Source organism: Musa acuminata, chromosome BXJ3-3 (genome assembly GCF_036884655.1).
Source record: "Musa acuminata AAA Group cultivar baxijiao chromosome BXJ3-3, Cavendish_Baxijiao_AAA, whole genome shotgun sequence".
NCBI classification, from domain to species: domain Eukaryota; kingdom Viridiplantae; phylum Streptophyta; class Magnoliopsida; order Zingiberales; family Musaceae; genus Musa; species Musa acuminata.
This window is the reverse complement of record NC_088351.1, coordinates 36,731,228-36,871,959: the sequence shown is the minus strand read 5'-3', so window position 1 is coordinate 36,871,959 and position 140,732 is coordinate 36,731,228. Positions and strand designations below refer to the sequence as shown.

General features: G+C 37.9%; 12 protein-coding genes, 1 long non-coding RNA gene, 1 other non-coding gene and 1 pseudogene across 28 annotated transcripts; 8 read left to right on the top strand and 7 right to left on the bottom strand.

Moving 5' to 3' along the window:
- Positions 1 to 1,681: 1,681 nt before the first annotated feature.
- Positions 1,682 to 9,173, bottom strand: LOC103978670 (probable LRR receptor-like serine/threonine-protein kinase At1g63430). Its single transcript, XM_009394547.3, has 13 exons — positions 8,864 to 9,173; positions 8,635 to 8,773; positions 8,375 to 8,446; positions 8,151 to 8,294; positions 7,905 to 8,054; positions 6,533 to 6,649; positions 6,391 to 6,455; positions 5,162 to 5,407; positions 4,860 to 5,065; positions 4,650 to 4,782; positions 4,406 to 4,563; positions 2,723 to 2,938; positions 1,682 to 2,123 (listed from the first exon to the last, which is right to left on the bottom strand). The coding sequence occupies exons 1-13, from the start codon at positions 8,955 to 8,957 to the stop codon at positions 1,878 to 1,880; spliced, it is 1,986 nt and encodes a 661-aa protein (XP_009392822.2). The 5' UTR covers positions 8,958 to 9,173; the 3' UTR covers positions 1,682 to 1,877.
- Positions 9,174 to 13,329: 4,156 nt separating this feature from the next.
- Positions 13,330 to 14,506, top strand: LOC135634372 (heavy metal-associated isoprenylated plant protein 31-like). Its single transcript, XM_065144795.1, has 3 exons — positions 13,330 to 13,726; positions 13,791 to 13,869; positions 13,962 to 14,506. Exons 1-3 carry the CDS (start codon positions 13,721 to 13,723, stop codon positions 14,291 to 14,293), a joined length of 417 nt encoding a protein of 138 aa, XP_065000867.1. The 5' UTR covers positions 13,330 to 13,720; the 3' UTR covers positions 14,294 to 14,506.
- A 296-nt stretch (positions 14,507 to 14,802) lies between these two features.
- Positions 14,803 to 20,051, bottom strand: LOC103978673 (phosphomannomutase). Its single transcript, XM_009394549.3, has 11 exons — positions 19,735 to 20,051; positions 19,595 to 19,639; positions 19,453 to 19,519; positions 18,624 to 18,700; positions 17,354 to 17,389; positions 17,227 to 17,282; positions 17,040 to 17,139; positions 16,841 to 16,936; positions 16,673 to 16,762; positions 15,882 to 15,933; positions 14,803 to 15,162 (listed from the first exon to the last, which is right to left on the bottom strand). Exons 1-11 carry the CDS (start codon positions 19,801 to 19,803, stop codon positions 15,107 to 15,109), a joined length of 744 nt encoding a protein of 247 aa, XP_009392824.2. The 5' UTR covers positions 19,804 to 20,051; the 3' UTR covers positions 14,803 to 15,106.
- A 3,324-nt stretch (positions 20,052 to 23,375) lies between these two features.
- Positions 23,376 to 27,758, bottom strand: LOC135632919 (luminal-binding protein 2-like). The gene is made up of 8 exons (XM_065141789.1): positions 27,601 to 27,758; positions 26,078 to 26,345; positions 25,785 to 25,999; positions 25,449 to 25,691; positions 24,662 to 25,141; positions 24,432 to 24,586; positions 24,227 to 24,309; positions 23,376 to 24,142 (listed from the first exon to the last, which is right to left on the bottom strand). Exons 1-8 carry the CDS (start codon positions 27,656 to 27,658, stop codon positions 23,638 to 23,640), a joined length of 2,007 nt encoding a protein of 668 aa, XP_064997861.1. The 5' UTR covers positions 27,659 to 27,758; the 3' UTR covers positions 23,376 to 23,637.
- A 2,170-nt stretch (positions 27,759 to 29,928) lies between these two features.
- On the bottom strand, positions 29,929 to 43,010 carry LOC135632920 (general transcription and DNA repair factor IIH subunit TFB2-like). Of its 4 annotated transcripts, none has more exons than XM_065141790.1 (15): positions 42,753 to 43,009; positions 41,934 to 42,101; positions 41,050 to 41,118; positions 40,087 to 40,180; positions 39,883 to 39,983; positions 39,710 to 39,755; positions 39,570 to 39,629; positions 39,391 to 39,459; positions 36,633 to 36,716; positions 36,445 to 36,528; positions 34,122 to 34,207; positions 30,948 to 31,038; positions 30,727 to 30,807; positions 30,344 to 30,418; positions 29,929 to 30,235 (listed from the first exon to the last, which is right to left on the bottom strand). In XM_065141790.1, exons 1-15 carry the CDS (start codon positions 42,863 to 42,865, stop codon positions 30,101 to 30,103), a joined length of 1,356 nt encoding a protein of 451 aa, XP_064997862.1. In that variant the 5' UTR covers positions 42,866 to 43,009; the 3' UTR covers positions 29,929 to 30,100. The 4 variants fall into 4 exon arrangements, with proteins under 4 accessions (XP_064997862.1, XP_064997863.1, XP_064997865.1 ...); XM_065141791.1 differs by having other exon boundaries at positions 39,710 to 39,763; positions 39,912 to 39,983; XM_065141793.1 differs by lacking the exon at positions 41,934 to 42,101 and having other exon boundaries at positions 42,753 to 43,010.
- Positions 43,011 to 55,226: 12,216 nt separating this feature from the next.
- Positions 55,227 to 65,490, top strand: LOC135632299 (probable prolyl 4-hydroxylase 3). Of its 4 annotated transcripts, XR_010494667.1 has the most exons (9): positions 55,229 to 55,679; positions 55,752 to 55,833; positions 57,980 to 58,077; positions 58,180 to 58,277; positions 62,286 to 62,415; positions 62,538 to 62,725; positions 62,983 to 63,062; positions 64,679 to 64,853; positions 65,196 to 65,490. XR_010494667.1 is itself a non-coding variant. In XM_065140754.1 (8 exons), the coding sequence occupies exons 1-7, from the start codon at positions 55,444 to 55,446 to the stop codon at positions 63,054 to 63,056; spliced, it is 855 nt and encodes a 284-aa protein (XP_064996826.1). In that variant the 5' UTR covers positions 55,227 to 55,443; the 3' UTR covers positions 63,057 to 63,062; positions 64,679 to 65,128. The 4 variants fall into 4 exon arrangements, 3 of the variants coding, with proteins under 3 accessions (XP_064996826.1, XP_064996825.1, XP_064996823.1); XM_065140754.1 differs by lacking the exon at positions 65,196 to 65,490 and having other exon boundaries at positions 55,227 to 55,679; positions 58,031 to 58,077; positions 64,679 to 65,128; XM_065140753.1 differs by lacking the exon at positions 65,196 to 65,490 and having other exon boundaries at positions 55,227 to 55,679; positions 62,983 to 63,057; positions 64,679 to 65,128.
- A 6,114-nt stretch (positions 65,491 to 71,604) lies between these two features.
- Positions 71,605 to 84,545, top strand: LOC103978677 (katanin p80 WD40 repeat-containing subunit B1 homolog KTN80.4). Of its 3 annotated transcripts, XM_018824082.2 has the most exons (19): positions 71,605 to 72,146; positions 72,438 to 72,568; positions 72,664 to 72,781; positions 72,879 to 73,105; positions 73,411 to 73,513; positions 76,365 to 76,435; positions 77,598 to 77,672; positions 77,738 to 77,881; positions 78,002 to 78,170; positions 78,300 to 78,827; positions 79,758 to 79,814; positions 79,894 to 80,012; positions 80,445 to 80,570; positions 82,173 to 82,247; positions 82,319 to 82,431; positions 83,090 to 83,206; positions 83,311 to 83,379; positions 83,645 to 83,727; positions 83,811 to 84,545. In XM_018824082.2, the coding sequence occupies exons 1-18, from the start codon at positions 72,116 to 72,118 to the stop codon at positions 83,706 to 83,708; spliced, it is 2,337 nt and encodes a 778-aa protein (XP_018679627.2). In that variant the 5' UTR covers positions 71,605 to 72,115; the 3' UTR covers positions 83,709 to 83,727; positions 83,811 to 84,545. The 3 variants fall into 3 exon arrangements, with proteins under 3 accessions (XP_018679627.2, XP_065000616.1, XP_009392835.2); XM_065144544.1 differs by having other exon boundaries at positions 83,645 to 84,545; XM_009394560.3 differs by lacking the exon at positions 79,758 to 79,814 and having other exon boundaries at positions 71,606 to 72,146; positions 83,645 to 84,545.
- A 1,633-nt stretch (positions 84,546 to 86,178) lies between these two features.
- LOC135586372 (uncharacterized) lies at positions 86,179 to 90,138 on the top strand. Of its 3 annotated transcripts, none has more exons than XM_065140777.1 (7): positions 86,179 to 86,442; positions 86,653 to 86,809; positions 87,458 to 87,675; positions 87,770 to 87,971; positions 88,087 to 88,172; positions 88,494 to 88,582; positions 89,590 to 90,138. In XM_065140777.1, the coding sequence occupies exons 2-7, from the start codon at positions 86,723 to 86,725 to the stop codon at positions 89,847 to 89,849; spliced, it is 942 nt and encodes a 313-aa protein (XP_064996849.1). In that variant the 5' UTR covers positions 86,179 to 86,442; positions 86,653 to 86,722; the 3' UTR covers positions 89,850 to 90,138. The 3 variants fall into 3 exon arrangements, with proteins under 3 accessions (XP_064996849.1, XP_064996847.1, XP_064996850.1); XM_065140775.1 differs by having other exon boundaries at positions 86,643 to 86,809; XM_065140778.1 differs by having other exon boundaries at positions 86,179 to 86,530; positions 86,643 to 86,809.
- Positions 90,139 to 90,289: 151 nt separating this feature from the next.
- LOC135632312 (pyruvate kinase, cytosolic isozyme-like) lies at positions 90,290 to 94,997 on the bottom strand. The gene is made up of 4 exons (XM_065140774.1): positions 94,842 to 94,997; positions 94,451 to 94,723; positions 91,792 to 92,253; positions 90,290 to 91,386 (listed from the first exon to the last, which is right to left on the bottom strand). Exons 2-4 carry the CDS (start codon positions 94,706 to 94,708, stop codon positions 90,574 to 90,576), a joined length of 1,533 nt encoding a protein of 510 aa, XP_064996846.1. The 5' UTR covers positions 94,709 to 94,723; positions 94,842 to 94,997; the 3' UTR covers positions 90,290 to 90,573.
- Positions 94,998 to 102,883: 7,886 nt separating this feature from the next.
- Positions 102,884 to 122,157, top strand: LOC135580989 (ENHANCER OF AG-4 protein 2-like). 3 transcript variants are annotated; one of them, XM_065143139.1, is made up of 14 exons: positions 102,885 to 103,322; positions 103,805 to 103,881; positions 105,964 to 108,036; positions 108,148 to 108,655; positions 108,827 to 108,935; positions 109,256 to 109,368; positions 109,439 to 109,626; positions 114,478 to 115,066; positions 115,150 to 115,678; positions 115,786 to 115,869; positions 115,960 to 116,059; positions 116,181 to 116,367; positions 118,993 to 119,114; positions 121,512 to 122,157. In XM_065143139.1, exons 1-11 carry the CDS (start codon positions 103,212 to 103,214, stop codon positions 116,028 to 116,030), a joined length of 4,452 nt encoding a protein of 1,483 aa, XP_064999211.1. In that variant the 5' UTR covers positions 102,885 to 103,211; the 3' UTR covers positions 116,031 to 116,059; positions 116,181 to 116,367; positions 118,993 to 119,114; positions 121,512 to 122,157. The 3 variants fall into 3 exon arrangements, with proteins under 3 accessions (XP_064999212.1, XP_064999211.1, XP_064999210.1); XM_065143140.1 differs by lacking the exon at positions 121,512 to 122,157 and having other exon boundaries at positions 102,884 to 103,322; positions 116,243 to 116,367; positions 118,993 to 119,371; XM_065143138.1 differs by lacking the exon at positions 121,512 to 122,157 and having other exon boundaries at positions 118,993 to 119,371.
- An 832-nt stretch (positions 122,158 to 122,989) lies between these two features.
- TRNAV-AAC (transfer RNA valine (anticodon AAC)) lies at positions 122,990 to 123,063 on the top strand. The gene has a single exon. It is a non-coding gene; the product is annotated as a tRNA-Val (tRNA).
- A 618-nt stretch (positions 123,064 to 123,681) lies between these two features.
- LOC103978682 (ubiquinone biosynthesis protein COQ4 homolog, mitochondrial-like) lies at positions 123,682 to 127,487 on the bottom strand. Its single transcript, XM_065142185.1, has 3 exons — positions 127,142 to 127,487; positions 125,115 to 125,315; positions 123,682 to 124,507 (listed from the first exon to the last, which is right to left on the bottom strand). The coding sequence occupies exons 2-3, from the start codon at positions 125,292 to 125,294 to the stop codon at positions 123,995 to 123,997; spliced, it is 693 nt and encodes a 230-aa protein (XP_064998257.1). The 5' UTR covers positions 125,295 to 125,315; positions 127,142 to 127,487; the 3' UTR covers positions 123,682 to 123,994.
- Positions 127,488 to 127,690: 203 nt separating this feature from the next.
- On the top strand, positions 127,691 to 130,184 carry LOC135632999 (uncharacterized). 3 transcript variants are annotated; one of them, XR_010494871.1, is made up of 3 exons: positions 127,705 to 129,436; positions 129,526 to 129,588; positions 129,823 to 130,184. It is a non-coding gene; the product is annotated as an uncharacterized LOC135632999 (long non-coding RNA). The 3 variants fall into 3 exon arrangements; XR_010494870.1 differs by having other exon boundaries at positions 127,708 to 128,038; positions 129,325 to 129,436; positions 129,526 to 130,184; XR_010494869.1 differs by having other exon boundaries at positions 127,691 to 129,436; positions 129,526 to 130,184.
- Positions 130,185 to 132,649: 2,465 nt separating this feature from the next.
- On the top strand, positions 132,650 to 133,763 carry LOC135632572 (early nodulin-like protein 5). Its single transcript, XM_065141181.1, has 2 exons — positions 132,650 to 132,939; positions 133,414 to 133,763. Exons 1-2 carry the CDS (start codon positions 132,759 to 132,761, stop codon positions 133,761 to 133,763), a joined length of 531 nt encoding a protein of 176 aa, XP_064997253.1. The 5' UTR covers positions 132,650 to 132,758.
- A 595-nt stretch (positions 133,764 to 134,358) lies between these two features.
- Positions 134,359 to 140,248, bottom strand: LOC103978683 (eukaryotic initiation factor 4A-III homolog B-like; annotated as a pseudogene).
- Between the last annotated feature and the right edge of the window lie 484 nt (positions 140,249 to 140,732).

Here is a 140,732-nt window from a genome sequence, read left to right as displayed (position 1 = left end):
ATAATATTGGACTTCTCCCGTCCTATTTTATTTTTAAGAGCAAAAGTCATAACCTTCCTTTTTCTTCCCATCATAATCATCTTTTTGGGACATTCATGGAAAAGAAAAAACATGTTAAAATACGTGACTATAAAATTTAATTTGAAATTCTAAAAGCTTAGCCGCAAATTTGACCCTTTGAGATCTATTTGAGAAGATGTAAAATGTTGATGTTTGAAATATATAAAGAAAATAAAGAGAATAACTCTTTTCAAAACAGCATTCTCAAATATTTGTATAATGTATTTTTCTTCCTACGGATAGATGTATCACATTTTTATTTTTGGATTTGTTTGATGCATTGAACACTTTTGTATCCTAAGCATGCTTTGAACTTACGTGGCTATATAAGATGTTTCATATGTTTTTATGTTCTAGATGGATGGATATAAGAAGCTTTGGGTATGGACATATGTTTTAAGATTCATATAATGTTTTAAATGCTTTTGTATCTTAGGTGGATATAATGATGCATGAAAGTATGTCTTGGATCTAGCCAGTGTTTTTGATATCTTTCTATCAGAGTAGAAAATAATACATATGAAAAGAAAGTTCTAGGTTTCGATATTAAACATTTCAAAAAATTTCTTGACGATGCTTTGGGATACATCTAATATTTTGAATGTTTTTATATTTTGAGTGAATGTATTATACTCGAGAATGAATGATTTGGGCTCGAGAGACTCTATCAAACATTTGAATATTTTTTTTAATATTTTGAATATTTTTTCGACAATTGTAATCACGTAAAGAGGACACTTTGCGACCTGAATGCATTTTATACCTTGAACACAAATATCACATGTAATGTATGATACTTTGAGCATATAACATTTTAAATATTTTAAATAAGTTTTTATCCTAGCGGATGGGCATAAGTAACCACATTGGATATTTTAAATATTTTTTTTTATTTTTAACAAATATATCATAAGAAGAACACTTTGGAATGCGACGCTAACAAATCACACATATACTTTATTTACTATTTGAATAAATAACAAACAAAAAAAATATTTAGATTTTTTTACATAAAATGACGTCATAGGATGCATGATTCTTAATACAAGAGAATAATAATTATACATAAAAAAAGATAATTTGGACCTCTATGACAATATCGAATGCTTTGAATATTTTTTAAATTCTGGATAAATATATCATACACAAAAAAATGTTTTGAGATCCGTTTAGCACTATCAAATGCAAAGAGGATGCTCGCTCAAGCTCTTCAAATATGAGAATCTTAGAACAGGTATTCAAAAGGAATTGTAAGACAACAAATCTCATCTATTGGTCACCCTGCTCTGTCATTACTAGCTCAAGTTCTATTGAACAAACGTCTTTAATTCTATCAAATCGAGAAAATAAAAAAATCTTTCAAGTGAGCACAATCTGAAGAAAAGTCAATATCTCTTCGCCTGATTTCAGTCATAATCTTCCAGTCTGATTGCTAATCTTGGAAGGCAGCATAGTTAGATGAATTTTTTAAAACAAAGCCTAAAAATTTCCTCTTCAAACTGAAAGATTTGTCCCAATTCTCCAGAAGAAAGTTAAACAACTCACTGACTGTATCATCATATCACAGAAGGAGAACATTACATCTCAAGTGGAGAAAATAGATGAAAAATGATGCCAAACAATAGTTAACTCACTTTCATATATTTATCATCTCAATGGTTGCCAAACAATGAAGTGTATACAATACAATCTTTCTGTGCCTTGCAGTCACCTCTAGGCACAATTTTACATCCAAGGGGAAAAACAAATGATCAAGTCAAGCTGAAATCAGGTATTTCCTGTGTATGCTATCGATTTACAAGGTGGATGGAGGACACCTATGAAGACAAGGCTAGCTCTGCCCATGCCAAAGGAGATTCCTTCAGAAGGGCAGCTGCTGACAAGTCGATCCCATTCTCCAACACAGCACATATTATTTGCATCGATGGTCTCTTCGTAGGATCAGGTTCGATGCAGAGGCTAATCACACTGCATATAACTCCAAGGTCTTCTGACTTCACATTTTTCAGTTCAGGATCTACTAGTTTTCCTATCTCTTCTGAGTGTTGAAGATACTCTGTGGCCTGCAATATATAGGAAACAATTGTATCAAGTGTATTGGCTATAGATAATGTAGAACAAAGAGCAGATGTTATAGCAAACATCTAATGATATGTATTCCCTTCAACTGAATGCATTTGAATCATCTGCAGTAAATGGCGATGCAATTTATTTAGAGAAAAGGAAGATGCTAGTCTCGGAAGTGCCAGAATTTCTTGTTCGAGGCGCCTCCTGCTTTTGTTTCAGGTATCATTGAATAAGTTCTATGCAAGATAATGAACTATTGGCACATTGGAATTACTATCAACCTAATGAAGCTTCGATGCTAGACAATACATGACGGTTGAAAGGAATGCAACGAGGTTCTGGTTCTCTCAGTTGCTGCGTATGGAAGGAACTGAATGCAGCAATAATTGATCAAGATCCAAGGTTCATCAATAACTTAAGTTGCTAATCTACATTAAAGGGAAAAAGTTATGCTGCAAATGCAGCTTTGCATTGTATGTAGAGCATAAGAGCAATACATGTTAACCAGCCAAATTGGATTTTATGATCTGAATGTAGCTTCAACGATCTAAAAAACTGATGCTCCAGGACTAAAATTACCAAATGTAAGCCTTACCCAATTTACCAAACACCCTCTTTCTTTGCAATATGGAGGCCTTCCACTGATTATTTCCAGTAAAAGTACTCCAAAAGCAAATATGTTTTCTTGTATTATCATGTCTTGTTGCTCTTGAGAATCAATGTATCCAGGAAGCGAGAGCCCATCAGTAATATAACCGTCATTCTTCTTAGACTTTGAGAATATCATTTTCCAGCTCTCAAAATCAACCAACTGCAACAGTAAACTGTAGTTAGGTTTTCTCTTGATTATAATGCTAAAAGAAAAATACAAAATAGAACAGAAGTCAACAGCAGCAGGAAGAACAAGAATTCAGATACTACAAATGTCAGTCATTGACAAAACTATTTGACCAACGCATGGACCAGATAAAAACCTGCTCAGACACAACAAGCAGATAGAAAGTAAATCAGATGGGAAAAGTCAAATGCCAGACTCTAAGTCAAATGTCCTTGTGTAGTTAAGCATATTGGACAATTCTTTATGTAGTATGGAGTTCGTAATGATCTTGGAGATATGGATTAAGTGACCAGCAGGCAGAGTACCAATCACATTTGGTGCAACATTCCAATTTCTTTATTGGATTCTTCATCGTACATTTACAAGAGAATAAACATAGATCTTCACGTATGAAACACTAATATATATACAAGGCACTACTTGTAAGATACTTTGGAGATGTGTCAAATACTTCCTTGAAGATAGATGCTTTTTGGGATACTTAGGGGATTCATGGGCCCTGGAAGAGATTTATGAGTAATGATCTTGTGGCTAACAACAAGATGGACAATGGCTAGATTACGAAATTAAACTAAGAGTATCAATTTTTCCTAAGATTTTACTATCTTTAGTATGTTTTTGAAGTGTTATGTTACTAAAGACAATCTCTTTCAAGATGACTTAGTATGGGATGCTAGTCATAACCATCCAGGCATTTTACATAAACATGGGGTCAGCCAGACAGTGCAACTTAAATCAAAGAAAATTTATTGAAAGATCAACAAATTTTCACTGCTTATACATCCCTCAGAAAAATCTATTTGTAACTACTGATATAAGTCTGCTTCAGCTGACATTAAATTACTAGCCAAGACAAATTTGAGAAAAAAGTATGACTTGTCCAAGTACCTAAAAGCCAAACATCCCAACTATTTAATGTTGCAGTCCAAAGGCTAACGGCAGGTAGATAGTCTACCTCATTGGTTGTACTTCAAGCTTATGTAACCAAGAATTATCCTTTGACTTGAGAGATGATAGCAATGTTCACATCAGTGGAGTGATTACAGAAAAACATGAAAAAATAAAAAAGGACACATTTAAGATCCTGGGTAGATTTATTAAGTTTTATTCTCCCTAAACTTGTAAGCCAGGGGAGGAAAGCAAAGAGAAAATAGACTGGGATCTTGTTCTTAAGAATCTGCTGAAAGCTACAAGTGATAAACTTTATGTGCCTCTAACATGCCTCTAGAACTTTCTTGCAACATATGACTGTAAATAATTGTAAAAAAGCCTTCTATACAATAAAAATATGATGCAAGTAGCTTTTAATCTCTAGAAACTATTAAATTTATGCATTTCTGAAAACAAAAGCATTAGTGAATTATGCAAGCAAATTGCTAATGCAAATTTCTCATATGCAAAAATGTCACAGACTGATAATATCAGAATAAATATTCATACCTTTGGAGAAAAATCTTCAGTAAGGTATACTGCATTTGAACTCAGTTCACAGCACACAAATGGTGGTTGCAATTCCGTGTGCAAGTACCGCAACCCACGAGCAACACCTAGTATTAATTTCATGCGTCTAAGCCAAGATAACTGGGATCCATCACCATCTAAATTTGAAAAGTAAGCCATAAAATATATCAGAAGCTTTCACATTCTGATGCACGTAAGTAGAAATGTCTGTTGTCTGACTTACAATGCAGATGCTCATATAATGTCCCATTAGATGCATAATCAAGCACCAGCATCCTTGAGAAAGTTTCACTTTCTTTGCAATAACCTAGCAATTTTGCTATATTCTCGTGGTTCAACCTAGCCAGATCTGCCACCTGAAAAGCTAAAAGTTTCATTGATGTTCTACTGAAGACTTTCCCGCATATTAAAATAATTTTCACAAACTAATTACTTTATTGTGAAAGGAGAATTCAAGACAGCTTGTCCATTGGTCTTCTAAGATGCAGAGGGAGATGACGGCAACTTCTGTCCCATCCTTCATTGTTCCTTTATAGACTATACTATCCGGAGAAGATCCAATTATATTGCTGAAGTCCTCACAAGCTATTTCAAGTTCTTCTCGGCTAAATCCTGGGACATTTTTCAACAATTCTCCATCTGGTTTGGAACAATTAATAAGATCTGTCAGGTTTGGTGCTGAAAGCTATGCTAGACCGGAAAATACTTTGAATACAAAACAAGGGTAGGGCTAACCTATCAATATTGGGGTCTCATCATTCCAATTCCTAGTTTTCTTCCAGGGGATTCTCACAAATGATTTTAGCTTACAAGACCTAACAGCGGTAGCAATTCCTGTTATAATGCAGACAACCACAATAACTCCTGTAGTGACCTCAAGAATCAGAAGCCATTCTGGCTGTTGTGGACCCTGGTGTTTTTGCCCATCAGTAGATTGTTTATCAGTCTCCTTGGCTAATCCTTGGTATTTGTCTGAGCCACCTACATTATGATAAATAAAACTAGCATTAATCAAGGATGGCATTGAGAGCAACTAATGAGCTTCTAAATGTTAAATAGGTTTTCAAAAAATTGTTCCTAACAATTTTCAAAATGTTACTTCTAGAGCAAGTAGCAGCATTCCAACTATCTTTGCTGCATCCAATAAACTGCAAGGAATAGAAACATATGCAAACAGTAAAGCATGAAAAGCTGATAACTTCAGGTTCCTAATGACATAAATGCATTGCTGTGGATCTTAAATGAGTCTCTATAGGAAGAAATACTTGCATCTTAAATGCAAATCAAATGAGGACCATGGTGATGTTCATGTCATTTAGCTTCACCTTCACCATGACAGAGGAATTTATTAATGTACACAACTAAAGAAGTTCCCCTTAATCTTATGTGATGCCATAAAGATGATAATGTCCAGTCATTTAAGTATTATAAGTAGTCAAATCTGAACCACATATGGTCTCATATACACTATACAGATTGTTAAAAATATTTGACTGACAGTTTCAACATTATTATCCAACCACTAACTAGAATCAGTAAAATCTGGTAATCAGCTGGTCTACATTCAATAACCGTCTGCTGTCTTTTGAAGAGTCAAAGTCACCCAAAAGTACTGCTCAAGATTTGAAATACAGAAAGTGGATGAACATAATTTGGACGTATTTACAACAGTCATCTAAATTTCCTTTAAGAATCCATCAGTGCCAGAGGACACTGATGGACATACAGCTCTAAACATGAAATACGAGAACTGTTTGTATACTTGGTCTAGACATATGTACATGTCAACTGCTACAAGTCTTTCAAGCATATTTTATATATGCAAGATTACTTTGACAACTTAAAGGTTTCCTCAGACTGCCTGTCTGAAATGCAAAAATAAGTTTTAGAAGTTCATTTCTCTTTATTATAATTACTTTTACAAAAATGATTGAGAGAAAAATAGAGAGGGGGAAGTTCATTACATAATTGAGGACTACGCTGCAAAACTGAGTATTTATCCCCAAAACAGTTTCCTTGGAAGCTTGACCTGCAGATAGGATCAAAGAAAACTTACGAAATTTAGTCAACATAAGATGAAAGAAGAATTAAAAGAAATTGGTTTACCTTGGAAGATACTTCAAGCATGATGGTATTTGTCCAACTAAAAAATTGAAGGAAAAATCGCCAATCCTTAGTTTGGTTGATTGGCAAAGTCCAGTCCGTCTCTTGTCAGATGTGTACCTAAATAATATTTAAGTAAATATCAAAACCATCTAAGAGCATCAAATCTATATCAATGTGCCCCTATGCTAATGTGAACACAAATATCCCTACGTCTGCCTATAGGCTTTATTGTATGTGGTCATGAATATGTGCAAATGGACGTCCAAGTGTTTCTAAGATAAGAGTTCCATACTTTGCGTTCTTCTCATACAATGGTGTATGAGAGAAAAAACCTGAAAAGCAACTCTGTGATTAAGAACGGTTATTAAGTGATTGCAGGAGTAGTTGGAGACATTATTTTTATATTTTTACTCAAGGGTCATCATGGTAGTTGTTTGGGAATTTGGGATATCTGCTACGTAGATGTGATTTCAGCGATCATGAACACCTGACTATTTGAGAGATCATGAACATGTGATTTCTCAGCTTTGCTTTCCAAACTTCAACCAGAGTGCAAATTGTGGGAAGATTGCTCCATCCAAGAAATTATACTATTCTGTAAGCATGGAGATATTATACAATGGAGAAATTTTTTATCCAAGTTCTATTTTTGCCATGACCAAGGAAGACCAGTATACCTTTTGTTTCGAAGTTAGAACAAATAAGAGAACCATGGCTAAAAAAATCAGCTCAAATGTGAGTTGACTTGAAAACCTTGACTGACAGGGATTCACATATTGACGGGAATGAATTCTGACATGAAGCATTTTCTTCCAATAATGATGCCATCTTTATCTTATTTGATTTGAATAAGATAAAGATACCACCATTATGGCATACAACAATTTCTTGAAATCGATCTCTAACATTATGACACATTGCTCTGCTTTCATACGTGAAAATAATGATACTAATTACAAACGAACCATCAAGCTCTGGTTGATAAGGCAGGTTTTGTGCTTAACCCAGTTCCTCATGGTACATATTTGTCAGTTAATAAGCTTGTTATTTTAGTGTAATATCAGAAATGAAGAAAAATATTCCAATTACGTTGCATCTTCCAGGACTCCATGGGTTAATACTAATCTTTGTTTACTTTCCAGTTCTGACCGTCCATGATGTGAAAAATAAACTTGGCATTTTTGGTGATCTTGTACTTGTAAACAATCACCTCAAAATAATATAATTTGACATAAAAGGGGAGGAAAAGAAAATTCTTGCATGTTGGGAGATACATGGGGTCGGTGACATGGTTTTATTGCTTACCTAGAACAAAGAAAATTCACCAGTCAAAATATAGCATAGCAGAGGTACATAACAAAACATCACTTACATGCCATGCAAGGTAGCAGAGAAATTTGAATTGGTGGATCCGGGAATTTGTCCCTCGAGTCTATTTCTGTCTAGTCGTAACTCCACAAGATTCTCCAGTTTACCAAGTTCAGGTGGTATATCGCCAGTCAACCCATTGGAATGGAGATATCTAAAAGAAAAATAAAGGGAAAATGTGAAGACAATGTTAGTAAAATAGCCCACCAAATAAAAATATCCACTTGTCTAAAGAGCGACCGCTTCCTACAATTTCATGATGCTGGTCAAGTCTCCAAGTTTAGGAGGCATAGGACCGGTGAGGCGATTCACACTCAAGTCCAACACAGTAAGGTTCTTTAGCATTCCAATTTCCATGGGTATTGTGCCCAAAAGCAAGTTATTATTCAAGTACCTGCACAATGGCAACCACTCTGTAAAGAACGGCACAGAACACTAACAACCAGTACGAGATGCTCCATCAAGAGAACATACAGTTCTTGCAGGCAACCGAGATATCTCAGTTCTGGAGCGAGAAATCCTTTCAGCGACGAGCCCGACAGGTTTCTGCAACAGGAAGATCCACGTATCAAAGAAGATCACACGCCAGATCTCGGAGAACAAAGCAAGATGATCTATTGATCCCACAGAGCAATTAGACAAACACCTAAAGGGCCTAACAGACAAGAAGGATGTGACTAAGATCTAATCGTGACGAGTACAAGCGAGCATCAAATCAATCTGACATTTCTTACAGCGAAACCACACAATCTTGATTCGCGGAGCAGATCACACCAGTCCAGTTGCAAGGGCTGGCGTCAAGGGAATTCCAGTCGGATAAAACCGAGAAAGGGTCTTCAAATGCAGCCCGCTTAAGGGCGACGAGCGCCGAGACTAGGAGGAACCAAGCAAACTCCATCAGCAGACACCCAAAACAACAACTTTAAGGCTACCAACCAGAAGGAGATCAAGAAAAATGCCTACTTTCACGGTGAGGGAAGGGATGAGCAGCTGTGAGCAGTACTCCCCATTCGACAGCAAGAAGAAGCAGCAACTGGAACCCAACTGATCTCTCCATGTCCACCACACACAAGAATCCAGAACTGGGATAGATCTCAATGAAGAGAAGTGCGGGAGGAGGAGGAGGAGAGACTACATGGAAGAGAGAATGATGGAGTGGGTAGAGGTAGGCTATAAAATAGCAGGTGGTGGGAGAAGGGGAGGGAGGGAGAAAGGGGAGAAGAATGCAGAATGTTTCTTGCTGGCTGGCTTTTGGGACATTAAAAGACTGCTATTAAAGAGCGAGGGAAAAGATACAAATGTAGTGCTGCTTCTCTTCATGGATTGTTGGGTTGATATGGTGACATCAACCTCTCACCTATCAATTCATCTTGTTTGTATGCTGGTATCACATATATTTCCCATGCAATCAGATATTATTATTATTATTATTATTATTATTATTATTATTATTATTATTATTATTATTATTATTATATACATATATATATATATATATATATATAATTTTTTTAATGATAAATTATTCGATATATTAAATTAGGATTTAAATTTTTAATTATAATTATTTGTGATCGACTACATGGATCGATTTTTAATAAGTTAAAAGATATCTTTTTTTTGGTTGAAAATCACACATTATTTTTAAGATAATTTTTAAATCATGTTCATGACATTGTTGTTATTGTAGTATTCAAAATATATAAAAAATAATTATTATAAATATTTTTTTACATATTTCAAAAGGTATATAATTTTTCTTAGCAAAGAAAAAAGAATAATTCTTCTCAATAATTTGAAGCTATCAGTGTATTTAAACATAACCACATATGGGATTAAGTTGTCATAGTCTAAGTTCAAAAAAAGAAAATCTTAATCAATACAATTTAGTCAAACAAAATGAGAGCTCCACATGAGAGTGATCCAATATCTTTGAGCATTTATTGATAATACAATCATGTACTTCCAAAGACCATCAATTCATTTGGCAACTTTATCAAATTGGAACAGCTTGTGGGGCCCTAACACCATGTGATATCTTAATCCAACAACAGTGAGGACCAATCAATTATATATATATATATATATATATATATATCAATGTGCTTCAATCAAATATCCAGTCATTTCATTGGTTGACCTTCATTGACATGGTTGATCTTGTCAGTAACACTAGGGATTTGCAGTGGCAGTCTTCAGACCAAGCAACATGTTGGAGTTTCACTGTTGGAATCAAATTGAGAATATTGAAGTGAAAATTAATACTGATGATATGAAAAGATATTATTCTATCTAAAATAGTTGAAGGATATTATGACTTGTTTTATGTTGTCAATCATCCATGTGGTCAAAGAAGAATTTGGCACCAACTTTTTACTTTCCTCTTTGCTTGGATAGAGCATACAATTAAACTCGGGGAAAAAGATATAAGCTGTAGGTTCAGCTTTGCCAGAGAAGGAAGAAGAAAACTTGGCAGTGGCACCACCATGTCAGTTGTCCTTGTTTCATGCAAAGCATCATTTGATGAAATGAATGAAGCTTCTTGTCTACCCTAACCACCAAACTCACCACCACCTAAAGTGACAAAAGAAAAAGGTCAGCAGCCCTTCTTCTCACTAAACTAATCCAAAGAACCCAAGGATATGAATTCTTGTTTTGTGCTCTGTACTAGTAGTGTTAGTGGAGATCCAATCATCATCATATGGAGGGGTCAGGTTTCAGAGAGCTTTAATGGAGAGGTGAGAACATGTGAGGTGAGCAATCCTCACAAGATGGTAGGTCTTTTGACGGCAAGGACATCATCCCTCTCCTGCTCCTCATTAACTTCTGGGGCAACAATGGAGGTGAAGAATCAATGAAACCTCAGTGGAGGACCAAGGGGTCAGTCCTGTCTCTGTTGCATGAGCATTTAGGGATGAAGATTGCATGCCTGTGTGTTAGGTAGACTTGGGAGAGTCATTACATGGACTTGACTGCAGGGTTTTCATTTTATGTTAGGTGTGATGCATATGTAGTACATCTTGTTTGAAACTGTAAATGATCTCTCTCTCTCTCTCTCTCTCTCCCTTTCTGACTTCAAAGCTTCCAAACCATTTTATCTAATCTTGGATGTGGTTGTGTTGGAAGCAAGCAAGACTCTCTCTCTCTCTCTCTCTCTCTCTCTCTCTCTCTCTCTCTCTCTCTTCCATGTCAATGCTTCAAAGCAAAACAAGTGAAAGAAAGGAGTGAGGGGGTGGAAATGAGTTGGAGGGACCAGTTTGAGATGTGTGTAAGTAGACAAACAAGATCCTGGTTTCCAGCTCTTATGATGATGCAAAGCATGCATGTAAAGGTTTGCTCCTCTGCAATCAACACACAGCTCATGCACTGCCCTGATGACAGTCTCGGGCATGCAGGTGATCTCTTTTGGTCTTCCTCATGGTCCCCATAAACCACCACCATCATCATCATTATCATCATCTTCTTCTTCTTCTTCTCATCTCCCCCTTTTCGCTGTACAAAAATGAGAGCAAAGCATTGAACACGGTCTACTTCCCTTCGCGTGTCACCTCAGAGAGCACTGGCAGAAAGGTGGAAGAGGACCCCTCTTTATAGTGTCTTGGGTTGCTGTTTCCTTGCCAAGCCTGCAACCTCCTGCCTACTCCAACTCCAAATTAGGGTTTTGCAGTTCCAACTCCCACTCCAACTGGTGCAGTCAGTCACGTTGCTCCATTAGCCATCTCTTTACTTCCAAGCCAAGGTTCACATTTACATTCTTACTTGCCAACAGACCATCCAATTTTAATTGATAGAGAGAAATTGAGAGAATCATGCTATGATAATTTCTTAACGACTAAGATAACGAAAGATTTCTTCTCGATCGATAATAAAACATTAACTCGAGTTTTGATTGCTTACTTTGATCTAACCTCATTCAGAAACTAAGTCACTTATCAAGTGATGTTTGAAGTGATGATCACTAGACACCCGAAGTTATATTGGGTTATTTCTGACATGAATCCTCCGATGCTCGAACTAGTTTTGAATAATTATAGAGATTGAAAGACAAATTTTTTAAGTTTACAATCGAAAAATGTTACATACCTCAAGAGTTGTTATTTACTTACATGAAATGAATTATCTGTGTATTTCAGAACCTATGATAACATACATAAAAGAGATTGAATTCTTTGAGAGCAGAAGTAAGATTTGATAGGGTAAAGTGATGTTAACAAATCGTTGGATGGAAAAGATATGAAAGGACAAAAACATCGAAGTTGGATAGTAATGAGATGAGAGGTGGTGATGACAGCAAATGGCGCCGTATCGATCGTCTGCTGCCTCGCAAGTCCCAGCGTTTGGTGGTGAAGCTACGAAATGGATAAGACGTGATAGGATCGTTGCGGTGGTGGTTGATCGGAATCCGATGCTTCATGGCGTCTTCTTCCCTTCTTCAATGGGAGTATATATATATATATATATATATATATAGCAATTTCATATGTCCATTTTGTGCTTGAATGCAATTCAAATAACCTAATGGAAGACTCAAGTAATTGGGTTTAGATCAGAGTTATAAAAAAGAAAAAGAGTCGGATTACGACACGTTGATCGATCGGTTGGATCATATGTTTAATAAAAAATAAAAAATATATAATATTAAGTATAAAGTCATTATTTTAGGATTCAAAGGTATTTTTATCTTTTTTATAAAGGATAAGTGGTAACAATTAGATTCGATTCCAAAATCATATTCTTAAAGTTTCTAATACTAAATTCTTAGTAAAAAAATATATTGACACTCAGTAAATGTTTGTGACTAGTGACAAAGAAACAAGAGAAAATTTTTAATTATTTTTTTATATTCAAAAATTAATTGACCTAATCGATTGGGTAATTCTTTTGGTTAGCAGAGACTCGATCGATCGAACTATTTTAAAATCTATCCTGGTTTATTTTTTTTAATTTATGACACCTAAGAATCGAACTTTCGAGATTTAATTGAGCATCTTAGGGCGAAGTCATTATGGCTCAAGCTCAAAACTTGCAATTAGAGCATATCGAACAAAGGTTTGTCCGAGATTAAATTTATAGCATTTTTGAATCTTGATTTCAATAGGGGATACTCCGAAAAAATTCATCATTTGAATATATACGAAAACTTAAAGAATAAATACTTACATATTATAATCCCTAATTCCGTAATATTCCAACTAAAAATTTGGTTGCATGCACATAATCTCTCTTTTTTTGGAATCCAAATTGTTCGATTAATTGAATCATAAGATGAGGGTGAATTCTTCAAACATGTGAAACGCCGCATGGATATTATATTTCAATTGATGGAACTCTCACGGGAGTAGCTGTAAACTCCATATGTTCGCTTGTCACTAATATATTTGATCTCTGTAAAGACTAACCTTTGGTGAGCAGATGCATATTACTCGAGCAAGATCAGCTGTGTCGGTGACGTCGAGGTGAAACATGACATGTTCCTTTCAACTCTTGTCGTGGAGGTCAAGAAAAGAAAGGATGCTGCCGGGGATTCTTGCAGCCACAGAGGTGACAAACCAGCAAAAGCAGCAGCGAGAAGGTGAACGATGTGCTGCTTCATGTGTACTTTGATGCCGATGCTGCCACTGTAGCTCGACTCCCCCTCTTCCTCCTTCAAATTTCAAACGCCAGCGCTCCAAGCCATCCCCACCACCTCTCTCTCTCTCTCTTCCCCATGATGATGATCGCAGGTGATGGAGACAGGACGCTGCTCCATCCTTTTATAAGCCCAAGAGCTTCTACCCTCAGCTCGGATCACTGCCTTCGCCCACAGCTAGCCCAAGGTCCATGGCGGTAAGCCTTCCTTCACGTGCAGCATCGTGATGACATGCGTTGAGTGTCTTGGGTGTGGATGCAGGGGTTGGAGGTGAGAGTTCGGAACCTGGACTGCGAGGGCTGCTCCTCCAAGATCCGACGAGCTCTACTCAAGCTCAAAGGTAATTCTCAGTAGTCAGTGTTGTGCGTCGATCCATGATTCCCAGCTGCCGTAGATGGAGAGGATGGGCATTACAGGTCCGGTCAACTGTAGGGGTGAAGGAGGTGGACATCGACGTGGAGTCGCAGAAGATAACGGTGAGGGGATACGCCGTGCACGAGAAGAAGGTGATCAAGGCGATTCGGAGCATCGGGAAGACGGCGGAGCCATGGCCGTATCCGCGGGGACACTCCCACTTGTCCTCCTTCTACACCTACCCGGCGGGCATAGCGTCATCGTACTACTCCGAGACGCCCGGCTGCGACGCTGCGGAGGTGCAAGCGTTCTTCCACACTCCGGCCGTGTACTCGGTGGCCGTGGCGTCCGATGAGACCGTGGCGTCGCTGTTCAGCGACGAGAACCCGAATGCTTGCACTGTTATGTAGATTAGGCTCTGCTTACTGCAAGTCCAGCTTGTTTTCCATCTCTAAGCTTTCTTCTTCTTCGGCGGGGAATGGCAGGGAGAGATTGTCTCCGATTTGTTGTTTTTGATGGCATCCATAGCAAAGGTTGAGACATCTGACCGGTTGCAGATCTTTCCGGATTCATGTTAAGTAAACAACACAACACAATGTGAGATGTCAGCCTCTGATTGATTCTTCCTGTCTTCAACATTGCCTTGCAGATCTATGCTTCCAATTTTGATTACCGAAGAGGAATTCCGAAAGAAAAAGGAGGAGAAATAGAAAGAAAAAGGAGGAGAAAGGAAGAAGAAATATAGAAAGAATAAGGAAGAAGAAATATTGAAAGAAAAAGGAGGAGAAAGAGAAGGAAAAATATAGAATCACATGGAACCCTCCGATTTGGACTAATATGTGCATCAATTGGCAATCAAAGTGGATAAATGATGCTGATCAAACCATAATGAACCAGAAGATTTAGCAAGCATTGGTAATGATATTAAGGACCCTCTCCTTGATCAGCAATTTTAATAGATACCTTTGTTCTGCTTCTACTCAGAAGAAAAATAGTTGTCCTTTTCAGATGGCAAACCATCTCGTTCCAATACAATACCAGAAAGGAAATCTAAAAGAACAAATGAGCAGTTCACGGGCAACAGATGAATGCCATAAGCTCTTTATTTTGAAGTTTACCTGGCAACAAGTAGTTTTGGAGATGGAATCGATAAGAGTCTATTTCAACAGAAATATTCATGTAGTTGGAGTATGATATGTTGCTTCAAGCTCAGGCATCTCCAATCAATTTTCCAGAAACAAAGATCTGCATTGTGCTGCGGTGTCATCTGGACTTGTCACTGGGCACAGAGCAAGTATAAATTATCAGTAGAATGTACAATCAAAAGGATATTTGAAGTGAAAAGCCAGATAACCAAGCTTAAATTATCTACCTAACCAAGTGGAGGAGAAAAGATAAGACAACTGGATTGAAATGTGAGAAAATGCATGACTTGAGGTAGACCATAGTTTGTAAGTTGATACGATAAGGATTGTGTTTAAGCAAATCAAGCCTTGTTGTTGTGAATTGGACACCCTTGTTTGGAGAATATATAACAAGAACATAGAATAGTCATTTGCTAATGAGTTGGGTGCTCTACATTTCTAAACCTTCAAACCAAATGTTGTTTAGTCCCTTATCACATACCTCTTGAATCCAAACAGAATAGAACTAAGCAGCTTAAAGGATGCCCTCTGAAACTATTCCATCTGACATGATGACTAAGTAGATGAAGTTTCCCACAAACAACAGTCTCATTTTAACTCATCAAAATCACATAAATTCCTCAATTTATAACTTTTAGTTCTTAAAATAAAACTAATGTTCAAATCATCTCTTGGGTCAAGCAGCTACATATGCTTTGATAATAAGGAGTGAACACACCAAGTGAAGAGCATTCAATCGAATACAGAAAAAAGAAGCATCTGTCAATAACCTCAGATATTGTGAAAAAGTAAATGAGTCGATTCCAAAGTACAAATATAGTGCAGGCGTTAAGAACAATATTATAAAGCATACCCGTATGACCAACAGTTCGTTCAGACCCGTAAATTTCATAGTCATTCCCTCCCTGTATACAAAAGATAATAATGACATCACAAAATACATTTAAGGTACCTGAGACTGCTTAAGTAGGTATAAACAAAGAACAAAAATAAGGCTAATCTGTCAAATAACTACATAAAAGGTACAAATAAACTTGAGAAGATCAATGTGCAAAGGAAAAATTTTATACCACTCGTTGAAATTACTTGAGGCATATGGCAACAATTCATCAATACTTACAAATGCATATATAAAAAAGATGATAAATTAATAAATATACTCTATTCAAAAACTGGTGGTAGAGCTGCTAAATTTTCATTTAAATATCCAACTGAACGCTGAAATATCAAGTCTTTTAACAAAGGAAGAACCTCTACCAACTTAATTATGCAGGTGAACATGCACAGATTATACGAGGTACACATGATTATGTAAGAAATAAACACCGATCGTCAACAGTTGAGTCATCATTGTCAACACTTGCATGTCGGTCACAACTAGATCAACAAAACTTCCTAATCAATATGGATTTCATCAATCAGAAATCAAATTCATTGAAGCTCATGTGAAGCTTGCACAGATGCATCAAAATTTTTATACAAAAGGTTGGTAAGTTTGGAGGAGTGGAAAAAGCCACCTGCATTGACTCCAACTGGGGAGTCAAATAGCAGATGTTGTATAAACTCCATGAACTTCTCATTAAATGTAGTTTTGTCAATACGACATGGCCAAGCATCATACAGAGAGAGTTTTTTAGATTCTACCTTGTAGGTTTTGTCACCGAAAAAGTGTATTTCCTGATATTCATCAAGATATTTTAAACAGTATGTCTTGTCCCAACCTTGAGGGAAAACCTGCAACCAGAATCAAGTAGCAGCATAACTAGTCTTGGCCTTCAAATTAAAAGGTTTTACGCACTAGTCAAAACATACATCAAAACTTATTTGTCCCCCTATGGAAAATGTCAGATCCATATGTGCAAACTTTTCACGCAGCACAGAGACCATCTGTGGCCTTATGTTGTGAACCTAATAGACAACAGATGATAAGCTTTCAACAATCTCAGAACATATAGACCAAGCTGAAACCAAAATATCAAGCATCATGTTTACTTTGACAAAGAGTACATGCCTTATCATATTTTTCAAATTCATCACGCTCCTCTTGGCTACAATTCCGCCCTATCGGAGAGACATTAAGCATTCCACTTCGGAACTCAATAAATGTTCCCCTAACCACCAAATAATGCCGAAGAACTTTGAGTTCATGCTAGTACTATTTTTTTCTAAAAAAATATTTCATTGAGATCTTCACAAACCTCTTTATTGGTATATCCAAGTCGGCAATATAATGGAGGGTGAAATTAATGAACTCCTGTTTAAACAGTTCAACTTTAGCTCTTCTCAGAATGCTTCATGAATGACATGCAAAATTGAGTATCTCACCTTCAGTCTATCATCGCCAAGGAATGATTTCAAACTCTGTATAACATCAAAGAACATATTTTACATCAGAAAATCCCAGAGGAAAGTGGAAAAGAATCAACAAGTACATACAATCATCAGTTTTCATTAACATCTACATTAGGTTGGATAAATTTGCAATACTGCATGATGGTAGCTGACCACAACAGTTGTAGCTCCTTTGTCCAATTCCCAAGCATTAAGTAATTCAATACTGGTAATAGTCTTCATTGGGAGTCATCTCTTACTACTATTAAAGTCAAATGCAAATCTCATCAATGATAATGCTAGTGAAATCTTCAATTTCTAATTTTTTGGGGGGGATCACACTGGCAGATATGAGAATGATATGGAGTATGATTAGTCGACCACCAAAAATTTTGGATGTATATAATCCTGGAGATTCTCTAGTTTATCATTAAATATTAAATCTTGGACAATCTACATATACTAGATCAGAAGAAAGAATAAGGTCCATATTTAATACTTTATCGAATGAGATCAAACTCGCAGTTGCATATAAATGATAAATGAAACATAAAAAAGGAAAGAAATATAAAGTCTCACTGAAGATAAATCTTCAGAGATTCATGATTAAATTGAAATTAAGCCATGAAATGATAATAAAAGATCAAACTTTTTACAAGAAAAATAATTTAACCAAGTTCACAAGCGACAGACAATTCATATGCCAGCTTCAACTATTTCATGTCCTTTATGGTCTATACTGATAGTTCAATGACTAATTCAGGCAAGTAAACACTTCACCACTGTTTTAACATATGAAAAAGGACGATAGTTAAGAAGTATAAGATACAAAATCTTTTCATCTTGTGGAAGGTAATCCCCTATTGAAAAGTTGAGATGGCAAAAATACAGTCGACTAAGCAAAAATTAAATATGCCAAGTATAATATCATGAGCTTTCTCACTCTGATATTCCCAAATTAGGTTGCTTTCTATAATAAAATGGAACAGGAGCTCAATTGAAGATCTCCAAGCATAAAAGGGAAAAAAAAGTTGACTTGTATGTACTCCAAACTGCTGACAGTCTCAGTTATCTCTTAAACTTTATAAAACAATCATATAGTTTGAAGCAACATATTGGCCCATTTAAAAGATCCAGAAAAAGAAAACCTGTGAAACAATTGTCTGTAGTTATCAAGATTTATTTATCATGAGATCTTAATCACAGAAATTATTACTTTGCAACTTATTCGATTGAAAAAAACTACAATTCAGCAGATGCATACCTGCCTACCAATTAGTTCGCCATTCTTGTGAGCAAGAAGGCCATTTTCCGAGAATACATAATCATAGTCATTCATAACTGCATAGAAAGAAAATCAGCATGTCTAACCCTCAACCATGAAGAATATTTAAAAGACGCAAACAATACAGTATTAGCCTCATACAAAGCCAAGCAATTGTCCCATCAAATTTCATCTCCAATTCAAAAGAGCAAAGTTACTGAAACTTGAAAAAGTCCTCACTTTGAAGTCAATTTAAAATCTGGGTTTTGAACTGGGATCCTTTTAATTGGGTGAGTCTAAGGGATAGTAGGCGTCACCCAAAGTTTTAGCTCTGCTGGGAATCAGAGGTGCCATAATTGATCTTATGCAACACTCAAGCAGTAAATACTGCATAACTAGCATTTACTGTAACTTTTAACTGTCATTAGAAGCAAAGAAAAGACTGCAGATTGAGAGAAGCACTAGCTATTCAAAAAAATGCAATTTGCCTTTGCATCAAACAGGAGGGCATACTTAAGTTGAACTACATCACAAATTCTTCTCAAAATCATTTCGAATCTGAAGTCAAATTGCAACTAAGAAGACAAATAAATGAGATCATAATTGCTATGATCTGTATCTATATACTCTTAAGATGGTTATTTGAAGCCTATTTTTACTAATAATCGGTGCTCAGAAGGAAAATCATTATCTTGTCAAAAGCATTAGCCTAGAGGGGAAAAGTAAAAAAAGAAAAAGCAAACAACTTGGTGGTAGAATGATGTAAGCACATGCCATGACAACATGAAAGAGCGCAATGTTGAGCATATATTCTAGGGTTTGAGCATACCTGTTTTTCCAAGTTGTTCTGTTATCTTAACGAGGTCCGATCCTCCAACAACACCTACAGTCACGACCTGCCCACAGAATGCTACTGAATCTTACCCCATTACATTCCAGAAGAACAAATACAAAGCTGGATCTTTTACTACCTCCCTCAGATCCCGCATGAACTCGAGCATCTGCGGCGTTATCACCTAACAAAAGAAATCACCACCAAGAGAAAGCAAGAATCCGTTAGAAATTAGACTTGGAACACCGCTTCGATGGTCAATGACCGAGCAAATCGCACCTTCCTAGGGGCGGTGAGCGTCCCGTCGACGTCGAACAAGGCGATGACTCCGGGTTTCCTCGCTGCCATTCCCCTGATTTCAGAAACGAAGGACCTCCCGGGTTGAGATTTGATCACAGGTCGGAGGGGGAAAGAAAACTGGCACCAGGGGGTAGCCGCACCCCGCGAGATTTGCAGGATTGAGAGAAAAAGAAGACTGAGATCGGCTCAGATATAGAGAAGAAGAACGCCTCGGATCCAGAGAAGACGATCTTGGCCCGAACGAAGAGGCGAGTGAGACTTGTACTGCGCTCTGCCGCGACAAGAGCGGTTGATGACGTGGTGGAAACACGCCGGCCACGTGAAACGCGATTTCACCGGGTGAAGCAAGCAGGTTGTGAGCGTGTCGGCCGGGGATCCAAAGGGGTTCTGGTATCTCACCTACCCTTGCGACTGATTGGAGAAAATTCTATGGCCCACCTACGGTTCCCACAAGAACCAGCTGCTACTTCCATTGAGAAAGTTCGGGTACGCGTAAAAGGGGAGATGTTTACATGGACGCGCGTCATGTGAACCGCCCGCCGAATCTTAACCGTACACAAGATCGGGTTCGGATCCAAGAGCAGGCATACCCGGCAAGGAGGTCAGGGAAGCAAGAGAAGGAAAAGAAGCAAGAGAATGTATAGCGGGTTCGGATCTAAGTGCTGCCACACCCGGTAAGGAGGTCAGGAAAGCACCAAAGAGAAAAGAAAGAAGAAAATATATAACGGGTTCGGATCTAAACTATGGCGCACCCGGTAAGAAGGTCAGGGAGTAAGTCCATTTTTCACATGAAAGTTTATGTTCTTATAAGGCAAATTACTATTTAATTTCATGCTGTTTCATCTATGATATTTTATAGTGTATTATAAATTTGGCTGAATTTTTTTTTCTTTTTCTTTCATTATAAATTACAAATTCTTTTCTTTTGTGTTTTGTTTTTGGGGTCTTTTGTTGGCTTATAATATATGTTTGGGAAGTCTCTCCCTCCCTCTCTCTCTCTCTCTCTCTCTCTCTCTCTCTCTCGTCAAGTGAATGAGAAGGCAAGTCTTTCACACATGGCGCCCAAGAAGAAGGGCCGCGGCCGCAGCTCCAAGTCCAAGAATGTGCCCGGCTCCTCCAGCACGGCCGTCCCATCTGACCACGCCAGTGAAGCCGCCACCATTCGTCCTTCCTCTACTGCTCCCTCAGGCCATTCACCACCGACCCAAGAAACCCCGCTCTTACCTCCCGCCTCTCAAGAACCGCCCTCTTCCGCCATCCCTCCACCATCCCTCTCCTCCCGCCTCCTCCCTCTCCCGGCAGAAGTAGAGCCCACGACTGCGGGTGAAGTCTCGACATCTCATCCTTCTCTGCGCCCCGATCCCTCCACTGCTCTACCACCGAGTACCTCCCCTCCTGCCTCTCAAGATCCGTGCTCTTACGCCATCCCGCCACCATTGCCCTCCTCTCGCCTGCTCCCTCCTGCGGATGACTCATCGCTCAGATCTTCAGGTGAAGCCTCCACCTCGGCTCCTCGTCGACCGAGCTCCGCTCCCTCAACCCGTCAACGACCGACCCAAGGAACCTCATCCTCACGTCTCACCTCTCGAAGACCGTCTTCCTCCGCTGCCAACCTTGGGAGACCGCCTCTGCCGCTTCCGCCGCCTCCTCGGACTACCTTACCACGCGTCACGGATCAAGAACGAGATATCTTTGCGCTTATTTGTTACACGGCTGAGGACCTATTCGCTGCAAGGTGCCATCTGAACGCGGCGAACGTTCAGGGCGCAGATAGCTCGACGTCGCTGCAGAGCGGCCTGGCCCATGTAGCTAACTCGATCCCAACTGTGATGGACGCGATCAACATGATAGTACAGCTGGCGGACGAGAGAGATGAGACGGAGGTGGTGAACGCGTCCATCGCCGCTTACGCGGACTTTGACACGATTCTGCAGGCGTTCAACGCGACGTCGCTTCTGATGAGCCGCATGGTTGAGCAGACCCGCGCCGGTGGTTCCCTCCGCGATCCCGGGGGTCAAGGCGGCAGTTCTTCTGGCAGCGGCGATGGTCCCGGCGGCGCAAGCAGCGGCGCTGGTCCCGGCGGCGAAAGCAGCGGCGCTGGTCCCGGCGGCGAAAGCAGCGGAGCTGGTCCCAGCGGCGAAAGCAGCGGCGATGGTCCTGGCGGCGCAAGCAGCGCCTAGATGCTGAGTTAGTTGGGCCGTTAACCTCTCTCTCAAGACCATTTCTTGATCTGGTGATGATACTCCCCGTGCTGTTCTTGATCTTGCCAGTGGTGGAGTTCAAGCTCCGGTTTGGTTCATGAGATATAGGACATTGCATCCACAAACCCTGAGAACTCGGTTCTTGTGCTACTGCAGGGATTGATCCGAGCATGAACTTTCTTGGCAAAAGTTGCTTCGAAGACTTGCGATCTTATGCCTGTTTCTGATGCAGTTCATGATAATGTTTCGTGTGTTCAAACTCTGTTCTCAACAGAACACAGGGTGAACAAGGGAGGGATCGAGGACGATCACAGCAAGCGACACGAGAAGCCTAACTAGATTCATGAAATCCTAAGATCGTCACAAGATCTTATGGATACATGAGGTATCTATAAAATAATAGAACGCTAATAGAGAAAACCTTACGCTTTAATTCATAATTGCAAGAAAGATAATTAAGTTCCATTAATCTATAGCATCAATTTGGAGTGCTTCCCCCGGCCGTAACATGCTCTCAGAAAACCATATCTTCAGACATTTGCCCCTCTCTCTCTCTCTCTCTCTCTCTCTCTCTCTCTCTCTCTCTCTCTATATATATATATATATATATATATATATATATATATATATATACCAGTGAGTGCCTTTGAAGCCAAAGGTCGTCCATGGCTCGCAAGAACAAGAGCCATGGCTCCAACTCGAAGAGCCAGGCGGCGGCCGCCGCCATTGTGGATTCCCAGTCCTCATTCCCTGTACCTCCGGTGGCCTCGCAGCTCTCTGATACAGACGTTATCACCACTTCTCGTTTTCCCTTCCCTCTCCCAAGGAATCCAACACAGACCCGAGAAATCCCACCGCAGCGTGCAACCGCCGTCCCCTTCCACATGTCAGATCTGACTGCTGTGAGAGTCGTCGGCAACGCCACCGAGTTGGCGTGTCGGGCGCCGGTCTTCCCCAGGAACACGGTTCCTGCGCAGCCACAGCTCGGGAGGAGCAGGAGCTCCAACAGCGATCTCCCTCGAGGAAGCGAAGACATCTTCCGGAACGTGTCGGCCACCGTTGGCGATGTTGTTTCGGAGATCATGATCATGATGGATCAATTGGGACTGGACGGCACGTCGTGGTTGAAGGAGAACATGGATGGCGTACACTCCTGCTACCTCAAGATGATGGCGAGGGAGAGGTTGCGTCAGGCGGGCGATAGGGTAGTGGACGAGACGGACGCCGTGGATCCCATCAAAGAGGTCTACGGCATGGCTTCGAGGTGGCTGGAAGAGAAGCTTAAGCTGGAGCAAAGCGTTAAAGGGGGCGGCGCAACCTCGCCCGGCGGCGGACAAGGCAAAGCAGGTTGCTGAGTGTGGTATTTATCGCCTCTCGAGCGTTACTGCTTGCTTCTGATCTGGTGAGTAAACTGAGAAATAAGTCGGGGAGGAGTCTGCGTGTTACTTTGTTCATCTTTATAGTTGACTCATTATCTGTGCTTGGATTTGTCTTCTTTGTTGACAGGATAAGAAGAGGCACATTTTTACTAGCTAAATAAAAGGCATTAAAAGAAGAGAAATCTACTTCTAGGGTATGAAGAATCCGGAATCAAAAACCAGGCTTGAGCTAACGAGCCGAGCTCTTTCTGATGAGCTCTGATCTCAAATCTGTAGAAATCCCATCTAGAATGTCTGCTGCTTTAAAGCTCGTCGTGTGCGTCGTCGTCGTCGTCACCGCCGTCGGAGCCACCGCCAGGTGCGCCGCCAGATTTCTGATACACAGCAGAAATGATGGGATTGCAAACAGCTTCCACCTCCTTGAGCTTCTCATCGTAGTCCTCTTTCTCGGCATTCTGGTTGTCGTCCAGCCACTCCAGGGCGTCCTTCAGTGCTGCCTCTATCTTCTCCTTCTCTTCACTCTCGATCTTGTCGGCGAGCTTATCCTTGTCGTTAATGGTGTTCTTCATGTTGTAGACATAGGTCTCCAACTGGTTACGAGCATCGATCTTCTCCTTCACCTTCTTGTCCTCTTCGGCGAACTCCTCTGCCTCCCGAACCATCCGTTCAATCTCTTCCTGGCTGAGCCGGCCCTTCTCGTTGGTGATGGTGATCTTCTCCGACTTGCCGGTACCCTTATCTTCTGCCTTGACGTTCAAAATGCCATTGGCATCGACCTCGAAAGTGACTTCGATCTGAGGCGTGCCCCTGTTTTGTCATATGGTAGGAACAAGTTACTGTCAAGATCTAAAATTTGGAGTACGGAATCTGAGAAGCAGAAGGAAGACAAACCTAGGAGCTGGTGGAACTCCAGATAAATCAAACTTGCCAAGCAGTCTGCAGTCCTTTGTGAGACTCCTCTCGCCCTCGAAGACCTACAGTATAATTCATGGATGTAGCAGTGAGAGGGACAAAGATGTGTGTGAAGTACCTATTAATTAGCAGTAAGAGAAGCGAGACATGTCTGCAATCAGGATAGTAAAGAAGTTACAAGTACCTGGACGGAGACAACAGTCTGCTGATCTTGGTACGTTGTGAACACCTGAGACTTCTTGGTTGGGATCACAGTGTTCCTTGGAATCAACTTGGTCATCACTCCACCAACCGTCTCAATCCCAAGAGTGAGAGGTGCCACGTCCAGAAGAAGAATGTCTGGTTGCAGTGAGACAATGTAATTAAGCAAAGGATGAGGAAGATCACAAATGGAATGTAGTCGAACGTACGTACCTTTAGTTTCTTCACCACCTTCTCCGCTCAGAATGCTTCCCTGGACAGCCGCACCGTATGCTACGGCCTCGTCCGGGTTGACCCCCTTGTTTGGCTCTTTTCCATCGAAGTAATCCTTCAAGAGTTGTTGGACCTTCGGAATCCTTGTGCTCCCGCCGACGAGAACAATCTCATCAATCTGGTTCTTCTCCAGTCCGGCGTCTTCCATAGCCTTCTTCACGGGGCCCATAGTCTTCCTGAATAGATCGTTGTTCAACTCTTCGAAACGGGCACGAGTAAGAGGCTCAGAGAAATCCAAGCCTTCGTAGATCGATTCGATCTCAACACGGACTTGGTGCTGGTTACTCAAAGCTCTCTTGGCACGTTCGGCTTCCCTCCTCAGCTTCCCAAGAGCACGGTTATCCTTACTGATGTCCTTTCCATGCTTCTTCTTGATCAGTTTAATGAAGTATTCCATGATTCTCTGATCAAAGTCCTCACCTGCAAAGAGAAAGGAATGAATATTCATAAGCATCGTACACAACACATCAAACAAAGCAACCAGGACCGATTACTCGATTGGCTTACTGTTAATAGGAAAGATGAAATTTTCACAACATGAAAATGACCAATTAGAGAACTATATATATGTGGTATTTTAAAGAGTATGATCCAAAATAATACTAAATTTCAATTGCATTCACATCCTAAATAGATTTTTCAGGTGAACTCCAAACATATCTATTATAATGTTCCTATTTTGAATTGGCATATCGATCATGCAGTAGAGACTACATGTTGATATTACCTCCCAGATGAGTGTCGCCATTAGTGGCAAGAACTTCAAAAACTCCATTATCGATTGTCAGGATGCTAACATCGAATGTCCCACCACCAAGGTCAAAAACAAGAATGTTCTTTTCACCACCCTTCTTGTCCAGACCATATGCTATGGCAGCAGCGGTTGGTTCATTGATAATTCTGGCCACATTCAAGCCAGCTATAATGCCAGCATCTTTGGTTGCCTGCCTTTGAGCATCATTGAAATAAGCTGCAGCACAAAAAGGAGAACAAATGAGAATGTTTCTAGAGAAAAAATCATATAGTTCAAGGAGGAAACTCATCAAAGATGTTCTTTTTATACCTGGAACAGTAACCACAGCATCGTTAATTTTCTTTCCGAGGAAAGCCTCTGCCGTCTCTTTCATCTTTGTCAAAATCATTGCGCTTATTTCCTCGGGGCTAAAAATTTTAACTTCACCATCCTTGATCTTGACTTGGATATAAGGCTTACCATCCTTGTTAACGATTTTGTATGGAACAAGTTTCATGTCCCTCTGTACTTCTTTGTCCTCAAATCTGCAGGTCACAACTTCGTAAGCATCTAATAACATTTGCCTCAACAGATAAACGACCCAGCATATAAAGCTAACTCACCTTCTTCCGATAAGTCTTTTCACGTCGAAAATGGTCCTTTCGGCGTTCACGGCTGCCTGATTCTTTGCAGCCTCACCAATCAATCTCTCAGAATCAGTGAAAGCCACCCAAGATGGGGTGATGCGGTTTCCTTGGTCATTGGCTATGATCTCAACATGACCGTTCTTATAGACACCAACACAAGAGTAGGTGGTGCCAAGATCTATCCCAATAACTGTTCCCAACTTGGTGGCCTCTTCCTTAGCAATTGAGAATGCAAACAAAGATCCTGCAAATATATCAGCAAATTTAATCTTATATGCTTTATCATGGCTAGATATTCTACTTTCAGAAAACAGATTTGACTACTTGTATGATCTAAAGAAAACACAAAGCTGATAATATCAAGATAGTGCTCGGTTTTTAAAAAGATTGGGCAAGCTTCAGCAACAACAAATACAATCAGTCATCTATATATCCTTGGTTGTTCAGTAACGAGACTTCATTGGATTTCATATTGGAAGAATCAAATTGAATCTCATATCGGAAGAGAAGCAAACAGGAACTCAACCTCATTGGATTTCATAGAATTTCATTGGATTACCATCACCTTATGAAGAGGCATTTCTCAAATCTTAATGTGATTACCATCTTAATACAATATTAGAAATGGCAACTATAGAAAATTGCAAATTTAGTTAAAAGAAGGACGAAAAAGGTTCAGTCTCCGAGTGTTGCAATCAATCAAATGTTACGATCAATCAAGGATGTCACCAGTGGTCAAAAGTGACCCGTGCAGAGACAGACGAAGGCCTATATGAGAAGTGACTAGCCCATCTGCCCGAGAAATCACCGGATAGTTAATTGGAGGAATCACCAAAAACAGGTGAAGCATCTTAACTAGACTCACAATGACAACAACATGCACTGTTCTTTGAATTCATATGGATTATGGAACTCCAGTTGCTTATATCGACCATAAAGTATCCTTTTCTTGAGACGCAAATCCAAGTCTAAAGTTCTTTAATGAATGTATAGGTCAAAAACGTTACACGAAGCACCAAAAAGAACCATACGGGAACAGCCGTCCGATTCCAAACCAATCAAAGCTTACGGCAGAACCTCGTAGCTTATCACCTCTAAAGCAGGTGATTGCGAACAGATAATCATATACATGTCATTTGCGAAGACAAGAACAGAGAGTCCTCAACAATTATCAATTCGCAAACACCAATGACCCAAACTTCTTTCTTTTTTTCTTTCTTAAGTATTGGGAAAAGCTTGAAGACAACAACATATAATTCCAAGCATCAATTAATTTAAATCTTATGGGAAAAAAGTATGTTTATCTAAACTTAAAAGAAACCAACGATACGGAACGAATCCAAGCCAATACAGTCTGTATACTCGTACGGGAACAAGTAACACGCTCCCTCGCGCAGCAACATTATATATCAGATCGATCCATACCCTAGGCCCAGAGATCATGATCGGAGAAACAAAACCGAAGATGACGCCACTAAGATCAGATCAGAAGAACTTACCAGCAAGCAAGAGACCCAACAGGATCACGGACCCTCGGTTCCGCAACGATCGATCCATCACCTCTCCCCCCTGGGTGCTTTCCTCCGAAGAAACAACCAAAATAACTCGGTCGCTCTCTCTCTCTCTCTCTCGCTCGCTCGCTCGGTGGCGGTCGACAGGGACTCGAGCGGAATTTATAATGGGTTTTGGGTATGGGAGTGTGAACGATTCGGATCCACTTCGACCATTTGGAACGAAGGGAACATGTCATGCCGACGACGTGGACCAATAAGAACTCGAGCTACGAAGGTCTCACCCAATAGGAGCGAGAAATGTCGTTGGGCTGATCAAAGCCGTTCGTTCCAAAACACACGGCCGAGAAGCCTTTCCATCATGTTCCCATAGTAGCTTCTTAATTGGGCTCAGGCCTGTAGATGGGCTGAGTCCAATAAAAGGATGCCATCCGATTGGGTTTCGTCTACATCATCTACTTAACCATACCTTGTATCTAAACCGCGGTAGATCTAATACGAGACAAAACCCATTCCTCGTCACAAATGAAGATATAGTCAATATGTCAACTTTCCCTCTGAAACACTTCGTCCAGAATTAGTCTTAGCTTCATTCGGGTCAAAATTAGTTCAATAATTAATAATAACGTGTGGTTTACAAAATATTTCAATCATATACTTCGACAAATTATCTCAATGAAACGTGTATATATATAATTATACATACATGAATGTATATGTTGGTAAATGAGTCGATCCTAAATATGCCTTCATTTTCTTAAGAGTATTGTGAAGTAATATTTTGTCGAGGAAATGTATCATCGACACTTGAGTTAGCTAGGCTTAGTTCATTTGTCGCAATCGAGCACTCAAAGAGTTGTTCATTGAATCTATTGATTGGGTCTCTGATTTGAGCAGGACACTGATGCAGCGGTATACCAAACTTACAATTGAGGAGTAGGGTGCTCACAGGCATAAGTTGGGGGAGTCCCATCGAGTGCATATGCCAATGGTGGTTGGGACATTGGCCATGGCTAAGACGATGACATGATTTGTTGAGCTAGTTGGGGTATGAGCGGGGTGATAACTTATATCATGCTCATGAGCATTTAAACTTGATGGATGAGATTTATGAATACTTCGGTAGAAACAGTCAGGTGTCTTACATTTGTCCCCGGAGGTGAAAGTCCTGAGTCATTGAATAAACGTCGATTACGCTCCAATGTTTAAGTAGAAGTAGACGCATCCACTTGGGGAAAGGAGAGTAGCTATCCCTCTTGGGTAAATGTGCTATGGGTTGGGAGGAGGGCCTCCTCACTAGAGTGCTTGTTGAGAGAGTTTAGAGGTGAATGTTCCTGCGATGACGTTCATACCCTTCGAGTGTTAAAATGTTGAGGGAATATACTATCAACACTTAGAGTCAGCTCAACCTGATCAAGATCGAAAGGCATGGGGACATTCGAGGTCCTCTCTAAGCTACACCAAGATGGAGTTTGGCTTCTCGAAAGGTTCCTACACAAAGACCAATGTCGGAAGAGAATTTTCAATCTAGTCTCTTCGACGCTAAGTTTATCCTCTCGGGATTTATGTAGAGTGTAACAGCTTCAATATCCCCTCTTGATATATTGTCCATAGGGATGACAAATGAGGGACAAGCCGAACGACCTCCCGTGGACTATTATCCACGTAGATCGACAGGCCCACAACACTGATAGGAGAGGTTGATTGCCAAACCAGGGTTTCAGACCTGTATACCATGTAAAATGGAAAATAATATGACAAATATTAGATGCTTGAAAGCATGCATCCATCTGTCATGGATAATTCTGCTGCAACTTGCTTTTTAACATATGGAAAGACATTCATATTTGCTCTAAGACAAATTACAACATACACACATCTCAAACCTGGACATCACACCATCATGGAAGATATTTCCTACAGACAACTCTGACCAAAGGAATTACAGTACATAATTGAGATTGTGCCCCTTTTGCATACATTAACAGTAGCAACAACTGCCTAAGTTTGTTCAAGGGGATCCCACATTAAGTGCAACACAGGTTTCCTCAACAAGGATTGAGATGAGCAGTCTTCAGAGATATGAACTGTTCCTGATTGCTGTCGTCATTCCTTCATCTTCATGAAGGTTATCTCATCCATGGTTGTGACTTCAAGCGTCCTTAAACCATGCAGTACAACTCGGTGGACTTCATGAATCCTGCTATATCCAGACAGCAAAAGTCATCACAATGTAATACATCAATCTGATTCATTCTATAAGTCATTATGAGGGAGATCGACGGGCATCCAGTCATTTCTCTATCTGCCAAAATATTCAATTGCTAACCAGTGAGCTTAGTATAATAATCTAAAAACATGTGCTACACACCATGTCTAACCCAAACAAAAGACTCTGCATGTCAAAATTGACCACCAACATTTACTGTACACACTTATAATTAGAGCATTTCCCCAGTTTTCTAGGATTCATTAAGCCACCAATGTTTTATCTCTGGCGACGCAGAAAATCTCGCATCTCTTGGTGCACCTCGACACGAACAACTAATCGCATGGTTCTTGAATCTTCAAACAACAATCCACCCAGCTCCCTTGCAAAATCACATGCTGCTTCAAATACTTCCTGCACAAGGTTGAAGTATAAAGAGCGAAACAAAGAAAATGAAGGAAAAAATTATAATAAGATAATTAACATGTAGACAAATGCTATCTGCTATTGCCAATTAATCACCTTTGATGGAAAATCTTCGTATAGATATGAAGGAGTGATCTCAACTCTATTTTTATCGGTTTCCCAGAGCCTAATCTGCATTAGAATATATTTTTCAAGGGATCAATCTTATAATTCACTAGCAACTATGTATTCACTCAGATGATAAGCGAGATAAAGAAGTTACAGTTGCAAAAGTAATAACAAGAAATTTTTTGAATTTGTTATCCTTATAAAGAAAAAGAAAAACTTAATTGCTCAAGATCAAGAAAGCATCAAGCATTTTAAAAACTAGGACTATCGTTCTACTTGCCCCAGAATATAATAGTTTGACATTAAAAAGAAAAGCCATAATTTTGGAAGGGGTTAAATCTAAAAGGGGCTCAATCTTTACAACAGTCAACCTGATCTGTAACATTTTCTGGAACTGCAGGTATCTTTTGTGCAACTCGAGGATGTGCATTTTGCTGAAGAAAACAAATAATCTGAAAAGGCAAAAGTTCAAAAAAAAATCAAAGCAGATGATGATCCTATATAACAGTAGTGAATCAATCAGGTTATTACAGAAAACACATAATGTTGTAAATAAGTATAGTAAGTAATAACAAAACTGGTAATGCTCAACCTGATCAGCTGTAATCCCATTCTCAAAAGCGTTATACAAACTTTCTTTTGTAATAGCTCCAACAAGGAGGTTTGGAAGTTGATATTCGATTCTGAAATAAGGAAGCAGCCAACAAATTATTAAAAAATCAATATGTTAAACATGTAACAACATTTTAAATTGATATTTGATAACACATCACTGAGTAAATGTTGCTGTTAATGTTTTTATACAACCAAGTTTGCAGTGGGGGGATCATTAAGAAACAAAAGCTATACAAGTTGTATAGTAAGCAAAATTTTGTCACATGTTTCGACTGGAAATAGTTTGTACATGAAACTTTAGGATCTTCAGGTTGCTTTCTCCTTGATCTCAAGCAAAATTCTCAGTCTAACTCAAATAGAAGAGCCTGATTTCAGTTGTAGATGAGTCGGAGGATGAAACAAATCAGTTCTAGAACCAGAAGGCCTACTGCAATGATGACGAAACAGCAAACAACGACTACTGCAGAAATGAACAGTAAACCTGCAGCTGCAGAGTTGTTTCAGCAAAGAAACAGAGAAACAGGGCTGTTAAGAAGTGTGGAAGTGAGAAATGGGAGGATGCAAGAGATATATGAGATGAAAGACAAAACAGGTAAGGAGAAGATACCAAAGTGGGAAGGGATATAGTGGCTCAAAGAGATAAACATGCATCAATTTTTAATTTCAATCAACATGACTTGTATGAGAGGGCCAACAACATTATTAAATAAAATGTAACCGGATGATCTAGACCCCAACAACGTTAATGATGACTCCTGATATTACTCAAGAATAGAAAATCACAACTGGATACAATTTTGAGTTTGCATAAATTAAATAAACAATTTTAAGCCCCCAACCTAACCTAGAAGCAACCAACTGACATCAAATTCCACAGTTCTGATCCAGCATTATCTCGACAAACATACTGAATGTAGAAACTATGTGAATATTAGCAAAATCCTATTCGATTTTCCAGCGAATCCTCTCTTAACATATATTCTCTACTAAGTTTGGGATGAGGCTATTCTGACAGCCTTCCTAAATCTTTTAGGTTAGATTCTAGTTAAGAAAATAGGACAAGAAAGGAATATAAGAAAGCATTCTCCTGTTACTGTGCTGGTCTGAGCTAAAGCATGCCAGCCAGCAACGTATTGCACCCAGACTCAGCATGGATTTTCATGCCACAACAACAGCAAACCAAAATTCATTAATCTTGTGACACCAGTCATGCTGACCAGCACACTACTACATAAAATTGTGGCACTTTCGCTTTTGTGAGCATTAGTATATTTGCAGAAGAAGTTTCAGGGACCAAGTAGACTAGATTACAACAACAACCTCTTGCTCATTAATTTACAGATTCCTTAAAAGGATTGTATAAAAGCATCCAGAAACTAGTAGGTTGAACAAGGAACAATTCAGGTGGCAGGAACATATCTATGAGGACCTTCTACTGCAAAGAAAGAATTCGGACCTTTTTTATGTTGATTATAGAGGAAACATTAGAAAAAATAAATTCTGGAGAGCTGTCTATGTATAAGAGACAGCAACAGACATAATAGAGAGAGAAACTTTGCAGGAACAGTATCCCTAATTACAGAGAGTTTAAATGAATGGCAAAGGTCTTTTTTTCTATTGGAAGAAAAATTATCTTGCAAATCTGTAACATTATATGGAAAAATTAAAAGTTAATGACCAGCAAAAGAACTGATGAATAAAGATTTAAATTTGAAGGTGCACAAATTTTGGGTTACAGAAGGAACCATCAGCTTGGAGCCTTTCCAGAGAACTAGCTAAAGGTGTGGCAGTCTTAAGAATACCTCATATTTGGATGGTCACTAAGCTTGCTAAATGTTCAGAGGATGCATGAGACCAGGGTGAATCTTCTACAGAACATTGACCGGATCTAGAAACTGAAGCAACTATAGCAATTCATGCAGAAACCAACATGAATGTATGTAGAATAACAACAAAAAAATGAGCAATCATAAGACATTATTAGCTCGTAAAATTATATATCTTGTACATCCAGGAAGATATTTCTTTTTCGTATTCATTCTTCAATTGAGCAATCCAATATATTTCAGTAGTCAAAAGGTTGAAGTACACAGAATGGTCGCCCAATGTCCAAGGCTCCCACTCCCATCAATACAGTCAAGGAGAATCACATACACTTTTTAGCAGAGTACAGAGCAAACAATAAAGAGCAGAAATCTAGATATAGACCAGAGAAGTGAAAATGGGACCAAGAATGGATAAAAAGATTGGCTAGAAGCATTCATTCTACCTGAAAATAGGCAACATATAGCCTATTTTGAGCAAAGTAAGACAACTAAATACAAAGCTAACTCCTGATTAGAAGAACTTTATCTTTATCCTTTAACCATCACCTAGTCTTCTTTTTTTCTCTTCATTTTGTTAATGAAAGGAGTCAATATCCTTTGTCTAAAATTAACTAATAGAATGAATCAAGAAAAGTTTCGTTTACTCATTGCCCAAAAAAATAGATAAAAGGCATAAACACAGTTTATCCATGTCTAAAAACCTACCTTCTAAATATTTTCCATAAAGAAAAAAAATGAAAACAATAAGAAAATAATGTCCAAGGGAATTTCAGAATATGCTTCATTTTTTCATGAATTTAAACTACAACCAACAATGTACTTGTGTTTAAGAATGTTATGAAGGTTTACAATTTTGTTTGGCTTCCGTCACATTGCATGACTACATGTAAAAAAATTGACACCAACTTTAGCTATTCAATTACCACAAAATATGAAAAGATTAAGATCAAATTTTGCCTAAAAATATATTGACATCATAAGGCCTAAGTAATCCCCTCATAGGATAACAGTAGCAGGACCTTTTAAACAAATCCAGGCTACACAAAGTTCACTGAAATGTAATTTGATACATCAGGTCTAGATTTTTTTATAAAATAGTTTATTTAAAGAAAGAGTTTAAAGTTGTAATTTGTACAACATCACCAAACAACATGGGTTATCCAAGTTTCACAAGGCTACCTGATATTGAATGAAAAGAAGTGAGAATATAAATCTTGCATAAATGGTTTTTTTTGTCTGCATGCAAAAGTGTGTTCTATTATCGGAGACAGCAAAGATGAACTTTGGAAAAATGCCCAATAGCACGTATTTTAGAATGCTTTTACCTTGAAAAGAGACGTAGAATCTCACAGTACAATTTAGATGTCGAGTATGCATACATTCTGAAGTTTGTTTCCACAACGACAAATCCCTGTTTAAAAGTTGCATACAAGCTTTAACAACAGTATCCCTGCTAAAGATAACATTAAAGGATAAGAAACAAGATAGATTAACAGGTAAACACATTTTGATAGTGTCTCTCTCAGATAGAAAACACATAAACTATCAGTGAAGTAACAGTTGCAACATGCATGACCAATTATAACAACAAAATAACCAAATTAAATGTGGATAGAAAATATAAACTTCCAGTAATTTGAACTTGACCAACAAACTGTTGCCTTCCCTGGTCTTTCATAGAAGTTCATCAGTGGATGGCCTTGTTCTATCTGCTACCCAGAAAGAAATGATGCTGCTTATTTGCCCCATAGTTCTGACAGAGTCTGGTCCAGAACTTTGTGTATCAGCTCCTTTGTATTTATTTGGTTTTCCTTATTGTTTATCTGGAAGCATTAGCTTAACCTAAAATTGGCCTATGTAAAAGGCATCGGAAATGATTGATACCAATAGAATCAAAACTAATAGTATGAGGTGCTCGGTCAACATTCAGAATAATAGCATAACCAACAAAACTCATAGAACTCGGGATGGTTAATCAATTTTCTTTTACTGTCAGGCTCCATAGAACCTACTGAAAAGTTCAATGCAGGTTATTTGAGAGGTTTTTTTGCCTGACATTTACCAAATCAAATATACTGCCAGATAATGCAACTATCCTCAGAATTTCCAGTACATGCTCCAGCTCCAACCATTTCAATCAATGAACCACCATATTTATCCTTAATAAATACAGCTCATACATTCTATTTCTCCCGTTATAATAAGATTTTCCTAACTTCTTAAAAGAATAATCAAGATGTTCATGTTTCTTATACTTGTTTATGCAAGTTTGTGAATCCTACAGCTTGCATGTTTGCTTCAGTCATACTCTAGAATCTAGATGGTCTCAATCAGATGAAATCATTAAGTAAATAAAAGATAATATGACAAGAAGTGATCTAGTTTGGAGGCTATAAGACGACAAACATTCTTTTCTACAATAGTTCAGATCATGCCAGGGACTATTTACATGCTAAACAAACTCTCGATTGACTTCATAAATAGATATTCATGCATAATAATGGTATCAATTACCAGGAAAATCAGTTTTGCTATGTACCTAGTAGCATCTAGGTCCATGCCAATCCACCATATCACAGTTGCTCTATGCAAATGACTAAGGTTCTAAATCTTGGTCCGGTAGAAATACTGAACACCTTATGCCACCATGTCGACTAGAAAATATCCAGCCAGAGGAGGAGGCAAGGGAGGAGGAGAAGGTAGAGGAAAAGGAAGAGGGGAGGGAGGAGGCAAAGAAAAGGTGTTGGCAATGTGAATTGAAAGGAGGTGACAATGGTTGCAATGTACTGGGATGGAGGTGCTGGTGGTGGCAGTGACTCTGTGAGGAGGTGATGATGGGGAAGAAGAGAGATGTGAGAGAGAGACATGAGAGAGAGAATGCAAGAGAAAAAGGAGAGAAAGAAAAAAAAACGAAGAGATAATTGTCTCCTCACAGATACATGTACCAGGGGGTGGTAGGTATATCATCTGGTATTTCTATATGTACCAGTAAAATTTTGATCAGACTGGTCATGATGGTAAGTGTATTAGCAGTAACCCCTACTTTGAAATAGAACCAATAAACTTGTCCAGTCCATGTACAAGTCATGGTGTGGACTGGTAAAAGTCAACCCATACTGAGTTCATTCAGGAATTTCCCTATATGGTTGGTTTTTTAACCTTGTAGATGGCTATCAAAAGAGTGAAAAGCTATGTATAAATTATGTTTTTTTCCTTATGTATAAAGTATTTTGAATGATCTAATTTGAATGTAGAGATGAATCATGAAAAAATTAGAAAATACAGGAGCAAATTATAACTTGTTCCCTGAAGATGAAAACAAGATAAATCATGAGCAGATTCAACAGGAATCCATCGATCTCTATTAGAAAAATGATGCTCCATTCAATCACAGATGACTCAAAGAGAATAGGAAAAACTCTCGAGAATTTCCTGAGCTGATATAGCATAGCTGGGAGGGCTTGATGGTCATAGTTAACCTTTGCAGAATATATGGTAGAAAGCATAGAAAGAGGAAGAAACAAAATTAGAATCACTACAAGACTTTGCTGTCTGAAAATCTAAATAAATAGTGTTACTGAACACTTGAGAAAATGAAAACATTTCTGTTAATTCATAGGCATCTAACAAAGCTACCCAAAGACAAACCTCCTTGTTTGATGACGAATCTGTGAAGCTTGCTGAAAGATTAGTAGCCAATTTAGTAGGTATGAACCAGCTCTCTTTCCTGCCCTGCCATATCACAAAGTAGGATATTAAGATATAATGTATCAAGCCATTAATGATTTGAATTATCATCACAAGGGAAGGGAAGGAACAGATAAATTTGTTTTCACCTGTTGAAGTTTGACTAGTCCCAGATCTGCAAGGTCTTTAATAGCAATTCGTTGAACATCAGTCAAAGTATTCAAGTTGTAAGCCTGCAACACAAAGATATAAGCATCAGTTTACCTAATCATTGAGTTAAAAGCAACAAGATAGTAACAGGATTAAGAGCAAGAAAAGATATACGAGGAACTAAAGTTAAGTTGTCACTGAATCTCCATAGAAATCAAGAGCTATCTAGTACACAAAGTTAGTAATGCATTTTGAACTGTGATGAAAAATATATCTCATATATTTGTATATGTACACATAATTATTGGTATATCAAACATTGGATCTTGAAAAACAAATGCTTGGATAACAGCAACTACAACAAGCCTTTTAAGATTCTCAGCATGATGTAATAACATAGATAAAAGAAATTCCAAGCTAGAAAATGATTTAAGAGATGATTAGGAATAAACTACCAAATCAAAAAAGTTCTGCAAGGCAATGTACATGGTTGAATAAAAGGTCACCCCACCAGAGCTACATAAATGTGCAAATTAGTCACATAACTATCCATAAAAGTTGCAAGGCTTACAGGGTTGACCAATTTGAACCAGTATCAGTTAAATCCAAATGCTGACCTTTTAGGAGACAAATCAGCTCAAGAAAAGTCAGGTAGATTCTGATTCGTTCCAGCTAATACAATCTTTTTTTGGCACTCAAATTCAACATATCCCAGCAGAATATAAGTCATTTAAAAAACAAAGAAAAATAATCCACTTCCACCGGTCCAGACAATTTATAATTCTTAATCTTATAACCAAGCCCGAAATAAATTATGATCCTGCAAACCTTAGTTGTGCATCTGATATTGTCAAAAGATATGTTTCAAATTCAATTAACAAAGAAATAACAATCTCTTTCCAGCATATTACATGAATTGTGGGTTCCTCAATTAGACTTAATCCCAGATAACAAGGCCAAACAAAACATATTACAGGCACATGCCCACTTTTCTACGAAGCACTTGAAATAGTCGCATACAAGATGAATAAAAGATCAGATAACAAAAATTGGAAAGAACAGCATAAAAAGTGAGAAAACCTATGAAACAAATAGATAAGGGATCATTTGCCTGCTAGGTGGGGATAGCCTAGGGTACGTTGTTTTTGACAGTGCAGGGTCTGGAGGATCAATTTATATGAGCCTTACTAGCAGAAAGTTTGCTTTGCCCTCGAATGAATTATCTGATATTGTAAATGGAAAACAAAAACAATACTTAAAATACCAGTCGAATTGTATCAGCCAGCTGGTTTTTCACAAGTCCAAACAAGTTGGCCATTCCGTTTCTATGTAACTTTCAAATAACATGGTCCACTTGGTTTTTGCCAGCCCAATCAAGCACCAAGAATGGACCATACTGATTGGACCTTTTTTTCATTTTTTTTCTTTTTTTATATTTTTTTCAGACACTACAGAGTATAGGTCAACACACTATTCGGTGATACTATATCAATCAAACAGGTTGACATAAAACCTTGAGCTTAAAGGTTTTAAATTAATTTGATGGAAACATAATGATCCTTTATTACCTTTTTCATGAAATCCTGTTAGAAATGTTCTACATGGGACGATCTTTAGGACACACACTAGAACATCAATAATGCACATGTACAGAAGGAAGAGTGCTTTTCATGGGACCAAAAATTTAAATTGGGATCTCTTGCATTAATTACACAGTGGGATCAAATTGAGAAAATTTGTGTATAGACTGATCAAAAGGTGTTCTCTTTCATGGATAGCCATATTTCTCCTTACTCATTTGCTTCTTGTCTTTTGGGTTGCCAACTAGGAAAGCCAGTCACCTTGATAGAGAGATTTTCCTTTTTCTGTTAAAGTGGTTTGGAGCGGTCAAAAATAAAAGGGATCATGTCCCTCAAACCTGATTCAAGCACAGAAACTAGAAATTGACTCTGGGATCACTAAAAGAAATGAGGTTAAATTAAGACTGATCAGCAAGATTAGGTACTGAAGTCAGTTTTTTCTTTAATGTGGCCTGAAGGATCTGAAAATGCCAAATATGAATGGCATCAATTTGAAGACATTATGGATCAAACTGGTAACTAGCTGAAAATCAGTCAGGACCAGTCAGAACTCAAAGAATTGGCTTGAAGCCACCACAAATGGTCAAAACCAGATTGCAGTTCATCAGACGTGATTATTAAAATTCTTGGGGCAATAGTATTCAGTTGTAACCTCCTAAGAAGCAGTCAGAGTCAGCTGAAACATAGATGCCTGGAACAAGAGACGTTCCAGATCATGGAGAGGGAGCCAGAAAAATGTAACGTGGTTTGCAATATGTGGAAGGTAGCATTAGTTGTTCTGTGGAATCATGGATGCGCTATGTGGTGATGTATTATTCAGGTTGACCAGTGATTACTTTGCTAGAACTGCAGATTTTCTTCATAAAGTAAGCATACAAAATAAATTGTAAATGCATTTTAATTGATATTAGATCACTTGTTATTTCATTATAAATGAAAAAGAAACATCTTTTAAAATCATCTTTTATTATCACTATTCACTAGAATCACTACTATATACAGATTATATGCTTGTTTTTATAGATGGAAAATGAAGCTCTTCCATACACCAAAATGATTCTTCACAGTACAAGATGTATCCATGATTAATATAAGAATGTTTTTGTGCCATAGATAGACATAATTAATTTTACTAGGTCTATATAGAGTGTTTCAGAAAATATATTGATTGTTATACCTCGCCAAGGGTATGAAAGCTCAGCTCAAGAAGGAATGATATTAGATCCGTGGGATCAACTCCACGATCCTACATTATTTAAAAAGGAATAAAAAAATCAGTCTTGTAACAGAAATTTTTAAGAATAAAAGCCAACTAGAGCAGAAATGGAGATAAAAGTATAGTATGTTAACAAATACCTCAGCAGTTGAGATGTATTCTCTTATTATATACCAAAGTTGGGCATTTGTATCCATCAGCTGTTTACAGGAAATGATCAGCTATAAGAATTTGAAATTTGAAATACTAAAAGAGTAATAAGATTTAGAAAAATGCCCACAAGGAACTGGAAGCCATTCTCAGTTAACTTCGGAGGTTCATTTTCCCTGCATATCTGGCAGATCAGAACTTCAAAATTTGTATATATCATTACAGCAAGTACAGATTAATTTTTTACAATTAGGATATGGCAAGTGTTAACATCCCAACAGAATAATTGCAGATGTAGAAAACCTGGCACTCAAAAGGCCTCGCTGGAAAACCTTAATCATAGAAGAACTGAAGCTCGTCAACTTTTCTGCCTGAGCTGAATTTATAAGCTGCAACAAGAAGCACTGTTTGCCACCAAAAAAGAAGAAACCACTGAAGCAACCTTGTATAGTTATAAGCATAAAATAACTATTGAGATGGTAAATCAATAGGATCTTAAGGAGCAACCTCCCATTGCTCAGAGGCATAGGTCTCTAGATCCTCCAAAGTTGGCAGTCTGACTGTGATGCTCAAAGGCATCGGCTCTCTGGGTAAAGTCCCACTGCAATTACGAAGCAAAAATAATAAACCTATTTTGTTCCTTGACTTAGATATATGAAATAAAAGCAAGATTTGTTTTGCCAATATACATACCGCAGTCATGTGAAAATGAACATGATTAAAAGTCATAATGAACAATTGTTGGAATCTGGACACACATTTGCCATATTGTAGAGCACAAAAGAATTTAATAATTGATCATAGTGCCTTCCTACATGACTATGCTAAACACAGTTTTATAACAAATGGTGTGAGTGATCTTTTGATATGTGCAGTTATTTTAACCCTTATACTTCCAAAAGGGAGAACATTTAACTCCAATCAAAACATCATGTCACAATCCTCCGCAAGGACAACCACTACTATAACTAAGCTGGCCACCACAATAACTAGATCAGCGTTGTATATGAGGCCAATAACATTAGTTTGGTGACTTTGGTCATCATCATCAACACCTACTTAAACTACATTGACTACTGCATAGCTAGGATCATCTAGGCCATCACAGCTAGGATTGAAGCTAAAGTGCTTGGGCAAGTATGTGAAGGAGAAGTAGCTTGTGCAAATATCATCTTCGAATCCTAATGATAGAAGTGGAAGACCCCAGAAGCACAATGCTCTTCAACTTCACAATCCAATGGTCCTTGTTGACATTATACCCTTTTGATAGTAACATATGGAATTGGGCAGAGAAAGGTTATATTAATTTAAAAGCATACAACACATCAGCTTGACTTCAATTGCAAGACACAAAGACACTTCTCTGTACTCAATTAGATTGCAATATACTCAGGCCCATAAGTCAGATTACTGTACTTTCATTTTAGTTGACAATTGATATGGAATCAAAAAACACATATCAATGCATACCCGCTCACCAAGTACTTTTGGATATTGCTTTGGAACTTCGGGTTTATCTTGTAACTTGTCTCCTTCTTTCTGCAACCAGTTATAATACAAATAGTACACAGATGTAGATTTTGTGGCAGTTTTACAGTCATCCAATAATTTAAATTTTGTAACAAAGCTATAGCACATCATACCACAAAGTGAAAATCCAAGCAATAACACAAAAATATAGGAGCACAAGCTGGAAAGGTTATAGCAATTTCTCTCTTGTGCATATAGAATATGAGAAGCGCGCCAAAGAAATTTTGCCTTCCCCAACTTAAACAGTACAGTGGAGTGTAGAAGCAGAGGATACAATGATCAAGTTAAGAGACAGGAAGAGAATGGCAAATACGATGTATTTTTGTGAGCCAATTCTTCAGGGAGGAACTTGCTAAAGAATTTACATTAAGAAAAGAAACCAATAACCAGATCTACAAGTAAAAAAGTTAGGAAATAATCAGGTATAAAAACTATAGATTATCTAATACTGCATATGATAGTGTATCCATCACGTTTATCAGGTCAAAAGGATGCAAAAAGATTCTTCACAAAAGAGAAGAACAACTTATAACGAATATGAACCTGAAAGACTGAGTTCGAACAAATTATAGCAATTAAAATAAAGGCATTGAAACTTAATCAGGAATACAGAAAATTGAGATTGCATAAATAGTATAAGCTCTTGTACAGTAATATGAATAGGAGAAGACATAATAGCACATCTCCATACATGATTTTTAAATGTAAAAAATGCTGCTGGTACATCATGGCCTTCAGAAGTGGTACCATGGAGGAAGTAGAGCACAGCCAGATATGGTTATGAGTATCCACAAAAGCAGTTTCAAGAATATAAAGCACTATACCTATCAGTAACTTCAAGGAAAACCCTCAGCTGAAGCAACCTATCAATAGCCACTTTGTGTTTGGAAAGCCCATCTGGAAGCAACCATTCTTCCATCGACTTGGCTGTTATTAGGGTATCAATATACAGCATTTGCAAGACATACCTCTTAGCCATCGGTGGCAGAGATCTAAAGATTGAAAAATACAAATTAGACTAAGCATGCTGCAATTTTCAGTCATTAAATGCCACATAGCTCCACAAATGAGACTTAAAGCAACCAAATATATTGGATGCTTTAAGAAGAGCAGCAAATGCATAAGATAATAGAAATGATAAAGTAGGTAAAAATAGATTAAAACAAAGTAAACAATATAATATAAAGACCTAGAATTCATAACATTAAAGCACCATATAATGAAAAATATGACTGCACCTATAACATGTCAAGGTAAAATACAAGTCAGTCAGTGTGAACTATTGATCCACAAAAATTTCACTGCGCAGGTCAAAGTACATGAACCACATAAGGTTGAATTCCTGATGTTGGTGGTTGCAGATAAATAATTATTAGACTCGTTGATTCTAACGCCAACACTCAAAAAACCAAGCAAGTCATTCATAGGCAAATTAACCACCAAACATCAAGGATATTGTTCCTATGAAGAAAAATTGAAGAGCGCTGACTGGTCTCTCTCCGAACCAACTACACCTGCTCAATCTATGGTGAACTACCATAGATTGAGCAGAAAAGGCAAGGAATCGACAATAGCGCCTTTTTGATCGAATCAAGGAATATATACGAAATAATAGACAAGAAAGGGAATGGAAGAAGATTCACCTGAGGACGGCTTCGCAGATGAAAGTGCTCTCATACAGTTTGTCCAGCTTCATGGCAGGCAAAGCCGCCACCAGGTCCATGAAGTTTTTCGCGATGATCCGAACCTGCGGCATCTTCGCGCTCCCAAAAGATCAGAAATCGAGGAGAAACAAAGAAAGGAAAATGGAATGGATTAGGGTTGTGTATGCCCTCTTCCTTCGTCGGCTTCGTGTTACTCTACCGCTCAGTAAACCGGGGGCTTGGGTGTGCAATCGGAGAGACGACTCTCCTTCCATCATAAATTCGGATCAAGAGACGATCCGAATCAAGGTCCGAACCCGATCCGTTTTGGATGCGACCCGACTGGTGGCGGGAATATATATATATATATATATATATATATATATATATATATATATATATATAGTTAAATTAATAATCAAAATATTATTAATCAATAGAGACTAATCTACATTGAAGTTTTTTAGGTCATTCCTCCGTACAAAATTTTCGTCCATTTCTCTCCTACTTAATTGTCGTCTCCATTTACATCATTTTCGTTTTATTCTATGAAAAAATAAAATAAATAATAATTGATTATTATTAGTAAATATTTAATAATTATTATTTTTTACTAAATTTCTTTCAAGCATCCTGGCATTGAATAAATAGGAGAACTCGATACTCAGTTTCACTTATTCTATTAAGAGTCAATAAAACAAAACAAATGTTACTTCACTTCACTCGTCTCCTCGAGAATTATGCTTTATATATCAAGTTGGTTGTTAGTCTTCATTTGATCTTTACTTACGTTACGTTTCTAAAGCATCCAAAATATTTATATTTTTTGTATTAAGTTAGTTACTACAATCTGCCTTCTAATTATCATCTATTTTTTAGAATGTATGAAATTTTACCTAAAAAAGAGTACAATTCTTCCTTGAAGCAAGTCTTTGATAGTTTATCGCTTCTTGGATTATACCATATTTTCCATTCTTTTCATTGTTTACTCCTGAGTATAAATGGTATAACACTACATATTACCTACTTTATTCATTGATCGAGTACTCCTGCATCAACTCAAAGTCCCCCATTTTTTATTATCTTAAATAAAAAACTCATTAACACTGGTCTTACAAAGCTCATTGACCTTTATCTTTCAATTTTATCTTAATACTTTAAAGTTTGTCTCTGCATTTTCCGCCTCCTCGGAAATCTTTCATTACTATATGCTCTTCCTCCGTGAGAGCAAGGGAACAATAACTCTATGGAAGTCCCTCTTTTTTATGTCTTACCATGGTGTTGTCATACCCCTAACCGGATCATCCGTCACCTTGCATTTATGTCAATTTATTTTTAAATAATAGATCTGCCTTTATGGTATTACGACACTCATCTGAATCCATCTCCATCTTAACTTATGCTTGATTTTATTTAGCTATGTCTCTTTAGACTTGTCGTTGTTTTCCACCTCTTACAACCTCCTACTTTAACATATTTGTGTTCTCCTAATAATTCTCCTTAATCAATGGAAAGATAGACTATAACTCTCATGACCTCCATCGTCATGTTGTATGACTCATGTCAATTCTATTTGTTGAATCTCGGATTTTGATGATGAAGTCAATTGTCATTTGTTATCTAATCTATGTGTTGAGATAAGTGTGCAGGATTAACTACGATGAGAGTAAGACAAGCAGCAGGAGTTGCGCCGGAGTCAAGATCATGATCACGTTGGGAGTTCGAGAGTTCGACGGAAGTTCGGACGGTCGTCGGAGGTTCAGAGAGAACAGATCCGAGAAGTCCAGAAGCTTGCCAAGCGAAGCTCGTCGGAACTCGCCAAGTGGATCGTCGCAAAGTCCAGGAGTATGCCGGATGTCCGCAGAAGGATCACCGAGGGTTATCGGTTGATCGACGGAAGTTGGCAGGAAACTCGCCGGAAGAAGCGATTGACGCATCGGAGCAAAGCTGCAGAAGTTGTCTTAGAGTTAATCGTAGTTAGCATGATGATTAAGCATGAAAATGGGAGGTGATCCCATTAGCTTAATCTTGGGGCAATTGGGCCCCTGAAAAGATTCAAAGTGGGCCGAATGGAGTGAACCATTCGGACCCTGATTGCACCAGGAGGTGCAACCGCCCCAGCCAGGAGGTGCAACCGCCTGGGCTGTGGGGTTGAGAGGTGCAACCGCCCCAGCCAGGAGGTGCAACCGCCTGGGCTGCGAGGCTGGGAGGTGCAACCGCCCCAGCCAAGAGGTTGCACCGCCAGAGCTCAAGTTCCGAGCTCTGCCAGGCGATGCAACCACCAAGCTCAGTCTTCGAGCTCTGGCAGATAGGTGCATCAGCCTGAGCTCAGTCTCGAGCTCTGCCAGGTGATGCATTCACCAAGCTCAGTCTTCGAGCTCTGGCAGAGAGGTGCATCAGCCTGAGCTCAGTTTCGAGCTCTGCCAGGTGATGCAACCACCGAGCTCAGATTTCGAGCTTTGCCAGGTGATGCAACCACCAAGCTCAGTCTTCGAGCTCTGCCAGGTGATGCAACCATCGAGCTCAGTCTTCGAGCTCTGGCAGAGAGAAGCAATCGGCAGAGCTCAGTCGTCGAGCTCTGCCAGGCAGTGCCACCTCTCCAGTCGAGAGGTGCAACCGCCTGATCCCAGAATTCTGGGATTTGATCGATTTGATCGTTTTGAGCTCGAATTTTGAATTGGGTTGAGGCCTATAAATACCCCACCCATTCAGCACTGAAAAGACACAGACCTATACCGAAATCGTGATCTTTTCTGTGATTCTAAAGAGCTCAAAAGTGTTGTAAAGCCTTTAAGTCTCCTCCTTCTGTTCTTCAAGTTTTCAATTGTAAAGTGAGGAGAGAAAGGTCTGTAAAGGTTGTCTCCTAAGCCTGTCAAAAGGAGAGAAATTGTAAGAGGGAAGTTTGGCCTTCGCCCATTGAAGGAAGGCACCTAGTTGACGTCGGCAACCTCATCGGTGGAGGAAGCCAAAAGTGGAGTAGGTCAAGGCTGACCGAACCACTCTAAATCTCTGGTTTGCGTTTATTTTCGAGCACTTTATCATTACTGCAAACCTCCCTCATCACTACTGCTCTCTGCGCTTTCACGAACAAGTTTCAAGTGCTGTTCTTCCAAATCTGCATTCAGACGTAAACTCGTATTTTCATACATTACAGTTTACGTTTTCATTTGATTCTGCAGAACTGTTTTCCGTGCTTTTACGAACGAGCTTCTTTGCAGTTTACGCTTACATTTTAATCCTATTAATAACTGCAATCTGTCCTCTACGATTTTACGAACGAGTTTCAACATTTAGACGTAAAACTGCATTCAGACGTAAATCGGCTTTCCTCGCTCAATCATCAGATTTCAGTTCACGTTTACGTCTTGATTTCAACTGCATACTGCCTTCTGCGAGTATACAAACGAGTTTCAAAGTTTAGACGTAAATCTGCGTCTAGACGTAAAACTGCGTTTAGACGTAAATCTGCGTTTAGACGTAAAACTGCGTTTAGACGTAAAACTGCGTTTAGACGTAAATCTGCGTTTAGACGTAAAACTGCGTTTAGACGTAAAACTGCGTTTAGACGTAAATCTGCGTTTAGACGTAAATCTGCATTTAGACGTAAATCTGAGTTTAGACGCAAAACTGCGCTTAGACGCAAAACTGCGCTTAGACGCAATCTGCGCTTAGACGCAAACTGCACTTAGATACAAACTGAGAATTTGCTTTTGCATCATAATAGTTTTTGAACGAACGCAGCTTTTGGTTTTTAAATTATTATAAGATTTCCGCTGCACTAATTCACCCCCCCCCCCCCCTCTTAGTGCTCTTGATCCTAACAATTGGTATCAGAGCAAGGTTAACTCTCTAAAGGATTAAAACCCAAGAGAGATGGCATACGCCGGAAACCAAGAGGGGCATTCGATTACACGTCCACCCATGTTCAGTGGAACGGACTACACTTACTGGAAGACCCGAATGAGGATCTTTCTTATTTCTATGGATTTTGAACTGTGGAACCTTGTTGAAAATGGATTTTCAAAATCTTCTCTTCCAATGATCGATTGGAACGATTTGGAGAAGAAGGCTTTCGCTCTTAATGCAAAGGCTATGAATGCCTTATTTTGCGCTCTTGATAAAAACGAGTTTAATCGTGTTTCAACTTGCGAAACTGCTTTTGATATTTGGCACACACTTGAAGTGACCCACGAGGGCACAAGTAGAGTGAAAGAGTCAAAAATCAATCTGTTGCTGCATTCTTTTGAACTTTTCCGAATGAAACCGAGTGAAACCATTGGCGACATGTTTACCCGTTTCACGGATGTCGTCAACGGTCTAAAAGGACTCGGAAAGAGCTTTTCGGATTTTGAGCTTGTTAATAAGATACTAAGATCCCTTCCTAAGAGTTGGGATCCTAAAGTCACCGCCATTCAAGAGGCAAAAGATCTGCAAAATTTCCCTCTTGAAGAACTAATCGGGTCATTAATGACCTACGAAATGACCTGCAAAGCTCATGAAGAGCAAGAAGACATCCTTCCAAAGAACAGGAAGGATATGGCACTTAAAACTTCTGAATGCCACTTGAGAGAAAACTCAAGTGATGAGGATTGTGACGATGACTTGGCACTTTTGACAAGAAAGTTTAAGAAATTCTTCAAAAGAAACAAGTTTAAAAACGATGTGAAAAATAAACTTGAATCAAAGAAGGACCAAGTGATCTGCTACGAGTGTAAAAAGCCGGGACACTACAAAAGTGATTGTCCCCAAGTCAAGAAAAGAACAACAAAAAAGAAGGCGCTCCAAGCAACATGGGATGATTCGAGCGCATCTGAGGAAGAGGAGTCCAACACCGAGCAAGTTGCTCATTACGCCTTTATGGCCATCGAAGAGGAGGTAACGGATTTATTAGATGCTGATTTATCTTTCGATGAATTACTAAATGCCTTCCATGATTTATTTGATGAATGCAAAGTTATAAATAGAAAATACAAGTTGCTAAAAAAGGTACATGATAATCTTACTTGTGAGTTTGATAAATTAAAAGTCGAACATCATGATAGTTTAAAGTCATGTATCAAATGCCATGATTTAGAAACTATACAAAAAGAGAACTTGCTACTTAAGGACACCTTGAAGAAATTCGAGGTTGGTAGCAAGTCATTAAACATGATCCTTACAAACAAGGGTCATGCTCCCAAAAGAAGTGGGATTGGATTTGTGAGGAGTCCTCACCGAAATCCAACTACCTTTGTAAAAGGCCCCATCTTACACGTTCAACACCAAACCAAGTGCAACTTTTGTTGCAAATCTGGACACAAGACACATTGTTGTCCATTCAAGAAAATAAGTCCAAACAAATTAATTTGGGTTCCTAAAGGAACCATGATAAACTCTATGCAACATGATAGAAAATGTAGATCTATTTATGAGGCACCCAAAAGCAAATGGGTTCCTAAAGATCATTCGTTCCTATAAAAACATTAGGCCGGAGCAAGAAATAATGTTCTGCTCCTTGACTCTCAATGGTCATAAACCAAGAATCAAAAAGGGACTCGCAACGCTTAAGTAACAAGTGAAAGCGATGAAATCACAAATACGATACAATTAGAAATATATCATATCCAAATTCACATACCCCCCTGATCTTCAAAACCTGTTCATCTACGAATTAATTCTTATAGAAACTAAATGTGTCATGATCTTAAAAGGGACACCAAACAAACATACGCACGTTAAAAGATCTATCTTACAAAGAGCTTCTTCCTTAAATAAAAACTCATACGAAATCATGTAAACAAACATCAATTGCTCTGAAACTCTCCTCAAGGCAAAGGCTCCCTAATCAAATCATCTTAAGAGCTCACCTGCTGCAGGCGGTGGCACCTCTCCAGCTGGCGGTTGCACCTCCAGCTATCACGGGTTGCTAGAGGTTGCACCGCTCCAGCCAGAGGTGCAACCGCCAGCAGCTCTGCTCTTTAAAATCACGCTAGGGCCGGCTGAGGAACCGACCCCAACTCACCCCCATTTCCTCCTCTACTCTTCCAAGTCTCCTCCATTCCCATTTCACTCCTCTAAGCCTTCCAAATACCTCTTATTTCGGAGCAAAACATCAAGAATCCTTCCTTCTCTTGAAGATTTCACAAAGGTACTCTTTAAGAAGCTCTTAAATTCTGTTTTGTTCTTCATTTACTTTAGCTCATCATCATCCCTCTAAACAGCAGTAGTAATGGGATCTAGAAGATCCTCAAGGGACAAGGGAAAGAGGAGAGTAGTAGAAGAGTTTGATCTCACTCTTTTTGATTCCAAAAACCATGCTGAAAAATTTCTCTCCTTCGAACTAAGAAGCATCAATAAGGGAAAATACGTAGATCTGAATGAACTAAGAGATGTAGAGACTATCCATTGGTTTGCAAACCTAAATCTACTTCCCATTTTGCAGATCAACGAACCCATTTATCCTAGACTAGTTAGATTGTTTTATAACAACATGCAAAAAGATGATGAAGAAAGGATATCAACCTATCTCTTAGGACAACACATCTCAATCACTGATAGATTCATTTGTGATATGATAGGTATTCCCATGAAAAGCATAGGACTTTACTTCAAAGGATCATGGGATAAAAAAACTATTGAAACATCCTACGTTGAAGCCTTAGGAACAATCCTTGCCAATCCTAACGTAGAATCTATTCCTAAAAGTTGTGAACATCTAATGCCCTTTAACACTAAGATACTTCATCATATCATGACTAGTATAATTCTTCCTAAGCAATACCATCATGATGAAGTGAGTCAATTGGAATTAGGAATTATGTACCTAATTATGAAAGAACGTGACATTTGTCTTGGCTATCTGATCCAACAAAACATGTTGGAATTATCTACGAAAGATATGATGCTCCCATATGGTGGAATTATTACTAGAATAATGAAAGCTTACGACATTCAAATACCACTAGAAGAAGAAGTAATGAAATCAGATAGATTCAGCATAATAAACAAAAATCTACTTCACCGACTAAGATGTCACTATAGGAACGGTAACTGGGTTAGAATGCCTAGAAGAACTGATCCCCCCTCAACCTGAACCTGAACCAGAGCCGGAAACCCCAGTCTTTAGGAGTACCCACTCTCCTCCGATCTGTCCCTTTGAGGAAACACATCCGGTTGAGCAAACTCACACATCATCCATCGAAGATATCGGGATTCGGATGGACCGATTTGAGCAACGACAAGAACGGCTTGAACTTCGACAAGATCAAATCCTAACCGAGCTACAACAAATCCATCGACAATTTGACTCTTTACTTAGGCACTTTAATCTTCCACCTCATGAATAAGCTTGTATAAACATCTGATGTTTTTGATATGACATGTTGTAAACTCCTTATGAAGGACTTTGTCTTTATGGTTACCTGATATGCTGTACATATGTTACCCTGATATGGTTATCTTTGTCTGTGTAAGCATATTTGCAAACATCTCTTGTTGTTTATCTCGGTTTTTGCACTGAAACTAAAAAGGTTCAAAAGCCTATGCCTTGAAAATATGAAGCAACATACCAATGTAAGTTGATAAGTCAGCAGTATGACATTGATATGGTTGCTATTGCTAATATAATGCTATCATGCCATGTATCAAACAAAAATTTGCATCATACGAGCTGATATCTTACCATGTGATGCAATGCTACACTTGCTGAAATAAAAATCCTGCTATGCAATATGATATAATGCTGCACTTGAAATAATTGTGTTACTACATCAAAATTATTTTTCGAATGTTATTACTATTACATGCCTTGACAACGCTTGATCAAATAACATGTTGAAAATTATGTGACAAATATTTTTAACCAAATGCATGTAAGAAGTTCATTTTTCGGGTTGTATGCTAAAAATGGGATGTTCCCGTACACTCTTATGAAAACTCTTTGGAAAATGACTTTCCTTCGTCAAGCAAAAACAATAAAGAAATATATGTGTCATGACTTCCTTTATATGCTTGATAATGCTATCATGCTTTTTGTTGATGACAAAGGGGGAGAAAAATATGAATTGATAAACACTATGTCATAGCTGAACTGCCATAATCATATCTATGTCATAGTTGCAAATACTTGAGTGATGCTATAGCTGAACTGTCATAATCATATCTATGTAATAGTTGCAAATACTTGAGTGATGCTATAAACAATGTTATGCCATCCTTGCATCACTAAGAGATATGTGAACATGTACTATAGTTTGCATCATATCTTGATTTGATATTGTGAAGAAAATGCAAACTTACTAGAAAATCTCAAATGTGAGCATCATGTAAAAAGTCCTTCGTAGCTTTATATGATTACATGATGATTGGTTACAAACACTATCATACAAACTTGATGATGTATGTCATGCCTTGACATAATTCTTGAAGAGATACATCATGATAGGCATCATGATGGGAGCATTGATAAGTTTAACTGATCTAACTTATCAATACGTCACTTGAATTCTTAGGTCTTGAATTCAAGGTTGACTTATCTCAACTATGGCATATAGATAGGGGGAGTTAAGGACAACTCCTTTATCAATTGATTGTCATCATCAAAAAGGGGGAGATTGTTGAATCTCGGATTTTGATGATGAAGTCAATTGTCATTTGTTATCTAATCTATGTGTTGAGATAAGTGTGTAGGATTAACTACGATGAGAGTAAGACAAGCAGCAGGAGTTGCGCCGGAGTCAAGATCATGATCACGTTGGGAGTTCGAGAGTTCGACGGAAGTTCGGACGGTCGTCGGAGGTTCAGAGAGAACAGATCCGAGAAGTCCAGAAGCTTGCCAAGCGAAGCTCGTCGGAACTCGCCAAGTGGATCGTCGCAAAGTCCAGGAGTATGCCGGATGTCCGCAGAAGGATCACCGAGGGTTATCGGTTGATCGACGGAAGTTGGCAGGAAACTCGCCGGAAGAAGCGATTGACGCATCGGAGCAAAGCTGCAGAAGTTGTCTTAGAGTTAATCGTAGTTAGCATGATGATTAAGCATGAAAATGGGAGGTGATCCCATTAGCTTAATCTTGGGGCAATTGGGCCCCTGAAAAGATTCAAAGTGGGCCGAATGGAGTGAACCATTCGGACCCTGATTGCACCAGGAGGTGCAACCGCCCCAGCCAGGAGGTGCAACCGCCTGGGCTGTGGGGTTGAGAGGTGCAACCGCCCCAGCCAGGAGGTGCAACCGCCCCAGCCAAGAGGTTGCACCGCCAGAGCTCAAGTTCCGAGCTCTGCCAGGCGATGCAACCACCAAGCTCAGTCTTCGAGCTCTGGCAGATAGGTGCATCAGCCTGAGCTCAGTCTCGAGCTCTGCCAGGTGATGCATTCACCAAGCTCAGTCTTCGAGCTCTGGCAGAGAGGTGCATCAGCCTGAGCTCAGTTTCGAGCTCTGCCAGGTGATGCAACCACCGAGCTCAGATTTCGAGCTTTGCCAGGTGATGCAACCACCAAGCTCAGTCTTCGAGCTCTGCCAGGTGATGCAACCATCGAGCTCAGTCTTCGAGCTCTGGCAGAGAGAAGCAATCGGCAGAGCTCAGTCGTCGAGCTCTGCCAGGCGGTGCCACCTCTCCAGTCGAGAGGTGCAACCGCCTGATCCCAGAATTCTGGGATTTGATCGATTTGATCGTTTTGAGCTCGAATTTTGAATTGGGTTGAGGCCTATAAATACCCCACCCATTCAGCACTGAAAAGACACAGACCTATACCGAAATCGTGATCTTTTCTGTGATTCTAAAGAGCTCAAAAGTGTTGTAAAGCCTTTAAGTCTCCTCCTTCTGTTCTTCAAGTTTTCAATTGTAAAGTGAGGAGAGAAAGGTCTGTAAAGGTTGTCTCCTAAGCCTGTCAAAAGGAGAGAAATTGTAAGAGGGAAGTTTGGCCTTCGCCCATTGAAGGAAGGCACCTAGTTGACGTCGGCAACCTCATCGGTGGAGGAAGCCAAAAGTGGAGTAGGTCAAGGCTGACCGAACCACTCTAAATCTCTGGTTTGCGTTTATTTTCGAGCACTTTATCATTACTGCAAACCTCCCTCATCACTACTGCTCTCTGCGCTTTCACGAACAAGTTTCAAGTGCTGTTCTTCCAAATCTGCATTCAGACGTAAACTCGTATTTTCATACATTACAGTTTACGTTTTCATTTGATTCTGCAGAACTGTTTTCCGTGCTTTTACGAACGAGCTTCTTTGCAGTTTACGCTTACATTTTAATCCTATTAATAACTGCAATCTGTCCTCTACGATTTTACGAACGAGTTTCAACATTTAGACGTAAAACTGCATTCAGACGTAAATCGGCTTTCCTCGCTCAATCATCAGATTTCAGTTCACGTTTACGTCTTGATTTCAACTGCATACTGCCTTCTGCGAGTATACAAATGAGTTTCAAAGTTTAGACGTAAATCTGCGTCTAGACGTAAAACTGCGTTTAGACGTAAATCTGCGTTTAGACGTAAAACTGCGTTTAGACGTAAAACTGCGTTTAGACGTAAATCTGCGTTTAGACGTAAAACTGCGTTTAGACGTAAAACTACGTTTAGACGTAAATCTGCGTTTAGACGTAAATCTGCATTTAGACGTAAATCTGAGTTTAGACGCAAAACTGCGCTTAGACGCAAAACTGCGCTTAGACGCAATCTGCGCTTAGACGCAAACTGCACTTAGATACAAACTGAGAATTTGCTTTTGCATCATAATAGTTTTTGAACGAACGCAGCTTTTGGTTTTTAAATTATTATAAGATTTCCGCTGCACTAATTCACCCCCCCCCCTCTTAGTGCTCTTGATCCTAACACTATTATCCTTTGTGTCCTTGGTAGTAATGTTTGCTAACTCGACTTGGTCCTTTGACTTGTCGGGCTCTCACAAGCAAATATGAGCTCTTGAGCTATCCAACCCTCTAATCGATCATACATTTGTATAATCAAGTATTCTTCATGAGACTCATTGGTATTTACATGTAGAATTTTCTTAGTGGTACATAACTCTTATATGCTGATGACTAAGGCTTTTATCTAATATAAAATTCGATGCAAAGACTCGTCTTTGTAGTATCATGACATTCAATCCTTGAATCAATATCCCTTCATGTTGTCATGCTATTCACTGAAGTAGAGCTTACTATAGCTCCCCATAATACGTTTGTAGGATCAAGTCCCTCGCGAAACTTCTCTCGTGTGTCTCGTATTGTCTTAAACTGTTCCACCATTGTTTACTATACTATGTTACCTCCCAGTGATATCTCCATTGCATTATGATATTTATAGGATGAACTCAGATTATAATCTCTCTATGAGCGGCCTATGTTAACACATCGTAAGGCTTTCGACATCTCCAATTATATTGGTTATTCTAGTAATCAATCTTTGTTCACTCGCTTTCGAGTTATACACAGACGAAGTATAACTCTATTATAGTCTATCATCCAGTAGCTCTCGAAGTTTATTGACTTCATTGAAATTAGTATACTATGGTTTGGATCTTAGATCCATGCACAATATTTGTTATGCACATCTTTATTTACAACAACTCGATGATAGCACTATTCAAGAGCACCTGCTTTCATGTTCTCTGGTCCCGTGTCAAGATATTTTGACATCAACTTCACCTCCATAAGTTGAGTTACCTTAGTCCCATCGTTAATTGCTTCATTGAGATAAGGTGCATGTGTCTTAAAGCTTCTATTAACTATGGCTCCATACAAGAATGAGAGACTTATGAAACGATATGATATTGTTTTTTCCTCTATAAGAGTTTATGTTCTTGACATTTGGTAAAAAAACATAATATTTTCATATTATATTTCATCTTCTATATAAACACTTTTCATGCCACTTAAATACTTCACCAACTTCTATTCAAGTTATTCTGTTTCTCGATTTGTAATGACGATTCTCGAACACACCATGTCATTACTCATCACATCATTTTTATCTTTAAAGATGTATCACTCTTATAATCAAATATATATTTTTTTAGGTTTACCTTGAAGAGACAAAAATATTCGAGTTTAATAAAAAAATAAATAATTTCTCGTAAGTCACACCAATCGTGATAAATAATTTATATATTTGCTATGCATATGCATATTATTTATATAAATAATTTATATGTTTTTGACTTATGAAACGATATGATATAGCGCGAGGGTCCCAGCGGCAGAAGCGTGTGAGAGAGCCGCACGTCGCCCGAGTACTTTCACGGGTAACTCAGTCGTGCTTGATCGACAGTTTACCGTCCAAACATGACACGACCACCCAAACGCACCGAAATCCCCCAACCTGCCCTGCCGCACTTGCGTTTCATCCGAGTCTCGAAACAGGGAAAGACCCATTTTTACTAGTTTATACAGATGGGACCCAATGAGACGAATTCAGTCCTAGCCACTGATCTTCTGCTCGGTGTCTCACTCGGGACTGGTGAGCCTACCTCCTTCCCCCTGGCGATCCGGAACCCAATCATCCCCGACTAAACTACTTAAAAGCCATCGCTGATTCACCGCAGCAAGTCCGACGACCTCGACGCACCCAAAAACCGCGACCAAACCAACCCTCGTTTCGATCACCGCTGAATCCACCACCTTTTGCTCTCCTCCCATCTCGATTTCGCCATTGTTTGGCCTCCCTCCGGAGGAAAGTGATAGCGATAGCGACAGCGAGCGGAACGGATCTTGACGCGAATGGCGTCGTCTTCTCGGCGGCTGATGGCGAGGGCGGGGGGCCGGCCGTGCCCCCGCGTGTTCCTAAGCCGGAAATCGTCCTCCCCCTACGCGCTCGCCCTCCTGATGCTCCTGATGCTCTCCCTCGTCGTCCTCCTCCTGCTCGCCCTCGGCATTTTCTCCCTCCCCGTCAGCTCCGACTCCGGCCCCGAGTCCGAAGCCGACCTCCGCCACCACGCTAGGTCCCTCCGCGACGCGTGAGTCTCATTTCTCTCGCCTTGTCGTTATTGTCGTTTTGTGGATCGGCGGATGAGTTTTGGCTGGTGCAGGGATGGTTTGGGGCAACGAGGGCACCAGTGGACGGAGGTCATCTCGTGGGAACCCCGAGCATTTGTCTACCACAATTTCCTGGTCAGCCTTCATCCTTTCATTCATTCTTGTCTTTGTTTTTTTGTGGAAAGTTTTTAAAACTTTGTCTCGTTTCTTTGATCTCTTGATCTATTTGCGAATTTTAGTTCGATCTATGCGGATCTGTTCCCTACTATGTTTAGGTTTTATGGAAGCGAATTTATCTTTTGGTCTGGACATGAAACATTTGGTTGATTTCCGATGATGTTACTTGTCATAAATGTGATATTGAGTGATATGTTATTATTCACAATCATCTGAAACTAGAAAATTAAAGAAAAATTGTCCATTCAATCTAACAGGTTTGGTTACACCAATAACAGCTATGGCGAGCACACTATATGGGACAACCATTCTTATTCAGCATCAACACCCAATTGAAATCACATTCTTGATGAAATTGCATGTAGAGTTTGAAACTAAGACCAAAATGCAAAAAATCATCATATTATTTTAACTCATGCTGTTCATTCTTCATGAATAGCCTTTCATAAGCTCTCTATGTCGCAAAGTTTTGTTGCTTTTCATAATACTGTCTCCTTGTCTAAATCTAAAGGCTGTAAACTAATTTAATTTGTACCAGATTTTTTTTGTTCCATATCCAATCCAGATGGGATCAAATTTGAGTAAATGGATCAGCTTAGCGAAAATGCACATCCAATCTAGATCAGCATTGGAAATTTGATCTGGTCTGAAAGTAGACAGAGAAGGGGAAAGAAAAGATGTAGAGGGTGAGTGAGCAGAGTGGAAGCTTGATGAGTTCTCTTGGGTCCATTGTCATTATGTCAGGTTAGGAAACTGACAGTGGATTAGAAATCGTCTGCAACAGCATTATATTAGTTCTTTAGTTGAGTTTTTCATGAGGATCACCATTACCATGACCACAAGGTTGAACTCTGCCACTGAGACAGCTACAGAATTCAAGTTTTCATATATTTTTTGAGCTCCTCCTAAGAGATCAGTCTGCTCCCTAGGGTTCTTGGAGATGCGGATCATCTTGTTAATGTGACGAATGAGGCCTTGGACTCCTAAGGAGAGGGAGAGAGAGTCCCCTTTATGTGACCGGGGAAGAAGCAGAAAGATAAGGATAGAAATTGGGATGAAAAGAATGTGGCGAGAGAGGGAAGATTGTGAAGGAGGGCGAGAGTGGGGAAAGAGAGAAGGAAAGGGTAACTATGACCACTTTCCACCTATATGTAGAGTTATATTAAATTGTTTGCTAATGAACTGAATGCTTAAATTCCTACAGTTATATCATGAACTGAATGCTTAAATTGTCTGCTCCCTAGGGTTCTTGGAGATGTGGATCATCTTGTTAATGTGACGAATGAGGCCTTGGACTCCTAAGGAGAGGGAGAGAGAGTCCCCTTTATGTGACTGGGGAAGAAGCAGAAAGATAAGGATAGAAATTGGGATGAAAAGAATGTGGAGAGAGAGGGAAGATTGTGAAGGAGGGCGAGAGTGGGGAAAGAGAGAAGGAAAGGGTAACTATGACCACTTTCCACCTATATGTAGAGTTATATTAAATTGTTTGCTAATGAACTGAATGCTTAAATTCCTACAGTTATATCATGAGCTGAATGCTTAAATTGTCTGCTCCCTAGGGTTCTTGGAGATGCGGATCATCTTGTTAATGTGACGAATGAGGCCTTGGACTCCTAAGGAGAGGGAGAGAGAGTCCCCTTTACGTGACTGGGGAAGAAGCAGAAAGATAAGGATAGAAATTGGGATGAAAAGAATGTGGAGAGAGAGAGAAGATCGTGAACGAGGGCGAGTATGGGGGAAGAGAGAAGGAAAGGGTAACTATGACCACTTTCCACCTATATGCAGAGTTATATTAAATTGTTTGCTAATGAACTGAATGCTTAAATTCCTACAGTTGTATCATGTATTAGATCTGAAGCACCATTTTCAGTAATAACCAATCAGAAGATTTAAATGTTTTGTTACTAATGAAGCCTTCACTATGTAGATTCTATTTCTGTTTATTTAGAACTAACCAGATCTTGTTCAATGTTGAATGACTTTTAGAGCTTCATATCATCTCCTTGAGTTATCTTGTACAATTTTGGGACTTTGTTGTGATGCTGATGGCTGTTCATACTTCATAATATACTTGCATAGCAATCTTCATTTTTTTTGTTTTCAGTCCAAGGAAGAATGTGAGTATCTTATTGAGCTCGCAAAACCTCATATGCAGAAGTCATCAGTTGTTGATAGTACTACTGGTAAGAGTAAAGACAGCAGGTAAGCAATATTCGGTGTTTTTTTTTCCTCGATGTTTTGTTTGCAGTTGGAGAATTTCAACCTTTACAACAGTTGTGGGTGTTCTGCATCTTGATTATTTAGGGTCCGAACAAGCACAGGCATGTTTCTTCCAAGGGGACAAGATAAAATAATCAGGGCTATTGAGAAAAGGATATCAGATTATACCTTTATCCCAGTTGGTATGTTACTGGTTTCCTGAATGTGTTAGAACTTGAATGCTGAAATGTTGTTTGATTTTGTACATGTTCTTCTTTACGATAGATGCACCAAAATTTTTAATTTGTAGATCAAGACAAACGAAAGGAATTGTTCATTTGGGGAACCTCTAATGGATAAGAAAGGGATTAGCTGACTCAAGTTTCTTATGACATTACAACTATATCTGTCAGAATTGAATTATCTTGATGAAATGATGGAAAGAGAATAAATTAGCATATAAAGAAGCAAAAAAGTGGAAGAAAAATGGAAAATTTGAGACCAAGTACTAGTTTAATCGTGATGTTGATTTAATCTCGAATAGATAGTAGATTTTTTAACAGAATTATTTCCTATTTCTCAGGGTCCTGAATAACTACTCTAGATATATAATGTTTGCTTTCGCAAATAGAAGTTTGGATATATTATATAAAGCAGATGGAACTAAGAATGATGATAAATAGTTCAGTTACAGTGATGGCTGTATACGCACAGTGTTAAGATAACTACATATAGCAGCTTGTTTGAATAACTTTTTCTGCACAAACATTATCTTTTTCCTTTTTGTTGGTACAAAGGATGTATTGCTTAATAAGAGCTAATGTTCATGTAAAATTTCTAGCAAATCGGCATGAAGTTTAAGTAGTGTTAGTGTAGATTCTAGTTGTCCGAGTTGGGATAGTGATTCGGATCCAACCAAGGTCCGTTCCAAGTCAATCTCACTCAATGTTCATAGAGTGTCGAACCAAAACTAGGTCAAGGGCATTTTCGACAAATGCCCCTCCAGAAATTAAGTCAGTTCTTGGGTATGGTCCAGTCGAACTGGCCGGTTAATACTTAAAGTGAAGTAGTGTCTGTGAGAACGTACCTGGGGTTTTTTTATAGGTGACTCTAAGGAAGGTTACGTCCGAAATCGTCGACAGTAAGAGGGGAACGTGTAGTGTTTTCGAGCGGAGACTTGGTGTGATGTTCACTGAACTTGACGCTTGCATAGGCTGGCCATGCCAATGACAAGTTGATGTTCACTGAACTTGACGCTTGCATAGGCTGGCCATGTCAACTCGTCAGACCATCAGACCGTTGGCCTGTTGGACCAACGATCCGTCAAGCTATTGGATTGTTGGCCATGTGTCATCATGTGGTGGTGTTGTATCTAACATGTTACTCTTCACCTATCACTAGCCCACTCACTTCTGGGTCGATGGATTGTAGAGTTATCAAGCCAAGAAGTGCTCTGGCCTACACTGTTGACTTTGATGGTGGGTTTATTCATCATCTTTTCGATCATGTGTTGTTGAAATGCACGTTCGGCTCGTAGGAAGTGCGCCGTTGAAATGCGCGTTCAACCCATAGGCTATGCATCGTCGAAGTGCATATTTGGCCCGTAGGCTGTGCATAATCGAAGCCGCCATGACGCCTGCATCATAACTCATTCAATAGCTCCCTATTAATCTTCCTCCCCTCGAGGTGAGCAATGATGTAGTTGATGATCGCCCAAAGGAGCTCGTGTCAGCTTAGACTAAGTAGAAAAACTTTAAGGGTTGGAGGCCACCAATGTAAGCATTAATTAAGACGGATGAGCTTGTGTCAGCTACTAGCTTTACTTTATCATTGAACCACTTGGTGTAGCTTGTTAGAGATTCCTTACCCATCTGTTGTATAGCTAAGAGAGAGATTGTAGGTTTCTTTGGCAATTTATAATAAAGTTGAGCTCGAACTCTTTAACATGTTGCTTGAAGTAGTTCGACTCCTAAGGTAACTTAGAGAACCATTTCCTCATCGCCCCTCCAAGAGTTGTCGGGAAAGCACGTTACATGAGGGAGTCTGTTGACCCTGAACAATGTCATTTGTGAGGTGAATGTAGCTATATGTTCAGTGGGGCTAGAACTTCCTTCATATAGTTCCAAGGTCGACATTTGGAATCCTTGTGGGATTAGCTCCTACATAATACTTTTGAAGAAGGGGGACCTTAGATACAAATCAACTTTAGGCTGTTTCTCTTGCCTGATTTCCATTTTGATATCCTCCGACCATTGGCCTATCTCGAAGAGCTAGACTTGCACATTAGGAGGGAGTTCGACCAATTAAGAGACTAACTCCTTTGATCCCTCTGGCTCTTGGGTTTGATTATCGAATGGCCCGTGAGGGAGGTTTTGAGGAGAGTTATTCCCTTGGGATAAATCAGTTGTGAGAGGGCATGACTCTACCATTAAGCCGGGGGCTAGAGTAGGTGGCAGAATTAGAGTTGGGAAATGGAGGCTGAGTGGAGCTGGGTGTGACCCATGTTGTGCAATTTGGACTAGTTGTGGAAGATAAGGGGCCACAGTCTGTAATACCTCGGTCGGAAATTGAACTTATTGAGTTAGGTTGTGGAAGAATTTTATAGACTATAACACCCCTAATTAGTCTTACATCGGAAGTGAGCAAGACTAAGATTGACTTAAGGGTTTGATCGGTGCACTACTGTCAACCTTTAACATTTTGGCCAGTGGTTTGGGTTGAATAGAGTTGACAAGCCAATTAGCCCATCAGGCTCGAGTCATGATTAATGGTATTAGAGCCGACCTAGTATTGAGGCATCGTGAGAAGCTCGAGTTGAAAAGGGCTACTCGTGGATGGAGTTAGAGAATTCGTCACAACGTGGAGTCACTTGGGTTATGACTGCACCATGCTATGGTTTAATCTAGGTTATGCTGGACCTTGACGAGAACGTCAAGCCCTTGAGTGGAGACAAGACTAAGATTGACTTATAAAGGTTTGATGGGTATACTACTGTCAACTTCAGTCTAAGCATTTTGACCATTGGTTTGAGTTCAACAAAGTTAATAGGCCAATTAGCCCATTAGGTTTAGATCGTGATAGTTTCTGCGGGTGTGGTTATGGTCTAAGCTAATGATGTTGGAAGCTAGGCAAGTGGTGGTGGGTTGGCCATTGAATCTTGGAATAATTGATGAAAGAGTAGAGGATTAGGTAATTGGAAAGTGGGAGGAGTGAGTCCAATTGAGGGCTCGGGCTGAATCTGCCTTGAGAGTATCGAGATTGATGGGTTTGGCAATAGGACGTTCGACCCATTCAGTCCGTTCGGCACGTTTGATCTGTTGGGCTCTTCGAGATTCAGCTTGGATGGTCTTGTGAAGTTTCCTTAAGACATCTTAGCGGTCCTCCTTCAAGCACCAATCTGTTAGTGCAGATTTTGGTTGTCCGAGCTGGGATAATGATTCAGATCCAATTTGGGTCAGTTCCAAGTCAATCTCACTCCACTTCACTATTTGCAAAGGGTCGATCCTACAAAACTAGGTTGGGGGTGTTCCCGACAAATACCCCTCTGACGATCAAGTCAGTTCTTGAGTCGGACTAGTCAACTAATATTGAAGTGAAGTAGTGTTTGTGGGGGCATCCCCAGGGGTCTTTTTCATAGGTGACTTTGAGGACGGTTATGCCTAGAATCACTGACGATAAGAGGGGAACGTTCAGCGTTTTTGGGCAGAGACTTGGTATGATGTTCATCGAACTGACACCCACATAGGCTGGCTGCACCAATCACGAGTTTAGACGACCTGCTGCTCGGCCACATATCACCCTATGATGAGTACATATCTCGTGATCCGATCGCCACCTGTTAGCAATGTGTGATCCCCGTGTTCTTTGGCAGTTGGCTCATTGGACCGTCGGTCCGTCAGAGCGTTGGCCCATTGGATAGTTGGCCTGTTGGACCATTTGATCGTTGGCCACGTGTCGTCACGTGATGGTGTTGTATCCGACATGTCACTCTACAACTATCAAGGAGCATATATCTTGTCACATATGACTTCAAACCTTCAGTTATTAAGTACTTATTTAGATGCTAATCAATTTGTTTTATGCATGACTTTTACTTAACAATCTTTATTCTATACTTACACCTTTATCTTGTTTTGCATTTCATATTTGTCATCATTTTGTTAGCCTTTTTCTTCATATTTTGTATCCTTTATTTGATTTCCTTTTTATAGAAAATGGGGAGGGGCTTCAAGTGCTGCATTATGAAGTTGGACAAAAATACGAACCTCACTTTGACTATTTCCTTGATGAATTTAACACTATGAACGGAGGTCAGCGGATGGCTACTCTTCTAATGTATCTGTATGTATCACCATTATGTACATCGTGGATATCTTTGAGATTGTTTTATGGTTGGTTCAAGTTTCTTAGAAGCGAAATATCATAACATCCTATATTTTGTTGATTTGTTTTGTGAATTGTAGTTCGGATGTTGAAGAAGGTGGCGAGACAATTTTTCCAAATGCAAAAATAAACAGCAGTTCATTACCATTGTACAATGAGTTATCAGAGTGTGGAAAGAAAGGCATTTCTGTTAGACCAAAGATGGGAGATGCACTGCTCTTCTGGAGCATGAAGCCTGATGCCACTCTAGACCCATTAAGTTTACATGGTTAGTTGCTTCCCGTTCCTAGTTAGAAAATTAAATTTAAGATGGAGTTTTAACCCAAGGAAAAAAATAAAGATGTGGGTTGTAAAAGACTAGCATAACCTGTGTTTTGCACTTTTGCTTTGATTGATGTTGCTGTTTCATCATCAAAGTTGCTCCAATTGACTAAAATTTTCTTTGTCGGTTGCAATTTAGTTTTTAATTTGTAAGAATTTCTACCGGTCTTATACTGCTATCCAAATATTGATTGATTCTTGCAGGTGGATGCCCTGTGATCAGGGGAAATAAGTGGTCTTCTACAAAGTGGATGCATGTCCATGAGTATAAAGTTTAATGTAAGGTATCTTCTTGCTTAACGAGCTGTTTACCAAAGTCTTATTAGTTTCATATTTCATCGACATTTCTCCAGGTACAAATTAGATTTAGAGCTAAATTGATTCCTCCAAATGTTTTGAGTATGCTTCCTTCACCAGTGACTGTTTATTATTTGAACTCTGGCAGTTGTCTTTTCTTTCCAAACTTCAGTTCTCTTTGACTTGCTTATTTCCAACTGCAAGGATATTGTGTCTGAAAATAACAAATCTTGAATTGTTACATTATAATATCCACAAAGATGCAGACTTACTTTTACCATTTAGGTCAGATTAAAATGGTATGCCTCGTTTACTGGGTATGCCCTTTTTTTTATCAGATTAAAATAGGAGCATATTACAAAATTGGTTATGGACATAAGATGTGCCAGTAACAAAAAATTCTGACTCTATTCGTGCCTTCGATTCTTGAGACTTCTAGATATTTGATTTCCTTCAGTCGTATGAACACTTTTGTCATACATTTTAGTGCCATCTTATTCCATTTATGAATGGTGCATCAATTCAAAACATGAGAATAATAAGTTGGTGAAAAGGAATCTATTGTTCTGCTCTAGGTGAACTCACGGCTCTTCTTTTAGAGATGTTCAAGTAAGATAATGGATTTTGGTATGACAGTGACTTAGAGTGGAGCAATTAACTTGGGTTTATGCTATGATACTTAGCTTCACATAATATGGTCAAAATAAGCATCTTTGGCTTCATCATGTTATTTGTATCAACTACAATTTCCTAATTCCTGCTTATAGATCTCTAGATTAGATAGTGGCATTTCTCTTCTGTCACAAGGTACAAAGTAGTAGAGAATATTAGTGATTTGTACCATTTAAGATGCAAGGTTGGTTTACTTTACAGAAAATCATATTGTGAGCTTAAATGGTATGGTTTCATGCCATCAAACAAATTGTGTTGACCATGGAATGGTCTGTTCCTAGTTGTGAAGTTAGAGACAACAGAAGTCAATATTTGGGTATTAACTAAAGGATCGGGGCTCTTAAACTAAAAGATCCTTTTTTCTTTCACTAATCTAACTGAAGCGGACCATCTGAAATGGGGCAGTCCACGAACAGGCACATGCCTGGACCAATAAATACTTGTCAGTATGGACCACCAGGTGAAATCAAGTTCCTTGCTTTCAACTTATCACAATCAGTCTCCTCGTTTCAATAGTGCCTTGGACTTTTGGAAGTGCATGCCCTTGGTTTTAACCCCTTTTTAGTCTGAGATAGATCCTAGGGCACCTGACTTTGTGATATATCAAAAGAAGAAACTTGTTAATAAAAGTTAAATAAGTTTATGGTGATACTAGAAAAGCATGCTTTCCTCTAGTGCATTCATATGCCAGGAGTCGCCTTTTTATATGGTTTAAGAAAGGCATGCCTGGCCAAGAGCCAGATAAATATATTCTCCGAAATTTAGTTAATGGTAGCAGTTATGATTAAGTTTCAGACTTTTTAAAAGCTAGATGAAAAGACATTATCATTTTTCTTTCTTGCTTGTAACTATGTGGATGATGCAGTATACAATTGTTATATTTGCACCTGTATGCATATTAATATTTTGTCATTTTATGTCGTATTTTCAGGTGCAGAGTAGCAATTGGGTTGTGTGAATTTCCCATGTATCGTTCTTATAATTTGTCAACTCCTAATGGACCAATTCAACAAAAAACTACTTTTTGGTAGTACTGAAAGTCAGTCATCACCTATGGATCACAGAATAAACAGCTTACTTACGACTTACAATCAACATCCTATCGGGTATTTTTGTTAACTTAGTTGTGATTTTCATAGTTCAGTTGTAAAATGGACATATTTCGCTTGCCCAGAAAACAGTTTACAATTGAGCTATTTACTTCTTTCTAACATATATTTGTGACTGATATTGTTCCGAGTGCCCGTTGCATTGGCTTTGTTAATAACTGTTTAACTTACATCATTCACATTACAGGAACAGATGTAGGTTGGCCATTGTCTTCACATGTAATATAATAGACCTTATGAAAGCATTATAACAGCCTTTGTGATGATTTTAATGGCTTTTGATTATATGCTGAATGACTTATTATCACAAACTACATTGCTGTGTTGTTTGTTCTTCAGCAATTGTTTTTGAACAGCATTGCCTGCTGGAAATGTTGTAGAACAGTTTTGACACTTGGAAGCAGAATGATGTTATCATGGGAACGCGATCGAGCCTAGGCACCTTCTTTACAAAACACTCCATGTTGTATTGAGAAAACGTTTATTACCGTCTCATAACTGATGAAAATATGGTCACAGCCGGCTTGATGTGGCGTGATCATGATTCTGATTTTGATATAATGTGCAGCAGAGTGCTCTATTGAAAGTTCTCAAGAATATCATCTGTTTTACCTATCAAGTTTATTAGATCAATTACGAGATATTTAATGTACAAGCTATCTTTAACAAACCCAATAGAACCATTCATGTGAAATGCTTGTTTGCGACACATCTTGTGTGGGTTATCAATATATTTCATGGAGTACATGAATGCTTTTCTTGTGATTATGTGAGCTGCAATAGATATTAATTTACAATCTTTTGTCTAGGATGATCATCCAATAGATCTAAGGTCTAATTGGTGGAATTTTCTGTAACTTAGTCCTTCAGCAAACCCAATAGAACCAGTCATGTGAAATGTTTGTTTGTAAGATATCTTGTGTGGGTTATCAATAACTTTCATGGAGTACATGATTGCCTTTTTTAGGATTATGTGAGCTTCAATAGATATTAATTTAGAATCTTTTGTGTAGGATGTTTATCCAATAGATCTAAGATCCAATTGGTGGAATTTTCTGTAATTTAGTCATTTTCTAAAGTGGGAACCCAAATTTTATCATCTCCAAAGATCCATTTTCTTTGTTATTCATAATCTACAGACAGGGATGTATATGGCTTTCATAGATATATTTTCTTTTTTCTAGTTGTTTTACTAATGCTGACTAATACAATTCAATATTCAATGTATATGTAGATTATATTTTTAAATTAGGTTTGAACTAAGTCTTGTGGTCAGCTTTACCAAATACAAATTGATATATGAATGGTTTAAACTTCCTAGCCTCAACCCTACCATAGCAATTAACAATAGAAGATATCTGGAGATTTCAAGAATTATTGATATCAAGATTCATTTGTTTTCTTACTAATTTGTCGGTGGTTGCAACTGAAAGATCCCTCTTTAATGTATATAGGAGGCTCATCTGTCATGTGAGACTTAACCATATTTGCCATTTTCTTTAGAGAGTGGAAGTACTTGGATAATAAAATTGACTCATGGCATTTGTTGGAACAGTATGTATGGGTGCATAAATATATGGAGCTCTATTGAGTTGATGAGATTGAGGGCCCTTAAGTTTCTATTGTATTATCCTCCAAAATAAGCTAATTATATATTATCCTGTGGTTAAATTTATTTAATATTTTGATATTTAGACTTAAAAAATTTATATTGGAATATCTGGTTATGAAAGTGAAACATTTAGTTTCATTTATGTTAACATCATCGATTTTATTAATGAAAATTCGAAAACAATGGATAAGAAGATAATTTTAACATCATAATTATAATTTTGGTGGTGATGAATGATAATATCGTTAGGGGTCGTAGATGACTATTATGGATGAGGAGGGAGAGTAATGACGAGAGGTGAGACAAAAGGAGAGGAGGAAGAGGACGACATAAATATTGGTGCTCTACATTTACGTCGACATCGCTTGACAAATTGCATTGATGCCAACGTAGATGTAGAGCGGCGAAAGGATCGCTCGATATCTATATCAATGTCGACGCATATGAAGAGCAATGCTATCCTTCCTTGCATCATTGTCGATATTGATGTAGATGCAGAGCAATGTCGTTCTACATCTGCATTTACGTCAACGTTGATGTAGATGTCGAGCGATCTTTTTGTCGCTTTGTATCTGCATCGGTGTCAATGTAGTTATCGAGCAACATCGACGTAGATGTAGAGCGTTGACATTTGCATCGTCATCTTCCTCTTCTCTCTTTGTCTTACCTCTCGTTATCGTTCTTCCTCATTCGTAATAGCCACCTACAGCCCCCAACGACGTTATCGTCTGCCACCATCGAAAACATAACTAGGATGTTGAAATTATCTTTTTGCCTATTATTTTCATATTTCTGTCGATAAAATCAACGACGTTATGATAAAGAGTTAGATGTTTCACTTTTACGTTTATGGATCGAGATGCTAAGAAGGTTTAATTATAAGAGATAATATATAATTAGTCGTCCAAAAGTTTATATTAGCATTTCATGTATTCTTTTTTTTTATTTTCATCTAAGTACATATTTTTTTGGTTCAATACATTCTCTTTCCTCTCTCTCGCTCTCTCTCTCTCATAGCATTATTTCAATTGGCTGATGGATGAATGAATTTATTGCCCTCTAACAAAGAACATGAAACAAGTAGTCACCACAGAGCTTTTATACCATCTCCCCCACCACACTCGAAGGATGCCACTTCTTAAAGCACATCAAACACCACCTGACTCTCACTTTTGTTGATGCTACTAATTAGTTTGCATGTTAAACATCTCACAACAGTATAAACTTTATATTATGCAATCTTAATAAAAATTACCTTAGTATTTATCAAAAGAAAAGTAAGAATATCATGTGCCATGCTGATTGCCATATGAATTGTTGCTTAATACTATCCTCAACGTGATATGCATGATGGTTCATTGATTTCATTCAATTTTGTCGTTTCATCCATCTCATGTGACGCTACAATAATCACGTTATAAATGACAAATTGCCAAGTCTGTGATAAAGCCCATCAAACTTCAAGTCAAGCCATGTCTTCAACTTCTTCTTCTCCTCTTCAAAGTTACTTTGATCTTCTCTTCTTCCTTGTTTTGTTTCGTATTTGTGGTCACGGAGACATAGGCTGCTTCCTGAAGGCGCATGGTGGTTGCCATGTCGCATTGCACTTATCAAATCATCAGTCATACTGTTCCTAAAGCTTTCTTCCTAGTTATCATTGTACGGTGCTCGAACTGCTCACCGACACAGCTTTAACATCACATTTTAGAAGTGGCGATGAGAAGAACCCAGAAACCAATCCATCATCCACTAGTTCACGACCTAGGGTTTGTTCTGGCATGGAAACAATGCTGCAGGAGCTCATCAGAGTGACAGCAGAAGAACCACCAAAGCTCCGCTTTTTCACAGCTTCCTATATGTCACTGTGATACAAGTGCAAAGGGGTATGCAATTTAAAACTGGTGATTGTTCTTGTATGAAAAGAAAACTGCAGGATTGCAGATGTCAAACTGTCAAATCCTAGTTTTTCACATCTTTAGTGAATTTTCGAGAAAACAAAATCATCTTTAAATAATTTTGAGAGAGCATCATGAAAAAACTAATTTACCCCTACCTGTGTTAAACCCGTCGCTACCTCCACCAACGCCTCTCATTCTCTCTACATCGTTAGATATAGTCGCCTTTGTGAACCTCATCAAACTTATCTCACCCTCGCTAGAGGAATGAGGGGGTGTGGTGACGATGACCCTCGTCATCCTCACCCATGGCCCTTGTGCATAGGGGAGGGTTCGACATGGTTTATGGAAGCAACAGGAGCTCTTGCATGATGAAGGAGAGGGCATGACGATGACAACCCTTATCGCCCTTGCACGAGAAGTGAGAAGGCACGATGGTGACAACCCTCGTCGTCCTTGCTCATAGTCCTCGCACACAGGGGGAGGGTTTGATAGGATTGTCAGTGTCACCCACTGCACAAGAGCGGAGGTGACAATAAATCCAATCGAGCAAAGAGGAGGGAAGACAAGGGTGAATGTGACATAAGGACAGTGCAGGGCAATGATGCACTGCGAGCGAATACAACAAGAGCCAAAGACAAAATAATCATTCATGAAAAAAAGAATTCTATGAGAATTTCTCAAAAATATATATTTTTTCAAAAATTCTCTTTTATATATATATATATATATATATATATATATATATATATATATATATATATATATATATTCTGAATGATGTATAATGGTGTGGACAATCTGAGATTTCAAACTAACCTCAATTAGTTGAGGTTTAGTGCTTAGGACAAGTCAAACATAACCACACCATAAACTATCAGACTATCAACTGCAGTACACCAACTCCACAAGATCTCGGAAACTTGGATTACAAAACTGGTTAAAATAGACCTGAGAGTGGCAGTGCAACAACAGGTTAGCTGTCTGACTTGCTGTACTCACTCGAACACAAGAAATCTTGTGAAGAAACCATTAGGTTAAGTAACGAGAGGAGTGGTGGTTGAAGCCATGCATTCAAGCTTTAGATTCTTTGTCATTTAGATGTGATCAGACAATGAAGAATTCCCGAGGAGAACAATCACATGCCTGACAAGCTGAAAACCTTCTTGCCATTCCTTGTTATCAGATTTCAAGTACAGAACATTCTACTTTGCATATGATTCAGTGTTGGAAGCATGTGATGATACCTTGCAACACACTTTTTAACTTTGGTTGGAGGATCAATAATGCTGGCCATCATGTGCCATTAGATGACCCAACACTTGGATTACTTCTCCTTGCTCCCCCTTTCTTGTCACCCCCAGTCAATGTCATTTGGTCCCTTTCATCCCAAGGAAACATGAGGCAGTTTAGAGCTTCTCTCACTCCACAGAAAGATTAAAACCTGTGTGTGCTTTGCTTTGCTGTATCATTTGTTGAACATGATCACTGACAAATATTTGCATGAGAAGGATGAAATGGAAGAGGAAATATTACTTCTCCTTGCTCTACCTTTCTTGCCACCCCCAGTCAATGTCATTTGGTCCCTTTCATCCCAAGGAAACATGAGGCAGTTTGGAGCTTCTCTCACTCCACAGAAAGATTAACACCTGTGTGTGCTTTGCTTTGCTGTATCATTTGTTGAACATGATCACTGACAAATATTTGCATGAGAAGGATGAAATGGAAGAGGAAAGATTGAAGTGAGCTCCAAACAAGAAGGGACCATGGTTTGGTGATGGGGACTCCCCAACAACAAGAGGGGACCCATTGTGTAACCTAATCTTCTTCTTCTTCTTCTTTCTTTCATAGTGATTCCCATATGCAAACTTGTTCGGACCTTTGCAAGTCTACATCATGGAGGATTCCCTAAGCTTTCAAACTTGCACCTACCACATTTTCTTGTGTCAGCATCAAGAAATTAAGGCCCTACAGGTTCATTGGCTTCTATGTTTTGCTTAGGAAAATGATGATTGCCATTGTTCCATTCAATGCCTGCCAATAGGCCTCCACAAGTCCACTGGTAAAATATTTTATTTATAGAAGGAAAATAGTGATGGTTTGATCCTGTTTAAGTTGATGGATCTCATAGATTTTGCCATTTTGTATCAATATTTCTGCATATCTTTTTTAAAGCCATAACAATGACAGCATAAATGCAATCAATCTATAGAATCCACAACTTGTTGATGTTCAATCATAGAATTGACCAACTATTTGACCAAATTTCTCACTTCCTATACAAATTATCTACCTATAAATTGGTCAAAGATGACTATTATATGTTGTTCTACAAACTAGTTGATTAGACTCACTCTAAGCCTAACTCTCCATTGTTGAACTTAAATCATCCAGCCATGTATTGATCAAAGATGACTATTTTGTACTGTTCTACAATTTTTTTTTTTTATCAAACTCAATCCAAGTTTAATCCTCCATTTTTGGACTCAAATTATCTATTCATATATTAATATATGTTCCACAAACTTATTGATTAAATTTAATATTTTCTTCACATATTACATAATACGCTTGCTAAGCGGCATCATTACACGGTTGATAAATTGAACGTCTTCTATATCATTTAATATAATTAAAATATTTTTTGGCTATTATGATATCTCCTCTACATATATTATTATCATAATAATATTTAGTTATTAGATCACTTGTATAACAGAAGATGATTGTATAGTGATTCGAGGTCATGGTAGAATTTTCGGACCACTTAGAAGGGTATGTTGTCGACACAATAAACACGATTGAGATGCACCAATTGAGTATATGATATTATACGTAGAGGATTTCATAAAAAAACAAATAATATCGTTAAGAATAGAATGAATTTATAATAATTTTAAAATTATAAAAAAAATTAATATTTTTTTTTAAAGTATAAGAACCATAATACTATTAGCCTAAGATAATATTGAGTTGTTCATAGCAACTCAATTTAACTCTTCATTCTTGAATTTTCTTGTCTTTCTTGCCTTGGCAAATCAGACAATCTGGTCAAATCCACATGAAATGACACATCCTCCAACCTCAACACCAAAAGCCTTGGGGAACATAAAACAAAAGGTTTAAAGAAGCAGTACAACTGTCCCAATTTATTGTAGGGAGGAGGGAAAACAATTATTTAGTAGCAGAAAATTGTTTTTGCCTTTTCAGAAAGTGTTTTTGCTTTTGAGGGAGGGAGAGAGAGAGAGGGAGGGGATGTGGAATTGGAATTGGAATTGGGGAGGAGAAGGTTTATTGAGTTAGGTTTATTACTCTTTTATGTTTTCTTCTTCTTTTTGAACCAAATCAAATCACAGCGCACACAGCCATTTCTTTAAGAAAGCTCCGTTTCTTCTTCCCTCCCTCCCTCCCTCCGTCCCCATTTCGCCCTCCGTCGCTCTCCGAGGTTTTGGTTTTGATCCCTTCTTCGGAGGCTTATAGCGCCGCGGCGGTCGCGAGAGGTGGCGCGGGCGGCTGCGGAGGTCGGTAGTGGCCTGTGGCGGAGTGGCGTTTTCGAGGGCGTGCGGGTTGGTCGTGGGCGATTCGTCGAAGAAGGAGATGTTGGGGAGCCTTGGCCGCTCGAGATCTGCCGCGGGATGGAGCGGCCCGATCTATGATGTGCGGGGTTGATTTCGGCGCGCGGTTCGCGGATTGTTTGATCTGTGCAAGAGGGAGGAGAACGGGCTGCTCGTTGTTTCTTCGACGCCAGCGTCATGGCGACCACCAAGCGAGCGTACAAGCTACGTATCCTTCTTGTTGCTCACGTTCTGTTGAATCCAAGTTTTGTTTCCTGGGTTTTCTTTTTGGCTGGTGATAAGGAAAAGTCCTTTGGTATCAAGAAAAGCACCTTTTTCAGTTTTCTCAATTTTTGAATATTATTTAGCTTAACCTGTTTGGTCCAATGTCGGTTATTTGATCTGGTTAACTGGTTATAGTTTTGTAAAAGGCGTGATCTTTTGATCTTACTTGTCTTTAAGTTTTGGATCTCTGTAATCTTGCAATGAGATTTGCTAGTCTTGACAAGAGTGAACCTAGAGGAATTTGTAGCACATTCGTCCAATGTCAATTGCCTAAAGATTGGGAGGAGGACTTCGAGGGTTCTTGTCACCGGAGGAGAGGATCACAAGGTCAACCTTTGGGCTATTGGGAAGCCCAATGCCATATTGGTGAGTAAATCTTGTCTACTGTGCTGTGGTGATAGGTGTTCTTCTTCTGGTGGTCCGGTTGTAACTGTGTTGTGTAACTTTTTGATAATGTGCAGAGTCTGTCTGGCCATATCAGTGCAGTTGAATCAGTAAGTTTTGATTCGTCGGAGGTTTTGGTGGCTGCTGGTGCGGCTAGTGGCTCAATAAAATTGTGGGACTTGGAGGAGGCAAAGAGTAGGACTCCTTATTTTGTTTAAGCAGTATTTTGATGATCACAGAAAGAAAGCAAGCTGCTTCATATAGTTGGCTCCCTTTTTTTTGCTTTGTGCAGTCGTTCGCACTCTAACTGGGCACAGGTCAAATTGTATAGCTGTTGACTTTCACCCATTTGGCGAGTTCTTTGCTTCTGGGTCACTAGATACAAATCTAAAGATCTGGGATATCAGAAGAAAAGGATGCATCCATACATACAAAGGTCATACTCGAGGGGTTAATGCTATTAAGTTCACCCCTGATGGGCGGTGGGTTGTTTCTGGTGGGGAAGACAACATTGTGAAGGTTTTGTCTCTATTTCATTGTTTTTCATGTTTGATCGCTTTAATGAAATCATTTAGTTATACTTTCTTCGTGCCTGTTTCAAAATTTCTAATAAGGTGGTCAAGTTTGGTTTGCAGTAGATTATATCTCTGATTTTGGAGATATAATCGGAGCTATAATCTACTGCTGATTTGCAGTAGATTTGTTTGATTGCTGGACAAGTTTGATCCCTTTTTATTATTACAATTGATTTTATCTGTTTACATACACATAACCAGATTATACCGGATTCTAATGTACCTTGACTTCTAAACTCTTGTCAACAGCTTTGGGATCTTACTGCTGGAAAACTTTTACATGATTTCAAGTTCCATGAGGGTCAGATTCGGTGCATTGATTTTCATCCTCATGAGTTTCTACTGGCAACAGGTTAGCTTTAATTCCAAATATAACTATGAAGAAACTGCAGAATTTTGAACATGTATTGTACGTAAAACAATATTCAAATGAGTTTAAGCTGGAACACTTGGCAAATGGTTTGATTATTCTATCCCTTCAACTTCTTTCATTCTTCATCACAGAGTGTACTGAAATGCAAATATAAGTTATGTGCTGCCAAACCTATTTTTCTACCATAATAATAATTAGCTTTGAATTACATTATGCCTCTACTTTCTTAATTGTCCCTTTGAAATTGGAGCTTCATAATCTGATGTTGTTTGCTAAGACTTATTTGATGATCATTGAGTTGACTTGCAATTTGTTCTTTCAATGGTTGCAAGAGATTCCTGTAGTCGACTCCAAATGGTTGGGACTTACGGCTTTGTTGATGTTGTTGTATTGATGTGGACAGTATTTGTGATTTTGTGTGATCTTGATTTAGATGTTTTGGAAGAAATGGGTCTTCAAACATATTGTGTGAGCTTTCAATGGCTTATTTTCTCTGATTTTGTGGCTTTTCACAAAACTGTGAATCTTGTTTTGGTTGGATGGCTTGTTCTTGTTGTCAGCTCTGATTTTGGTGCTTCTGGCTAATCGATGTTAGCGAAGAAAAAACTTTGTGATGGATCAGATAAGAGGTCTTTGGAGCTTTCTCATTTGGTACCTCTGCACTTTTCTATGATCTCCCAACTTCCAATAATGATAACTTTTTTTCTCTTTTCTGCTCTTCCTTATAACTAGCTTTAAAACCTCTATTTGCTTTTGCAAATACCTAATACGGCTCTGTATTCAACATAGGGTAAGCTAATGCTGTATTTTGATAAGGAATCTCCCACCAATTGAGATCATCATGTGCCTTCTTGCATTCAATGAAAATATTGGGTACATTAAAGAAAAAAAATAAAGACTGTTAAACCTCATGTCAGTTAGTACAACTAATGGAAAAATAAATAAATATTGAAGACATGAAAAAAATGAAGACTTTCAGTTATTGATATAAATTCATTACAGCTGTAACTGAAAATTTATGGCTATTGGAGGGGTAAGTTTAGATCTGATCAATTGGTCCTCAATTAGGTATGGAAGTTAGCAAAAGAAAGTTGCACTAATTGAGACCAAAAACTTTGTGATTTCTGTTGGAATGGGTCAATCTAATATTGGAGAATAGGTGATATAAAGTACTGTACAGATTCTGCAGTATACTTACTGTACCATCTGTAAGGAAAACAAGAAGTAAACTGTAAACGAAAAGTAATAGACTAATGGAGATAAAAGATGCAGAAAAAGAAGATCACAGGAAGTAAAAAGCTTTCACTCCATGGAACCGCTATACAATGCTCCTTTCTAGCTGTATGCCTCTATAATAGAGTAACTCAGAACTTGTCCCAGAAAATCTTAGATACTATCAGACTTTTTTTTTCACACTGGTCTAATACCAAATAATGCCTTATTAACGCCAAAAATACCATGTATTGTTATTCTATACTTAAAATTGTCTCCAGGAAACCTAAAACTGATTAAATTTATAATTCATAGCTGGATCTTTTTTGTTCATGAGTTGGTAAAGTTCAATAAGGGCTGGTAACTCAAAAACAGGGCTCTAAGTTGAATATCTCCTTGGTTTTCTGTTTCTGTTTCATTGGAAAAGAAACAGTAAAGGAAGCATGAGCCCAAATGGTTTGTTCAGGGTTACTTTTTTCAATAGCTTTAGCATCCTTGTTTATATGTTTTAGTTGGTTGAGTTATAAATCAATTTTTACTTGGTTCTTACCAATGCATTCATAAAGTTGTAATAAGGATTTTGTACATTATTGCCTTGTCTACGCATCAACATGTGTTTTGCCAAGTGTGCAATTAAGAATATCACCAGAATTTTACATTTGAGAAAAGGTTTGAAAAGTAGGAAAAGGTAGCTGTGAGAATTAATTTAAATCGATATTCATTTGAGAATAGAAAAATATTGAAAGTAAGATATTAATATGGAAAAAAGAGTAAAGTAGGGGGATAAACTTTGTAGTTTTTGGAGTTCTTTCTGAAGTAGTTTTGAATGATTGTGTTTTAAATTCTAAGATTTAAGAATAGTTGAGCATTTTTAATTGATTAAGTATTAATTTGGCTTTAGAGGATTAATTGGAGAATCACTTGATGAAGGAAAAACACATGATTAACTTAGTTTTTTTTTTTTTATAATTTAGAAATATTGTTGTGATGCTTTAGATTTTGCATTGACTTGAAATTGAAAAGGGCCTTTAGCTGAGTGGCAGTAAGGGAGAAAGAAACCATGTGTTGCGTGGTTACATGATGAATGAAATATTTCATGTTTTAGTATGATTTTCTCTTCATGTGTGATATATTAGATTCAGTGAGTTTCTGATATTCTAAATGTCCTTGTGAATTTGCTTGGAATAATTGACAAATTCGCTGCTACAAGGTTAATCTCACTCCACATAAGTTGTTTGGGCTAGCAGGTTGGCATGTTGTGAACATTAATATATTGCATTTTTGTAAATTTTTTTAGAAATTAGTCGTATACTGCAGAGTATAGGCTTTCTTTTTTCTTGTTTTGCCAGCTAAGTGCTACCTATCATGGTTTTTGAGATTATTGTCTGTATACATACCTTATGTAGTTTATGACAATCACTTTTGCAGATTTTGTTGATTCTTGCTTTCTTTTTTTTTCTCATGTGCCGATTGTATACTTTTCTACAATTTGCTAACACTTCTTATGCTCATGGATGAAAGATTGCATGATATAATTCAAGTTAGAATTGAATTATAAGTATATTGTTGTTATTGTCTATGCTTTCAGTTGTCTGAATATTAAATGATTATTTTATAGGTTCGGCTGATAGAACTGTTAAGTTCTGGGATCTTGAAACTTTCGAGTTAATAGGGTCTGCTGGACTTGAGGTATTCTTTAAGTTCATTTCATTGAAACTGTCTTGTGTTCCCCCCCCTAAATTGTTTGGTTGATATCCCATATTATTTAAAACTGTCTACTTTTCTTGTAATTAGGCCTCATCTGATATGTACTCAAGGTGTGTAATATGGATATTCACATTGTCAATTATTTAAATAGGTTTTACCTCTTAGGGATGCAATGATGGACAGGGAGTTTTGAGATGTCAGGGCTATTTGTTGACTGAGTAGAAAAAAGCCGATCAAGTACACGGCTTGGTTTGAACTTGTTTGCCTGGAAAATAAGGCAACATTTAGCTTGATTTGTTATACAACAGGCTTGCTAGAACGTGGGATTGGCATGCCTTCTTACTCATGGGTGACTCTGAAGAGGCTGGTTCTAGCTCAATTGTGCTTGAGCATTTTCCCAAATAGCCGAGTGTAGGCTATACTTTTGCTAGTCCACCTCAGAATTTCCACCAACACATGTAGTAGCAAGATTCCCTCTTTGTGGTAGTCACTCTTGCATTACTTAGATGTCTTCTACAAACCATTATTTTTTTAACATTTTCTTATATATGTGTCTTGAGAACAAGCCTTATCATCAAGGTAAGGTTGCTTGACCTGGGTAAATAGGATCTGGGTCATGAAAATAGTTTTTTGTTTTTTTTTTCTAGAGGCAACACTGTATATATTGAGCCTCCTAGGCCCTGTTTCTTTTTTTTAATAAAAGGTAAGTGATGAAGGTGGGATTCGAGTTCAGGCCCTGTAAATATTTTTTTAATAAAGGGTAAGTGATGAAGGCGGGATTCGAGCCCAGGCCCTCTTGCACTGACACGTATGTTGTTCATTGGACTGCTAGGTTTCGAAGCTGCTTACAAATTATGATGATATTTTATTAATTGTTTCTGTTTTCTTTAATAGCCTTCTCTTTTCTACTCTATCCAAAGGTTCTGATGCTAGTTATAAATTATAACAGACATCTTATTAATTGTTTCCACATTCCATGCTAGCCATCTCTTTTTGGCTCTAACCTGTTGTCGTTTAACCAACCGATACCCTGTGTGTATCTGCAAACCACTTGGTTAGCTATTACGTTTGTGTGCCATGTTCTATACAGTTTTCAATCTTTACTTTGTTCAATAAGCTGCTTATTAAATAAGTTTGACTCCAGACTTCTGGTGTGCGTTCTATGACATTTAATCCTGATGGGAGAACTTTGCTTTGTGGATTGCATGAAAGTTTGAAGGTAAATTCAATTGCTTCATTTTTTTCATTAAAGGATATATGGATGCTAACCTTGGTTGTATCCAGGTTTTTTCTTGGGAACCAATAAAATGCCATGATGCTGTGGATGTGGGATGGTCTAGATTATCAGATATGAATATCCATGAGGGAAAACTTCTTGGGTGTTCTTACAATCAAAGCTGTGTTGGCGTGTGGGTTGTGGACCTCTCTGTGTGTTCTAACTCCTCTCACACTTAATTTTCAAGTTGTTTATCCTTTTTGTATAAGTATTGAATAATGTATATGATTTTATATAATTTGACACCGGTAACTCGACACCATGAATTACAGCGCATCGAGCCATATGCAATTGCTAGTGCTGCTAATCTAAACGGTCACTCAGAACCTAAGTCTGCATCAAGTGGTAGTGTGTCTATGCAAGCTGATAATAATATAAAGTCTAGTATGGGGAGGCTATCAAGTTCAGAGCCAAATGCTAAAGAGACAAAACCAGTAGCATGTAGGTTACTGATCTTTCTTTCTTTTAGTCACCTTAAATTGTACAGCTCCCTTCCTGAATATGTTTGAAGCACTAGAAAATACAAAGAATTTACAATTTTCTTATGCTATAAAGTTTAATCAACCGCAGATGTCCCTGGTACTCCTCAAAGGATTGCAACAAGTGGTGGCACAAAAACAACTACTACAGCACCAGCCCCAGCACCAGCACTGGCACCTGTTGCTACTACCGTAAAAAGAAGTGCATCAAAAGCTCAGGCTACAACTAATCTTCCAACCATAAAAAAATCTGATATAATACCTGTCATTGTCCCTAGAACTAGCCCCAGATTGGAGCTGTCCGCTGATTCTACTAATGATGGGATTGGAAGAACAATACCATGTGATATCCAATCAAAATCTGCTAATTTTCGGAAAGTATCTAACATCAACGAAACTTCAGAAAGGGCAGATATGTCAGTTCAGTCTGGGTTTGTGGGCAGTAGAACCACTGAACAAAATGAACTCATGGACCAAACTGCTATTTCTTCTGGCAACTCTGTAACTCAGCGAGTGACTGGTGGAGAAACTAACCTGGATGATGTTAAATGTGTTACGACAGGGAGGCCAGGAGCAAATCTATTCAGAGAATCAAGTGCAAATTATGATCATGAAAATCGTAAGTGTCGGTCCATAAATTTGTAGTTTCCTGTTTCAAGAAGCTTTAATTTTTAGTCTTAATATGCTACACTGGATATCTTATATTGTCAAGTTTCTACTGCATAATCTTTTTTGCTTGATTTCTTGTTTTTCTCAAGTTCTGTTGTCCCTTGATGGATGTTGCAAATTCTCATATATTCTAATACAACACGCAGAATTTATGTTCCTTTTCTCCCCTGGATATGTGATAATTATTGAAATAACACTCCTCTATTCAAGGACTAATATGAGAGCATGGAGGTAAGTACCGAAGGACAATTGTGGCAAAGAAATACTAGCATTTGTATAGAGGTATGGTGAAAGCACGGTGCTTAAGAAGTGTAAACCTTGCCAGACTTAAATTTTGCTCAAGACAGGTCTAGGCACATTTGATATTAGAAGTGTATTCGGTAACATTTGGCTCATTTGATATAAACTAACTGAACAGTTATTTTTTGGACTATGTGACCCAAACCAAACCAAGCACATATGGTTAATCCATAAGATATAATTATCCAAACCTAAAAGAGTATGATCAGCTTAAGTTAGTGGGATTCTTTCTTATGAAAAATGTTGTACTCTCGAGAAAAGAAACAAAAATAGATGTCCATATGAATGTTGATGAGTCTTGGGTGTGTGTAACTCAACCAATCCAGGAATCTAGTTGACTTAGATTATTCTGTTACATTTCAATCTTTTCGGTGTATTTACAAAATATTCTGCTGGAGGTTTTGGTCTCTGTTTCATCCATTAATTATCTTTTATTTGATTATGAGCAGCAAGAGGCCCTCATTTTGCTATATACTGACATTTCACTGTACTACAATGAATCGGTATTTTTACTGAATTCATTTTGAGTAAATTGGTTATTTCAGATGGCATTTACAATAGTTATTTTGTTATATCTTAGATAACATTAGAATCCATAAGCCAAAGGAAGCATGCTCTTTTGATATTCCAAAAGGAGGTATATATTTCCTGCTTATTTTAAATCATGTTTTAGATGGTAACGTTTGTGTACTATCTAATTTTCTCATCACTTGTAGGAAGAACAAGGTCACTTGTTGCAACCTGGGAAAGGAGGGAACATTCTCCAAGTTATGATCAGCCAAGATTAAGCAATTCCTCTGAGACCGGCGCTACTTCTAGCTCTCCATATTCTTTGGTAAAATTTCGACTTGACCTGTTTTTATAATGGCAAAGTGTTCATCATGCATCTAAACTTCTTAAATCTTGTATCAGCTGGTTTCTGCAGGTAGTAACTCTGCTATTCTTCAGGGAAAACCTAAATGTGTTTTCGTTCATGAATCACATAGTATTTTTTAGGATTTTTATCCTTTAACTTGAGCACATTTGCTTTATCCTTGTGAAAGTTCCTATTTGGGGGGTTAATGATCCAAAACGAGGCTTATTTGTGCTGTTTCTGAAGTACTTCAATGATATGCTGCTTTATAATTCATCCTTTTACTTTCTTTATTATTTCCAGAAATTTCAACATAAATTGTTCTGTATTTACATGTCTACTGTTCTACTCATCTCTTTTTTTTTCTTTTCTAAAAATGACTTGATTAAGTTTTGTGTTGATTGTATCGAACAGAGAGGTCGCAATCAATTTGCTGAAAAGGAAACTGTACCTGCTTCTGATGAGGATGCTATTGCTGTTTTACTGGGAAAACACGACCAATTCTTAAACCTGGCACAGTCTCGATTGATCAAATTACAGGTAAAATTTGTCTTGTCACTTATGATTGAAACAAATACAGTTCATCTGTATGTAATAGAATGCCTTACGTTGAATGTTTATTTGATTACAATTTCTCATGGATTGCTTAAGAAATTTATGGACTTTTGGTTGTCACTTTCATATAAACATTGTTGAATGATATAAAAGTTCTGAGGAGGTTTCAATCAAAACAAGCTCGATCACCACACTTTATTAAGAATAAATAGCTTAACAGGCCATTGGCATGTCTATCATCAGCACAACCACCATGGTCACTCACCCATTTGTGAGTTAATTAGGTACATTTGTCATGAATAACTAGAACTGGTTGAGTTGACTGTTAATCAAAACATATATAAAGCAAACCAGGCCATGCCCTCTAAATCCAATGGTCAGACTCACACTTTTATTGCCTTAATAAAACAAGGTGAGGGATGACAATTGCACAAGGAATATGGACGGACCGCTCTATTTTGTTGTATCAGTGATGATAATCTGAGACGTGGATAATGTGTTGTCTTCATACTTCTAGTCTATGCTTTAAATATTTAATAGATACATCTGATATTACACGAAACCTGTACAGAAAAGTCTGAATCCTACTAAAGCAAATTAGCTAACAGTATGCTTGTGCTCATGGATTGGCAATCCACCATGAATACCATAGGCTGTTATCTGAATTACTTGTGACCTTCATCTGCTTCCCAGGGATTATGAAACCTGAAACTAACAATTCCAAAGTTGAACTTTCAGCGATGAGCTTTTATGTAAAATTGTTTTGCTTAAAATGATTTGTGTCTTGGGATTCCGTAGAGCAGGCTGTACATGATAATGAATTGGGCTCCAACCAAATAATACAATAACTTCTGTGAATTTGAGGCATCTGTCCCCATAAGCAAGTCCCTATTTATCCCATAAGAAACAGTCAGGAACATCAATCAGCACCCATGGAATTTGCATTCTGCTGTTCCAGAAGTTTGTTCTTCGGCCAACTCACTTGAAATAGTTTGCTTTGCTCATGCTTAGTGGTTATATGAATTAGTAAAGTTGTGGATGCACTTGTCAGCTGCCATATGTATCTTGATGGCTTGTGAAGCCCAAATGCCTTGAGATAATCATGCATCAATGTCCATTTTGTTCTTTTATAGTTTCACATTCCAATTGTATCAGGGTCTTGCTTGTTCATATAAATTCATGGTACATCCTCTTTATGTTTTATTGCTTATCCAGTCATGTTTGACTTTGGGAATTAGGTATTAAATGCAATGAAACAGTTGTGTTCCCTGACATCAGAAGTTCAATTGATTGCATGCATTGTTGATTCAACACCTCAGCTCCTTTTTGCTCTTCTCTTATGCTAAATTAAGTAAATATTATTGCTTCCCTGTTTTTGCAGTGTGAAACATTAGAGGATAAATGCATAGAAAATTTCTTGGATTTGCTGACAGTTATGTCAATTTAACACCACCAATTTGTGCAATGATTTTTCATTTCTTTAAATGTCATAATTTCCTCTCCAATTATGCTATTTAAAGATTTAGGAACTTATTGGCATTGTTTTAAACATGTGTATGGTGTCTATGCTTTTTGTATAATTTGCAGGTAGTTTGCCAACTTTGGGAAAGAAATGATGTCAAGGGTGTCATTGATACAATTGAGAAGATGTCCGATCATGCTGTGAGACATAAACACAGTTGCCTTTTCAGATAACAAAGATCTTCTCTAACTTATGTAATGAAATAATGCAGGTCTGTGCTGATGTATTGAGTTCTCTGAAGGATAAAAGTGAAATCATTACTCTGGATATATGCGCATCTCTACTGCCACTCCTCACTGGCCTTCTTGAAAGTAAGATAGATAGGTATGCTTCCATCAGTCTCTTGCATGGTTGTCTAGCTTGAGATAGCTTATTCTCTTGTTTGTATACCCAGTAGTCTTAGCATTATGTTATCTGGGAGCCATTTCAGTGTTTAATTACCTGGTTTTTTATTATATTCTACTTAAGGTATCCTGCCTTAAATTTGGTTGAGTCCCAAGGCACCCTAGTACATCTGCAACCTTGGTTAAGTTGATGCCGGTATCGCTTACAGGCCGGTACCAGTTGGTAATGTCGATAATTTATTCCTTGATTTCATGCTGGTTTTGTTGACTGATTCCATGCTGTATTTAATTTATACTCATTTGCTTTCTTAGCCTTGTCTTCTCTACTATGTATTGTTTTTCAAATTTTATATTTTATTTTCCTTTTTTTCCCTGTTTTATATATAGAATTATGGGGCTTATTTGATAAAAGGTAAGCATTTATAAGATTTTATAATTATCTTTTTAGCCTTCCATTTTTTAAAGTCTTTGTCGCAGATCCTAACTCGATACACTTGGATGGTAAGAGTAGATGTTTATGACTTGTCCATGCCGAAGTAAAATGTTCTGATCACTTATCTTCAGTTACTTGTTCATTAACTTTCGGATTACTTGGTCTGGCTGAGAATGTACCCTATCTTATTCGCTCTCCATTGTAGGCATTTAAGTGTTTCCTTGGAAATGTTGCTGAAGCTAGTCAAAATATTTGTTCCTGTAATCCGTTCAACATTGTCGGCAGGTCCATCTGTTGGTGTTGACCTTCAAGCAGAGCAGAGGTTTTCCTTTGGTGTTTATGTTTGTTTGAATTTACAAACTTCTAGTCTTCCATCACCGATCGCTAGTGATATGATTCTACAACAATTTTCTCTATCCATGGCAGGCTGGAACGTTGCAATTTGTGCTTCATTGAACTGGAGAAGATCAAGAATAGTATTTCTTCCCTTATAAGGTGATCTATAAACTCGCTATTTTATGTCTGTTGCCATCTAAAGAAAGACTTGACTACTTCTGAAATGTCAAACACTGTTTGGATAAAAAAATAAAAAAAAACTCAAGCTGCATGCCAATGACCTAATACTTGTTAAGTGACACAATGGTAACATATTCTTTAGGATTCCTTGTCATCTTTTTTCAGTAACATTAGATCTCCCATCTGTAAAATGTTATCTAAAAGGCATTTTACTTGAGACATTTTGGATTTTACCTTTTAACAGAAGAGGAGGGTCCATCGGAAAGGCTGCACAGGAACTGAATCTTGCTCTCCAGGAAGTGTTATGACTCACATATACATACACATGTACAGTGGATTTGCCATTCTTTATATCCTTTGCCTCCCCATTGGAAGCTGATTGTTCAATTGTTTATTGGGGACCTTCCCAGATATGGATGCTGAAGCTAAACACTACAAAAATTTGCTTATATCCTGTAAGCATTCTAACTGTGTTCTGACATCTACGGAACTAGCGGAGTCCATTCTGCAACATATGAGGAGTATATATGTATGACAGTGATAGAACATATTGTTCTGCATTGCTTGGAGAGTATCAATTGGAAAGAGTGGAAGGTTTGCTATCCTCTCCAAAAGTTGGCTGCATGGTGTCTGTCCTTTTTCGCTACATGACAAATTTGGCCCTAGTAAAAGTTTTTATTTGCATAGGATTGGATAATGTTGCCCAGGCCATCGATTTGTTTTGGTGAAGAGGCTGGGGACAACATTTTTTTCTTTGTACCATGTTCTTGTATCACAAGTTGAGTAATGGAAAAAAAAGGGGGGAAAACTTCACCAAAAATTTCGAAGCAGAGAGCTCAGTCCCTCTATCATGTGGTTGCCAAAGTGATGAAGGATAAAGGTGTCCACCGACATTGCCGCTGCATTTTGCCGGTCTGCAAGGTTTGTTCTTCTTCCGATGCATGCTTGTTGAACTTGTTCCAGGGAAAATGTAAACCGTGTTATCGGAAGTTTTACCACAGAACAAGTGAAAATGCTGTTCTTAATGATCTCTATTGTTTTTAATTCTTTGATAGCAATAACGTCAAAAATAACTGTAGTCGACAAGACAACAAATTGCTTCCTTCCAAGTAATGGATATGTCCTTTGATGTGCCTTCATATTGATATTTGATGTTGATTGTGATGGATATGTACTTTGCTTGTTCATTTGCGCTTTCATATTAGATATTTGATAGCAAACTTTAGTCTTACACTCATTTTATATATTGTTGCAGTGGCATCTCCTTTGCAGTATTTATTTCAGGTATATGCAATGTAGACTCCAAAATTGCATGATATCAAATACAAAGACTGCCAACAAATCATCCTAATGTTACTTGTTGCATGCATTCACAAATGGGATTCCATTAACCTATGCAAACATTGTCTGCTGTGACACAACAATGAAAGCATTGTGTAGTAGCCCACCAAACAAATCATCTATCTATCAATGAAAACCCCAATAGTCTTAATGGCCTACCAAGCTTAACCACTTCACATTAAATGCATACAGCCATGGCATATCCTTGTTTTGGGCTTCAACTCCTCTTAACTCCTGGATGAGCTTTGGTGTCGGTGACCGCTCAGTCTTGTACTGTGAAACAGAAAGGGAGAAGAGGTCACCGGTCTTGTGCCGTGAAAGAGGAAGGAAGAAGAAAGGTTGCATTATAAGAGGATGTGGTCCAGTTAGGAAGAAAGGGAAAGGGAACAACAGATGGGTTTTAATAGTGGCCCTCTACTTAGTTGAGTGATTTGTCGGTTTCGAATCGAAAATAGTATTTGAGTGGTTCGATTCTTAGGTTTTCGAAATCGAAACCGATGGTTAAGTTCTAGTTCGATCGACCGAAGTATCAAAACGATCAATTCCGGAATTATGACTACTCACATCAATAGATAATATTATATCTTAGTTGTAAAATTTACATAATTTAAGAACATATATATCCTTTCAAAGTTAAAAAAAAAAGGGCAAATATTTAGATATTCATATATGTTTGTTTCTTTTAATATTTAATATTGCTTTAGGTGTCAACCATACAATAAACTCAAGTCAATCGCTACTAACTGTAGTTACTAATTAGTTTGGAAAAAGTATTATCTAATCCATTAATTGCATCGATTCTACACGCAATCAACTTAGCTTTCTATCAAACTTAGTAGAGCCAATTGCCATGGGAGCCACATAAAACATGTAGCCATAGTTCTTTCTCTCGTCTTCCTGTGGATTACAAGTGTAGTCGTACCACTTCTGATGCCCACCTTGTTCTACTTCGTGGTTCCTACACCATGCCGACCCACCGATTGGTCTCACACCCCTCTCTCTCTCTCTCTCTCTCTCTCTCGCTCTCATATTGATTGAATCAGTGATGTAGAGTGGAGCCGTCGAGATTCGTACGTGCACGGATCTTAAAGCATCATCAATGGATGTGAGTAATTCTTCTCCCGCTCTCTCTTCCCAGCCGCGGAAGTAAGTCGATGGGCTAAAATGTCAAACGGGCCACAAACACAGACGCCCGAGTCGCACCCGCGCCGCACAGCCCTCGGACAACGCAGGGGTCCCACACTTTGACCTAGAAGCTGGTAGAAGAAAAGGACACGCAGCGCAACGACGCGACGCGTGCGCAACGAACGGTCCGCAGAAACCGTTAAAAACATCTAACGTCTATCCGATCCGATACGACACGATACAAACAGCGTTACGAACGATGAAAACGGCCGCTCCGCTGGGCTTCCCGTCACGAGTAATAATGGCAGTCATTGATGCAGAGAAGGAAGTAACAGCAGCAGGGGAGCCGATCCGCCTCGAGCGAATCCGATCTTTTAGTCTTCCTCTTGGTGGTGGATTCGATTACTCTCCTTGGTGGCCATCTCTTCTCTCGATGGTGTTGGCTCGAGAGACCGTACGCCGTGCTGCCGGGGCATCGATTTGGATGAACTGAATCTCCGGGATCGTGGAGCGCATTGATGGGCTTTGAGGCGGAAACCTTCCAAGTTTGCCCTCTTGATCGGCTACCGGATAAAGGTGAGCGGGGAGGAATGATGGCACGGAGATTTTATCTTGGTTCTCTTTCCTATTATGATTTCGAGGATGGGAGATGAAGAGATTGAATGTATGTACAGAAAGGGATCTCCTTCCCGCTGATTCTACTGCTAATCCTGTTCTTGTTTGGTTCTGTGTTCTTCTTCTTCTTCGTTTAACGCTTATGGTCTTTATCTGTGAAGAACACAATAGAGGCAAGAAGTAGAGAGGCGAGTGAGAACGAGGCTTGATAGATTCGTGGAGTATATAAAAAGGGAAAAGAATGTGCACTAGTGGGCGAAAGCACTCGAATCTGCAGTCTTTCCTCGCTCACATAACGCCTTCGGTGCCTGCTTATCCTCTTCCAAAGGTGCGCTTTCTTTTTCCACTTGGCTTTGATTCGTGCGAATTATTCTGTTAAATGGTTGCAAAATTTGGTTCGTTTTTGAGTTGTCCTATTGTCATGGTAGAAAATTAACAGGTGTATTGAAAAGTTCCAATGTTTGTTGTTCTGAACGCGAAGTCATGAACCTTTATCTTACTTTAGTATATGATCTTGGATATTATCTGTCTCCAGATTTGAATGGGTTGGTTTATCTGAATGGTTCTTTATATACATGCAAATGGAAAATTTGCTTAGTTGACTGAAATAAACACGTCATTGATGGTTTGAATTTGCTTTACTTTTTTATTTCTTGATCCCCAGCATAGTCTTTATTCGTATGCTGAAATTGTGATACAAACCAGCATTTTGATAGATACTCTTAGTCTAAAATATAGAGATTGGCAGATAGGAAGAATGTTGATATCAGGAAATTAAAACTCGTGCTTTGGGTTCTAAGTTAGGTTTGTAGATTTTTTTTTTTTTCTTGTTGTAGATCTAGTAGCATTTTGTTTGCTTCTTTCCAATTTCCATATTTTTTTACTGTAACAGCTTCTTTATATTTTTTTTGTTAACATCGGTTGACTCCCACCGATTGTTTTGATGACACTTGAAACTTCTGATATAATAACACAGACATGCATGCGTGATCTGAATAACCTCTGGCAACCTGTGGGCAAGGAGAAGGCTGAGTATTTCACTCTAGGAGACCTCTGGGAACAGTATAGTGAGTGGAGTGCTTATGGAGCTGCGGTTCCAATCATCCTCGACAACCATGAAACTGTACTCCAGTACTATGTTCCATACCTATCTGCTATCCAAATATACACCAATAAGTCTCTTCCTTGTTTGAGGTCAGTGGAAAATTCCATTATGGCTCTGTGATGCTTCACGTCATGCAAATTTTGGGGAACCATAACGTGAGCTGTTGTTGACTTTATCATGCAGGATGTTGCTGGAAGAGAGCGAGAGTGAATCTTTTAGTGATGACAGTGAGAGTGACAAGATGTCAAAGTCGTGGGATGCATTGTCAGAAGATTCCATGATTAGCCAGGACAGTTCATTGCCAGGAAAGGAAATCCTGGGTCAAATTTACCTTCAATATGTAGAGTATGGTTCCCCTTATAAAAGGATGCCCCTCGTGGACAAGGTAAAAATTTGTGCGCTACTTATTCTTGTTGTGTCATGGCTGATTCCACTTCGACAAGTTGCAACTGGAGTGTGTTTAACCCACTTAACTATAGGTATTCATTTTTTCTAAATAGGTAAATGAACTGGCGCAACACTTTCCCGGTTTGATGTCATTCAAAAGTGTGGAAATGTCACCTGCTAGCTGGATGTCTGTTGCCTGGTATGTACATTTCTCTCCTTTGATATTTGGAATACTTGGAAGTCTCTAGAAACACTTGGCTTATTGGGATCATTTGTAATCCTGTGGTGGAGTTATCAATAGCATCTACTTCAGTACATTGGATAATGAGTGCATAACATTCAAGCCAATCTGTTGAATTTTACTTGAGAATTGATCACTATGAACATATTTTATCTGGCAGTTTCTGGTTGGAGTTATCAAGCTAAGAAATATATGCTTCCGTTTCTGTTTGTTCTTTTGCACCACATAGAGATGGCTATTTTTCTATTCTAATTCATACTGTATATGTTGCAAAATCAGGTACCCTATTTATCCCATTCCAATGCGAAATGTTCAGGATTTGTCGGCATGCTTTCTGACTTATCATACTATCTCTGCATCTTTCCAAGGTCTGTATTTTTCTGGAAATCATGAGATGGTCAAAGCACTTCATGCACTTCTTATGTAAATTTATTGTTTTTAATTGTTGTTGTCAGTCGTTTGGAAGATAACACCTTGTGAACAAGAAACCTTTCCTGGCATTTTGATTGGTATCATTTAAATAAAAAAATACACTATTATGCTAGCTTATCTGCAAATATATCATGATAAAAATAACACATAGTAAGTATTACACGTATAAGAGGAGAGGCAGGTGGATGGGCGGCGGTGATCGGAAGACGGTGCTCCACGTCAAGAAGATGAATCACGAGACCTGAAGAATCGGGTCTTTTAAACTAAACATCCTTTCTTTTAATCGAATCGGACTGGACTGCTCGAAACAGTGATTCACTTGTGATACATGTTCATTGTTTTGGGAATAATTTTCTTCTCTTCTTCTATTAAATAGAGCAACATGCTTACACCTTCTGATTGCTTTTCTGCAAATCTAGTGTAGCAACATGTTTCTCATAAAACATTAAATTAAATCATTGTCATAAGCTAGTGTTCTTTTTTATATACTAGCTGCCTTCATAGATTCTATGACACAAGATAGCTAATAAATTTTACAACAACAACAATGTCGTAATGTCTCAACTATTTGGGCTTCAGCAAGAGGGACCTTTAGCTGCCATTGAACTAATTAAAAAAAAAATCACATTCTTACTTAAATTAAGAGAACATAGATTTTTTTATAGCTAACAACTTTTATTTTACTAACTGTATCTATTTGTTTGATGCTTATACATTGTAGAAGTGGGATCATCTATGATTGGATGTTCTGTTAGAAGACATGAATTTTGACTTTAAAGATGGATTATAATCCCAAACATGCTTGATGTCCTTTAATTTGCATAGGGTTTTTGTTAATTTGAGTATCATACATGTCACTTTTTTGCATTTGTCAACCTAATCGAGCAATTTCAATAGTGTTGCTCGTCTTACTAACTTTTCTTGTTATGTGGCACTCTTGCAGATAATGTTGTACCTGGGGACAGTGCAAAAGACTACTGTCCCATGGTAGCTAAAACAAATAAATGGGAGCAAAAGAAAGGGAGCAACTCTGTTACTCTTTCACCATTTGGTCTATCCACCTACAAAATGCAGGGAAGCATATGGAGAAACCCGGACACTTCAGATACCGAGATGATGGACAACCTTTACAATGCTGCACAATCCTGGTTGATGCAGCTTAGAGTTGAACACCATGACTTTGAGTTCTTTGCCACTCACTGATTGTAAATATTCCTCCTCAAAGTAAGTTTCTGCATACCACAACAGCATCGCCCTGCTGGATAACTCTAAGCTTCAGAGTAGGTTGAAGGGTTGTGGTGAATCCAACCTTTGCTTCTTGACCAAAAAGAGCAGATGCCATACTGAACCTGAGTGTAGGTTTTAGTCATAAACCTTTAGTTCACCTTTATGCTAAGGAGTTGATGTTTGTTGTTTTGACATTTTGGTTTGCCTTTGTGATGAGGAGGCTTCCTCCTCAGCCTGGAAATGAGAAGAAAGAAATCTTCAGTTGTGTCTGGCATCTGCTAATTATGTTTTTGTTCTGCAAATGTTATCTTGGTGGTCATTTTTCTCATGTTGTTTTTGTGTAGAGAAGAGGGTCAAAGTAGATATGAAGGCTTAAACCACATATTCCTTCCATTATCTTCCTCATCCCAACTGTATATAGAAACAAACAGATTGGTATTGCAAATAACAAGAAATCACAAGTTTTGATTTGCATCAGCTGCCTCTCTGCTTGTTTAAAGCATGAAATCCATGGAAAACATAAAACTGAAAGGAAACAGGGTTCTCTGGTTCCCAGCTCATTATGACTAGTAGTAATTTGCCTGAAAACAGCAGGCAGAGCTTGGGCTAATCGTTGTTACTACAAAACTCACAAGCAATAAATTCACAGCAAAATCCGCAGCAAGACGAGCCGCAGCCATTCTCTCGCATTATGCATGAATTATTTCACGATGCAGATCTTTATGACAGAAGCAACACCGATGCGGTGTAGTGCAACGATGGAATCACCTGGCTTGCAGAGTCGTTTATCCACTGCCGCCTTGAGTGCTGCCTGCAGGATCATCTCTGTGGACTCGGAATCGGTAGCCTTGGCAGAACCCTCCGCCAGCAGCGGAACAAGACCCCGATAAATGAGGCTGTGCCTTGCGGGACTCTCGTCGCTCACAGTCCAGTCGAATGAGTCTGTCGTCAGCACTGGAACCACCACAGACAGGATCGGAACTCTAGGCCGGTACTTGGCCACCAGCTTGGCCGTGGTGCCACCACGAGTCAAGACGACGATCAATGTGGCCTTGGCCTTGTTAGCTGTGCGGACTGCCGATGATGCAAGGCTCTCCAATGGGCTCATAGGAAGAGGAGCAGACCTTATCATCTCCTTAAAGATGGCATCATTGTCAAGGGAGGATTCTGCCTCAATGCATATCCGAGCCATGATCTTTACCGCAATCTCTGGGTATGCACCAGCCGCACTTTCACCGCTGAGCATGACACAGTCTGTGCCATCCAGAACGGCATTTGCAACATCGGTGGCCTCGGCTCGTGTGGGACGAGGGGACTTGATCATGGATTCCAGCATTTGAGTGGCCGTGACAACAGGTTTGCCAGCAAGATTGCATTTGTAGATCATCATCTTTTGGGCGAGGAAGATTTTCTCAATCGGTATCTCCATCCCAAGATCACCTCGGGCAACCATGAAGGCATCTGTCTCTCTCAGTATATCATCGAAATTGATCACACCCTCCTGGTTCTCAACCTACATGAACCAATAGCAACATCAAATATGTGAATCATTGTGATTTTTAAGCATGAAAATTATGAAGCCAAGAACTTCCAGCATTAAGCTCAGGGGATCACTAAATCATCAGTCCAAGACTTCCCTAAGAAGGAACAACATAATGCTTAAGCAACTCTCTGCACCAATAAATCGTTAGAATTTCTACTGCAAGTTCCTATGCAAGCGAATTAAAACCAGCACTAGAAGCAAGAAATCTAAAAAATCTGTAAGTTTGTAGCTTGGTGTTCACACACCTAAATGACTAGAGATACATATGCATTTGCAAGAATGACTAAAGTCAACGATTAATGCTTTGGAAATAAATGAGGCAAAACAGACCAGACTGATAAAAATATGAAGAGGGTTTGGGTTTGAAATGCTGACCTTTGACATTAACTTTATGTTTTTTGTGTGAGACCCTAGAACTTCTCGAACAGTAACAAGATCTGAACCTTTACGGACAAAGGACAGGGCGATCATATCAATTTTGTTGGGAACACCCCATCCTAGGATGTCTTCCTTATCCTTCTCTGTCAGTGTGGGGAGATCCACCACGACACCAGGTAAATTGACATTCTTCCTCTCACCTAACTTTGCAGTATTCTCACAACGGCATCTTACAGTTCCAGCATCTGGGTCACATGACAGCACAGTCATGGTTATCGTACCATCTGAACACAATATGGTGTTTCCAGGTTTCAAGTCTACAGGAAGCTTCTTATAACTCATAGAAATCATGTTTTCATCGCCCTTGATGCTGTAATCAGTGCTGATTGTGATTTCATGACCCTCCGTAAGTTGGATAGGTTTTCCATCCTTCAGGAAGCCAGTGCGAATCTCAGGCCCCTGCGATAACACAGACAAGTTAGTATGAACTATGCAGATTAATTAATGAAGTGAAAAACAAAACATAATATAGCTTGCAGAAAGAACATTAAAAAAATTCAATATTTCCTTTTCATTCATTTCGATCCTCAAGCCTATAATTTGATTCATTAGCATTTGTTTTCCTGTGGTGACTAACATTACTCAAATTCTGTTATAAACTAATCAGAACATAACTCTATAACAAATTACAAGTAGACATGGAGTTCTACATTAACCAACACAAACCTCTAACCCTGACAAGAGGTAAGCCTCTGGGAAAAAGATTTAAAAGTAAAACAATTTTTGAAAAATTCAATCCCCTTGTTCTCTTAACTGGAAGTTAATAGGGGACCCTAATTGCAAAGTAAAGCCTGGGGAGAGAACAGAAACAAATGCTCACTGCTCAACAATAAACAATAGAGCTATTTAATTGGAATAGAGCAAGATGGAGTCATGTTCAGATCTCTAAGATGGCAGCACATAAATAGCATCACTAAAACCTGGAAAGAAGTTTGAGACTTTGAGTAATCCCTAAACTACGCTTATCAAGAAAATTAGGGTAAGACAAGGCTTTGTAATATCACTAGCTCCATTAATAACTCGATTATGATCAAGGTTAGCAATAACTTATCAAGTAGATCATCCACCTAATTAAACACAACAATCAGTCAATCTGATATTGTAAAGAAAATAATAGGTGGTATGGGAATCAGAGACAAAACAGATGTCAACTAGAACATCCTACAGTCAAGTAATTTCAACTTGATAATGTGTCATTAGCCCCATTGATGAGCATAATTCTCAAACAATGTTCCACAATCAGTTAAACATGTAGCCCCTTGAGACTAAAAGTTATTAGATCTAATCCAGTCATTAGATCTGTGTCTAACACTGACAGGACAAATTATATTTTGCTTAGTCAGTCAAGCTGAAAAATTATGAGCTATACAGTTATTTTAAAGGATTCAAGGGAGAACTTCAGACAATAGGACTTTCGGCAACAGCGGTAGAACAAGTATACTACTATACTGTGGATAGATGAGAAAACAGATCTCTCGTGTGAAGAAAAAGGTTTCAAATGAAGCTATATGATGTGACAGTTTGAAATCCAGATGTATCTTCTAATTAATTGAATGTTCTTTTAAATCTCACTTATGGAAGCATATTTTCCTCCTGATTGGTGGTTGACTAAAAAAGGGCTCCTCGAACAGATCATTTGCCTCAAGTCTCCAATAGAGAACCACCCACAAGATTTTGGTGCATTTGAATAGTAGTGGTAGCAATTGAAATGATGAAGCATATTTATTTTGTCAAAGTAGACCTTTTACTTCTAACAGTTAAACTAAGCTCAATGATCTGCACTTAGCAAGCAAGCCCAGAAGATTCCAAATATCCAATCAATATGCATGACAAATAGTATAACCCAAACATATATAAATATATATGTAAATATATATGCATACATTATATACATACATACATTATATATATATATATATATATATATATATATATATATATATATATATATATATATTTATATAAAGAAGAGGTAAAATGCATTTGTGAACTTAAACATACAAACTATGTATAAGTATGTAAAATGCTAACACAAACAAAGCACATAAAAAATCTGCTATTTTTTTCATACCTACTTTGCAATCTCAACCGCAAAAAGATCCAACGTTAGTTGAGATTCCCACAAATGCTTCCAGGGAAGTAAAGGTAAGCAATTAAAAACAGAGCAGAAAGAATGTTCAAGGCGCAACAAGACACAGTACAATCTTGTTTCAAGGACGTTTGCATGGAGATTATAGAAGGCTAAATCCCTCTTATGGGAGACTCAAATAAACTCAATCAACATGCATTGTGATGCTAGATCCCTACAATGCAGGGTGGCATTGCTCATGACATTGGTAGCAATATGACCAAAACGGATGCAAGATGGCATCTTCCATCATAGTGCTGTCGTGATGGACATGCTGCAACATCCATCATGACAACCTCGGATTTGCATCAAAATATCTGGCAACATCCATCGGTTTTAGGGCATTTGATACCATATAGATCTCATACAACAACACCTAACGATACCAAATGAGACCTTTTGTGCAATATACTCTTTCCGATCGAAATCAACACAAATAGGATGGATTGTTAGAGAAACGAGGACGACCTTGGTATCGAGCATGACGGCGCACAAGATCTGGGTGTTGTGCATGGCGATCCTGAGGTTTTCCAGGGTCTCCTGGTGGTACTCGTGCGTCCCGTGCGAGAAGTTGAACCTGGCAACGTTCATGCCGGCCCTGAGCAGCTTCTCCAGCATCGGCACCGACCTCGACGCCGGCCCGAGCGTGCACACGATCTTCGTCTTCGGCAAGCACCCATCGCTGGGCAGCTCCTTCAGGATGCCCTCGATGTCGATGTTCGCCATCCCGGCAAGGAATCCCTAGACGAAATAACACGTAAATGAAACACACGATAGTCTCCAACTCGACGGCGGCAAAAAACCCGGCAGCGTTCGAGATCAAATTGATCGGAAAGATCAAAAGGAGTAGAAATGAAACCTAGATTCGATCGCGTCCTCCTCCCCCTCCCTCTCTTCTTGAGCTCGGTCAGTTAGCGAAGCGCGCCTTCACCGCGGCTTGGGGCGTCATTTAAGCTGGCGTGGGCGACGTGCCTGCGAGAGGAGAGGGGCACATCAGCCGTCGGATGCGCGAGATGTGCGGTCAGATGTGCACCGTCACGAGGGGCAGGTGAAGGAGGAAGTGGCGGAGAATCTGAAATAAGCTGTTCCACTCGTGCGTCTCCACCCACGAACGTACCCGCCTCGTGATTGTCGAGAATGAGGGATGGAAGAGGGGCCGAGGGGGGGACGACGCCCATGGTGTTGCGCGACGGCTGGTGGGCGGCGCGTGGGTTTTGAATGAGAGCGGAGGGAGGCCGCTGGAATTAGGCTGAGAATTGCGGCGAGCAGTCGGCGAAGATGACTACTTTCCTGTGGGTCTGCGCCTCGTGACAGGGACGATTCCTTCGTTCGATGCCCGGCAATGATGGGACACGGTGCGTGCACGAAAATTAGCGCAGGCACTGGTGATCAAATTACATATACACCCCTAAAAAATTTAAAGATTTTCGTTTTTTATAATTTAAGTATATTCCTGCAAATGTCATTGTAACAGTTATTCTAATATTAGAATTCGATTGCAATCATGACAGATGTTAATTAATGAGAATGACATATATAAATTTAAATGTTTAAAAAATTATAAGTCGAATTTTTGTTTTTTAGAAGGTATGTATATGCAATAGTAAAATTTAGAGAGGTAAATATGTTATTTTCAAACGTTGGGAAGGATGCATAAGTAAAACAGCTATTATATTATTGGTATACATATGTAGTGTGCGAGAGGCCGTCAAGATTCTAACGGCGAGATTTTCTGGACCCACAGTTCGGGAGTCTACGACGACCAGGGCAGGGAACAGGATCCTAGCTGTTGAAATGGACGCCGCGTGTAATGCCATCTAGGGACCCACCAAGAGCAGCTCAAATATTGCAGCCTAAAAAAAGTGCTGTGGCTGACATCGAATACCAAATCCGAATCTGACTCTGACTGATTAATTAGGTAACAGAATTTGCACCCAAATTAATTCGGCATCAAAATTAATTGACTATAATTTTTTACTCGATTATACTAAACTATAATATAAAAATAACGCCATCGATTGATAACTAAGAAATTTATGGTAAAAAAATCATGAGAAAATTAATTGATAAAATTGAATTTTTTTTTCATGCTGACGAGTACTTTTTATAAATTTTCTCCACAAAACATTTCAGAAAAAAATATTTTAAAAATATAATAATGTCAATCTATTTTATATTTTTCATTGAATATACTCAATGACAGAATAAGAGACGTACTTGATCTCACATAGTAGAGGGATATTTTATCTTAGAGATGAACAACTTTGCTTGCTGCATCTGTTCTCCAAGGAATCTAACATTCTAACAAAGATATCTGTGGTTTAGTTCAGGTGAGACAGCTAAATGCTACTGAATACATCCACAGATGTCTTAGAGATGATTAACTTTGATTACTTGCTGCATCCACAGATGTCTTGGCTTAGAACAGTGGTTAATCTAACAATCTTAGCACACAGATAAACCACTGTTCTAAGCCCAAGTCACAAGCTCCAAGGATGTGCAATTTAAATGGCTGTGGACATTTTTCATGACAACAGTTTGTATAAATTCTTGATTCTCTTTACCTTCCATTTATATCAGACTATTATTTCCCAGATCATTAGCCTAGAATTTAAGAGATCTACCATATTTGATGCTATCCACCATGATACATTTCATCTTAGAAAAACTAGGTGTTGTGGTAAACAACCTTGAGCTGTGGCCTCGGGGCCGATGCGGCTCGGTTCGGGTCCGGAGGACGGGGGATTTTCCGCGGTCTTCGGGTCCGGCAAGGTGGTCTGAGGCGGTGGTTCGATCGGGACGGGGTTACCGTTTCCTCCGGGAGGTGGCTATTCGCTTGGGTGCCTAGTGGGAAGTCGTCATCTTCGCACCTGCACAAAGGTCGGGTCGGGGTGCTCAGCCTGACCCTTCCGACAATCAAGTTAGTTGATGTGAAGGGGGTTTCAGATGAAGAAGTCTTTTTGTGTATCCTCCTCTCCTTTCCGTTCAGAATGCGAGGGTATTTATAGGGAAGCTTATTGTTTCCTGATGTGCCCGCTTGCAAGGGGCAGGTCGGTAGCGTCTGACATTTGTGTTGGCATGACGTGAAGAACCGAGCCTGAGCAGGCGTTAATGCGCCTCGATCGACGTTCTGATCCATTTGACCAGGTGCTGTTACGTCGATCGAGGCGTGAGGCGTCATCTGACGTCAGTCGAGTCTTATCATAATTACTATCCTCGTTAGGAGAGGCTATTCAAAACAACGTATGATATACAACTAATTGAGAATATAAATTAAGACAATGATGCACATGGTCAACTTGGAAATAAGTATAGTTCCTAGTCATACCAGACAGAAGAGAAAGAGGTAGGCACAGGCTTACCAGCACTTCAGTCTCTTCTCTGGGACATCATTTCTGGTGAATTCACTAGTCTTCTGGTTAAAGCTGCTGCTGAAACACTGTTGCTGGAATGAACAGCTTCTTAATCTTGAGTGAACACCACATGACCAGGTTAAAGAGTTTGCAACAAAAAAGTTGTGATATTCTATCTCTTAGTTCAGCATGTCAGTAGCAAGAAGTTTACTGCATGTTCACAGGCAAGAATAAGTTGAACAATGAAAATCATTAGAAGATTGCTTTCCCTTCTAATAGATTATCTAAAAATGATTACACATTCCTTTTATGACATATTTTGGCTCAGTCATCGATCGACATCACACGTCACGTCGCAATCAATATCAGAATTCAACGTCGCAAGCTATCAGAACCTCGTGACACACGTCAAGCTAGGTTTCGTACCAAGACACTGTGCGATACGATTATCCCGAGGTCTCGAGGCGGTACCATCTGATGCCGCTCAGGCATCCCCCAAGACACCAACTCGTCAGAAAAGTCGTCTCATCCCACAAGGGTCAGCGGCCACACCGAATCAAGGTGCAACCAATCATCACACAATAATATATAAACTCATGGTCGACGCCCGGCCAAGAGGGAGAAAAAACTCGATATTAAATACTCTACTAACTTGCTCATCGGAAGGGCCAAAGTCGGGAAGCACCCGATGAAGGCCATTTTACAGAAAGGCGGATACCCCCGAGCAGCGAGCGTCTCGACCCAAGAGATACATTCCATCGCACAAAGAAGAACAGTGAGCCGGCCCGGATCCCAACCAACGCCGACCTACATTCCTTCTCGAGGGTGCGCCCACCTTATCATCCTACTCACCCCGCAAGAAGCTCCCAACATCGAACTGCGGATCTAACCGTGCTGACTCATCAATCATGGTACTTTTGTTCACTGACACCTTTAAAAATTGGATAACATCAGCATGAAATTGGACTATTAATTAATATTATACTTTTGAATGTTAAAATCTGGAATACCCAAATTATTGATCGGAACATTTGATTATCCTATAATCACTCCAATGATGATATATTATGACATTTCAAATCAACCCAGAAAATATCATATTTCAAATATTTTATAAATATCAATAAGATAACACTTGGGTCCGAAATATGACATCTTATGGGTCGATCAATAGATGATAAATTTTGAGTTATTACATAATCTATATAATCCTAAGAATATTAAATTATACTATAAATTAAAAAATTATTTATCATCTCTTTTTTATCTTTAAATAATTTCATTTTATCATCTATCATCATTTTACATCGCCTTCCAAAAAGGAGAAAAAAAGATAAAAGATAAAAAAAAAAATTGAGGAAGAAGTGCAAAGGATTTCACTGACATTAGCTACAAAAGTAATATATATATATATATATATAGGTAAAAATAAAAAAAATATTAAATCTAAGTTATAATTCAAGGGCACATACATCTATTTTCAAATGAATAATTTAAGAATATTCAAATTTATTAATATGATATTATAAATAATAAAAATGTTAGTATATAGTAATCTGCTATTTCTTTCCTGCATGAGTATGGCTCTACTTTCTTTGCACTCAACTTCAGTAATGGTTGTGCCATCTGACTTAGTGTTTTAATATTAGTCTAATAGTTGTATATTAGATGCAGTTACTGAGGGTGAAACCACATCTAGTTATTTTTTATATAAAATATTAGATCAAGTTATAAATGGTAAGAATTTAAAATTTCATCCAATAATTTTTTAATCTAAAATATTATTTAATAATAATTTATCTGACATACTTATCAAATATTAACTATTCAAAACTTTATTCCATAATTATATTAGTAGAGTGCACTACTTATCTACATTTCACTAAACCTTAAGTATTCATTTAATATGTTCTGAATAAAAATATACTTAAAAAATTATTTTGTAAAGTATATTTATGGAATCTCCAACTTAATGAGAATAAAACACATTCAACAACTTTTTGTCATCTATGGTAGTCGACGTAACTTGCATAATAAACATTTAGTGAATTTTATGTCTTCAATTAATAAAAAATAATGAAGAATTGAAAAGTTAAAATTCTTGGTGAGTTTAAGCATTTTAGTGTTATGATTCAAATCATTACTAGTGATAAAGTTATTTAGTTCCATATTAATTAAAGAGTATGAGAACCAAGAACTCGTAAATCTGTTGGGTGCAATTATAATAATTCTATCATCAATTTACCACATATTTCTCTGATATCTTAATATAATGCAAATATGACAATTATAGCGATTCTATCTATCATCAATTTATCACATATTTCTCCCTCTTTGTCATAAAAAAAGAAGAACGATTTAAGCATATTTCAAGCATAAGTATGATTCATGTCATTTTTCAATAATAAGTGATAGAATACCAATTATAAGAAACATGACATAAAGATAGTGTTTATTACATATTGCTCATCTTCATGATTGCCTTTTAAAGTTCAATGTGGGTACATTTATCGTTCAAAATTAATAATTTCTCACGTCCCTAATTTGCACGAATGACTAACCGATCAATAATTTCTTATCAATTAGACTTTTTTTAAGAAAATAAAACTATATTAGATTAGTCAGAGTAAAAAAAAAAGGGATATTTAAGGATGACTAAAAGCTACAATAACCATTTACTCTATAAAATTTGATAAGCAAGTACCGAGCAATAAACTAGGTTACATGTTGGATAATAACACTAGTCTACTTAGTATATAGAGATGAATACAATATAAGTTGGCCTTCTTCTAACTTTCTCTAATATGACATTGTTATATTTCAAATTAATCTATATGAATCTATTTTATACGATTAGGAAATGTCAATAAGTAAGATTTTATGAAAATAATTTTTTTTTTGTTATCATGAATAATAAGTACTATTTATAAAAAAAGAAGTTGATGAATTTGACCAATAATCCTTCAAAATGCGAAATTAGGTAACCTGTCTGCACACTTATTTTATTTTTCATATTATATATTTATTATTTATTACTACAAAACTTATTTATAGCATACCTATATTCTTTTTATTGAGACCTATTTTTTTATTATTCTTTTGAGGAACCAAGTAAACAATTTATATAAGTGTTAAAAATTAGTTTGTTCAAATTAAAGAAATTATAAAAATATAAAACTATATACATATATATATATATATACATATATATATATATATATATATATACATATGTATGTATATATATATATACATATATATATATATACATATATATATATATATATATATATATATATATATATACATATATATATATACATATATATATATATATATACACATATATATATATACACATATATATATATACACATATATATATATATACACATATATATATACACACATATATATATATACATATATATATATATATATACATATATATATATACATATATATATATATATATATACATATATATATATATACATATATATATATATACATATATATATATATATATACATATATATATATACATATATACATATATATATATACATATATATATATATATATATATATATATATATATATATATATATATATATATATATATATGCATCAAAATAGGTTTTAAATAAATAATTAAAATTTCAACTAAAAGGTAACTCCCAACAACTAAATGAGATTGGTTACAATATCTTAAAATTCAAGTTAGCATTTTCTTGCAATGTTTAAAAATAGTTTGTTAATTTTATATTATTTTTAAATATATTTTTTAAATAAATCAATAATTTTTTATATCTTTAAAATTTTGATTAAAAAATAAAAAATTGATGGCTCGAATAGAAACCATAACCATCAGTTCCAATTTCAAAACCGTCCCTCGTCGATTTGATTTCAAAGCCAATAGTTTAGGTTTAAGAACCATAGTCAGGACTACCTTATACTGTTAGCAAGTATCAAATTTTAAATTTTTTTTAGCATCATAATAAGTTTTTAAAGAAATTATTAAGTTTTCATTAAAATTTTACTTATATAGCTAATTGAGATAAACTGCAATGCCAAATATATAAGTTTTTTATATACTAAACTTAAATTTAGAGGGATGAATACAAAAATAATTAATTTTCAATATATATATATATATATATATATATATATATTTGTCTTCCTTTTTATGTTCAATTAATTTTATCGATTTATACCTCTCTAAAATGGATTTTTTCTAATTTGGACCAACCTTTTGAACCATCTCAGTTGAGAACATGTTCTAATCGAGTGGGTTAATTACATATTATCTCACATAGTTAATTATCTTTAATGTTTCAATCCATGCACTTTAAATCGATGGTGTCGAATTGTGACACTGCTGACATCGACACCAATGCACTTGTTTGATTGCCTTCGACGATAATAAGGTCTGCTCTCATTGTGACGTCCTCGCATTCATAAGGAGCACACCATCGATCTCATCGTCACCCACATCGCGTCACTCTATAACTACTTTGGCATCAACGTAGTTGTCGGGCGATGAAAGGGTCACTCGACATTTACATATATATTGATACAGATGCAGAGCAGCGTCGCTCGGTAACTACGTCAAATGTTGTCTGGGCTAGGTCGACGATCGAAGAAACCCAACAACCCAATCCGAGGAAGGCGAACGTTGGCATCCACGATGGAGCATGCTACCTTGTAAAAGCTGTACAAATCGAAGAGCTGAAACCAGTTGGGCGATGGACATCACCCTTTTGTGGCACAGTGTCAAGCATTAACCAAAGCTTATCCATGTCGTCATCGTCGTGCAGGAAGCTATTGGAGTAGAGGGCGTACGTAAACGTAAATAGGTCGAGGGAGGCAATATATTGCTTTTTGCATGTGGTGGAGAGTTCCGAGTGGAAGCGGACCAAGGGAGAGAGGGGGAGGAGGGAGTTGGCAAAGGCATCCTTGGTTGTGGCAAGATGGGAGAGAGATTTGAGAATTCCGGAGTGCTCCTTCCCGAAGAAGAATGAGATGACGAATGAGCAGTCACCACCGTTTGTGTCAACGCCAATATAATTTTTGAACAGTAACTACATTAGCGTTGATGCAGATGTAGAGTGACGTATGGCAAGTATCAATAAGGTCGACAGCACGTTCCTCATGGAGGTGGATGGTATTGTGGTGAGAGCGGATCTTATCATTGTCGGAGGTAGTTAGACAACTATATCGACATCAACGCTAATGATGTCATCGTCCGTCACTAAATATTAAAATTTTTTTATTTTTATTTTTTATTTTCATCGATAAAACTAATGTCGTTATGATAAATTAATTTTGATGTGTTTCATTTTGTAACTGTAGAGATGTCGAGGAGGAATCGAGACTAAAGATAACTAATTAAGTAGATAATATGTAATTAGTCTTAAATGAACCAAACGAGTCGGTCTGATTAGATGATATACTTTATGTCGAACCAGCTCACGTGCTCGCCTTTTATTTATTTATTTATTTATTTTTCCTTTTTTCTTTATATACTTAATTTTCATTAATTCGGTTCTCTTACTGGAATCTCTGTCATTCTTCGTCCAACCCAATTCCGATCGCCAACGACACTGCCCTCTTCGTTTCCTCGCGCTTCCTGATCTCTTCGCCAACTCGTCTTCGCCGTTCGGACGCACGCGCTCCGCCGCCGCTCGATCTTGCCGCCGCAGCTCGCCACCGACGTAGGTAAGAACGGGAGACCGCCGCCCTTCGACCGGAGGGAGAGTGGTCCCGCGGGAAGAAGCCCTAGGGTTTCCACAGCGCTCGCCTGGACGCCGTTGCTCGTGGGCGGTTGTGTTCCTGGAAGACGGGAGGGCGTTAGGGTTTGTGGGTTCGCCGCCATGGCTCCCGGGCGGAGGAGAGGTGGGAACCGGGTTAAGGCCATGGGGCAGCTCAAGACGGGGGATCTCGTTCTCGCGAAGGTTAAGGGGTACCCTTCTTGGCCCGCGAAGGTAAGCCCGATTTCTTGATGTTCCTGGTTCTATATTGTTTGAAAGATGGGATTTTTGATGCCTCCGCGACTCCGACGTCCGACGATGTCTGTGTTGCATAAACTATTTTCATGTCATCTGCTTGGATTATTTGGAACGAGGCATCTAGGTTTCTTGATATTGGTTATTGTGCTAGGAATTCATTAGTACAATGGTATTGTTCTTGTTGAAATTTTGCTCTTAACGTTGTTTCCCATCTCCTGCTAAATTTTGTTTGGCCTTTTCGTTGCCTGTATTTATCTTGGAAAATCTAACATCTTCCATGGTTTCACTTTACTGATCTTTTACTTATCTAAATATGTCTTCAGAATCTTTGTTCAGATCTTCAAGATTTTTTTACTAATTATCTCTTTCTTTCCTCCCGCCCCTTTTTATATACTGGTTTTATTGCATTTGGTGACTATGTTTTAACCTCAATTGAACATCGGCTGCCAACTTTTCAGATAAGCAGCCCCAAAGATTTTGATCGATCACCAGATCCTAGGAAGTACTTTGTTCAGTTCTTCGGTACTTCGGAAATGTAAGTGTCACTAGTTTTCCTTTTGCTGGCACGACCTCTTGAGAATTCATTTGCTTTGTGCTATATTCTGCCTGATGATCTAGTATTTTCATGAGATCAGAAGATGACCAAGGTCATGGTTGTTGAGATCCATTATCTGTTCTTCTTAGGTAAGTAAACTAAAGAATTACTTTCATGGTCGGTGAGAAAACTTGAGTTTGTGAAATTTAACCTGATACAGAGCAAAGCCAGCCCAATTAGAGTAGCACTCCGGGCTGATGAAATAATTGTATTCTTATCTTCGATAAGATACTGAAATTACCACACCTGAGGAGAATCTACATAAAACATCACACCATGTGAACTATGAAACAGTATATGCATGTTAAACTACACAAGGAAAAACTTCCAAGATGTTTCCCTAGGTAAGATGCATATTCCAGTTAGCATGTTCTTTGATGAAAATTATCACACTTGAGGAGAATCTACGTAAACTATCACATAATGTGAACTATGAGACAGTATATGCATGTTAAACTATACAAGGAAAAACTTCCATGATGTTTACTTAGGTAAGATTCATATTCGGTTAGTGTGTTCTTTGATGAAAATTTGAAATCAGAGCATCTAAATTTCAGAAAGTCATATTATTTGTTGTGAAGAATTTGGTAATTAGGTAGTGCCTTTTTTATGTTGTTTTGAAAACTTTTATTAATATGTTTGGACTTATAAGGTGAAGTATGTCATGCTTATATATTCATAAAAAATTGTACTGCTTCCCTTTGAACTTCTGAAGCTTCCAATCTCAGAGGAGACTGGGTGATACATGCTTTGAGATAACTTAAAATAATAAAGATTTCCTGAAAAAATGGATATTGTGGTTAATTCTTAAAATTTCTTTTTCTGAACACTATATTGCATATATATATTAGATTGATTTGCAGTTGTTTGATGTTTTAAAAAAAAAAGACTCTTGTTTTTTCTAGTGTTTGTTTAAAGTGATGCTATTTAATCTGAAGTTCATACCAAGTATCAGGATATTATCAATAACCTTCATAATCAATAATTGGCTTATCAGACTTGCTACAGTTGTAGCCAAGACCAGGCTGCATCCAGATGCATAAATAAAATTCATTGACCAATCATTATGTCTCCTTTCATTATAAAATTCTTAATGACATTTGACATAGAACTGGTTTTTGTGTACATAGTGCACTGGAGACTGTATGTTGTCAGTTTCTGGTTTATTTTTTATTCTAGAATCTAGAGCTAGAGAATACCTGGGTTGCATCTATGTGCATAAATATAATTGATTCATCAAACAATCTATGTGTTCTCCTTTTGCTATATAAGTTCTTCAGGATGTTTGGTATAGAATTGATAATTTTTTGAATAATGCATTGGGAATCGTATGTTGAACATATCTTTGATGATAAAAATCTGTTCAGGATGTATAACTGACAGAACATAAGTTTATGGTGCAATGGTGCTCCTATAACCCAAATTTACAGGTAGAGATATCAAGATATCTTGTGAATTCATCAAGTATATTTTTGTTACATTTACTTCTCAGTTTGGGATTGAGTATTTAGTTCCAATTGAACATGAGGCTCAAGTTTTGCTTGAAATCTAGCTGTCTCCATCACCAGCTTACCTTAAAAGTCTTCACAAATTAAACAAAAATTAACTTTTGGTAAGTTCAAAAATGTTTGCTAAATTTATCTGGGTGACCTTTGATGTGGTTTCTATAGAAACAAAAAAGGATGACTTGACTTTATATATTGGGAAATGGCTGTGGTTGGTGACAGTCGCAACTCATAAGTCCCTAGCCACTCTTTTTCCTGTTTTGGTCCACATGCAGTTCACATACTCAAATTTCTTGTGCATTTAATACAAAGCATTTGTGAAGCATGTTTTTTGTTTCACATCAAGCATGCCGTTTTGGTTTTTGAATACAATGTTTTGATGAATAAATTTGGTGGAAGTTTTACTTGAGAATGTTTTTTGTCAAAATCTTATCCTACGTGGTTGTATTCCTGTATTCTATATGGTTGATATTCTTTGTCAACATATGGTTGATGACATTTTTTTATCCATTTGCAGTGCTTTTGTTGTACCAGCTGACATTCAGGTGCTTACTAATGAGTCAAAGAGTAAGTTGGCAGCTCGTTGCCAGGGTAAAACAGTTAAGTACTTTGCTCGTGCTGTGGAGGAGATATGTGAGGCTTTTGAAGAACTGAACAAGAAACATTCAGCAGGATCAGAGCAGGATGTTGAAAGCACCAGTGCTGCCCTTGCATCTCCCTCAATCAGTGATTCTGAAGATAGCAAGCATCAATATGAGGCATCTCACTTGGAAGACCTGGAACAAAAACATAATGTGAATGATGAGCTGCTTGGAGCGGAGTATGGTCAGGAGGGAATTGCGTCCTCTGATATGGGTTTTGGTGGATCTGGAACTCTCTTGACAAGAAAAAAAACTTCAAGCAATGGTGTTCAGATTGCAAAGGAAAAGAAACTTCCAGTTTCTGTGTCAGATTCTCATGCTTTTTCTGGTAAGGAGAAATTGACACATACTAATTCCAATGATGGTAAGAAAAATGAACTGGAGATGCCACCCAAAATAGGAATTGCAGAGCGACAACCAAAAGGCTCTGCTGCTGATGAACCTCAGGAGTCCAGTAATCACAACGATGAAAATGAACTTCAGGACAAAGATGCAGGTAATGCTTTGAAGGTTCTAGCAATTGATCATCGAACCACAAAGGTCTCAGAGAAGAAACAAAAACTGGACAATGCTTCTGGAGTTAAAAGAAACACGACTTTACAAAAGCAGTTGAATTCTTATGGAAAGGGAAACAAGCTGCCTGGACAGGGAAATAAAGGGGCCATTTCATGTGACCGTGGCAGAGAACCATCTAAAAATGCTTCAAGTGGTACTGACTCAAAAAATGCCAAGATATCAAAGAGTCTGAAAAGACCTAAGGAACATTCTATTGAAAAAGAAAAGTTGCATAGTGATCTGAGGAAGGACGTAGCAGATGCTTCCAATGAACATGACTATGATGCGTTGAGTTCTTCTGGTGAATCAACAGAGGAGATATTTCAGGGTATAAATAGAAGGCGTAAGTTGGATGCATGCAAAGATTCACTGCCAGCTAAAAGATCAAAAGTAGCAGGAGAGAATGGTGACAAGTGCAAGAGCTCAAGGCATAGTGATTTATCTTGTGATGTCAAAAGTAAAAGTGATAAAGTTGTAAAGACAAAAAAATCTGAACTTTCCGTGAAAACTGAAGGTTCCTTAATACCGGAGATGGAAATACATCATGGTGGGATGCTTGTTGCACGTGATGAGGCTGTCCGTCCGACAACCAAACATTCTCATGTCACGAATGCAGTTGCTGATCCCGCCACTAAAACTGCTGCAAGTACAATTCAAACTAGTTCTCGCTTTGTAAAAGATGAAACACATGACAGATCCGTTAATATGACTGTCCGATACAGGCGTCGATCATATAGATTTGATGATGATGATGAGGTGGAGCGGAAGACTCCAATTCATAAAGAATCTGCAAGCAACTTGGTTTTAGCACATTCTGACATCTCAGTTTCTGAACAGAAATTTCACTCTGTGAGGGAGGGTAACAGAGATTCTCCATCGAGTAATGCTGTGGCTGGAAAGCCTGGTATAACCAGGGATTTGAAATCTTCTGCCGGCATGTCATTGCCTGTCAAGATGGCTGAGAAAATGAAGGATAGGATAGAAACAACTGAAAGAGCTCAGAGTTCTCAAAGTCCTAACAATCCAGAATATCAGAAGTCATCATTTGGTGATTCTAGACCACCCAATGTTTCACCCAAGGTATCTGTTGCTCTGGATGATGAATTGAATTCGACAGATCAAATATCTGCAAACCCATATACAAAAGCCTTGGTTTCTTCTTCAGGAAAGAAATCTCAGATTGTTCTATCCAAACTCTCAAACCACCAATCTGAGAGCTTGAGATCCTCCCATAGGCGAGCTACACCAGAAAAAGTTAAGGCATCAGGTAAATCAGTTAACGCAAAGGCAACCTCAAAATGCAACATGCACATTAATGTGCTTACTGAAAACAGGACTGATAACAAACTTCCTGTGGAACAAAATTATGAAAAGAATGTTCTAGGAAAGAAAAGGTATGACTTCACTTTTAGTTGGAAGTGTAAATTGTGGTATTAGGAGAGAGAGAGAAGGAATAACTTATTTTCTGTTTTGGTTAATTTTTCATTAATTTCATTATTGTACAGATTGGAACCTGCTAAGGAAGAGAAATTAACAAGCCATAATGAATCTATATTTTCTGATACCACTAAGTCAATGAAGCACCTTATAGCAGCTGCTCAAGCAAAAAGGAGAGAAGCACAATCACGATACCTGCCTCCTATTCCTACTTTATCATCGACTCCTGATGTGTTCCATGGAAGGAGTCCAAGTCCTGCTACTCCAATTCCCTTTTCATCATCACATTCTGTTCAGAAAGATATGAGAGGAACTTATGCTTCCACGCCTTTTGATTCTCCATCTGCTGTTTATCAGGATTTTTCTTTAGCAAACAAAGTGGAAGTCGAAGAATATGAGCACAGGATTAGTCCTGAATACAGGCCACCAGGTGGTTCACTAAGTGGTGGTACTGAAGCTGCTGTCGCACGTGATGCTTTAGAGGGTATGATAGAAACACTTTCAAGGACAAAGGATAGTATTGGACGTGCAACTCGTCTTGCGATTGAGTGTGCCAAATATGGTATTGCTGGCGAGGTGAGCTTGCATGCATAATCATGCTATAGGGTGTCTAAATTTTCATGTATTAACAATCTTTATATGTTCTAATCTGAACATAGTATTTGTTTTGGATAACATACTGTTTGATGCAATAATTATGCCAATTAATGAAAGATCATAATAGGCAATAGATGTGATTGTCTGCAGATTGTGGAGCTACTTATTCAGAAGTTGGAGAGTGAACCTAGCTTTCATCGTAGAATTGATCTCTTTTTCCTTGTCGACTCTATCACTCAATGCTCACATTCTCAGAAAGGTTGGTTCATGCTGGGTAAAACTTTGTTACTTCATTAATTTTATTATTATTATTTTTTGAGTTTGACATGTTTTTGGAGTAGAATTTAATCAATACAGAACGCTGTATTGTGAATCTTGTTTTGGTTTTTACGTCAATTAAATAGAATATAGATTTAGTTCTTCTGTGATAAACAAGAACTTGTATCAAGATTTTGGGTACAGATTCCTTTTGTTACATTATGACACTTTTTTGGTTTATTTTGTGTTCTAGAATGGCAACTACTGTTAGTGCTATCTAAACAAAATTCATATTATTTGTGATGTATTGATAACTTATAGGGATTGCTGGATCATCATATATTCCTACTGTACAAGCAGCATTACCACGCCTGTTGGGGGCTGCTGCACCACCTGGGGCTGGTGCTCGTGAGAATCGTCGTCAGTGTCTCAAGGTGATTTTTTTACTTTCTTACAATTTAATGGTATTATATCCTTTTCAGAAAAGTAAATTTTTTTTCTCAGGTTTTGAAGCTATGGCTTGGGAGGAAAATTATGCCAGAATCTCTCCTTCATAGATACATTGATGATATTGAGGTTCCCAATGATGATGTGTGTGCTGGACTCTTTCTGAGACGCCCATCACGAGCTGAGAGGTCCGTGGATGATCCAATCAGAGAAATGGAAGGCATGCATGTAGATGAGTATGGAAGGTATGTGTGACACCTAAATTATATAGTTTGATATTGATTTATCATTTATTAGGTATTGCCTGTCATCTTTTTGAGCACTAGGCCATCTGAATATTTATTAATTTTCTTCGGTAGTTGCATTCTTTTGTGAATCATATTAAAATAAAATGACTTGTTCCAGATAGCTGACTTTTTAATGCAATGCATCTAAAAACCTTTAGATTAACTATGAAGTGGTAGAATTAAAGAGCAACTAATTTTCATTCAAACCACATTAGTAGCGTATCTCTGCAAGTTCAATTTCCTATCACAATCTAGGTATCAAATTCATTTTTTGTAACATTTGCATTTTGTACCCAAGGCGTAAAATCCTTCGAAAATACCTGAAAAATAGAAAAAAAGTTAGGATAAAGTTTTTAAGTTAGAAATAAATAGTAATAGTATAAGTTTGGCAAAATCAATGTAAATTAGATAAGAATAGTGTCACATATATTTTTCGGGCTTTGAGGAATAGCCTTATGTAAGGTTCGTATTTCGGTCCGTTACAGATTGTCCTTATGTACATATTGAAATATCTATAGAAAAATCATTTGAATTATTAGATTATTTTGTTACAATATAAACTTTAAAATTCAAATGAATTAAATAATCACATATGTAGATATATCTGATTGTTGATTCTACCACCAAAATAAATGACGAGCCTCCACGGGTGGTGGATTGGGGTCCTCGATCCTATGCATTTGCATATCAATATGATATGTTTGTTGGACTCAATCCTGAAATTGATCCCACGATATAGTGTATTGATACACCGTATGCCATTGGTGCATTAATGTGGTGATGATCGTAGGTTGATTATCATGAATCACATTTATCCGAGGCATCGCCTGAGGCATGTATTGGTGAATGGCAGAGCTTCTACTTTCGTTACTGATCTGTTGTTCCGTATCATACCGTTGCTCGGAGAAGTATGACCAATTATCACTGTACTGCTATTGGCCATATGATTTTTTATAATACGACGGCTAGAGTATGATGAGCTTTATTCTGTGTTTACATCATGTAGGCTCTGTCGCATTTGCTCAAATTAATCCACTGCCTTCCCCTTCTCTTTCTGTGCATAAATTTAACTAGTACCTTGTTGAGTTCCATGATCTGAATCTTGGGTGATATGTGTAAAATATTGCTCCTGATTAAAAAGTTATTCCTCTTAATCCTTTCAAATTATCCTCGATTCAATTCATAAATCGTTGTTTTGTAGAGTTTAGGAGAGTACAAATGTAAGAAAAAATTAGTTTGAGGTAGTTTAAGAGAGTGTGAAAGTGAAATGAAGTGAAATAGAGAGAGGATGGATTAAAAAACCCATGAGAAAGGGCTCCAACGGTCAATTTGACCGTTGGAACACTGTTACAGGTCGGTAGCGGTCAATTTCGACTGTTACCGTCCGATATAGCTCCGTATTGTTCATTACGGGACGATATCCAGTGTTTCGCGGTGTAGCGGGCAGTATTATTCAAAAATAAAAACGTAGGTTAATACACACATTAAACTTGCATTTACTCCCTTTTTCTTCTCTCTTCACTATCTTGCCTAGGTCCTTTCTGAAGGGTTTCCGACATCCTGCTGACAATATATAAAAAACTACATATACCTCCAAAGTTTCAAATAAATGTATAAAAGGCGGGTGTGGGGGCTGAGAGGGTCAATGTATATAGTCCTCTATGCCTATTTCTGTGACTCAAACCTTGATCACCCAGGTCACAAGGGAGCAACATCACCCTTGTACCAAGATCCGTCCTCTTTCAAGTAAATGTATATACCTTATAAATATCTAGCACTCAACTTGGACACATATAAACATGATGGGCTGAGTTGCAAATGTCATTTCATTAACCAAAATGCCCTTAAATGTGGCATACATTTTACCTTTACTAAACAAGAATGCTTCAGATGCCCTATAAACACAAAATAACCCATTATTAACACCTGCAATTAGATACGGCCATATAGCCAAAACAACTATTTGGGATCGACTATATGATCTCTTGCCTCCATTGAAATCTATAAAGAGTATTTAAATATTTAAATATAGTTTATACTTTATATTAAAGTCTTTTAAGTCTACTTTTTCCTCTTCTCGTACCACTAATTTTAATAATCACACTTTAACTTTTCTAACTATCGCATCTCACGTCTGTAGTTCTCTTTATCACATGTCCATATCATCTTAAACGATTCTTCCCCATTTTAACTTCTACTGAAGTGATACATAATAACTCACGAATGAAAATATTTCTGTTTTTATTTTCCTAGTAACTCTATATATCCATCTCAACATTCTTATCTACGCAACACAAATTATCTTTTTATATGTTGTTTCTTAACTGCCCAATACTCAATTGCATAAAGTATTGTTGGTCTAACTACTGTCTTATAAAATTTGTATGAGTCACCATTTGCTATTTTAACCATCCTATTTTTAATCCATGAATAATATTTTCATCAATTTGATGCAAGATATCTAAAACTTTTACTTAATAGAACTTCCATACAGATTAGATTAACAATGCTAAATTTAGTTTTATACAGATTACCAAAAGTAGGAACTAGGCATACCAAATCGAATCAAATACATATTTAGTTCTTACTAGTTACCGGCACGTTCACATCTGGAGCTCCTACCACTGATGGTTTAACTTGAATTTCCCTTTCCCTGTTTCCTAATAATAGGTTCTCCATGAACCCCCTTACGTTGGACCCTCTTTTGATGTTTCTCTCTCTTTCCCCTAAGACACTCTCTTCATTGAGATTCATGCAAACCAGCAGCTCTCCCTATCTCTCTTTCTCTATGACACATTCCCTCATTCTCTCCCTAACACAGTCTCATTATCCAAACATAACCTAAGGAATTTAATTCCATTCCGTCAAAACCTTTTTGTTAGGTAGTCATTCCATCTTCGTCTCTTTTAACTCCACTACTTTGACTCCTAATACTCTATAGTCTCTCCCACCACCTTAAAGGACTTGAAGAAGTGGGGTCACCGGTGGTGGACTGCGTGGGAGGTTGGTGATCATTGGAATCAAGGATTTTAATTTCGAATGATACCGCCTGTACCAGACGGTATTAGCCTGGTTGCGATGGGGGAAGAAGAAGTGTCGAAGAAGAGGGAGAATTGGGAGAACCTCGACACTTCCTGATCCGATGCCGCCCTCCCTCGATGATCCCGATCTGGGAGGTAATGGGGAGATGGCGGCTCGACTTCTTCTTCGCCGAAGGCCGGAGATGTCTGTGACCTTCCACATCTTCGCCGAATACCATAGATGAGGAGAAGAACGCAATAGATGAGGAGAAGACTGCGTTCTTCTCCTCGTCGTGATATGACGAGGAGAAGAAAAGGAGGCGACGTCGCCGAGGCAACGTACGCCTCCTTTTTTAAAATATTATATATATACCGAGCGGTACACCTGACATACCGTTCGGTATGCCTGTACCGTACTGAGCAAAGCTCGATCCATCGGTACGATACGAAATTACGAACCTTGGTATTAACAAATATCTATCTTTACACCCTTGTTTTATCGAAAATTCTCTCTTATGTTTGTTTTAGTGTGCAATTCAAACTTCTTGATGATAAAAAGCTCTATGTTATTATTTGCAAAGCTATTTTTTAATTAAAATTTGGTTGTTCTTTTGTCATTATCTTATATCTATTTTCATGTGACCATAATCCATATTTAGAGGAACCTACATATTGTCCTTCATTGGCCTATTGGCTTGTTCATTAAGATGTTCTTCCAAGTTTAATTACATATCCTTTTGTGACATTCTCATTTTGTCGAAACATATGTTGCTGTGAGTGAACTCGTAGCATCTAATAGTATCATAACTTTTCTGAAGGAAATTTTTCTGTCATCATATGAAAACCTTCACTATTTTCTTCCTTCTTGCTTTTGTACCCTTCACTCTCTGTTTTCTTGTCCTTATTGGAAATCAGAAGTTTTCCTGTTTTATTTATCTTTTGCTTTTAAGCCTCCTCTAGTGTATTGTCTTATAGTTTATATCTTAAATATTTGCATCATCCTTATTAATATCTTTTTCTTTTAGTTATATTAATGTGCTTTAAAGCTCTTTTTTCTTGTATCTACTTCCTTTCTATGACTTTTATCTTCCTTCAGCTTTGTCCTATTTGTTTCCATTTTTCACACCAAGAAACTTGTTTTAAGATTCAGTATGTGTGTAAACTGCTAGCTTTCTAATACATGTAGAAGCTGATAGCTTCTGAAGTTATTTACAATCTAGAATGTTCTGATAGTTTTGATATTGTGCTGTTGAGTGCTTTTACTTGTAAAATATGATTTTTACAATTATGGTAAATTACTTTGTTACCTGGTTGTCAGCAATTCGAGTCATGAAAACATTATCTGTGCACTGAAACAAGCACTTTATGATGTATTTTCTCTGTTTGTTAATGGAGTTCTAAGTTGTAGTGTTCTTTTTTGTCTCATTTGTGTCCTTTCTAACCATAAAATTCCTTTTTTGTTTCTTATGACTATTTACCTTTGTTTGTTTTTTCCCTTCATATTGCTTTGTTCTGTTTTCCATTTAATTTGTCTTCTCGTTTTGTTCTCTTCATATCGTCTCTTTCTTCTGTTTCTATTGTTTTTCCAATCTTTCTACTTTTTCCCTGTCTTCTCCTTTTGTTTCTTTGTATTTTTTCTTTACTTCCAACTATTTTCTACCTTGTATAGCCGCATATTATTGTTATATTTTATCCTTAAAGTTATATATATTTTTCTTACCTGCTATTTTTACCAGTTAACTTCTGACACAATAATGTTTCTTACCTGCATATTAATGTTTCTTTTCAGCAATGCAACATTTCAACTTCCTGGATTGTTATCATCTTGTGTTTTTGAAGATGAGGAAGATCCTCTTATCACTCTTCGCAGAAATTCTGGCAATGAAATGCCAGTTGAATCTGACAATACTTTGGAAGAATTAGATACATATGCAATCACACCCAGCGACAGACATCATCATATACTAAAGGATGTAGATGGTGAACTTGAAATGGAAGATGCTACTTTGTCCAAAGATGATAAAGACATCATGAGAAATGATCATCAAAAAATTGAATTACAGCATCAGGACTCTAGTGTATCCTTGAAAGCAACATCTGCTAATCCGAGCGAGCTGCCCCCTCTACCTACTTCTCCTCCACCTCCTTTGGATTCTCCACCACCACCGCCACCTCCACCGCCATTGCCTTCTTCACCACCACCGTCGCCTCCTCCACCACCACCATTGTCACCATCCCTAAACCCGCCTCCACCCCCACCACCACTACCACTACCTGGACCGACATCGCTGCCTTCTGTTCCACTTCCACCTGTGCTGTCATCATCCTCACCAGCTTTGTTTTATCCCCCTATGCAGGAAGAATTCAGAATGCCAAACGTAAGGCTTTCTCATTAATAGCTTGTAGCCTTCTACTATAACTTGAATATATTACATATTTGACTTTTGACATGTGTGTGCAGGGCAAACATTTAGTTCATATGGCTGGTAACTCTGCAATGCAGGGACAGGAAACTTCTCTGAAGAGTGAAGTGGTTCCGCAGCAGTGTCCAAACTTTATGGAAAATGGAATGAACAATACACAGTCTCTAAATAACTTTACGTCCTCTAGGCCATTTGAATATGGGCATAATGATATGTATTTAGCTCCTCACACTTCTAGTCACATTCACCAGTTTCAACAAGGAAATGCATCCTTCCACCAAAGACCTTACCATTCACTTCCCCCTTCACAAACTCCCTCCAGTTATCCCCTTCCAAATGTACAAATTCCTGCTGGACATTTTCCGCATGTTACTCCAATGAGTCAACAACCAGTACAGCAACCTTACAATCCTTACTCGTTACCATCTGTTTCTAATAGTCACAGACAATATGTGTCTGATGAGCAAAGGAGAGCACATTCTAGTGATTTTAGCCCCGATAATCAGCATGCTGCTTGGGTGTCTGGAGCAAGACCATCATGCTCAGGGGCTCCTCATGTGCAGGATGGTGTGTAATTATAAGTTGCTCATAAATACTTATGGTTATCTGAATTGTGCATCCTCTAAAAGCAATTGAACTTGGGATGATCGGATTCTTCACTTTCTTTTGGTCAGGGCTTATGAGGTCTAGCATGGAAAGACCGTTGTCTAACTCAATGGGAGTGCATAATCCTATACCATCTGGAGGTCCAGTTCAAGGTTGTGTTGACTTGGACAAAGATATATTAAAAGTCATACGATTGATACACATCCTATTTTTGATTGATTGGTGTCTTTTCATTTCTACAGGCCATGGTTTTCCCCAAGTGCTTCCAGGAAGGCCGAATATTCCTGGTCTTAATTGTTGGAGACCAGGTTAAGATCAGTTCTATGTACATGTTTTGATATGGTAATCTTTGATTTCTTTTTTACACAACTTTGTTAGATAAAATTTGAAATTCTGCATTGTCTTTAAGTGGATAACATTCTGTTTAGAATCATCATTTGTATTTCCTTGTATTTTGTTTCAGTTCTACTCCGAGATGTCTGCGAGTATGCCTTCAGATGTGTGACAATTTTCATCTTCTTACAGTTGATTTTAGGAAAAAAAAGATGCCATCAGAGAATCAGAGTTGGTGTATCTGGTTTAGTCTTTTGTGAGGAATATGTACATTTGAATTGTTTTGCAACTGCATCCAACAAACTAACTTCCTGAATGTAAGTCCATGTTGTATATCCAATCAATAACATGTGTCTTTTATTTTTGTACTTATCCCAATCGTACATAATGTTCCAGTTGCATAGTTTGTGGATATGGTTGAGGTGAAATTTATTTGATGTTATTTGTTACCAGTCTCTGGATATGGAATGTTTAAAATTAAAATACAAATAACACAGACTTCTTTCCTATAAAAATGGCCTGGCATCATAAGTCTTAAGCCCGTGAGCGGTGAGCTTGCAGTGTGATTCACTTAATTGGTTAAAGAAGCCAGCTTTGAAACAGGAACTTCAACTTTGCCCTTCCTTTCAATGCTTAAGATTCATAGCTACGAACGAAAAACTAGGCTGAAGATCAATTGTTTAATTTACTTTTGTTAGAATCTTAATGTAATTTACTTTTTTCTAGCTCTCTGAAGATTGATGAACCCGATAGATATCTTATTGCGTGAGCATACAGAACTTGCAGCATGTCATGCTTTAGTTACTGTTGCATTATAAAATTAGCTAGGAAGTTTCCCACCCCCCTCAAGTTCTTGTACCAATATGATTATGCTTTTGCTATGCTTTATGAGGGACAAGGTCAGTAAGTTCATGGGAGGTCAGATTTCTTGACTGATATTAAATAGTTCAGCTTCTTGATGACTGAGACAATCTATTTGGTTGCTAGATATGAGTGCATTAATTTTATGCCCAGTAGTGCAGTGGGAGTAGCCTCATGCCTTGGTGGTGCAATCCAAAGTTGTTTATCAAGCCATTGAAGCCATTGTCAGATATTTGGTTTCTTAGCTAATGAACTGAATTCCTAATAAATCAAAACTGCTATATATCTTGAAGCCATGCCAATGTTAAATTATTGAATTAGGAAATTTACCAACATGTATCAACCGATTGATGTATGAAACTGGGTGGAAGGGGTTTGCAAATATAAACTAATCTAATGTTTTCAGATCCTTCTGTATTTATCGATCTTCTTTTTGTGATTATCATTTACCTACATATAGAATTACATTTTATTATATAAACATTTTAGAGCCTCTACCTTATCTGTATCCTTTATGAAGATCCAAATAATTAGGTCCAGTGAAATCCTAATTTTAAGCATCACAATCTCATAAAAGCATATAGATCAGAATGCTTGATAAAGATTGGTAGACTTAACACAAATCAATTGAACACGAGCAATTTAATATATGTATCTTGATTAGAAAATTCTGTTGTTAATTATCACACTTTTTACAGACCTACAGTACATGTGGATTAACTGTGTTAGTCAGTTCGCCAGATGAGGCTCTTGAAATATTAACTTGTATGCTGTTAACAGGGAACTAACTGTTATGAGCTCTGCTTGTGTTCAAAGATGACCGTACCTGGGTGTGTGAAACATTACTTAGAACTTTTTAAGCTTCTTTAAGCAAAGTGACATCTAATTGAGGTATAAGAAATATGACATTTATTAAGTGATCACCTGAATAAATGGGTGTTTACATGTAATATGCAGGAGTAACTTGTTAGTTTCACTTTCTAACATACTATCTGTCAATCTTAATTGAGAAGCTTCATAGGTAGCTAGGTGCATTTTTATCTTATTATTAGTGAGTTTCTGTTTACGAGTTAGAGAGACAGAGGAGTTGACAGTGAGAGAATTAGAAAAAATGGGGTTCACAAATGGTGGTTGAACATCAGACAATATTAACGAGCATTTCCATATTCATAATTTTATTTGTTCCTGCTTTGGATAAGATAATCAGATATATATATTTTTATTTCTGAAAGTATTGACGGAAATATGTTCTCTCATCAAAGAGTCCTAAGATCAGTTTGTGTAGGGAAAAGTGTTTCTGTATAGCTTAATGTTTGTGTTCTGATTATGGTAGGATGATAGGTTTTGGAGTCAGTTGATTGGATCCAATTAATGTTGACTTATGGTTCAGAATATGGTAGGTTTAGGAGTCAGTTGATCAGATCAAATTTTACATGGTAGGACTAAGTTGATTAGATCAAATTGGATATGATTGTATTGAGTTGTTACTGTTTTGTTTATACATAAAGTCTAGTTTCTGTTTGCTTATGACAAAAGGATTCTGGGTGACAGTGGGGTTTTCTCTTCTTCTTTCCCTTTTTATATCTTTTTTCCAACTTTGTATTCTTGTCTACCACTTTGTCAAACCTTCGCCTATCCCTATTTAGAAAACACCGTTTCTCTGTGTATCTTTCTGACATACGCACAAATATGGAAGTAAGACCATGCTGCCCTGAATTGCATCAGAATTAACTAAGTGTTTTAACATTTTGATGTTGCTTACTGGGAACAAGATAGGTCTCTGTTGTATGTTTTTTGGAATATTTTAAGGAATCATTGGAGGTCCTAGCTGTGAGAGGTGATGCTCGATAGAAATGTTTCTTTAAGCAATTTTTGGAAATTTGGTGAGAATCTCGACTCTCTGTAAATTGGTTCTCACTCCATATTTTTTTTCCTTATATTGGCTGGTTATCATTGGATAATCTCGCATTACTTCCTTTTACGGGATTCTATTAGATTTGCATCTAATCAGGATAGTTTTTTTTTTGTTTTTTAAATAGTTTCTTCCTCCACCAAGTTGAACAAATTTATTCTTATCACAGGTCTTTTGCTAAAACAGAGTTGGTCGCATATGTGGATATCTAATTATACATCGGGTTGATGTTGGGAATTGCAAGACAGTTCTTAGGGATTTTGTTCCAGCTAAACCAGTTCAAAGACTGAGGTAAAAGTTATACAAATTGGTAACTCAAGAAATTTGTACAGTTCAATGACACTGGGCTTTTTATAATTCCAGTACTGACTAAATATGGCATTTCGAGAACCTTGTTGTTCACTTATTTTTGTAATGGTTAAAATGAATGAACATTGATCATTAGAAATGTGTTATTTTTTGTGAATATCAAGAGCATTTTGTTGAAATTGGAAGAAAAATATGAAACTTGCTGTTGCTGAAAGTATAAAACTAATGCTTGTCTAGTAGTATCCTTCTTGATACCTGAACATTGCATCTTGCTTCACTTCCGAGTTGACACTATATGAAGTTATTTGTGTGAGCTGAAGGATAAGCATTTCTTATAGGTTTTTAGGTATGCAATCAAACAATTTTTTATTCTTCATAGCAGACTCCATCTATTGTAGTTGTAAGAAATGCTAGCAATTTAATATTCATAGTTGTTGGGATGTTTTGTCTGTCTTTATTGAAGGTTCATGTTTCCTGTAGATTCATAATGCACCTTGATAAAAAGCTGAGGGTACATGTAATTTTATTGGGAAGGAAAAACAGTTTCAGTTAAGTTTCAACTGACAGTAAAGTCAACCAGCTTCTGCTGAACTAGTTTTGCAACTGATCATATTAGCTCTATAGGGTTTAATCAAGTTGTGTAAAGTTAAGAAGGATATAGCGGGAGAGGCATTGCTGATACCGTAACATTAAGATTCACATTCACGGTTCGGCTTCATTTCTCTCTTATTTGTTGTGGAAACCATGTTTCTTGTCAAAGCAATCAAGTTTCACTGTTCAGTAGGTTTCTCCAAGATTGAATGCTTGGAAGAATTGCATTGTTTTTGTTAAGTCAATTGTGAAAGATTGCCATGCTGATCAACATGTGTTGGCATGAGCTGAAACATCCAATACCAGAATGTGTACTAGATGTGCCACACCAACCCTGCATCAGTGTCTGACATATGAATAGGCTAATATTTGGTCTATGCTCAGTGCAATAGGGTCATATCATCTAGCACAATGCAGAAGTGTATCGTGCTAGAAAAGGTATCAACATGCTCCTGTGCCAAGTTATAACAACTCTTTATTATACTTTTCACATGACTGGTCAATAATTAATGCATTGCTTAGATACAAGAACTAGTTGGTTCTAGCTCTAACGAGTCGGTTCAAGGCAGCCCAATCTCATAAAAGATCCAGACCCGATGGCCAATTAGACCTCCACAGTTGGGCCATACTGATTACATTTAGCAAAATTGAGTAAGCAGTGTGCACATCTGTTAGCCTCGTAACAACATGAGAAATACACGCTTGAAGCTCATTTACATACTAAAAAATCTTCCTCACACAATCGGTGGACTTCCGAGGGTCAGTTCCTCAATGGTTGAGGACCCTTACAACCTGAAGAGAATCAGTCCCGATCTCAATACTTTGAGAACCCTCAGTTATTGCAGCCTGGACCCCTCTAGGATGGCCATCAGCTTATTATACCAGCAGTCTCCGCCTTCCAAATATGTACAGCTAGCCAGTAGACAGCACCCCTCGTCCAACCTAAGCACAAAGCCAGCCCCTCCAACATCAAATTAGCATCAAAAGACCCATCATTATTCAACCTGACCTACCCACCAGGGTGTCTAGTCCACTGCACTAGAATGTGCCCCATCCCACTTTCCCTCGGACTCATATAGTAGACTACTATTCAGTATTCACAACGAAGCCCACAGCTCTAAGGAGAATAGAGATAGGCCCAACTGATCCTAATATATGTGTATCATATATTACTAGTGCCGTTGTCCTAATTATGCCTAGATTCATACGTACCAGATGGTATTTACCAGTTTGGTAGATGGATTCTTTTCGGGCGATTCGGTATGCTTATCTGTCACCCACCCCCTTGTTGTTCATGCCATCAGTCACCTGCCTCTGCTGCGCACCGGCCTGGGTGCTTCCAATGTTAAAACTTATGGGTTGGATGAAAATGAAAAAGGATATAAAGTTTTTATCTATACAACTGGGAATTATCTTGTTTCTCTCTCCAAATGACATAAATTTGAACTTTTTTCCTCAATTTGTGTGAAACCTCTTAACAGTACAGATTCTGATAAGTTCTCATCTATGGATTATTTGTTGAAAGATACTGGCTTGCAAAGGTTGTCGTTGTCGTTCCTCCATTGAATTCAGATAGCCGTTGTGTTGCTGGTTAGTCAATGGAGCTAGACATAGGTAATTATCTAACGTGGTGCATTTTGCTTGTGTTTTAGTTAATGAAACAATGATTCAATAAGTATATGATAATTAGCCATCTTATCTTAACTAATTTTGTTATGCCACTCTGTTGTTTACAACACCAGCAAGCATCTCCTGTTTCAGTCTAAATGAATTAGCAAAAAATTGTAGGATTTTTGCAGCTTCATCTTTGTCACTTGAAGAATGAGAAACTTGAAGGAACTTCTGGGTTTGGTGGGTGGAAGAAATGCTCAGGGCATTAGAGCAGATGAATGTTCACCAGCATAATGGGTATTTACATCTGGCTTTGGATCTTAATTAGGTAGCAATGTGATAGGTTATGCCTGATTCATTTTGACAGTAGCCAGAATATATTATTATTCGTTTCTGATCTGTACATGCTAGTTTAGGCTTTTGATAATTCATCCAGGTGATGCATTTATGCTTTACATCTCACCATAATTTTCACTATATCCTGTGTTCAGGTAAGAGACTTGTCGAATTCCTATTCTTTCTTTCTTGCTCTATCCCTTTCAGCTCCTGCGCGATTTACTTGTCTTCAGGTTGTGTGATATCACTTGCTATTCCATGACTTTTATCCTTTTTACTCGGCCTTCTCCATTTCTGATCTATGAAATTTTAAGGCATTAACTTTTGCAAAAATCTGCGTTGAACAGAAGATTCATATCATGGTTTAAGATTTGCTTATTGATGCCTTGACCATAGTACCTTTGCTGGAGTTGAACTCAACCATGATCCAAAATTGTGGTGAGGCCGCCATCCTGCAACAATAAGGTAGAATTTTGTCTCGGAGTAGACATTCTGGTTGTTAGTATATATTGTATGTCTAGCTACGTGGATAGTATTTAGTACGTACAGTTATTGTAATCCTAGCAATACCGAATGAAAGGCATATAGACATCCTCTTATCATGGAGGTGTTATGTGATGGTCTTTATGATTCGTTCTTTGGACGTTGCATTCCTTTTAGAGTGCATTTTGAGTTCAACATTTGATATGAGTTGTACATTGATATATTATAATGTATCATGTGTCGATCAATAACTAGTCGATACATTGGATTTAATGGACGGATGAGGGAAATATTTGGAAGGGTATACTAATACATAGAGAGCAAATTTATTGCTTTTCAAAAATTGAAAGAATGGATTTAGGTATAGGTAAAATGCCATATAAAAACAGCATTTAGATGAGGAACGCCGTGAACGAGCGAGAGCGTTGAGGCTTTGAGAAAACACTAAAAGAAAAGAACTACTGGATTTTGGTGTACCTCTCCTCCAACATAACATGTCTGGAGAAGGAAGATGCACAGGGAAGTAATCATCTTAATATTAGATGTGGTGCTTTTGTTTCATTTTTCATTCAGGTATTTGATTTCGTTCTTAGAACACTTGGGATAAGTTCTCTCTGGATTTCCCTTCCGTAAACCATTATTAGTCCCCTCCTGCTCGGATCACAATGAAACGTCAGCCTCACCGAATAATAATATGATTGAGAGACGAGGAGAGATCTCATTGCATTCTTTTCAATTGTGTATGGATTTGTAGGATTATTGGAATTGGAAATCAAATTTTAGATATTTTGATATAATATATATTTAAAAAACAATATCGACATCTTCGTGTCATTGGTGTCGTGGTGTAGTTGGTTATCACGTCAGTCTAACACACTGAAGGTCTCCGGTTCGAGTCCGGGCGACGCCATTTTTTAATTCACGACATTTTTTTCCTTTAAAAATTAGGTTCTCTTTTTGTCCAAAATCCGACCGTAGCCTTCAATGGCGTTTGGATGAGGGAATTAGAAAAGACAAGATAAGTAAATTTTGTTTATTTCTCTCCATAATACATGTATTTTTTTTATTATATTTCAGGAAAAATCACACATTATTTTGAATGTGATTAAAGAAGCAAGACAAAAAGGAAAGTCATGTTATTCTGTATGAAGGATGTTAATAGCTATGTTCTTATATTAATTTTTTTTTAATTTCTCTTCATATACGTTTATTAAATTATTATCATGCATTGTCTCTTTAGAGACTGACTGTTTATATCATTTTCAACCGAGCTATCTACCAATATGGATCTAGCATAGTCCAAATAACTTCATTTTGCACAACCTTTTTTGATGAAATTCTACACTAAAAATACCAACATCATCACAGATTTCTTGACTCAGGAACTGATCAGCAAAGACTACATATATTGCAAGTATTTTGGAAGGTTTAGAACAGGGAATCATGATGATTTTAGCTGCTGTGGTATTATTTTTTTGCAACTGCCAACTTCAGTCAGTACTAACACAATGCATCATCACATAAAACATCCAGTAAAATTGTTTACCTACATATGACAGGTTCTTACACACTGGCTGTTAACTTTGAACTTTTTTCAGTATACTATCTGCTGCTGCATGGCAGGGAGAAGAAGACATCCATATCTATTGGCAAGAACAAATTTTGCTAAAGGTAAAGTGGCAATAAGATACATTTTCAAACTAATAACACTGATTGAACAACATCCATTTTTCCAATGTCAAAACTCTTGATGATAATTATCCCAGTTGGTGGAATTCTTTGTTTCCAAGGTGTTTGCTGTACATGGATGCAAAGTAATGATAGGGCACCGGGAAGAGCAATCAAATACTACCCTGGTTTTTTCCTTTAGGATCAGGACAGGGGATTATACCCCATTTCCTGCGCACATCCTCCAGGTTCTCGTGAAAGTGCTTCTCGTAGTACACAGACATCAGATCTGTGCACGCCACACCTGCCTTAACAGCCCAAGGAAGATAGTGTTGGAAAAAGAGTGCCCTTTGCTTTCTGCTGAACCGTAATGAGCCTCCGACGACCGACAAGGCACACATCGGAACAAACATTTGCTCAAACTCGATCACCTTAAGAGCAGACTCACCTATCAAGTTTGTGGGAAGGCCAAATAGCACATGCCAGAAGTCATGCACCTCATGAGCACGTGTGGCCATGTATGCCAGCTCATCTGTGTCCATGAATCGAACTGGTGGGCGGTCATCTGGGGAGAAGTTCCTTGATCCCATGAATCGTGCATAAGCTGAGCCAAATGTGCTTTCCGGTAAGTCCCAGGCATGTGACACTTGTGCAGATACCACATGTGGGCGCTCTAAAAGAACTTCCTGAACAGGAAATAGAGAAAGAGAACAACAGGTATAACATTGCAGCGCATGAGAAATAGAGAAAAAAGACTTGAATGGTTATGCTTATCCTCTAAAATGGATATAAAACTATTAAGTGCTTTCTTTTTCCCTAGAGACAAAATACTCCATCGAAGGAGGTCAAGATTTGATTGAAATATCTATTACGATTATATGGACAATTGTTTCCAATGTACAAATCTTCTTAACTCTAAAGCACAAGCCATGCAAGAATGATAGGCTGCCTAAGAAAGTTGGCACTCTACTAGGGCATCATCTTACGCCACATCTTAGCTATGGTTGCTGTGGAGCCAGCACCCCATCCTACGTCAACCTCTGGTTGATTTGATCTATCTCATACATTCTTTTCTGGTTGTATGCTGGTGCAATCTTCTAACTTTAACGTCTTAGGAAGACAATAATCTTGACCAGTCAAACACGTAATGCTTATAATGTGCCAACCACATACAAGGTTACTTTCACTAATCTCATTGATTCTATGTAACAAATCCAGTCATATGGAACTACATTGTAATTCCATATCTATATAAATGATTGTTTGCTTAAACTGGAAAGTAGATGAACTTACTTTGCCTTCACTGCTATTCTTCATCTGTTGGAGAACCCGCTGAAAAGCTGGCTTACCAGTGGTCTCACCTAGCGCAGCTATCAAGTCCGCTCTTCTAGGATCCATCAAGGCACCGAGAGCTGAACCGAGAGCAACTGCTGCTTGTTGCCATCCCTTCAGAGGAACATGTGCTCCTTCCATAATTTTGTTTTCAGTTCAGACCTAACCAAGAGTGATAACATTGTCACAAGCCATGGTTCATTAATCTACAATGTTAGGCGACTAAAAGAGTTAAAAGAATAGATCCACCTGAGTACCATCACAAGCACAGTCAATACTAAGATCATTGTTCACATTCATTGAACATTTTGAAGAATGACGTTAAAGAAGCTTCTTTAATAATAAACCTATTCCTTGGTTTTCAGGATGATTGTCTTCAAGGCTCTAGGTTAATACTTATGATTCTTTTGTTGCTCTTGCACTGGGTATCAGTCTCACAGTGGTTCACATCATCATTCTTATTATTATTATATTATCTTTTTCCGCTATGTGGGATAATTTTATTTCCACATAAAAAAAGAATGACAACCATGCATGACTTAATACATTGCTCAATTCGGGCTAATTACATATTACCTCCTGTAGTTAGCTACCTTTTGCGTGTCGGTCCCTACACTTTAAAAATTTACATTGACATTCCTATAAATATGAGAGTGAAACATCTAGGTCCATTTATTCTAACGATGCCAGTTTTACCAACAAAAACACGAAAACAAAGGACAAAAAGATAATTTTAATGTTTGGTGGCGGACGACGACGCCGACGTAATTTCCTGGTCACCTTGAACAATAATAAGGTTCGCTCTCATTGCGATTCCACCCGCCTCTATGAGGAGTGTGTCGTTGACCACAATGTTGCCCACCTGTGCCACTCTGCATTTACGTCGATGCTGACGTAGTTGTTGAGTGGCAACTGCATCGGCGCCGACGCAAATGGTTGTGGCCGCCTCGCCGTTGACCTGTTGGGCGAATCCCAACATTGACCCAAAGCTGGCGTCGCCGGAGCTCTTGCCGCTCCCTCCACTGCCGCGTCAGTTCTGACACCACCTCTCGTTGAGCAGTCCTTTCACCGCTCTGCGTTAGCGTCGATACAGTTGCCGCTCAACAACTGTATTAGCATCAATGCAGATGCAGAGCGGTGCGGGACGGGCAACGATGAGATCGACGACACGCTCCTCGTGGAAGCGGGTGGCATCAAAGTGAGAGCAGATCATATCATCATCGGAGACGGATAGGCAACTGTGTCGACGTTGACGCTAGTGGCGCCACCATCCACCACCGAATATTAAAATTATCTTTTTGCCCTTTGTTTTTACATTTTCGTTGATAAACTAATATTGTTATGATAAAATAGACCTAAATGTTTCACCTTCGTAACTATAGGGATGCAAATGTAACTTTTTAAGATGTAAAGATCGAAACACTAAAGATAGCTAACTACATGGGGTAATATATAATTAGCCTGCCCAATTAATTTCCCTATAATTAACAAAAAACCTATCAGGTAAATTACAACACTACAAAAGCTCTCTACACTTATCATTTTCTACACTCCCCGGTCACTTCCACTTGTGCACTTGACTAGTGTGGCCACTGTAAAATGTTGATTAATAAATATTTAACTTTTATAATTATCATTTATCATTCATATCATTATTTATATTGTTTTGCTTCGATTCTCAAGCCTAATAGGTGCCATGTGCTTCCACTTTCAAACTATTTGCCCCTCCTATAACATCAATTTTAGGTTTTGATCAATGCACATATTCGTTCGAGGCGACTTCGTAGGATCACCTCAATATGCACCCTACAAGAGTAACCTTCTTCAAATTAACAAGCAGAACTTCCAAAGAACCTTCCTGATGCGATCACCGACGAATTGGGACACAGAACAGAGACCCTCACGGAACATCGTCGATGTGAAACAACAACGATCTCATGCTAAATGTAAAAAAATTGAAACTTGCAGCAATTAAAATGGTCGCGTACCTTCACTGCTTTAGGTGTTGGAATCACCGTACTCTTTTCTGAGAGACATTCAAGCGACGAAGCGAGAGCAAAGATAGGGAGGAGGAATCCCAAATCGTGGCTAGACCGCGGCTAGATAAGCGGAGACCGGACTCTGGGTTTGGCAGTGTTATATGATTAGGACCAGCGTATCCAAATTACGGGCGGAGAAGGGGGTTCCGGCGATCGGAACGGATTCACGAGTTCAAGACGGCTCCAACCAGAGATCCGAATCAGGGAAGAAGCAAAGGGGCTGATTGCTTCTGCTTGAGAGGGGAGAAGGGGAGAGAGAGAGAGAGAGAGAGAGGAGAATTCTCGTGGAAGCCGGAGGGCTGAAAAGACCAAAATACCCTTAATGAGTTATTTGCTAGAGAGAGAGAGAGAGAGACTGGAGAGGTCGGGATTAGTAACGACGCCTCAATTGCACGGGTGGGAATCACGGCCGTCCACATTTTTCTGGCGTCGATCTCAAACCACACGACAGGTCCCTGCACTCATCTCAAAGAATGACGATTCAGCACCACATTATCTTCTTTTTCCTATCACGATATTACTTGGAGACTTGCCGAGTTCTGCCGAGATAACAACGTTGGTGGTGGCGGCGTATGGCTCTTCGAGGTGGCGTCCTCTGCCCCACGTATGGGCTCCCAAATCCGCTCCCTTCCAACCGGAGCCGTCGGAACGCCGGCAGGCGACTCGTTTCGAGCACCACCGCTGCCGCCGCGGGTCACCAGATGCGCCCGCAAAACGTAGAAGGAGAGTTCTTCGTCGGTAAATTCTACTCAGTTGCGCGGTTACTTTAGGGTCTGGACGTTGATTGGGTTGGGTTATCCGATAGAAGCTGCTAGCTGTGAGGAGGAAAGGGTGAAGGCGCTCCAGGTGAATTTAATCGCGTAGATTTCCTTTGGTTCCTTGCTTGGCCAAAACTTTCTTGGGCTAGGAATTTGGTTTGCGGGACAAAGTCTGGACGATTCCATTTATTTGGTAGCAGCAGTATAAATTCATGAAGAACTTGACAAGAAATCAGCTAAATAAAACAGATATTTCACATGGTTATCTCATTGTACTCAAATAAGTTCAGCAACCACATTATCTACATTTGTTTGGTAATGATCTCTAGGTTTCTGGTAAAGTAAGTTGGATTATGGCATAGCTAAAACCATTGTTTCCTTTAGGACCATTTTGATGAGATTTTTTGCTTTTTTTGGTGCTTTTCAGACCTTCACATTTGGTGAACTTACCTAGTTTGAAAACTTGTCTTGATTTGGATGTTATTCGAATTGTGTCTCAAAAGAATCTCCTCTAATCAATATTCCGATTTAAACAAGTTGGTGGTCAAACAGTGTTGAATACATGTGGGAGTAATTATGCTCTTTTATCATAGTCTTCCTAATATTGTAGGGTATTTCATTCTTTGTCATCATTAGCTAAAATTAGTCGAGCAAATTTCTGCAGATTGATTTAGTAATTCAAGGGCATAAATTATCCCATTTTGTATACAGGTAGATATAGTAGTCAAGCATGTGTATGCCATTTGCAGCTTTTTTTTTGTTCTCCATTTGCAGCTTTTATCATCAGCATTATCGAAGTACAGTGTCCATGCTTCATCTCTGACTTAGGTGTTAGACTTTCTTAACTCAGCTATACAAGTACAGATTAGTTGTTTGGCGTTATTTCGACCTCGGCTAAAAGGATGATCATAGGTGGTTTATTAAACCGCCTCTTGTGCTATGTTTCTTTTGATGATCGGTCATAAAAATGCAAATGCAGTTTCTATTATTTGTTTTGAGATTCTGAGGTGTCCTTTTCTGATATGCATAACATATTTTCATAGTTGTTCCAGCATTAGAAATCTGTTGATAATTACCATCTATGTGAGTCATAGGCTTTCTAGATTTATAGCAATTGATAGTTTTAACAGGACAAACACTCGTAGGAGAATCTAATTAGACCCGCCAACTTTTTAAGCTGCAAATATCATTCAGTATTAAATGGTTATTTTTTAAGTCTAATATCATTTTTAAACATTGTTCTAGGTTAAGTTTGTTTGACAATCTACTCTGTAGTTGAACATACTACTACTGCATGCAATACTTACGTGGAGAACATTTACCTGATTAGTGCTTTTATGGTCCTCAAACATGCTTCTTCTCCAACTTTTCCAGGGTTCAGTCTGTTTGTACCACAAACCACTGGAGGTCTTGTTCACCGGGGATCATCTCGCAAGTTCAGAACAATCTCTTCTTGAGATTGGTGAGTTTTATAACAGGCAATCAGGTACTAAGTTGAAAAATAAATGATAACATAATCACATAGAGTCACGCCATTTTGTTTGCTGTAAACTAAAACGATGTACATCTTGACAGTGAGCTTGCAATCGAGGAGTGTCAGGAAACTACTAGACATTGGTTTTGTGTGGATCTTACCTGGTGGGTATTCTGTGTACTTCTTTCTGTACTGTTTGGAGACAAAAAGAACTATTATCATTCCAAAGTAAGTCTGATATTAAGATGAGAACAACCATAATCTTCATACGAATAGGCTTCAGCAAATGATGTTTCCATGGAGCTTGCTGTGACATTCCCTTGGAACTCTCCTTTGTGCTTTGCTGCTTGTTTTTACATTTAATCCATACTCATTTAATAGCTAATATCATTATACAGGTCACGGTCGGAGGATTGCATTTAGAGATAACCAAGAGAAAATTTCAGCTCTAGAAGCTTTCTTGGCTAACAAAGAGCCGCCGTTTGCACAACATTAGAAGACATGTCATGGTTGCATGAGGGGGCATCTGAACTGCATCAGGTTTTGAATTCGATGCTCCGTCACTGAAGATAGGCCAAAAAGTTTTGAGTTTGTGTGCCCCATGCGTCATAAAACTTTGCATCATTTCAACTGAATGATAGAAACTGTTCTATGGATTCAAAGTCATTAGAAGTCATGAAATCAGGAGTTACTAATCACTCTGTGCACTGTATATATTCATATAAAATTATCGAAGGATGTGAAAAATTATCTACTTTTATTTTCTGCAGGATAACTCTGATTTGTCTGGTAGACTGTAGTTGTTCAGAATCACTTTGAATGTTTGATGCAAGAAGGGAAGAGAGCAGAAGGCATTTCTCTCTCGGGAGAATTATGCCATTCATGCTCTCAATCTTCACCATCTTTTTGTCATCAAGAATTCTTGAAACTTCTTTTGGTTAATTAGGAGGATGAGGATATAAAAAATTTGTATACGCCAAAAAGAAGTGTTCTTGATAGGAGGCCAAAACTTTTGTTAATATAGCCCATTTGCTTGTGTATAGCATTGCTAGTGATGCCAATATTTCGGTTAATTATTTCCTTTTTTACTTTAGCAATGAATATTAGTATTCATATATATTTTTGCATAATATTTTTAATGTATATTTGTCAATCTTACTCTCTCTCTCTCTATATATTTTTTGATTGGTTAAAAGAACACTTCAAACTTTTCTTTCTTTTTATGAATGGATGTCTTGATTTGTCAAATTTTCTTTCTTTCTTATCATATATATACACACACTCGTTGTAAGTCTTTTTTTTCATAAGATTACGACATCTTTTCATATGTGCAAATAAATAAATATTATTTTATTATATATATATTATAAATATTTATTATAGTTTATTTATTCATCAAATAAATTAAAAATAGTCATGAGCCTTATCGAGAAACATAATATTGTCTACTAAATAATAATCTACCTAGTGACAAAGGAATATCTACTCTGTTGAAATCGATAGAAGATTGCTTTGAAAATAAAAATAAAATAAAAAATTAACAACACCGAGTAAAAATTCTTATAAGTCAACTATAAGATAAATACATGTATGAAAGTCAATTATGTCAAATGCCCGAATAAGTATTCTCTCGATAAAAGAGGTTTATCTTATGAAATGAGTTTATGTTCTCCCAATAACAGATAAAGACAAATCATATCGCACTCCCATAATGAATGGGGTAGTGTCTTTCACCCGTTAATGTAAGGACATTTTTCTCCTAACAACGGATGGAAAAACCATCTAATTGTCGTGTATAACAGCTCGCTAATGACTTGAACTCTAGCTCAATTAATCCAATTAAACTTGATTTATTTAGAATTTAACTCAATTAATCCAATCGGTCTCTAATACTCATTTAACCAATCTGAAACCACTCTAAACTAGTATAATTTAGATTATGTTGGGTTCAATTTAGGTTAAATAAACTTGAATAAGGTAATAAGCTCGACTACAAAATATTGGGCCTATGGATTGGTCTTCATATGACTATGCATGTATTATATTAAGTTGAGTCAGTCAATAGCCATGGATTGGTCATATGCACCGCCTATGACTTTCCATGTTAGGTTAGATTGAGCTAGCCTACGAATTGGGGCCTGACCTTAGGTTTGGTCTAGTTTACTTATCGAGCTTAGCCTGTTAGTTGAGTCTAGTCTACGAGCTGTGGCTTAGCCCATAGTCATGATTGTGCATGCATCATATCAAGTCGAGTTAGCTCAGAGCCATGGATTGATCATGTGCATCGCACATCCCATGTTGGGTTGAGCTAGCCTACGGGCTAGGGCTTGCATAAATTACGTAAAAAGGAAAAAACATTCATAATCAAATCATGTATTGTATAAATATAATAGATTTCAAATATTATGAATATGATATAAATAATTATAATATATTTTAATTTTAAAAATAAAGTTTTAAACTTTTAAAAGGATAAAAAATTAGAAACCTTATATAATATAAAAAAAATATAAATATTTTAATATAATAATATAATTTTAGACATTTAAAGGAATAAAAAATATTTTAGAAATACATATAACATGAATAATTATAATATGTTTTGATCCAAAAATAAAATATCAAATGTTTAAAGGAATCGAAGAAATTTTTTTAGTTTATTTCCTAAATTTCAATGATAAGAAAGGAAATAAAAAATCATGTGTAAATTAAAATTTTAATTATATTTAATTATTAAGTTAATTTTGATATCAAATGTTATGATTCGAGATGATAGAATAACTAATTAATCAATTTCGTTTGATCTAAATTATTGATCAAAATATTTAAACTGAAATTAATAATAATATACATATTAAATCTTATAAGTTAATCTTATTTATGAGAAACTAATTGAAATATTATACTTGTCATTCAAAACTTGATAGGCTCAAATACCTCAAGTTCGCAAGATTATGAAGCATGGGTTCTTGATGTTGATCATGGATTGGCACACACCCACCTCGAGTGAATGATCATAATGATGATGATGGGGATCAAAGGCGTGGAATTCAAAGCAGAGTCCATTCTCAACGTACCAAACTGCTTCCCCCTCACGAGTCAAAGATTTGTGGGCGCAGCGAAGCCCGCAGGCCAAAACCTGCTCGCTCCTCCTCCCACGCCCGCACCACGTTCTCCACAATCTCCTCCCCCCATCTCTAACTAACCAACGTTCGCCTCGTCCCCTACTTCAACCCTCGCACCCTCTTCACTTCGCTCCTCCTCCTCCTCCTCCTCCTCTTCTTCTTCCACCCACAGGCTCCGAAGAGAAGCAGCTCCTGAGCTGACCCAAGCCATGGCCTCTCCTTCCACGATCTCTCCCCCCCTCATGATCCTGCTCCTCCTCCTCATCCCTTCCGTGGCTTTCGAGTTCGACGTCGGCGACGAGACCGGCTGGGTCGTTCCTCCCGAGAAGAAGGCGCAGCTCTACAACCAGTGGGCCTCCAGAAACAGGTTTCAGGTCGGCGACACCATCCGTAAGTTGCCATCTCCACCAAAACCAAAGTGTTTCCATGACTAAAACACAAGCATTTGCCGTCACTAAAAGAATTAGAGATGAATGATCATTATGAATGCTTGTCGCTAAAGTTTACTTTTAGTATGTAAATATATATATATATATATATATAGTGAAAATATTTGGTGATGAACTATTCTGTCAATAAAAATTCAGATAAAAGATTTTAATGAGATGGGACTTAATTAAATGAGAAGAGTAATAATAATTTTAGATAATTGGACAATAATTTGATGAAAAGAATATTGATGAATTAATGATAGACTAACCTATCAATAATATATTTATTTTTATTACAATTAATCATTTTTCAATTTATTAAAAATTATACTATAAAAATAGAAAAGATATATTTCATTTTTGTCCCAAATCCAATATTGGAATCCGTACGATCACAAAACGCACGTGTGTCTGTGTGTTTGCTACGTACAAGGTTTCGAGTACAAGAAGGATTCGGTGATGGTTGTGAGCGAGGAAGACTACGGGAGCTGCCGCTCCTCCCACCCCATCTTCTTCTCCAACAGCGGCGAGACGGAGTACAAGCTGAGCCACCCGGGTTTGTTCTACTTCATCAGCGGCGTCTCCGGCCACTGCGAGAGGGGGCAGAAGATGATCATAAAGGTGATGAGCCACCCGGAGCCGCCGCCAGGCAGCAACCAGACCGGTGATTCCACCTCTCCGGCGTCTCCTGACCGCTCGACCGCCGCTGCAGCTCCTTCTGTAGCTTCTCTCGTCGGAGTGGCTGCATTGGTGCTGATGATGATGAGTTCATTGTTCGAGTGAGCTTGCAATGGTCTGTAGATGGTAGTAGGAGTTTTTGGTGTTTCAGGTATTCCACCTGCTTCGTGTCTTGGGTCAGTGTTTTGTGTGTCTCAGTTTCTGGTTTTTAGTTTGGTGGTGTCTGTGAGAAGATAATGGTGTAGTTCTCTCTCTCTCTCTCTCTAGTTCTTTGTTAGAGAATTCTCTTGCTATTAATGTTTTCCTAGTGATACATAAATAATTAATGGACATAGAAAGAGAGTATGTCATCTCAGGGAAGACAATGATTGATGTATGTTCCCTTTGATCTTTGTTGTGAGCCAACCTGTGAGAAGATGAAAATATTAGATTTTTTTTCCTAAGAACTTAAGCTTTTGAGATTTTTATCGTTCAACCAAACTAATTTTCATGGAGTTAGAACATTCACTTTTGATTAAAAATGTTTTTATTTCAATTTACATTATTTGTATATTTGGGTTTCGTTTACACGACAAAGCATTTTATCTCACAATAATTCTCGTACACTGCAATTTATTATAATATTAGATGACTTTCTTGGAGACATTCTTCGTAATTTATAAGGACGACACGAGTACAATCTGCCACACACACAAACACATCAGACAAAATTTGAACTTCAAGCTGCCTTCAGATTCCACAAATATAATTTACAAGTATAGTTTAGAGAACAAACTCTCATGACATTCATAGGCATTTCATCAATCTGTGTGCTATAATACTGTTCGATATCTCTTGGTATACGGATGTCATCCTTCCGCACGAAGTTTATAGCCACACCCTGCAAAATCAGACAATACCATGATTGGAAAAAGAAATGGTTATTAACCATGGAAATAATTGAAATGATCAAGGTACATGGAAACTGAAGCCCAAGTTGAATTGTTGTATCAAGAATTTATTGACCCATGAGAGGGAAAATGAATTGTTACCTTGCGTCCGAAATGTCCTGATCGACCAATCCGATGTATGTAGAGTTCTCGGTTATTTGGAAGGTCATAGTTGATTACCAAAGATACCTGACAAACTCAAAATCATTGCCAACAACACCAAAGAATATTAGTTGACAGATTTTGAGACTATAAAGAAATACCATAAAAATTTCAGAAGTGCATAAACAAAGTAGAATGGATGATTCATGTGTAATGAGTTAACTGCAATGGTAACAAAACCTACTAAAAAAGGTTTTTTTAGCACTAAATCTTGCCTGCTGAACATCGATCCCCCGAGCCCATACATCAGTGGTAATCGACACCCGTGTTGCTCCCGACCTAAATTCTGCCATTATTGCATCTCGCTCTTTTTGTGGCATGTCACCATGCATAGAAGATACTGTGAAGTTGTTACTACGCATTTTTTCAGTCAACCAGTCAACCTGCCAAAATATTATACAAAGGTAATATTGTTTGTTGATGTTACAAACACATATGATGGAGCATAATTTAACTTCAAGAAAAATAAAATCAAATATTGTTTGTCCTACCAAAAAAAATCTGCTAATTTTGAAGAATAGATGAGCAAAGTTTTATAATGATAATTTAAGATTCCGCTTCCATGAGAAACAACTATGATAGCATACTTCTTGCTAGTATTTAGGAAAAAACAGAGAATCACAGGACATATGATTGTTAGTGATGAATTCCAAAATATTTAGCAACAACTTGTTGGATCTTTGATGAAATGTTCTCAGTCGAGGAGGAAAGGGTGAATTTCTTGTGAAATCAAGTCAAAATTTGAGCACAACTTGGATAATTCCAGAGAAGACAACTAGGGTGCTTGGACCTACATATGGACAATTTTCTTCTATGCAAACGCAAAGGACCAGGAGCACAATATCCACAAATTAGGCTAAGGGTCTTCATCATAGATTCATACAGGAGATCCTAAACCCAAACTTCTTCATTCTACCTACATTTCAGTTGAACAAAAGCTTGTATCAATTACACAAGGTGGCCCAGCATGCATAGCGATATTGATTTTGATTGAGTGCTGGCTAGCTTAGATGATAACGACTTTGACAGATTATCCCAAGATCCTGGGCTCGAATCTTGCCTCCGCCATTTATCCTTGGACAAAAAAAAAAGGAACTATGATGAATTTGAAGAAGGCTTTGGACAAACCTAAAATCAACATTCTAAACACAAAGTATTATGTCTTGCAATAACTATTCTTTTAATAAGACCTTAATATATAACTTTACTTTTTTAGAAATATATTTCTATGTCCTCAAGCCTAAGAAAATATACAGATCAGAGGTCACTGTTGATATATGGTATAAATTTCCTAATCCATGTCATAACCTTACCAAGCAGATACAAATTTGTCTTCTAATCTACAGCACTTATCATTCTCCTAAATTTTACCATGATTTCAGGGAAATTCCCACATTATTAGTCACTGAAAAATAGATGGATCTGATTGCAGATCAAATGGAGAAAACATCAGTTGCAAACAAATCCATTACTAGGTATGTAATACTTTCCCATCAATTTGTAGAGTTCGATTAGTGACTATATATTTATAATTAATTATCTCCTTTTAAACTTGATTGCAATGTATCACAAAGGCCAGACTAATAATATAGTAGTACCTAATGTCTAGCAACTTAAAAAAAGACATCCGAAATCATGTCATCATTCATTTGTTTTCTTGAGTTAAATTCCTTTCCTTCAATCAAAGCACCCTAATTCACTGGCTATTCAGTTCACTATTCAAAAAAGGGGTTAAAAAGAAAGAAAAAGAAAAAATTACATAGAAATTAAATTTCAATATAAAATAAAATAAGTAAAGACAGTGAAAGAATATTGGACTAGTGATCTTCGTTGAACAATGAAAGGCTGTTCCTATATTTTTCTTCCATTCAACGAATAAATTTGTTATAGCTTATGTAATATGGGGAAAAAAATAAAGATTAGAGTATTGTAAATTGCATACATTTGACAAAGGTTAATTACAACCTAACTGGTATTAGTATGTTCTGATTTGAAAAGTTCAAAGGTGAAACATGCTTAAAGTCTGCTTCAAAATCAGAACCATATGGCTGGCTATATCTGACAGTATGTAAATCACCTTTCTTTTTGTATTGCAGAAAATAACAGCTTGAGTAATAACGAGGGTATCATAAAGATCACATAATGTATCAAACTTCCACTCTTCTCTCTCCACAGCAACAAAAAATTGTTTGATACCCTAAAGGAATAAGACAAAGTGATTAACAACCATAAATGAATAAGACAATAATTAATGAGAAAGCTCAGCAGATACTTTACCTCCAAAGTCAATTCATCATGCTTGACAAGGATTCTTATGGGATCAGTCATAAATTTATTGGTCATCTCCAGAATTTCATGGGGAAGTGTTGAAGATATCAGAGCAACCTACAGAAATAATTTATATGTATTATAAACCTCCACTATTGCACAAAAAGAATAAGATGGACTTTGGTGGTCGAGCTAAAAAATTAGAAGAAAGATTTAAAATTTGAAAATATCCATAAACACCTTGGCCACGAAAGTTCTAAGACTCCCAGAACGACTAAATCAGCTTCTAGATGGATTCTTATAATCTGGAAAATATGTAACAAGGTTAAAGTGACCCTAATTCCTTGAAGTTCTCTGCTACTATCCATGCTTAAGTCTGACATATAGTAGTCATGCACCTTACCATGCTTAAGTCTAAATATAATTTATCCAACAAAACTCTAAGAAAAGCAAGAATAGAGGTTCCTGGTCACATCAGGAAAGAGAAAATCGACAAAGATAAACCAATGGGAATAGATCAAAATCTTCAAAGAAAGGAATGCTGAAAATTTGAAAGCATCGGTAAACTAATCTTTTGTATAAAGAATGCCGCAAATAACTACTGAAAGAAATAAAGCCATAGATTGCCTTTTACCCTTTTTTTCAGAGAAGAGAGGAAAGGATCATGAAGATTGGGAAAAGGGACGTAACATTAGCAAAAATATGGATTTAATGGAAAGAAAATCTTTATTTTGAAACTGAAAATAAAACTATAGACGATGATTATGCTAATGATTTTGCATATGCTAATAGCAAATTATTTATCTGTGGCATAAGACTTAATGTACAGCATGGTTTCAAATGGAACATAAGGAACACTGACTACCAACCTACAAGCAGGAAGATGAAAAAAAAAAGTCAAAAGATGAAAGCTGAATAAGTTAACTGGTCTCCACAGACTATCCAAAAAAAATATTTTGTGCTTGTATTAGTTGATCGAACCTCATTGAAGATTGTGTTGAATTGTGGTCGTCTTGTCTTGAGAGAACAGAGTGAATGCGATTGTTTTTTCTACTTAATGAAAACATTTTTCTTCTCCGGTTGGCCATAGTTACCTTTGTCTTCCTCAATGACCTGTTTCATGTTTCTTCTACCTCCTTCCTCCCAAGTCCCAATTGTACCAACTTTTAATGCCTCTCTACTTGCTTTTGTACTTGTTAACCATGAAAAATTATTATTATAAACTCAAGACAATCCTGACGATCAAATATTTTTGATGAAAGCTCACCAAAGTAACCTTAAAATCCAATGTTCTTTGCTTGCACCAACTACACCTAATACTGATGAACAAACAAAACCACAACTAGGGAATGAGAAATTCCAATTGTTAAACCAAACCTGAAGTTCAGGAGGAAGATATTGGTATACATCATATATCTGATCCTTAAAGCCTCTACTCAGCATCTCTTCAGCTTCATCCTACACCAATAAGACAAAATTAGCTCATAAGATCAAATAAATATGGCTGGACAAAAAACCTGACAACAACAAAGGATAAACGGACAAGGATTAATATTTTGATAGCTCTTGTGCGTAAGGTCCTTCTTTTGATCATGTCACACACTCTACCTGGTGTCCCCGAAACAACATGAACACCATACTCCAACTTTCTAATATCTTCACCTATACTCTTTCCACCAATGCATGCATGTGCTTGCACATTTATGTATTCACCAATAGCCAATATGACCTTCTCAGTTTGGGCAGCAAGTTCTCTCGTAGGTGACAGAATAAGTGCCTGCACCCTGAAAAAGATATGTATTAGCTAGTGAAGAAGAAAGTTGAAAACCTTTTATATGTCTGTGGACAGGTGGTGTAAATTCTGAAAAAGAGATTGAAGATCCAGCATACAAACAGTGGAAGAATAAAGCGAAAAACAATGAGAACAAAGTCTACAAAACCATGTCTTTCATATGTTGGATCTTCAATCTCATTCTTCAATTGATGCAAGTTTATTCTCATTTGCTTCCACTTTTCTTTAATTATCTTCACAGTTCCATAATTATCTAAAAGATTGCCAAAGCTCTATGTTTCAACACTGAAAACTTTCTAAACTACAACATTGATTTTTGTCCCAATCCTCATAAATTGTCTCTTCAATTTCTCGCATTGCAACTTCAAAATCCCAACCATCATAATAGGACATAGTGGTGATGGCTCTGACACAAAATTGATGCAAGCACAGATAATATATAAAGAGAGTGAAGGGATAAGGGACATCAATTTTGATATATTTGAAATGATGATAACTGAATTGAGCTGAAATTGAAAAATCAATTTAACTAGGTTTAGAGATTTGATTAGTAGAGATTTTCTAACTTATAGTATTTCCAAAGTTATATTATTAAGATATATAAGTACATAGCTCCTGTGACATCTACACTATATCCACAGTCAAATTTCTTTTATTTCCAGTCAAATATTAATTTAACACATATCGAGCAAACATCCAGTCTTGAATATTTTTTTTTTCTGCTGTTAAGTTTGATGAATTATCATGGCTTCCAAGTGTTGAGAACTAAACGACATCCTAAGCGTGCATGGAAAAGGGAAAAAGAGCAACTAATAATCCCAATGGAGTTATAGCTTTTAACTCTTTCGCAAACAATAAGCCAAGCAATCAACCAAGCTTGAGCCAGTTGATAATCAACATAGGGTTTCCATGATATAAACCAAATAATAATTGAAACTCTACACCTAATATAAACAACAATAAGAAAGAAAAAAATTGACAAGGAAAATGTAAATCGAGCTAAAAGGAAATAATAAAACAATCGTACTCTCGCATGGTGGTATCAACCATCTGGCAGACGGACAGGGCGATCATAGAGGACTTCCCGGTACCGGACTGCGCCTGGGCGATGACGTCGCGGCCACTAATGATGGGAATCACGGCCCGCTGCTGGATCGCGGAGGGAGGGCTTCTCGAATCCGTAGGCGTAGATCCCGCGGAGGAGATCGTCGCGGATGCCCATCTGGCCGAAGCTGGTGATGGCCTCCACCCCGGGGCTGGTCTCGAACACCAGGTTCTCGTCGTCCATGGTGCCGCCTGGCGGCTGCCGAATCCCAGGGGCCACGGTGCTGGCGGCCGCCATGGCGACGAAGAAGGCTGGAGATCGAACTGGGATCTCCGAGGCGAGCGAGAGAGCGAGGGACAACACACACCCTAAAAGCGTCCGCTTTGGAGATGCGTTCGTGTTTACGCGCGGATAATAAACGGGGCATTCTTGAAATATATAAAATAACAGATTTGCCCTTCTTGCAATTTAATTGTTGTCATTATTGTTTGTGTATTCTTCCAAATATTAAACCGTCATTAACTTATTTTTATTTCTAATTTAAATTGTAAACATTAAAAACATAAAGCAACTTTAAAATATCCACAAACATTTTATCATCACAATGAATCTTTAAATTATATTTAATCTTGATTAAAATATAAATATCTTACATTTTATAGTGATAATCAATTGATAAAGATTAATCATACAGTTCTAAGAGATGATATCTTTAGTTAAATTAATAACATCATCTCATTGTGGAATATTTTATCAAATCTTCTTATATCTCTCCCAACATCTCCTTGTATTACAAATTTTAATTATTTTTATATTTAAATAATAGTATATTTAGGGTTCCTTAGAAATATGCATACCATTATAACACTTTTTATTTT

Bases quoted from the DNA above. Each gene is read 5' to 3' on its own strand.
- LOC103978670 (XM_009394547.3), bottom strand. From the start codon at position 8,957: ATGGAGAGATCAGTTGGGTTCCAGTTGCTGCTTCTTCTTGCTGTCGAA. The intron at 8,774-8,863 runs GTAGGCATTTTT...GGTTCCTCCTAG, and splicing joins TCCCTTCCCTCACCGTGAAA to TCTCGGCGCTCGTCGCCCTT. The intron at 8,447-8,634 runs GTAAGAAATGTC...TTCCTGTTGCAG, and splicing joins CAAGATTGTGTGGTTTCGCT to AAACCTGTCGGGCTCGTCGC.
- LOC135634372 (XM_065144795.1), top strand. The intron at 13,870-13,961 runs GTAATTCTCAGT...GGTCAACTGTAG, and splicing joins AGCTCTACTCAAGCTCAAAG to GGGTGAAGGAGGTGGACATC.
- LOC103978673 (XM_009394549.3), bottom strand. From the start codon at position 19,803: ATGGCAGCGAGGAAACCCGGAGTCATCGCCTTGTTCGACGTCGACGGG. The intron at 19,520-19,594 runs GTAGTAAAAGAT...TTCTGTGGGCAG, and splicing joins TCATGCGGGATCTGAGGGAG to GTCGTGACTGTAGGTGTTGT. The intron at 17,283-17,353 runs GTGAGATACTCA...CTGTTTAAACAG, and splicing joins TTGGCGATGATAGACTGAAG to GAGTTCATTAATTTCACCCT.
- LOC135632919 (XM_065141789.1), bottom strand. From the start codon at position 27,658: ATGGATCGATCGTTGCGGAACCGAGGGTCCGTGATCCTGTTGGGTCTC. The intron at 26,346-27,600 runs GTAAGTTCTTCT...ATATATTTGCAG, and splicing joins GTTGGGTCTCTTGCTTGCTG to GATCTTTGTTTGCATTCTCA. The intron at 25,692-25,784 runs GTATAAAAAGAA...TTTGTGCTGCAG, and splicing joins TGCTGTGGTTACTGTTCCAG to CTTATTTCAATGATGCTCAA.
- LOC135632920 (XM_065141790.1), bottom strand. From the start codon at position 42,865: ATGCCGCAGGTTCGGATCATCGCGAAAAACTTCATGGACCTGGTGGCG. The intron at 39,630-39,709 runs GTGGGCATTTTT...TCCTGTAAACAG, and splicing joins AGAATGGCTTCCAGTTCCTT to CTGATGGATACAAATGCCCA. The intron at 36,529-36,632 runs GTGAAAACAAAT...GTGATATGGCAG, and splicing joins GACTAGTCAAACTTCAACAG to GGCAGGAAAGAGAGCTGGTT.
- LOC135632299 (XM_065140753.1), top strand. From the start codon at position 55,444: ATGGCGTCGTCTTCTCGGCGGCTGATGGCGAGGGCGGGGGGCCGGCCG. The intron at 55,680-55,751 runs GTGAGTCTCATT...TGGCTGGTGCAG, and splicing joins GCTAGGTCCCTCCGCGACGC to GGATGGTTTGGGGCAACGAG. The intron at 58,278-62,285 runs GTATGTTACTGG...TCCTTTTTATAG, and splicing joins TTATACCTTTATCCCAGTTG to AAAATGGGGAGGGGCTTCAA.
- LOC103978677 (XM_018824082.2), top strand. From the start codon at position 72,116: ATGGCGACCACCAAGCGAGCGTACAAGCTAC. The intron at 78,828-79,757 runs GTAAGTGTCGGT...GTTATATCTTAG, and splicing joins AAATTATGATCATGAAAATC to ATAACATTAGAATCCATAAG. The intron at 83,380-83,644 runs GTGATCTATAAA...ACCTTTTAACAG, and splicing joins AGTATTTCTTCCCTTATAAG to AAGAGGAGGGTCCATCGGAA.
- LOC135586372 (XM_065140777.1), top strand. From the start codon at position 86,723: ATGTGCACTAGTGGGCGAAAGCACTCGAATCTGCAGTCTTTCCTCGCT. The intron at 87,676-87,769 runs GTCAGTGGAAAA...TTTATCATGCAG, and splicing joins AAGTCTCTTCCTTGTTTGAG to GATGTTGCTGGAAGAGAGCG. The intron at 88,583-89,589 runs GTCTGTATTTTT...GCACTCTTGCAG, and splicing joins TATCTCTGCATCTTTCCAAG to ATAATGTTGTACCTGGGGAC.
- LOC135632312 (XM_065140774.1), bottom strand. From the start codon at position 94,708: ATGGCGAACATCGACATCGAGGGCATCCTGAAGGAGCTGCCCAGCGAT. The intron at 92,254-94,450 runs GTCGTCCTCGTT...GTGTTATCGCAG, and splicing joins CCGTCATGCTCGATACCAAG to GGGCCTGAGATTCGCACTGG. The intron at 91,387-91,791 runs GTCAGCATTTCA...TGGTTCATGTAG, and splicing joins ACATAAAGTTAATGTCAAAG to GTTGAGAACCAGGAGGGTGT.
- LOC135580989 (XM_065143139.1), top strand. From the start codon at position 103,212: ATGGCTCCCGGGCGGAGGAGAGGTGGGAACCGGGTTAAGGCCATGGGG. The intron at 103,323-103,804 runs GTAAGCCCGATT...CCAACTTTTCAG, and splicing joins ACCCTTCTTGGCCCGCGAAG to ATAAGCAGCCCCAAAGATTT. The intron at 115,067-115,149 runs GTAAGGCTTTCT...ATGTGTGTGCAG, and splicing joins AAGAATTCAGAATGCCAAAC to GGCAAACATTTAGTTCATAT.
- LOC103978682 (XM_065142185.1), bottom strand. From the start codon at position 125,294: ATGGAAGGAGCACATGTTCCTCTGAAGGGATGGCAACAAGCAGCAGTT. The intron at 124,508-125,114 runs GTAAGTTCATCT...TTTCCTGTTCAG, and splicing joins AGAATAGCAGTGAAGGCAAA to GAAGTTCTTTTAGAGCGCCC.
- LOC135632572 (XM_065141181.1), top strand. From the start codon at position 132,759: ATGGCCTCTCCTTCCACGATCTCTCCCCCCCTCATGATCCTGCTCCTC. The intron at 132,940-133,413 runs GTAAGTTGCCAT...GCTACGTACAAG, and splicing joins TCAGGTCGGCGACACCATCC to GTTTCGAGTACAAGAAGGAT.